This window comes from Meles meles, chromosome 8 (genome assembly GCF_922984935.1).
Source record: "Meles meles chromosome 8, mMelMel3.1 paternal haplotype, whole genome shotgun sequence".
NCBI lineage: Eukaryota > Metazoa > Chordata > Mammalia > Carnivora > Mustelidae > Meles > Meles meles.
In genome coordinates, this window is record NC_060073.1 from 8614096 (window position 1) to 8727402 (window position 113307).

General features: G+C 51.7%; 9 protein-coding genes, 1 long non-coding RNA gene, 11 other non-coding genes and 1 pseudogene across 28 annotated transcripts; 16 read left to right on the top strand and 6 right to left on the bottom strand.

Annotated features, from left to right (window-relative positions):
• Positions 1–7754: 7754 nt before the first annotated feature.
• On the bottom strand, positions 7755–13964 carry SLC3A2 (solute carrier family 3 member 2). The gene is made up of 9 exons (XM_046017057.1): positions 13366–13964; positions 12855–13028; positions 12100–12194; positions 10149–10217; positions 9985–10043; positions 9644–9824; positions 9383–9526; positions 8392–8475; positions 7755–8278 (listed from the first exon to the last, which is right to left on the bottom strand). The coding sequence occupies exons 1-9, from the start codon at positions 13796–13798 to the stop codon at positions 7913–7915; spliced, it is 1605 nt and encodes a 534-aa protein (XP_045873013.1). The 5' UTR covers positions 13799–13964; the 3' UTR covers positions 7755–7912.
• Positions 13965–26520: 12556 nt separating this feature from the next.
• On the bottom strand, positions 26521–26702 carry LOC123950227. Its single transcript, XR_006820211.1, has one exon. It is a non-coding gene; the product is annotated as a U2 spliceosomal RNA (small nuclear RNA).
• Positions 26703–29697: 2995 nt separating this feature from the next.
• Positions 29698–29851, bottom strand: LOC123950223 (annotated as a pseudogene).
• Positions 29852–36845: 6994 nt separating this feature from the next.
• On the top strand, positions 36846–40896 carry LOC123947949. Of its 2 annotated transcripts, XR_006819891.1 has the most exons (12): positions 36846–36892; positions 37236–37288; positions 37545–37637; positions 37861–37911; positions 38252–38286; positions 38412–38566; positions 38854–38900; positions 39082–39116; positions 39335–39371; positions 39813–39857; positions 40092–40122; positions 40300–40896. It is a non-coding gene; the product is annotated as an uncharacterized LOC123947949 (long non-coding RNA). The 2 variants fall into 2 exon arrangements; XR_006819890.1 differs by lacking the exon at positions 36846–36892 and having other exon boundaries at positions 36912–37288.
• Positions 37358–37433, top strand: LOC123950178. The gene has a single exon (XR_006820170.1). It is a non-coding gene; the product is annotated as a small nucleolar RNA SNORD26 (small nucleolar RNA).
• LOC123950177 lies at positions 37718–37789 on the top strand. Its single transcript, XR_006820169.1, has one exon. It is a non-coding gene; the product is annotated as a small nucleolar RNA SNORD27 (small nucleolar RNA).
• On the top strand, positions 38109–38183 carry LOC123950174. Its single transcript, XR_006820168.1, has one exon. It is a non-coding gene; the product is annotated as a small nucleolar RNA SNORD28 (small nucleolar RNA).
• LOC123950182 lies at positions 38610–38736 on the top strand. Its single transcript, XR_006820174.1, has one exon. It is a non-coding gene; the product is annotated as a small nucleolar RNA SNORD22 (small nucleolar RNA).
• On the top strand, positions 38943–39009 carry LOC123950173. The gene has a single exon (XR_006820167.1). It is a non-coding gene; the product is annotated as a small nucleolar RNA SNORD29 (small nucleolar RNA).
• Positions 39187–39256, top strand: LOC123950179. The gene has a single exon (XR_006820171.1). It is a non-coding gene; the product is annotated as a small nucleolar RNA SNORD30 (small nucleolar RNA).
• On the top strand, positions 39540–39608 carry LOC123950180. The gene has a single exon (XR_006820172.1). It is a non-coding gene; the product is annotated as a small nucleolar RNA SNORD31 (small nucleolar RNA).
• LOC123950181 lies at positions 39897–40021 on the top strand. The gene has a single exon (XR_006820173.1). It is a non-coding gene; the product is annotated as a small nucleolar RNA SNORD22 (small nucleolar RNA).
• Positions 40897–44871: 3975 nt separating the features above from the next.
• Positions 44872–45062, top strand: LOC123950222. The gene has a single exon (XR_006820210.1). It is a non-coding gene; the product is annotated as a U2 spliceosomal RNA (small nuclear RNA).
• Positions 45063–46601: 1539 nt separating this feature from the next.
• WDR74 (WD repeat domain 74) lies at positions 46602–52366 on the top strand. Of its 3 annotated transcripts, none has more exons than XM_046017744.1 (11): positions 46602–46722; positions 46805–46911; positions 46998–47119; positions 48950–49025; positions 49175–49321; positions 49491–49592; positions 50532–50632; positions 50719–50774; positions 51550–51695; positions 51774–51830; positions 52149–52366. In XM_046017744.1, exons 1-11 carry the CDS (start codon positions 46659–46661, stop codon positions 52326–52328), a joined length of 1158 nt encoding a protein of 385 aa, XP_045873700.1. In that variant the 5' UTR covers positions 46602–46658; the 3' UTR covers positions 52329–52366. The 3 variants fall into 3 exon arrangements, with proteins under 3 accessions (XP_045873700.1, XP_045873701.1, XP_045873702.1); XM_046017745.1 differs by having other exon boundaries at positions 51786–51830; XM_046017746.1 differs by having other exon boundaries at positions 51814–51830.
• Positions 52367–52456: 90 nt separating this feature from the next.
• TEX54 (testis expressed 54) lies at positions 52457–52915 on the top strand. Its single transcript, XM_046014627.1, has one exon. It carries the CDS (start codon positions 52520–52522, stop codon positions 52913–52915), a length of 396 nt encoding a protein of 131 aa, XP_045870583.1. The 5' UTR covers positions 52457–52519.
• A 284-nt stretch (positions 52916–53199) lies between these two features.
• Positions 53200–70960, top strand: STX5 (syntaxin 5). 3 transcript variants are annotated; one of them, XM_046014377.1, is made up of 11 exons: positions 53200–53355; positions 54053–54296; positions 55717–55787; positions 55958–56013; positions 56130–56200; positions 59783–59899; positions 59985–60041; positions 60215–60296; positions 60766–60872; positions 61054–61175; positions 70202–70960. In XM_046014377.1, exons 2-11 carry the CDS (start codon positions 54072–54074, stop codon positions 70359–70361), a joined length of 1068 nt encoding a protein of 355 aa, XP_045870333.1. In that variant the 5' UTR covers positions 53200–53355; positions 54053–54071; the 3' UTR covers positions 70362–70960. The 3 variants fall into 3 exon arrangements, with proteins under 3 accessions (XP_045870333.1, XP_045870335.1, XP_045870334.1); XM_046014379.1 differs by having other exon boundaries at positions 53209–53355; positions 54205–54296; XM_046014378.1 differs by having other exon boundaries at positions 53210–53355; positions 54138–54296.
• Positions 70961–72409: 1449 nt separating this feature from the next.
• Positions 72410–83497, top strand: NXF1 (nuclear RNA export factor 1). Its single transcript, XM_046014375.1, has 21 exons — positions 72410–72567; positions 74918–75101; positions 75316–75469; positions 76414–76497; positions 76623–76727; positions 76839–76919; positions 77029–77098; positions 77243–77331; positions 77460–77567; positions 77733–77842; positions 79660–79696; positions 80227–80295; positions 80373–80428; positions 80538–80645; positions 80758–80816; positions 80928–81043; positions 81163–81205; positions 81759–81831; positions 82341–82523; positions 82970–83030; positions 83150–83497. The coding sequence occupies exons 1-21, from the start codon at positions 72540–72542 to the stop codon at positions 83186–83188; spliced, it is 1857 nt and encodes a 618-aa protein (XP_045870331.1). The 5' UTR covers positions 72410–72539; the 3' UTR covers positions 83189–83497.
• Positions 73419–73582, top strand: LOC123950219. Its single transcript, XR_006820208.1, has one exon. It is a non-coding gene; the product is annotated as a U1 spliceosomal RNA (small nuclear RNA).
• A 103-nt stretch (positions 83498–83600) lies between the features above and the next one.
• TMEM223 (transmembrane protein 223) lies at positions 83601–84702 on the top strand. The gene is made up of 2 exons (XM_046014381.1): positions 83601–83936; positions 84311–84702. The coding sequence occupies exons 1-2, from the start codon at positions 83639–83641 to the stop codon at positions 84601–84603; spliced, it is 591 nt and encodes a 196-aa protein (XP_045870337.1). The 5' UTR covers positions 83601–83638; the 3' UTR covers positions 84604–84702.
• Positions 84703–84840: 138 nt separating this feature from the next.
• On the bottom strand, positions 84841–87060 carry TMEM179B (transmembrane protein 179B). The gene is made up of 5 exons (XM_046014380.1): positions 86904–87060; positions 85864–86051; positions 85645–85779; positions 85394–85472; positions 84841–85184 (listed from the first exon to the last, which is right to left on the bottom strand). The coding sequence occupies exons 1-5, from the start codon at positions 87042–87044 to the stop codon at positions 85023–85025; spliced, it is 705 nt and encodes a 234-aa protein (XP_045870336.1). The 5' UTR covers positions 87045–87060; the 3' UTR covers positions 84841–85022.
• Positions 87061–87124: 64 nt separating this feature from the next.
• TAF6L (TATA-box binding protein associated factor 6 like) lies at positions 87125–98556 on the bottom strand. Of its 3 annotated transcripts, none has more exons than XM_046014372.1 (12): positions 98451–98556; positions 97647–97706; positions 95896–96055; positions 95357–95443; positions 94479–94629; positions 94277–94327; positions 93670–93764; positions 91917–91991; positions 91575–91795; positions 91085–91217; positions 88029–88157; positions 87125–87895 (listed from the first exon to the last, which is right to left on the bottom strand). In XM_046014372.1, exons 2-12 carry the CDS (start codon positions 97652–97654, stop codon positions 87125–87127), a joined length of 1881 nt encoding a protein of 626 aa, XP_045870328.1. In that variant the 5' UTR covers positions 97655–97706; positions 98451–98556. The 3 variants fall into 3 exon arrangements, with proteins under 3 accessions (XP_045870328.1, XP_045870329.1, XP_045870330.1); XM_046014373.1 differs by lacking the exon at positions 98451–98556 and adding an exon at positions 98236–98316; XM_046014374.1 differs by lacking the exon at positions 98451–98556 and adding an exon at positions 97940–98225.
• A 6076-nt stretch (positions 98557–104632) lies between these two features.
• POLR2G (RNA polymerase II subunit G) lies at positions 104633–108900 on the bottom strand. Its single transcript, XM_046016127.1, has 8 exons — positions 108807–108900; positions 108566–108675; positions 106563–106722; positions 105656–105706; positions 105487–105552; positions 105303–105374; positions 105078–105111; positions 104633–104852 (listed from the first exon to the last, which is right to left on the bottom strand). Exons 1-8 carry the CDS (start codon positions 108816–108818, stop codon positions 104839–104841), a joined length of 519 nt encoding a protein of 172 aa, XP_045872083.1. The 5' UTR covers positions 108819–108900; the 3' UTR covers positions 104633–104838.
• Between the last annotated feature and the right edge of the window lie 4407 nt (positions 108901–113307).

The window sequence follows — 113307 nt, forward strand, 5'->3', positions numbered from 1 at the left end:
ACAGAGCTTGAGGGGGGTGGGAGGGCTGGTTGCCAGGGGACCCAACCCCTAAAAAGAGGCTTGCAACTTCCAGTCCCACCCATGACCTCGGGGAAGAGAGAAGAGCTGGAGATTTCCTTCCAGTCACTAATGGCCGTGGGCTTGATCCGACATGCCTACATGATGGCATCTCCATAAAAACTCCTAAATGACAGAGAACAGAGAGCTTTCCAGATCTGCTTCCACATCAGGGTGCTGGGAGGGTGGGACGCCCAGAGGGCACGGACGTTCCCTGTGCACCTTCCCTCCCCTGAACCCTGCCCTTTACATCTCTTCTATGTACCCGTTCCTGAGTTGTAACTTTTATAATAAACTGCTAATGGTAAGGAAAGCACTTCCCTGAGTTGCGTGCATCGTCCTAGAGAATTCTGAAACCCATGGAGCCCTTTGAATTGTTAGCCCGTTGGTCAGAATTTCCAGGGACAACCTGGCACTCACGACTGGCGTCTCAAAGGATGGGAGTCTGGGGGAGTGAGCCCTTAGAACTGTGGGATCTGAGAGGGACTCTGGTAGATAGAGCCAGAACTGAACTGAATTGTAGGAGAAGTGGCTGGTGTGAGAAAACACACACACACACACACACAATGTGGTGTCGTAAGTTTTGTGAGTAAAGAGTTCAGATCATCTCCTACCGGAGGAAACTGAGCTAATAGGTTTCGACAGGAGAGAGCCAAGAGGCCATTCCCGAGTGATCTCTGAACCTCTGCTCTCCTCCCCTTCACCCGGGCTGGGTGACCCACGTGGCTCAGTGCCAATGTCATGATCTCCTCAGCCCGAGAGACCTTCCCACTATCCCAGAGTCCTCAACTGCTGCCTGGAGGGAGGCGCTGCTTCTCCCCTCCACTTCCATCGAGCTTCCTCCCCTGAGAAGCTGGCGCCGGGCAATCTCTCATCCAAGCCACACCGTCCACGGCCCCCCGGCCCCGGGTTTCCGCTGCAGACGCACTACCCAGATGAACCCCACCATCCAGCTTCCCGGATCCCACACGTGGACAGCCAAGGATGGCTGGGGAAAAGGTCCCGCCACCTTCGTAGACGGACACCATCAGCCAGTGGGCCCCATGGTGCCACCCACGTCTCCTTGTACTCGTCCGCATCAGCTTCCTGGCCTCCCCCCCAGAGGTGTCCTCAACAGTGACCTCTCCTCCCGTCTCCTGCGCTCCACCCCTACAAGGTGTGCCTTTGTCTCCTGGGTGTTCATTTGAACGAGACCAGACTCTCAAAGTCTTCGTTGTAGAGACCTCGCAGTCACAACCACCGGGGTTCCATTAGCTCCTGCGTGTGGGACCCGAGGGAGGTGCCCCGTGCTCCCCTTCTGCCTTAACAAAGAAACTCACAGGTATTTATACCTTCGAGAAAACAGAGAAGTGAATTTAAATATCATTGCCAGGGCAACCCATTATTAAGGAAGACAAGCGATCAGAATCACAAGCTTTGTAAAAGTTAAAGGTTACTTTCACAGGACAAAGCAACCGCCTCTTAAATGTGATTGCCTGACAAGATTCTCTCGTAAGCAGTAACATTTGCAAGGATGGTTTTCAGCGGCAAGAAAGAAGCTGCTTTCATTTCCGTGGCTTCAGGAAAAAAGGGAACATTTTTTCTCCTTAGGCTGAGCCAGGCTTATTTTCATCTCCACCAGTTAGATGGACCTGGAATTTTTTTTTTTAAGATTTTTTATCTATTTAGGGGCACTTGGGTGGCTCAGTGGGTTAAGCCTCTGCCTTCAGCTTGGATCATGATCTCAGGGTCCTGGAATCGAGCCCCGCATCGGGCTCTCTGCTCAGCAGGGAGTCTGCTTCCCCCTCTCTCTCTGCCTGCCTCTCTGCCTACTTGTGATGTTTCTCTCTGTCAGATAAATAAATAAAATCTTTTTTTTAAAAAAAGATTTCTAGGGACGCCTGGGTGACTCAGTTGGTTAAGCGGCTGCCTTTGGCTCGGGTCATGATCCTGGCGTCCTGGGATCGAGTCCCATATTGGGCTCCTTGCTCGGTGGGGAGCCTGCTTCTCCCTCTGCCTCTGCCTGCCTCTCTGCCTACTTGTGATCTTTCTCTGTCTCTCTCTCTCTGACAAATAAATAAATAAAATCTTTAAATAAAAAAATAAAAAGATTTCTATTTATTTATCTGTCAGAGAGAAAGAGCACAAGCAGGGGGAGCAGCAGGCAGAGAAGCAGGCTCCCCGCTGAGCAAGGAACCTGATGCGGGACACGATTCCAGGACCCTGGGATCATGACCTGAGCTAAAAGCAGATGCTAAACCCACTGAGCCACCCAGGTGCCCCAGGACCTGGAATTTTTAAGGCCAAGTGCTGATATTCCATCAGCACCAAGAGGAACAAGGGCGGGTCCAAAGAGGACTGTCTACACTGCCAGGTGGCCCATCTACATGGCTTTCCCATTCTCCTACATCAGGGCTTGTCCACCTGGAGCTCACCCAGGTCACCTGGGATCCAACGTGCAAATTCAGGTGCTGACTGCCGAGGTCTGGGGTGTCCCCGAGATTCCGCACATCTAACACGGAGATGAGGTGCTTGCTGTCAGTCTCCCTCCAGATACTGTCAATGGGACCATCCTGGATGTTTACTCATACGTCTCCCCTCTCCTCAAACCTCCAACCTTGGGGAGGCCCCAGCCCTCACGCTCAGCCGAGGACCTCGTTTCCTATGTCACCTAGAAAATAAAAAGCAATCTGGGAGGTGGAATTCCACAAACTCCCACCATGTCTACCCAGCCTCTCCGTCCTCGTCTGCGTGCCTCGTCTGCGTGCCTCGCGTGCGACAGTGCAATATTGCAGACCCTCCCCCCCAACCTCACCCTAGATCCTGCCCCAGTTCCCACCCGCAAAGGCATCCACCCCTCCAGGGTCCTCCCTCTGGCATTTTCCCTTTTCACCTTAAGCAAATGCAATGTCGCTGCTCCCATCTTTGAGAAACCAAAGACTTCGGGCCCATTCTTCTTCCTGCTACTCCCTCATTTCCCTCTCTTCCTTAATAGCTCCCCTGTCTGCAGTGACGGACTCCGAATTCTCGCCTCAGACCCTCTGGAGCCCCTTCCAGTTGGCTTTTGCCACAGCCTCCACCAAAACTGCTCTCGTCAAGGTCACCAAAGGCCTCCATGCTGATAAACATAACGACCTAGACATTATGCTCCCACTGGGCCCCCCAGCAGCGTGGGACCCAACATTTCCCCAATGCCTGGTCTCCAGGGCACCCCCTACCATCCACCTCGCTGCCCCTCACTCTCGGTGTCTGTTGCTGGCCCCTGCCTCTCACCTGCTCTGGCCCCTCGCTCCTCTTCTCTGCCCTCTCTACCCTTACCCTCCTGGTCTCCTCCTGCCATTCTGCGGCTCTCCATGCCAGCTGTACCCACAACTCCCAGGTTCGAATCTCTAGCCCAGGTCACTGCTCTAATGCTGGGGCAGTACGCCCTGCTAACATCCTGACATTTCCACCCAGGTGGCTGTCCAATCTCAGGGGCAGCAAGGCCAAACTTGCTCATTTCTCCTTTTAAGTCTGTTCCTCCAGTAGTCTTCCCCACCTCAGTAAAGGTACATCCTGTCTTCCGCCTGCTCTGGCCAAAACCTATAATCATCCTGACCCCTTCTATATCCAGGGCTCCCCCTAGGTTAACCATAGGTTAACCAGCACCCCAGTGCGAACTGGGAAAGAGTGCCCCTCTGGGCGGGCATGGGACCTGGGGTCTGAATTTCGGTGTCCCCCACACCCCGTCCCTACAGCCCACGGCTTTGTGCCCAACCGCACACACACTGGCAGTGTGTCCCCTGGTGGCAGCCTCCCAAACTGTTCCAGTTAAAAGACAATTGTCCTTCCTGCTGCTTGGCACTTGCTTCCTGCCCATTTTCCAAGTCTGGTCCTCCCTCCTCCTGGCGGTTCCTGATGGCCTTTCAATAAATTCTGCTGCTGCTGAAGAAAACCAGGAACACCCACTGAGACTATCTAGAAACTTGTGCAAATCCTTCCTACCCTTAGAATTAGAAAACTCCATTTCCCCATCGTCCCCTGGAAACGGCCTGGAGGGGGCTGCCAGAAGACCACCAATGACGTCACCAAACTGAAGACCACCTGGGACAGCTCTGCTCTAGCTGACACCAGTCTGGTCTCTTCGTCCTGCCTTCCCACCCGCACGCCCCCAGGGCTCTGTTCTCTTCCCGGCTCCCTCTTCCAGGTCTGTCCTGTAAATGGTGCCAGGCCTCAGGGCCCCAACCTCTCCCTTCTGCCCTTTACACCCCCTATGCTCCCCAGGGCGCCCTTCACACTCGCGGTATGAACCCCACCTCTACTCCTCTGCTGAGCAGCAGACCCTCCCCTGCCGGAAGCCTCCACCTGCAAGTCCAAGGGCACCTACACCCAAGCACATCTACGTGGAGCTGGTCCCCTTCCCGCCTACAGCTGCTTCTCTTCCTGCCTCCCCCACCCGGCTTGAGGACCCCAGCCTGCTTCCTAACCACCTGCTTCCTAACCACCAGAGCCAGAAACTCAGCATCACCGCACAGCTCCCTTCTTCCTTCACGTCGAATCCATCCCTCCTAAGCACTCGGGAAATCCGGGAGCTTCTTCTCTTGAAACATCTCTCCAAACCATCCCCTCCTCTCCAACCCCACAGCCCTGCCTCCTTCACTTCTGAATCTTCCCCAGGCTGTTCCGACAGCGTCTTAGAGGGCTCCTGGCCACCTTCCTCTTCTTCCCCAACACCAGAGCTGGAGTGAGCTTCCTGCAACTCAAACCTGACCATGTCGCTCCCTACCAGTGAGAGCCGTGTTCTTTCCTGTTCTTATCTCGGCTTCTTACAAAGAGTCTGGTATCCTCTCCCAGATCCTGCTGAAACAGGACATCCAGGAGAAAAACGGGGACTTCTTTGCCCTCCTCTTTGCTCCTCAGATATAATTCAGCAAGTTCGCAAAACATTGATCTAGTGATTCCCAAAGTGCTATGGGAATCATTTCAGAAATCGGGTTAAAAATTAACTCCCATGGGGCGCCTGGGTGGCTCAGTGGGTTGAGTATCTGCCTTCAGCTCAGGTCATGATCCCAGGGTCCTAGGATCGAGCCCCACTTCGGGGCGGGGGTCTCTGCTCAGCGGGGAGCCTGCTTCCCCCCCAACCCCCACCTGCCTCTCTGCCTACTTATGATCTATCAAATAAAATCGTTTAAAAATAATAAAATAAAATTAAAATTAAAATGAATATGGGCCAGGGGTGGGGGGTGGGGGTGCCGAGGTGGCTCCAGTCATGATCTCAGGGTCCTGGGATCAAGACCCATATGGGGCTCCCTGCTCAGCAGGGAGTCTGCTTCTCCCTCTCCCACTGCCTTTCCCCCTGCTTGTGCTCCAATAAATAAAATCTTTTTAAAAAATTTTAAAATACAGAGGGACGGAGTTCTGTTTAATGGGTACATTAGGTCGACATGATGGCGTTCTGGAGGTGGATGGTGGCGTTGGTCGGGCCACAATGTGACTATACTTAATGCCACTGAACAGCACACCTTAAAACAGTTCACATGGTATATTTTACGATCTTTGTAAAAACTAAACCTGTTCCTCTAGCAGTCTCCCCACTGCTCGGCCAAAACCTTATAATCATCCTGACTTTTCTATATCCAGGGCCCCCCCCCAGGCTACTCAGTACCCCGATGTGAACTGGGAAAGGGCTTTTGAAAAAGTGAAAGTCTACAGGAAATTGCAAAGCAGGAAATCAGGATGAGGCTCCATGTTTAGTGACACCACGATACCACCCGGGCCAGAGGGAGGCCAGGGCAGAGCAAGAGAGGAACAGGGAGGACTGGAGTCAGCCTCCTGGGAGCAGAGCCTCAGGGAGGAGAGGCCCAGACCAGACAAGGGCCAGAACCCGGAGGCAGTAGGAGGAGGCAGAAGGGACGAGGAAGGCCGAAAGAGCCGAGGCCCCGCTGGCTGGCTGCCAAGGGCGTCTTCACGGGAACTGTGACCTTGGCACCAGAGCGCATGCCCTCGACGCCTTGGCCCAGGCGTGGGGTGAGGGAAACCAAAGTGAGCAAACGTGGACCAGGCCTGGAGCATCTGGTCTCTTGACCTGTCCCCTGTAATAGGACCCCCTTAGAGGCCCAGTTCCATCCTGTAGGAATCAACTGTTCTTTTCCCTGAGAAAGCTGGAAGGACCCAACTTAACCCCCCAGGCCTGTGAGGCCAACCTAAGGATCAAGCCTGCCAGAGAAAGACCCTACAGAAAACCCCACGGGTCTACCTGCAAAGTCCGTACATGTAACTCATCCACTCCTGCTACCCCGGTAAGCCTCATAAGCTGCAGCCCTAACCACCCCCGACCTAGCCTCCCAGCTAGCGGGACGGCCCGTGAGTCCTCGAAAATCAAAGTCGGACCACACTCGCTGCTCGAAACCCTCCAACTCCCATCCCACTCCCTCAGACCGTGCGTGGAGCGCCGTTCAGCTCAGCCAACATCTAAGCCCCTGAAATGTCCTGATAGGAGTGTTCACCTGGAGCCCTCAGACGTCCATCAGTCTAACAGTGTGACTTACAAGAAGTGCTCTGGGACACACAACCTCTGGGAGGAAGTGGAGACTCGAGGTTGGCCATGTGGGAACCAAGGAGAACCTTGGACACCAAGGCTCCGGGGAGCTTCCCTGCTGGGCCACACTGGGCGTTAAAACCAGGGTCCAGTGCTCCACTGGGAGCTTCACACCTGGAGCCCCCCAGACTCCCCCCAGACACACCCCATCCTCTGGCGGCACATGCATCCTTCTGCTATTAAAACACCATCATCTTGGGGCTTTCCTGAGTTCTGTAAGTCCTTCTAGCAAATTATCCATTGAGGACGGTTTGAGGCCTGTGACTTGCAGCTGGTGTTTGAAGTAAGGGCAGCCATGTGGGAATGTGTTCTCAGACTGTGCTGCTGGCCGAATTCTGTGTGACCGCCTTACTGGGACCTTCGTGATCTGCCACACCCTGCCAATGAGACCCCATACCCCGATCCTTGAGTAAGGCATACCCCTGCCCGAGGGCCCCGGGGAGCCCCCTTCCCCAGGTATCTGGCAAAGGAACCCCCTCCTTCCATTTGAACATCACCTCCCAAGAGAGGCGGTCTCCAGCCCCTCCCCGAACTCCCTCCACCCCCGGCCCCGCCCTCCCTTCCCTGTTACTCTTTCCCCATCACACATCCATGGCCTTCTAAATGGCACTCACCTTTCTCCGCCATCTCCTCACTAAACTCTAAGCCCCAAGGAGAGAGGGGTTTTGTACTTTGCTCCCTCCTGGAACCCCAGCACCAGAAACAACTGTCATGTGCTAAGGACACGGGCGAGTCCTACTGAACGAATGCCCTCTAGTATCCTTTAGGAGTTCCTCTTGGAAAACAAGCCACCAGGCTCTCCCTCTTTCTCCCTGAAAGGCCAAGTCTGCAAAAACAAGGCAACTTGACCACACTTGGCTGGAGACCATTGCTGAGGAGGAGAAGGGAAAAAGTCGGTAAGACCCAAGACCTCCAGGAGAGGCCCCCGGCCCAGATGCTAGTCCGAGCCCGGACCCCATGTTGTTGTGGGCTTGAAAGGTCCTTCCCTCCCTGGGCTAGAGCAGATGCACAAAACTCTCTGGCTCTGATCACTATGGGCAGGCCTGGGGGGATGGGGGCAGAGGGAAAGGAAGGAGGGGGAGGGGGAGCAGGGAGGGGTGCCCCTGCCCTGACAGAGAGGTGGAGAAAGGACAAAACCTCACCAGGTGGGAGTGGCTTTTATTTGAAGCCGGAACACACCTTAATCTGGGGTTTCATCTGTAATCCGTGACAGTAAAAAAAAAAAAGGAAAAGAAACCAGGACCTGAAGGGCCCAAGGAGGGGAGGGGAGGGGAGGGGAGGGGAGGGGAGGGGGTCCTGTCAGGCCACGTAAGGGAAGCGGAGCAACAGCCCTTCATACGGCTTCAGGGTCAGGTGCTCCAACTCCAGAGACACGCCCTCCTCACGGCCCACATCGGTGCTGAGCAGCAGGTCGACGCTGGCCGGCAGGCTGGCGCTGGCCGGCACACCAGAGGCCCCCAACGTGGCAGTGTGGCCCACACCCCCGAAGTTGAGCACCACCAGGAAGCGCTCGTTCTGGTCCCAGTGGCGGATGTAGGCGAAGATGTCGGGCTCCGGGGAGGAGAGCACGTGGAAGTCTCCGTGCAGCAGAGAGCGCTCCTTGCCCCGCTGATCGCTCAGCCTCCGGAACAGGGAGAGGAGGGAACCGTGGTCTTCACTCTGGCTCTGCAAAGGACCGTGGATAGCAGGAAAAGATGAAGGAAGCCCCTGGGCGCAAGCTTCTGGAAGTCACCTGCCCGCCCTCTGCTGAGCAGGCCTGGCCCACCCAAAACCCTTACCTGTACACTTATGTTGGGACTTCCGGATCCTGAGGTGTTGGGGAAGCTGGACTCATCCCAGAGCATGAACGGAGCCTTCGCAGGCTGAGGAGCAGAGAAAGTAGGACTTGGAAAAGGTCTGGGCTTGCTCTCCCTTCTCCTCCCTCTCCTAGGCCCACACCGTCCCCGACTGTGGCCTGACTTCTACTGGACAAACAAGGCAGGCTCCTGCCTCGGGTCCCTGCCCACGTGGGGCCTTACCCCTGGAGGGCTCTTCTCCCAGACAGCCACAGCCAGCTAGCTCCCTCACAGCCCTCCAGCCTCTGCTCCACTGCGCCACCGGATCTTCTGTGGCCCCTCGATGGAAAACGTCCCCCGTCCCTGTCCTCTAGGCCCCTGGCCCTGCTCTCTTTTGCACAGCACTGAGCAGCGCTGGGCACCTTCGTTCTGTTTATTATCTAACTTCACCACCCGCAGCTCTCCTGTGCACTGCTGTATCCTCTGCGCATGGCACAGAGCAGTGACCCCGGAACATCGCAGAATAGCTGGACAGCCAGCTTCACGCACATCAGCCGGGGTGCCGACCTCCAAGCCTACGGCTAAAGGTAAGCCAGCGCCTTCGTGCCCTTACCCGGAGCACAGCAGGGGCTACCGTGCATTTCTCAGACTCCTCTGGGCCCTCCCCTGAACCAGGAGCTGCTGGAGGGCACAGAGTCCCCTGAAGGCTCGAACGAATGAATGAACGAACGCACAGGCGAGGGCTGGCTCCCATACCGAATACCTAGTGGGGGTCAGCTCGGCCATTGCATCGTAAAATAGGCTCTCACTGAATCGCTACGAGCAGCGCGATATCCCAGAAGAGATGATCAAGGCGACAGCAGGGAAATGACTTGCCGAGGCCGCACGGCGACTGATCGGGGGCTAACCGGGGATCAGACGCGGTTCCCGCCAAGGCTCCCGTCTGCCTGCTGCCACCCACGCAATCTCCCCAGGGGGAGGCGGCAAGCCATACCTGGCCAGGAAGGGCAGCTGCCTCCAGGCCAATCTCATCTCCGTAGTTGAAAACCGGGGTGCCGGGCAGGGTGAAGAGCAGCAGCTGGTAGAGACGGCGGAGGTGAGCCGGCACGAGGGAAGCCAGGAACCCGGTCTGGGACAGCTGTGGGAATGGACGCATGAAGGTGAACCCCAAAGCCCGCCTCTGCCTCCATCTGCCAACACCCCGGCCTCCCGGAGGCCCCCCGCTGGCGCCCCTCCCCCATGCCATGGTACTCACGCTCCAGCTGCACCAGCGATCCTCAGTGGCGTTCAGGTACTGGGTGACCAGGAATTCCACGCGCTCCCCAGTGAAACCAGAGCTTGACAGGTATGAGCTCGTCAACAACAGGTCCTTGGTGGACCCAAGCAGGCTCAGGATCTGCCGAAGGTCAGAGGACTCGGTCCCGGCAATCAGCAGCCTGCAGAGAGCAGGGGTGGGGGGCCAGGTTGGTAAAGAGCAAGAAAAGAATGAAGGTGGAGAAGGTTCTTTGGACTGGGAAGTCCCCGTCCCTGGGGCCTAGCCCTCAACGGGAGCACCTCACCAATGCGGCAGAGCTGGCGGGGAGGTCTGGCACTCACCTATCTTCACTGAAGCTCTTGGTTATGTTCTGCCACTCAGTCAAGAACAAAGGCGCATCCTGGAGGAGAAAAAAGCCAAGTCAAGGAGCAGGAAATGCTACCAAGCCCTGGAGAGTCCCTCTGCTCTTACCCCGGCTCTGCCTCTCACATGGAAAGGGACTTACCACCAGATTCTCCATGTTCTGAACCTGGAACCCATCCACACCAGCCTGCAGCCAAAACTTCAGAGCATCCTACAGGGAAGGGGGCAAAAGAACAGGGAAAAGTTATTGATACTCTGACAAAGGCTTAAAAAATCCGCCCCATGTGGGGCGTCTGGGTGGCTCAGTGGGTTAAGCCTCTGCGGTGAGCTCAGGTCATGATCTCAGAGCCCTGGGATCGAGCCCCACATCGGGCTCTCTGCTCAGCAGGGAGCCTGCTTTCTCCTCTCTCTCTGCCTGCCTCTCTGCCTATTTGTGATCTCTGTCTGTCAAATAAATAAATAAAATTCCACCCCACGTCAAACCCTGTCCAGGATGCACTTCCCCATGACCTTGGGAGAGTCACTTGCCTTGACCAGCCTCACTGAACCACCTCCATCATAAAGGTTTAGTCTTCATCCCTAACCCCCACCCCGCCCGCTCCTGAACTATCATTTTTCTGTTCCTCCCCAGGGCAAATCGCACAGGTTCAACTTTGGACACCTATAGGAAAAAGCCCAAGCGACAAAGTATGTTCGTAAAGTCACTTCATTTAACCTTTAGAATGTGCGGAATGCTTATATGCTCATGTCAGAAATGAGGAAACACGCCCAGAGCAGCAAAGAAGCAAGCCCAAGACCACAGTCAGAGAGCAGCGGACACGGGACCCGAAATGCTAGCCAAGATCCCATGAGTGTCCTTACTCCTCTCCCAGCATCCTGAGGCCTGGGAAGGGTAGAAGGAAGAGAGCAGGTCAGAGCAAGGCCAAGGATGAAAGAGTGTAATTCAAAGCCCAGCCCCAGGGCAGTCTAGCTGAAATCTGAAAAGTGGAATCAGCTCTGCAGCACAGGCCCAGGCCTGAATTCCAGGCAACGGGTGAATGTAGAACACGGGGCCCCACCTCCACAGCTCCCCCCCTCCCCCGCGGCCCTGTGCTCTCTCCTCTCGCCTCCATTTTCATCTGAAGCTACCACGCCTCAAGCCACACCACCTACCACCTAAAAACATTCCTTCTTCAATAACTTTTAAGAGATTTTTTTTTTTAAAGTAAACTCTACCATCGACATGGGGCTCGAACTCACAACCCTGAGATCAAGAGTCACCCTGAAATCAAGAGTCGCTCCTGACTGAGCCAGCCAGGCGCACCCGCGCCCTCTGCTCCATCAATAACTCTTAAAGGGTCTTCCAGCAATTAGCAAGGGCTGAATGGGATGACCAAGGGTCCTATGGAAATGCTGGGAGTAAAGAATTCTAACTCAGAATCACAGGGGCCAACAAAGGGTCAGGGTCTGGTCCATTTTTATTCCACCCCTGCTGACCTGGTCAGTGTCCTAGAACCCAGGCACCAGGAGCTCGGATGTCAAAGTCCCATTCCCTCAGGGAAGGCAGATCACAGAAATGAGACTACCTAGGCCCTCCAATCCTGAACACAGCAAGCCCCTCTGAACCTTAGCTTCGTCATTTACAGACAAGAGATGACAGGGTCCCTGCGTGGTCACAGAGAAATTCAGAACACGTGGCACAGACCCAGACACGTACAAGCTCAGTCTGGGCTCCGCTCCAAAACACATCAAACAAGAGCTGGGAAACCAGACAGAACAGGAGTCCCACAGAGAAAGGGCTTCCTCTCCAAAAAGGAAGAAAAATCAAACCCAGGTTGACATCTGAGAAATTCCTTTCCTGGCACTGTTACCATGAGTCAAGGAAACAAGAAAAATCACTGGCCAGAAAAGGAATAAGCAAAACGTGGTGGTGGGGGGGAGGGGGCGGTGCGCTGTTGGCCTCCCATCCTGCCTGCAGGAGGAGTGCGCCAGTTTGGTTCCAAGGACCCAGGGGCCCCTCGGCTGGAGCCAGGTTCTGTTTACAGAGCTTGCCAGGAGGCTCAACACAGCCCCAACATCCAGCTTGCACCTGCCAGCAGCATCAACACACTCACCTTTATCTTGGTGGCCACAGAGCTAATCTCTGTGGGGAGGAACCACGAGTTCTGGCCCCTGTAGTTGGGAGTCAGGTCCAGAATGACCCGGATGCCTGGAACAATGGAGAAAACCGTAGTCATGAGAAAGACTCTGGGGCAAGGGAAAAGTTAGAAATCAACAAATACAAGCCGGCAGACTATTCCGTATGTATCATGCGGCATGAATGCTTAGATCTGAACCCAGCTGAAGATCTTCTAGAGCAGCAGGTGCACAGTGTAGTAGAGAAGGCTGAAGTTATGGGGCCCCGGGCTCCCCCCACCCAAAGTGTACCCTTTGATTTATGTGGCTATTTTTCTCAAAAGGATCCGCTCCTCTGAAAGTTTAAAAGCCACTGAATTAGGGGCCCTGGCTGGCTCAGTCAGTAAAGCATGTGAGTCTTGATCTCAGGGTCATGAGCTCAAGTCCCACATTGGGCAACGGAGCCTACTTAAAAATAAAATAAAAATAAACCAGTGCATCAGGAAAAGCCTACATTTTGCAAACAAGGGCACTGAAGCCAAGAAGTTAAACGGCTGGACACAAAGCAAGTGCGTCTCCGAACCACGTGACAAATTCATTTTAGGCAGAAGCCCAAGAAACCTCCCCTGTACCTGCCTTTGGAAAACTCATAACCAGTCAGCAGTGAACCGAACAAAAATCCTATCCTGTCCTTCCTATGGCCAGAAGGCCAAGCCCTTCTCAGCTGCTTCCCAGGCAACTCCAGTCAACCCACTCTTTTTCTTGGCCGACTGCAAGAGATTGTCAAAATCTTCCTTGGAGCCAAAAGTGGGATCGATCTGTTCCAAGTTGGTCCCCGCGAGGTCATCCTTCTGGTTCTTGTGAATTGGGCCCAGCACAAAGCCCTTCACCTTCAAGGTGCTCAGGTAATCGAGACGTTCCTTCAGGCCTGAAACCGGGAAGCAGGGTTGAGGTGAAGCCCCTCCGGGAGGCCCCTAATCCGCCCTATTCTCCCCTCTCCCGGGAACTAAGTGTGGGGTCGGGGTGAGCTTGGATCACGAGCCCCAGAGGTGCTGATGTAAGATGCCCGGCGCATTACTTGAGAAACGTCAGCGCCCGGCTTCCGGAGCCGCAGGGGAAGGGAAGATGCTGAGTCAGGTACCCCCACCCCGCGCCAGAGAGAGTGGGGGCGGCCTTCCTCCACGAGAGGAAGGAGGATGCGGGACGACTCCGGGGCGGGGAGGGGGTCAGGACTCCGCGTTTAACCCGCCGCGCACGGAGCTCACCAGCAAGGTCGCCCCCCTCGGGGCCCTGGAAGGCCTGAAGGTCGCCGATGCGGTAGAGGGCGCCCTTGTGCCACCAGCTCTGCGCCGGCAGCTTGCGGCAGCGCGGGGCCTGCACGATGATGACCACGGCGCCCGCGAGCATGCCGAGCCAGCCGAGCCAGAAGAGCACCAGCAGCGCCCAGCGGGTGCGCACCCAGCCGGGGCTGCCCGCCACCTTCAGCAGCTCCTCCTTGGACAGGCCGGTGAACTTGGCCGCGGCCGCCGCCTCCGCCTCGTCGTCGGCCACCTTGATCTTCACCAGACCGTTCTTCTCCGCGCCGCCCGCCACGACCGCGGCCATGGCCGCCCCGGACGGCGCGTTCATCGGCTGCTTCTCGGGCTCCAGCTCGTTCAGCTCCACCTCCTTCAGGTCCACCTCTGTGTCCTGGCTCATGGTGCCCGTGGAACCGGCGACACGATGCAGCCTGCGGTCAAGTGGTGGCTGGACTCCTGCCCTTACCTTCCCGGCCTCACCACGGCCTCGGCACCGACTCCGGGTACCACGGAGCCCCACGCAAGCTTCGGCTACTGCGTCCGCGTCTGCCGGGGGACGGGCGCAGCCTCCTGGAAGAGGCCAGGGAGCCCCGCCCCCGCCCGCCCCTTAAAGAGGAACGGCCGGGATCGCTCTTTCTGGGCCCCTACGGTTCCTTCCAGGCGGGCGCCGAGAGGGCTGAGCCCGGAGCCGCCTTTAGGTGGGCGGAGTCTGATTTGTTCCGCCCCGCGAAGGGGACCTGGAGGTGCGGTCCAGAGCCGCGGCCGGCCCGGCCCCTCTCCGCCCACTCCGAAGGTGGGTGCGCACCCCGACACCGCCCTCGGTCTGCCCCTAGCCCCGGGCGCAGGCCACCGCGTGGTCGTTCCCACTTCGCACGGCCGCTGGCGCTCTCAGAGGCGGCCGCACGCAGCTCCCCTCTTTCCCCGACCGAGCTGCGTCTCCTCCAGCCCCTGGGGCTTGGCGGTGACCTCCGCTTCCCCGCAGGGCTTCCTCGTCCTTCAAGACTCATCTTGAGCCCCGTTCAGACAGGTCATCACGCGGCAACTATTCGGCGCCCACCACAATGCGTTGCTTTATTAACTTAGCTGAACTCTAACCCGGTCTTCGTGATGTTTTAAGATGAATCTGTTCGGACAGTCGAGTTGAAGCTGACACTCCCCGTCTTACCCCACCCCACCCCCAGTTTCTGGCTCCAGGATGTTGGGCAGCGAGGAATCCGACATCCAGAAGAGCCTTGGGCGCCTGCTGGGCAAGCTCGGGCCTGCCGCAAACATTCCAAGATTGGGCCTCAGTTAGAGACATCCACCATTTTCCTACAGCAGACAGACTTCTCCCCATTTTGCAGGGCCTCCCACAGATTAGCCCGATCTCGCCAGGGTGCCCGGGGTTCCCTGACCCACCCACCCCCGCGCCCTATCACTTCACTGTGCTAAGCCTTGAAGGCCTCTGCAGAGGCCTTGAAAATCATCCAACCTCCCTCCACGGAGATCCTGGGATGGAGGGGAAGTGGGGCAGAGAAAAGGTTCGTAGCAAGAAAAAAATACAGGCTCATAACAGGGACTGCCGGACATCAACAGCATGGGGTCCAGACGCCAGGAACTTATTGTTCCTGACCAGTGCCATCCGGGTTATTTTCAGAGAGGAGCTGAAGGAAACAAGTTCTTTCTCCCTCTCCACCTGGGCTGGAAGCCAAGATAGCTGTGTATTTGGAAAAAAGCAGAAGCCAAGATCTGAAGAAACAGCAGACAGAAAGGAAGGCCAGAGGAGAGCCAAGGGTGTGGAAAGGCTCCTCTTCTGCCTTTCCCTTTCTTCATGCCACAGCCCACCCCAACCCTAGGAAAGCCAGAACTAGAGGGAGGCAGGCGGGGGTGGGGTGGGGTGCAGACAAGTGCGCAAAGATGATAGTAAGTCCAAGGTGCCCTGGGCATGGCAGATAAGTGCCAGCCAGAGGCGCTGAACAGACTGTATTTCCAGGATGAAAGCTCAAGGTTGAGAGCTGAGGTCAGAAGCTTCAGACGGTCCAACATAACACCCCTGGGAACATACCATCTCACTCACAGCACCCCCCCGGCATGGTTCCAGACAGATGAAGCCAACTCCTTCCATGTGCAGTGAAGAAACTCACCACTGACCTCCCCAAGTTTATCACCTCCCTGCACACCTTCCATGGGGACTAGCCGCCCAGCGACATCGGCCTTGGAACACCTGCCAGTCCCACGGCATGCCCAGCTGTGTCAGGCCTCTGCATCTCTACACCTGCCATTCTGTGTCCTTCCCTTCCACTCAAGGAGCTCCTAATCATTCAAGACCCAGCGCAGGTGACGGTTTTTCTCAGCTTCTCCAAAAGAATTCTTTTTCCATTCACCTCTGCTACAACACAGACCCTGTTTGTTTATTACAGTTCCTTTTCTGAGTGTCCACACTTGTGGACAAGCGGCAGGGGCCTTGTGCTATGCCCATGGCCCTGCCTACTTACAGAAGTAGCTTCAGTAGGCACTTCACGGGTGTTTGGAAAATGCGGGGATGAACTACACCAGTCAAACCCAAACATTTCCCTTCTTAGAAACAACAAAAGCAGCAGACGAAGATAAATGGGGAAAAGTGAAAGGACACGTAAATAACACTGTATGATATCATAAGCGAGCAAAACAGGGGTGCCTGGCTGGCTCAGTCCTTGGAGCTCGTGACTCTTGCTCTCCGGGTTGTGAGTTCGAGCCCCAGGATGGGTTTAGTGATTACTTAAAATCTTTAAAAGGAAGGAAGGAGGGAAAGAAGGGAGGGAAGGAAGGAAAAACAAACCATGGCTTGTTCAACCAAAATGAAAGTAATAAATCTAAGGGAAGAAGGGGAGAGAAAGAGGGCAGAGGGTGGCTAGGGATACTCAGATCCTTCAGTGTCTTTTGATATATATAAACCTTTAATATCTACGTAGGAGTGCAGAGTAGATCATTTATCAAAAAGAATTAAGCCTTCAAGAGAAGGCTGGGACAAGGCAGAGATAAAAGGCAGTCCAAAGGTCCAGAGGCCCCATGAGGCCACGTATCTTCAGCACTTTACACTCAGGCAGGCAGACGGAGGGGTTGGGCCCTGAAATACAGAGGGCCAAGTGTACAGAGAAAATTCCTTTCTAACCCCCTGTTGCAAAAATTCATGTCACGTGTTTGCCAGCAAATGAGGATGGCAGTTGATCCTTGAACAATGCAGGAATTAGTGGTGCAGCCAAAACTCTGCGTGGAACTTTTGACTCCCCCAAAACTTAACCATTAATAACCCTACTGATAATGTAAACAGTTAGCACATATTTTGTAGGGTATATGCATTATATCCTGTATTCTTACAACGAAACTGGAAAAAAGAAAATGTGATTCAGGAAATTACAAGGAAGAGAAACTTTTTTTAATCTGCATATAAGTGGAACTGTGTGGTACTGACCTGTGTTGTTCAAGGGCCAACTATATATTTGATCTTAGCCAAAATACAAGAAGGATTTCCAAAGTCAGAGCAAAGATGGAAGGACAGTTTGAAACTCTCCAGGAGACTGTCTGTCCAACAGACACTACAACTTTGCCCAAACCCAAGGCATTATTCCAAAGACCCAGAAACAAAGCATCCAGGCTCTGTTTCTGAAATAGTCATTAGAGCGCCTGGGTGGCTCAGTTGGTTAAGTGTCTGCCTTCAGCTCAGGGTCCTGGTATGGAGCCCCACATCTGGCTCCCTGCTCAGCAGGGGGTCTGTCTCTCCCTCTCCCTCCACCCCTCCCCCTGCTTATCCTCTCTTCCTCTCTCTCTCTCTTTCTCTCAAGTAAGTAAGTAAAATCTTTTTTTTAAAAAGTAAGTTAGGGGGGCGCCTGGGTGGCTCAGTGGGTGGGTTAAGCCTCTGCCTTCGGCTCAGGTCATGATCTCAGGGTTTTGGGATTGAGTCCCGCATCAGGCTCTCTGCTTGGCAGGGAGCCTGCTTCCTCCTCTCTCTCTCTCTCTCTCTCTTTTTTTAAATATTTTATTTATTCGACAGAGAGAAATCATGACTAGGCAGAGAGGCAGGCAGAGAGAGAGGAGGAAGCAGGCTCCCTGCGGAGCAGAGAGCCTGACGTGGGGCTCGATCCCAGGACCCTGGGATCATGACCTGAGCCGAAGGCAGAGGCTTTTAACCCACTGAGCCACCCAGGCGCCCCTCTCTCTCTCTCTTTCTGCCTGCCTCTCTGCCTACTTGTGATCTCGCTCTATCAAATAAATAAATAAAATCTTTAAAAGAAAAAAAAACTTAAAAAATAAAAAAGTAAGTTAGGGGTGCCTGGGTGGCTCAATGGGTTGAAGCCTCTGCCTTCGGCTCAGATCATGATCTCGGGGTCCTGGGATCGAGCCCTGCATCGGGCTCTCTGCTCTGCGAGGAGCCTGCTTCCCCCCACCTCCTTCTCTGTCTGTCAAATAATAAAATCTTTAAAAAATAATAAAACAAAATAAAAATTAAAAAGCAAGTTAACCCCTGGGGCAAATAATACATTATATGGGGTTTCTTAATATTTTATTTATTATTTGACAGAGAAAGAGAGAGATCACAAGTAGGCAGAGAGGCAGGCAGAGAGAGAGGAGGAAGCAGGCTCCCCACTGAGCAGAGAGCATGATGCGGGGCTTGATCCTAGGACCCTGAGATCATGACCTGAGCTGAAGGCAGAGCTTAACCCACTGAGCCACCCAGGTGCCCCTACATTATATGTTAATAAATTTTTTTTCTTTTTTTAAATCCCAACACCAAAAAAAAAAAAAAGTAAGTTAAATAAAATATCCATTAGCTTTGGGGAGTTCAGACATTTGAAAACTGGGTCATGGCTGAAGGTATGGCCCTGAGCATTTGGAAGTCAAAGCACTGTTGAAATGAATGCAGAGAAGGAGGGGGGAGAAAAGCCAGAAGGAGTAAGGAAATACTACCAAAGCCTCCTATTAGAAGAGAAATACATACCCCATCTGAAAAGTATCTGGCACTCAAGTAAATCAGACAAATGAACAACACTGCTGGGAGCCTTTCTCTCTAATGCAACCAAGTATCAAAAGAGAGAAACATTAGAGATCTAGGAGATCAGTTTACGGAAGAGACAAAGAAGCATTTTTAACATATTATTCTTGGATAGGTGACATCAGGTATCTGTCTGATCAGAGACAGAATACTGATCTTATGCCAGAGGCAAAATAGTAATAAGAGATTCACTCGGCTTTAAACGACTAAAGCCCTCCAACATCATATCCTTCCACCATCCTAGTCACACAATACTGGTGGGTAACATTATTTTCCCATCCCCCGGGACTTTCAGAACTTTCTACCATCAGGTGCCTGCCTGAAGCATCTGCCTTCAGCTAAGGGCGTGATGTCCAGGTGCTACGATCGAGCCCCACGTCCAGCTTCCTGCTCAGACGTGAGTCTGCTTCTCTCCCTCTTCCTCGGCCCCTCCCCACGGCTTGTTCTCTCTCTCAAATAAATAAACAAGATTTTTTTTTTAAGTTTATTCTTTTTTAAAAGATTTTATTTATTTATTGGGGCGCCTGGGTGGCTCAGTGGGTTAAAGCCTCTGCCTTCCGCTCAAGTCATGATCCCAGAGTCCTGGGATCGAGCCCCACATTGGGCTCTCTGCTCAGCAGGGAACCTGCTTCCCCTCTCTCTCTGCCTGCTGCTCTGCCTACTTGTGATCTCTCTCTGTCAAATAAATAAAATCTTTTTTTTTAAAGATTTTATTTATTTATTTGACAGAGACAAGTAGGCAGAGAGGCAGGCAGAGGGGAAGAAGGCTCCCTGCTGAGCAGAAAGCCCAATGCGGGGCTTGATCCCAGGGCCCTGGGACTATGACCTGAGCCCAAGGCAGCCATTTTTAATCAACTGAGCCACCCAGGCGCCCCAATAAATAAAACTTTAAAAAAAAATTTCTTTCATCACGTTCTTTGGAAGAAAATTACTAAGTGCAGCCACAGTCAGGGTGAGGAGTTAAGCTCCCCCTCCGTGGGGTGGGCAGGGGGGCGCTATCTACGTGAATTACGTGGGATTTTCTGTACAGGAAATTTGTGTCCTCTCCTTTATTTATCTGTTCATTTCTTTATGTCAGTACGGACTCCTGGATATTTATTTTATACTTTGGTTTAGAATTCAATACTATAGGGGCGTCTGGGTGGCTCAGTGAAAGCCTTTGCTTTCAGCTCAGGTCATGGTCCCGGGGTCCTGGCATCGAGCCCCGCATTGGGCTCTCTGCTTGGTGGGGAGCCTGCTTCCCCCCCTCTCTCTGTCTGCCTCTCTGCCTACTTGTGATCTCTGTCTGTCAAATAAATAAATAAAATCTTTAAAAAAAAGAATTCAATACTATATTATTGGGGTCTTCCTTCAAATTTTTCCATCTTTGGCCACTGTGAGCTCTGTCGGGTTGGCTCCTTTAATACACTTCTCTTCCCCCTGTCCCCCTGTCTCCCCCGAGATGCACTTGTTTTGAGCATTTCCTTATGTGCTGGCTCTACAGAATGGTCTGGGCTCACCTTCTTTGCACACTAGAGCCCCAGCCCCAGAATCAGCCACTTCTCCAAGGAGCCCTGGTTCCTTTTATTGGAGAAAGGTATTAGAAACCAAGATCTGGGCACTCAGGCGCCTTTTGGTAAACAAAAGTTAACCATCAAAAATGTTGTCAGTCTCGGTGGGTTATCTGGACTTGGAAAAAAAACATATCAATGTTTTCTTTCATGTTTTTATTTTTGGTGACTTATTTAAAAATTCTTTCTTGGGACCACTGGCCGGGTCAGTCACGAGAGCATGCAACTCTTGGTCTGGGGGTTGTGAGTTAGATCCCCATGTTTGGTATAGAGATTACTAAAAAGTAAATAACAAAACAAATTTCTCTAAAAAAAGTCTTTCTTTACTTTAAGGCCTGGAAGATATTCATTAACATTTTCTGTACAAAAATGTAAAGTTTTGTTTTTGACATTTAAGTCTTTAATCCATCTTTAATTGATCTTTATTTATGGTATAAGGTAGAAAGCCAATCTTGTCTTTTTTTATAAATGGCTAACTGCCATATGATAAAAGCAGAGAGAGAGAGAGAGAAAGAAGAGAGAGAGAGAGAGAGAAAGAAAGACAGAGAGCACGCAAACATGGCCTTTGTCCCTAGTACCTAACCCTGAGTTCCTAAATCCCTTGGAATTCCTGGGTGATAAGAAAGTCTTTTCTTCCAAGGAGGCCAATCTTGGTGATAGCTTCGGGGTGGGGACTGCCCACTAGAAAAACCTAGGCAAGATTAGAGGGTTGTAACTTCCAGTCCCATCCCCCACCTTCCAGCAAGGGGAGGGGGCTGGAGATGGAGTTGATCACCAAAGGCCAATGATCATGCCTGCGTCATGGAACCTCTGTAAAAACCCTCATCGATTGGGCTTGGAGAATTTCCGGGTTAATGAACATGGACAGGAAAGTTGACACATCCCACGTCACAGGATCACAAGATCCTGTGCTTGGAACCCTTCCAAAGTCACCCTATGTACCTCTTCATCTGACTGTTCATTTGTCTCCTTTATAACATCCTTTATAATAAATTGGTAATAGTAAGTAAAGTGTTTCCCTGAGCTCTGTGAGCTGTTATAGCAAATTCAGACCCGAGGAGGGGCTTGTGAGAACCCCGATTTACAGCCAACTCAGAAGTGTGGGTAACTGGGACGCACAACTTGAGATTGGTGTCTGCTGTAGTGGGCACTCTTGTAGGAGGACTCAGCCCTTAACCTGTGGGGTCTGTGTGAACCCAGGACGGTTAGTGTCAAGTCAGATGAAGTGGTAAGATTTCCAGTGTGCTGCACAGAATTAGAAAGTTGTATGGCGTGGAAACCATATTCTGTGGTGTCGATATTCTGAACAGAAAACAGATCATAGTCATGCCAACCAAGAAAAGGAGGTGAAATTGGAGTCCCAGAATTGCAACTTGGGGAGCACAGATTCCAGAGTAGCCAGAAAAAGTGTCCCACTCATGTGGTTTAAGCAAGAGGTTTTAGGGGCGCCTGGGTGGCTCAGTGGGTTAAGGACTCTGCCTTTAGCTCCGGTCGGATCAAGCCCCGCATCGGGCTCTCTGCTCAGTGGGGAGCCTACTTCCCCCTCTCTCTCTGCCTGCCTCTCTGCCTACTTATGATTTCTGTCTGTCAAATAAATATAAAATCTTAAAAAAAAAAAAAAAAGCAAGAGGTTTTAATGAGAAAGAAGAACATAGAGCCTGGGTGGCTCGGTTGTTAAGCCTCTGCCTTCAGCCTCTCTACTCAGCAGGGAGCCTGCTTCTCCCTCTCTCTCTCTCTGCCTGCCTCTCTGCCTACTTGTGATCTCTCTCTCTCTGTCAAATATATAAATAAAATCTTTTAAAAATATTTAAAAAAAAGATGCTCAACATCACGTGTCATTAGGGAATTGCAAATTAAAACAACAATGATCTACCACTACAAAGGTATTAGAATGGCTAAAATCAAAAACACTGACAATATCAAAGGACAATGTAAAAGGAACCATCGTTCATTTCTGGTAGGAAAGTGAGATGGTACAGCTACTGTGGAAGATAGTTTGATGTGTTTTCTTACAAAACTAAACACACTTTTACCATATGATCCAGGAATCAGACCCCTTGGTATTTACCCAGATGAGCTGAAAAATTTGTCCACACAAAAAGCCGCACACCGATGTTGATAGCAGCTTTTTCATCATTGCTAAAACTGGGGACATCCAAGATGTACTTCAGGAGGTGAACAGATAAAGAAATTGTGGTACATCCAGATAGTGGAATATTTTTCAGGTCCATAACAAGAAACGAGCTATCAAGCCACGAAAATTCCGGGAGGAATCTTAAATGCATATTTCCAAGTCCAAGAAGCAAATATAAAAAGGCTACTGTGTGATTCCAACTATATGACATCCCGGAAAAGGCAAAACTCTGGAAACAGTAGAAAGATCAGTGGTAGGGATGCCTGGGTGGCTCAGTGGGTTAAGCGTCTGCCTTCGGCTCTGGTCATGATCCCACGGTCCTAGGATCGGGCTCCTTGCTCAGTGGGGAGCCTGCTTTCCCTCTGTGTGCTGCATTCTCTCTCTGGCAAATAAATACATAAAATCTACCAAAAAAGAAAGAAAGAAAGAAAGATCGATCAGTGGTTGCCGGGAGTTGGGGGGTGGAGGGAAAACCAAATAAGCGGAGGATAGGGGATTTTTAGGGCCATGAAACTATTCCGTATCATTGTCACTATACATGTATCAAACCCCACAGAATGTACAACACAAAGAATGAACCTTGAAGGAAACCACGGTCTTTAGTTAATAACAATGTATTGGGGCACCTGGGTGGCTCAGTGGGTTGAGCCTCTGCCTTCAGCTCAGGTCATGATCTCAGGGTCCTGGGATTGAGCCCCGCATCTGGCTTCTGCTCAGTAAGGAACCTGCCTTCCCCTCTCTCTCTGCCTGCCTCTCTGCCTACTTGTGATCTCTCTCTCTGTCAAATAAATAACTAAAATCTTAAAAAGAAATAATGTATCAATATCAGCTCATCAATGATAAGAGGTGTACTTCACTAATACAAGATGTTCATCACAGCAGAAGGGGTGGGGGGGTGAAGGGAGGGTAAGGAAGTATAAGAGAACTCCGTTCTTTCTATTCATTTTTCCGTAACCTAAAATTGCTTTCAAAAAAATATATATCACATAAATAAATAAAGGTTGACTACAGAGGAAACGAAAACTCAGAAATTTAAGAAAATGGGGCACCTGGCTAGCTCACTTGGTAAAGCATGTGATTCCTGATCCCGACGCTGGGAGTCCGACCCCATGCTGGGTGTACAGATTACTTAAAATTTAAAAACAATTTTTTTTTAATTCAAAAAAAGTTTGAGGAGGGGCGCCTGGGTGGCTCTGTCGTTAAGCGGTCTGCCTTCAGCTCAGGTCATAATCCCAGGGTCCTGGGATCGAGCCCCGCATCGGGATCTCTGCTCAGCAGGGAGCCTGCTTCCCTCTCTCTCTCTGCCTGCCTCTCTGCCTACTTGTGGTCTCTGTCTGTCAAATAAATAAATCAAATCTTAAAAAAAAAAAAAGAACTGATTAGCCAGTTTCTTTAAAACAGTAGCACCAATAATTTTTTTTTAATTCCAATATAGCCAACATACAGTGTTATATTAGTTTCAGTTGTATGATATAGTGATTTAACACTTCCATACATTGCCCAGGGCTCATCAGACAAGGGCAATTCTTGGGCCCACCCTCAGTTAAGTGCCTGCCTTTGACTCAGGTCATGATCCCAGGGTTCTGGGATCAAGTCCTGCCTCAGGCTTCCTGCTCAGTGGGGAGCCTGCTTCTCCCTCTCCCTTTGCCCCCCCCACAACAGTCACGTTCTCTCTCTCAAATAAATAAAAATCTTTTTTTAAGATTTTATTTATTTATTCGACAGAGATCACAAGTAGGCACAGAGGCGGGTGGAGAGAGGAAGGGAAGCAGGCTCCCCGCCGAGCAGAGAGCCTGATGCGCGGCTGGATCCCAGGACCCTGAGATCATGACCTGAGCCGAAGGCAGAGGCTTTAACCCATGAGCCACCCAGGTGCCCCAAGATTTTATTTATTTATTTGACAGATTACAAGTAGGCAGAGGGGGGGGGGGGGAAGCAGATTCCCTGCTGAGAAGAGAGCCCATGTAGGGCTTGTTCCCAGGACTCTGAGATCATGACCTGAGGCAAAAGCAGAGGCTTAATCCACTGAGCCATCCAGGCACCCAATAAATAAAAATCTTGAAAAAAAAAAGAAATCATATGGTATTTGTCTTTCTCTGAGTTATTTCCCTTGGCATAATACTCTAGCTCCATCCACAATGTTGCAAGTGGCAAGATTTCATTCTTTCTTATGCCTGAATAATATTCCATTGTGTATACAGACCACATCTCCTTTATCCATTCATCTGTCGATGGACACTTGAACTGCTTCCATAATTTGGCTGCTGTAAATAATGCTGCTATAAACCTAGGGCTCCATCTAACCCTCTGGATTAGAGTTTTTTATGGAGGGGGGGAGGGTAAAATACCCAGCAGTACGATTGGATCATAGGGTAGTTCTATTTTTAACTTTTTGAGGAACCTCCATGCTGTCTTCCATAGTGACTGCTTCAGTTTCCATTCCCCCCAAGAGTGCAAGAGGGTTCCTTTTTTTTCCCACACTTGCTGTTTCTTGTGTTACTGATTTTTGCCATTCTGACAGGTGTGAGGGGTATCTCACTGTAGTTTTGATTTGCATTTCTCTCATGATGAGTGATGCTGAGCATCTTTTCGTGTGTCTGTTGACCATCTGAATATCTTCTTTGGAGAAATGTCTGTTTGTATCTTCTGCCCATTTTTAACTGGATTATTTGGTTTGGAGGGTGTTAATTTGTAAAGTTCTTTATGTATGTTGGATACTAATCCGTTTTGGATATGTCATTTGCAAATATCTTCTCCCACTCAGTTGTCTTTTAGTTCTGTTGACTGTTTCCTTCACCTCTGCATAGAAGCTTTTTATTTTGATGAGGTCTCAGTAGTTTATTTCTGCTTTTATTTCCCTTGTCTAAGGAGACTTATCTAGAAGAAATGTTGCTATGGCCGATGTCAGAGACCTTATTGCCTGCGTTCTCTTACAAGTTTTTTATGGTTTCAGGTCTCACATTTAGTTTACTACCAGTAATTTACAAAACACTTTTATAAGTAACTAACATTCAATTTTTAAAAAAGATTTTATTTATCTATTTGACAGAGAGAAAGAACACAAGCAGGGGGAGTGGGAGAGGGAGAAGCAGGCTCCCGGCTACAGGGAGCCTGAAGCGGGGGCTTGATCCCAGGACACTAGGATCATGACCTGAGCCAAAGCCAGATGCCCATCCAACTGAGCCACCCAGGCACCCACTAACATTCAATTTGCAAGAAAACTTAATACATAAATGTTTTTCTCTACTTACTTACAGAAAATTCTGTACAGAAAAATCAAGTTGAGGGGTGCCTGGCTGGCTCAGTCAGTAGAGCAAGAAACTCTTGATCTCGGGGTTGTCAGTTCGAGCCCCATGCTGTGTGTAAGATTACTTAAAAGATAAAATATTTTTTAAAGAAAGAAAAATCAAATTAAATCCACAAATTACTAGAATAAGAGTTCAATAAAAACTAGACACAAGGGTGCCTGGGTGGCTCAGTGGTTTAGGCCGCTGCCTTCGGCTCAGGTCATGATCTCAGGGTCCTGGGATCGAGTCCCGCATTGGGCTCTCTGCTGGGCAGGGAGTCTGCTTCCCTCTCACTCTCTCTGCCTGCCTCTCTGCCTACTTGTATCTCTCTCTGTCAAATAAATAAATAAAATCTTTAAAAAAAAAACAAAACTAGACACAAAACAATTGTTCTGCATGCCAGGAGAAAACAACTAGAAAAAAAATTTTTTGAGATTTTTAAATTTTGTTTATTTGACAGGGAGAAACACAGTGAGAGAGGGAACACAAACAGGGGGAGCGGGAGAGGGAGAAGCGGGCTTCCACTGAGAAGGGAGCCAGATGCGGGGCTTGATCCCAGGACCCGGGAATCATGACTTGAGTTGAAGGCAGACACCTAACAACTGAGTCTCCCAGGTACCCCAAAATGTTTTTTTTAAGTTGTCATTTATGCTAACAACTGTTAACCTTCAAAATAATACTGTCAGTTATTTTGCCAGGAAGGACGGGATTATTCAGGAATAGCAGAGAATTGCATTTCAGGATATGTGGGCAATTTGCAAGAGTGTACAGAACCGAAAATACCCTTGCTATTATCCAGAAATGTCACTTCTAGATTCACAGCCCAGAGAAACTCTCATACTTGTCCACAAAGCAACATACAAAAGATCTCACGCAGCATTGGCTAAAGCATTAAATATTTGGTCATCTGGAAAAATGCCTGTCACCAGGGGACAAAATAATTTGTAGAAAATTTCTAAATAGAATACTATAAATGACTAAATCTTAAAGAACCAGGGCAGAAAAGACAAAATGTGCATCACAAATAAAGCATGAAAGGAAGAGGGGAAACAGCAGGTTCACCTTAAATTTTTTATTTCAAAAACCAGAAGACACTGTGGAGTACCGACAGTCTGCATTTTAACTGACAACTATCCGGAAAGGGAGAACCATACCATTCACGGAGGTACTGTGGTATCAGATTGGTCTGTGGAATGAACGGAGCCAGACTCCACTCAATCTCCCTGTTCCAAAAATCCACTTCATAAAGCATCCTCAGGCAGAGGATTTACGAAATATTAAATGATAAGAACACATGCTATTCATGATCTTGGCCCAAAAACAAAACAAAACAAAACAAAACAAAACAACCTACAATTAAGTTTCCCATCAGAACTTGCTTCCCAATTTTTCACTCAAGGCAATAAAAGCAGGCTTAAAGCTGTCCCTGATAAAATTCCACATCTCAACTCTTCCAAAAAAACAGTCTAATCCTTCCCTGGGAGACCTTCCCACTGGCAGAATTGAGAAATTCTGTTCTCAAATTGAATTTTTCCCAGAGGTGAATGCCCTCGTCCCAGCTCCCAGCAGAGCACCTCTCATTTGCCTGTCCCTTCTCCGCTAACGGAGGCAGTGCCTCTTGCTGCCAGGAGGGGGCAGACACTGCTTCCATCCTCGAAGAGCTGCCCTTGGCGAGGAAGCTGTCTATACAGTTGAGGTATTTCTCCTACCAACCTCTTCAGGAGCTTACTTCAAAGCACAGCGCAGGCGTTCGGTGAATTCCAGCGTCATGCCTTAGTTCTACAAAACAGATGCCTTGTTCTATAAAATAAATTATACAGATGCGATTTCTGCCCTCGGGGACGTGGTTAATGGGTCAAGTAGCACAAGGAAAGGAATGCAATAGTGACATTAAAACTGAAAAATGGGGGCGCCTGGGTGGCTCAGTGGGTTAAGTCTCTGCCTTCGGCTCAGGTCATGATCTCAGGGTCCTGGGATCAAGTCCCGCATTGGGCTCTCTGCTCGGCAGGGAGCCTGCTTCCTCCTCTCTCTCTCTGCCTGCCTCTCTGCCTACTTGTAATTTCTCTCTGTCAAATAAATAAATAAAATCCTTAAAAAAAATTTTTTTTTTAAAAACTGAAAAAATGGGGCGCCTGGGTGGCTCAGTGGGTTAAGCCTCTGCCTTCAGCTTGGGTCATGGTCTTGGGGTCCTGGTCGAGCCCCACATCGGGCTCTCTGCTCAGCAGGGAGCCTGCTCCCCCCGCCCCAGGCCTCTCTGCCTACTTGTGATCTCTCTGTCAAATAAATAAATAAAATCCTTTTTTAAAAAAAAGATACCCAATAATAAAACGATGCCACTTCCCGAAAACAACGAATCCAAAGTAAAGCCTCACTTGTTTAAACCCTCCCCCAAAACACCTAACACAAGCCCAGATCCTAAAATAAGTTCTTTTTTTTTTTTAAGATTTTATTTATTTGATAGAGATCACAAGTAGGCAGAGAAGCAGACAGAGAGAGAGGAGGAAGCAGGCTCCCTGCTGAGCAGAGAACCCGATGCGGGGCTCGATCCCAGGACCCTGGGATCATGACCCGAGCCGAAGGCAGAGGCTTTAACCCACTGAGCCACCCAAGCGCCCCCCTAAAATAAGTTCTAACAGCCTCCTACTGAGACACCCTGTGGTTTCCCACAGTGTGTGTTCCTCCTCGCTGTAACAAGCGATAAACTTATGTTGCTCCCATACAAATATGTTCCTGGCAATCTTTGGCTGGAGAGCATTTACAGTTTATCAGCACTGGAGACAATGACCACACCTGGTTTAGACAACTGAGCAAGAGAGGGCCCATTGGAGAAGGAACAGATTTGTAGGAAAAGACGATGAATTCAGATTTGGACAAGCTGAGCTGGTTATGGGCCATCCCAGCGAAGATGTCTGGCAGACCGTTAGATACAAAGGTGTACAGTTCAGGAGATCCTGGGTTGAGACGATGTTGGGGACATGGCAGCACATAGATGGCAAATGAGGCCAAGGTTCTGGGTACGTTGGTCTAGGCAGAGCATAGCGAGTGAGAAAACAAGGGGACTGGGGCAGAACCCTGAAGAATGTGTAGGGATAGAGAGTGGAAAATGGTCAAGAAGCAAGAGGAGACCCAGCAGAGTGCAGGGTATCCGAAAGCAAGGATGGAGAGCACTTCGGGAAGAAAGGCCGGTCAACAGTGTCAAATGCTACCGAGATGTCAAGGAACACGAAGTATTGGGGCACCTGGCTGCTTCCGTGGTGGACCATGTGACTCTTGGTCTTGGGGTCCTGAGTTCCAGTCCCACGTTGGGTGTGGAGATTACTTTAAAGGGGGGCAGGGGGTGCCTGGGTCTGCCTTGGGCTCAGGTCATGATTCCAGGCTCCTGGGATCAAGCCTTGCATCGGGCTCCCTGCTCTGCAGGAAATCTGCTTCTCCCTCTCCCTCTGACCCTCCCCTCTGCCCATGCTCAGTCTCTCACTTTCTCACTCTCTCAAATAAATAAAATCTTAAAAAAAAAAAAAAGATGAGACAAACCATAAATGACTCTTAATCTCACAAAACAAACTGGGGTTTGCTGGGGGGAGGTGGGACTGGGAGAGGGGGAGGGGGCTATGGACATTGGGGAGGGGAGGCGAACCATAAGAGACTATGGACTCTGAAAGACAACCTGAGGGTTTTGAAGGGTCAGGGGTGGGAGGTTGGGGGAACAGGTGGTGGGTAATAGGGAGGGCACGTTTTGCATAGAGCACTGGGTGTTGTGCAAAAACAATGAATACTGTTATGCTGAAAAAAATAAATAAAATGAAAGAAAAAACAAACAAACAAAAAAACAAAACAAACAAACAAACAAAAAGATGAAAGTATCTTCTGGGGGGCGCCTGGGTGGCTCAGCGGGTTGAGGCCTCTGCCTTCGGCTCAGGTCATGATCCCGGGGTGCTGGGATCGAGCCCCGCGTCGGGCTCTCTGCTTAGCTGGGAGCCTGCTTCCTCCTCTCTCTCTGCCTGCCTCTCTGCCTACTTGTGATCTCTATCTGTCAAATAAATACATCTTTAAAAAAAAAAAAAGAAAAAAGAAAGTATCTTCTGGGATTAAGTGAATAAGATCAGTAGTGGCCTCGGTAGAGGGGCCAGTACCAGAGCCAGAATGCAAGGGGTTAAGGAGAGAACGTGAAGAAAAGACATCCCTGGAATGAGGACTGCACAGTTTCAGAGATTTCTCTTTGTCCTTCCCACTGTGGTAGCTCTTCTTCCCAGGACGAACACCTGATGTGAGGTTAATCCAACTCCAAGTATATCAACGCTGTTAAACACCCAGGGACCAGGTTAATGATGCGAGGAGTACACAAAGCAAGCTCCCTTTCCAGCTCCCACTCCAGAAATCAATGGAATACATTGTCCTCCGATAGAGGACGTATCAGATGTTAAACTGATAAGAACAGATATCGCACTTGATCTTAGTCAAAAGGCCGAGAATCGCTAATACCAGTATCCACTCTCCATCATCCCTTCCGTCCCAAACCTTCCTCCCTCGGGTCTACAAATACAGCACGCGAGCCCGTCCTTATACTTTTCAACATCCTCATCTCCCTGAAACCAGGCTAATGCTTCCCACTGTCATGCTTCACCACAACCCAGATAATTCTGTTATCAAACTGGGATTGTTTCTCTACTGAGGTTGCTGGCGGGTTTCCTAGCAAAGCCATGGTTATTTGCATTTCCTCCTCCTCCCTTTAGGGAGGCAGTGCCTCTCGTGGTCACCTGGGGGCAAGGTTGCTCCCTGAGCAAACTCGCCGGACCTCTAAGCAAGGAGCTCATTCCACCTGTAGCGCAATGAATTGGAGCTGGAAAAAGGTCATTCGAAATTTACGGAGATAAACTAATATATTGAGTCCATCTTAGTGTCTTGCATTCTGCCAGGCAACAAGAATATAATGATGATTTCCACAGGTATGATCTTGAACCTAAAAGAGTTACAATGGGCGGCAGGGTGAATCAGGCTTGGGGAGGGAACAGGGGGATTAAAACAACAACAACAACAAAAAAGTGGGAAGGAAAGCAGGGGTCTTGATAGCTATATTGATGGCCTGGTCTTTAGCCTAAAGACTATGGAAGGGCACTGAAGGATTATGAGCTGAGAAGTGAGACTTGACCACAAATGTTTTATTTAGAAAGATCTCTCTGCTATAAGGTAGAGAATGGATTGATTAAAAGGGAGGAAACCAGAGCCAGGGAGCCAGATTAAATTTGTTGTAAAAACCACAGGAAAGGTGTGCCTGGGTGGCTCAGTTGGTTAAGCATCTGCCTTCAGCTCAGGCCATGATTTTGGGGTCCTGGGATGGAGCCCTGGATCAGACTCTGCTCCGCAGAGATCCTGCTTCTCCATCTCCCTCTGCTGCTCTCCCTGCAAATGCGCTCACTCACTCTCTCTCTGTTAAATGAATAAATAAAACCTTTTAAAAAGAAAGATTTTATGCAACCTACTAATGAGAGAACAAATAAGATTTAAGACTGGTTCAAAGGAGAATTCTAGAAAAGGAGTATTTTTGAATCCATCAGTCAAGAATGCTGATATGAATTGTTCATAGGTAGATATAAAACTGGCTAATAAAAAAACAAAAATAAAATAAAATAAAACTGGCTAATGTCACACAAGAATATCACAGAATTATAAAATAACCAAATCAAGAGCAAATAGGAAGTCCAACAAAAGGGCACACTCCCTAGAGAATCAGATAACCCCCAAGATGTGTTGGCTTACTTTACAACATCAAAAGGATACCGAGCAATGACTTTTGCCTCTCTCCGATTTTTGGAAAAAGGCCAAAAAATTTTAACAAGGTCAAAAGTAGAGACCAGGTTTGAATCACAGCTCAACCACAGTAGTTCTGTGTCCCTGGGTGAGTAACGATCTAATACTCAGTTTTCTTCCCTGTAAGCCAGGGATGAGATCTTCATTGTCGTTGTTTCCAAGTAGTTTCCACACCCAAAGTGGGGTTTGAACTCACAACCCCCAAACCGCACGCTCTACTGACTGAGCCCCCAAGCACCCAAAAACTATTTCCCAACTGAGGTAATACTTCGCATAAAGCACTTAGTATTCTACCTTCCCCGGGTGCCACGGGAAGCAGTTAATAGATGTTAATATTGGGGCGCCTGGGTGGCTCAGTGGATTAAGCCGCTGCCTTCGGCTCAGGTCATGATCTCAGGGTCCTGGGATCGAGCCCCGCGTCGGGCTCTCTGCTCCGCGGGGAGCCTGCTTCCTCCTCTCTCTCTGCCTGCCTATCTGCCTACTTGTGATCTCTCTGTCAAATAAATAAATAAATAAATCTTAAAAAAAAATAATAATAGATGTTAATATTTTTCTAAGATTTGTTTATTTATTTGAGAGAGAGCACGGGGCAGGGAGGGACAAAAGGAGAAGCAGAGAATCGGAGAACCTCTAGCACACTCCCTACTGAGCAGGGAGCTGGATGCAGGGCTCCACACTGGACCCTGAGACCATGGCTGGAGCCCAAGAGTCAGAGCCTTAAACTGAGCCACCCACGAGCCCCGGATGTTAATAGAATAACATCAACGCCCTCCACTAATTGTTTCATCTCATTGTTCCCATTTCTCATTATTTGACACCCCAGCCTTTTGATCCTGGCCAAGTAAATGTATTTACACACACACACGCACACGTTTCATTTATTATTATTTTTTAAAGATTTTGTTTATGGGACGCCTGGGTGGCTCAGTTGGTTAAGCGGCTGCCTTCAGCTCAGGTCATGATCCCAGCATCCTGGGATCGAGTCCCACATGGGGCTCCTTGCTCAGCGGGGAGCCTGCTTCGCCCTCTGTGTCTGCCTGCAACTCTGTCTGCCTGTGCTTGCTCTCTCTCTCTCTCTCTAACAAATAAATAAAATCTTTTAAAAAAAAGATTTTATTTATTTGACAGAGATCACAAGTAGGCAGAGAGGCAGGCAGAGAGAGAGAGGAAGGGAAGCAGGCTCCCCGCTGAGCAGAGAGCCCGATGCGGGGCTCGACCCCACACATTTCATTTAATGTGACTACTACATTGTTCCCTTCCAGAACAATCTCCTTTCTTATCCAAAGGAAAAAAAAATCAGTGTTCATTTATTCCATGGATATGAAACTTGTGTTATTTCCACCAAACTTCATTCTCCCCTTGACATACACAAAATCTCCCTAGTTCTGTTTCAAAAATCCTATTCATGGGGACGCCTGGGTGGCTCAGTGGGTTGGGCCTCTGCCTTCAGCTCGGGTCATGATCCCAGGATCCTGGGATCGAGCCCCACATCTGGCTCTCTGTTCGGCGGGGAGCCTGCTTTCCCCCTCTCTCTCTGCCTGCCTCTCTGCCTACTTGTGATCACTCTCTGTTAAATAAATAACTAAAGTCTTTAAAAAAAAGATTATTCTATTTGTAAAAAAAAAAAAAAAAAATCCTATTCATGGGTGCCAGAGTGGCTCAGTGGGTTAAGCCTCTGCCTTCCACTCAGGTCATGATTTCAGGGTCCTGGGATCGAGCCCCGCATTGGGCTCTCTGCTCAGCGGGGAGCCTGCTTCCCCCTCTCTCTCTGTCTGCCTCTCTGCCTACTTGTGATTTCTCTCTGTCAAATAAATAAATAAAATCTTAAAAAAAAAATCCTACTCATGACCTGTTATGTTACATACAAGTCAGTGAGCACAGCCCAGCCCTCCCGTCCTACTCCCTGGAACACTCTACCCCAGGTGGTTCTGTGCTCCATTTCCTTCAGCGTCCTGCACAAACGTCCCCCTCATCAGGAAGTCAGGAAGACCCTCTCTGTCTGAGTGACATGACAGTTTCTCCCTTTGACCCCAGCACTCCCTCTCTCCTAACCTGCTTCACGTTTACCACAGCATTCCGCTCTACCTGACACATCGTTTTTTCCTCCGTGTCCATCCACCAGAACAGAAGCTCTGAGGGAGCATAAGGGGACTGTCTTTGTTCCTTGTTGTATTTCCTATGCCTAGCAGGTGTTCAACAGATAAATACTAGCAGAATAAATATGAACTGAATGTCACCTGCGATCTTCAATGGCCAAGAACACTGCCTTATTTAGTGCTTATTCCCTTTAACCCCTTTGGAGCTTCCAAATAGAACATCCAGTTTTCGGCATCCCCCACCTTCTAGTCACGACACGAGAGGCTGCAAACTCGTACTTAGGCTACCTTTGACCCACAGGCATATTTGGGTTGCCTTACACAACATGCTTAAAATTTCCAGGCTATATGGCAGCCATTAAAATGGACAAATTAGGGGTCCCTGGGTGGCTCAGTGGGTTAAAGCCTCTGCGTTTGGCTCAGGTCATGGACCCAGGGTCCTGGGATCAAGCCCTGCAGCAGGCTCTCTGCTCAGCAGGGAGCATGCTTCTTCCTCTCTGCCTGCCTCTCTGCCTACTTGTGATCTCTCTCTCTCTCTGTCAAATAAATAAATAAAAATCTTTAAACAAAATAAAATGGACAAATTAATATACAGTTCTGGATTTCTGGATCCTCTTGGTTAGATTTTTTTACACAGAGACACTATTTTAGCAAGACAACAACCAACTGGGCTAAAAAGCGGCCTAGCTTGCCACTGTCCCCACCAGTTCATGTCACTTTGGGGCATTATTTAGATACCTGCACAAAGGTCAGTAATCGCCTCTTTCCATTTCCATTGCCAGTACACTTGTTAACACAGAATCCACTTCCCTGTTGCCTAAACTACCCCGACAACCTAATCAATGTCCTTGTCTCCATCTTATCTCTCAGCTTCCTATCACCTCCCTGCTCAAAAACTTTCATCTGTTTCCCCTCATCATCTACGGTTCATATAATCTTTGCATTCCAGACCCTCCTCATTTGGCCTTCCCCAGGAAATCTTTTCCAAGTTTTATATTCTATGATTCCCCTCCAGCCCATCATTCATGAATTACACTCATACACTTCCTTTCTGGTCCAGCTCCAAGCCTGTGCTCAATTTTTTTTTTAAAGATTTTATTTGTTTATTTGACAGAGACAGTGATCACAAGTAGGCAGAGAGGCAGGCAGAGAGAGGGGGAAGCAGGCTCCCCTCTGTGTGCTCAATTTTTTTTTAAAGATTTTATTTATCTATTTATTTGACAGAGAGACAGCGAGAAAGGGAACACAAACAGGGGGAGCAGCAGCAGGACTGAGAGAAGCAGGCTCCCCTCTAAGCACGGAGCCCGACCTAAGTGGATCCCAGGACCTTGGGATCATGACCTGAGCTGAAAGCAGACACCTAACGACTGAGCCATGCAGGTGCTCCCTGTGCTCAAATTTTAACTGGAATCCCCACCTACCCCCACCCCTGTAGTCTGTTTAATCTACTCTTCAAGGCCTAGGCACTCCATGAAGCATTTCCCAACTCCCATTTCCACACACAAACCTTCTATATCCCATCTGCCTAGTGTGGACCTTCTGAATTGTTCATAGTTTAACTGTTTCATATACATACACATATGTAAAATACCTCAAGCTTTTTTTTTTAAGATTTTATTTATTTATTTGACTGAGAGAGAGATCACAAGTAGGCAGAGAGGCAGGCAGAGAGAGAGGAGGAAGCAGGCTCCCTGCAGAGCAGAGAGCCCGATGCGGGGCTCGATCCCAGGACCCTGAGATCATGACCTGAGCCGAAGGCAGCGGCTTAATCCACTGAGCCACCCAGGTGTCCCACCTCAAGCTTTTTTTAGTTATTTAAGTAATCTCTATTACTTAATAGAGCTTGAATTCAGGACCCCAAGATCGAGAATCACTGACTCCTTCAACTGAGTCAGTCATTTACCCCCACATCTTCTATACATTTTGTTATAATTTTTCAACCATGTATTTGAGCAAGCAATTAATACTTGCTGAATAAATAAATTTATTTCAGTCCCTAAATGTATTCAAACTGGAATTCTCTCAGTTGTGCATACTTTTTAGGGGACCCTGGGACACACATAGGGACACTGTTGCCCCTGAGAGTGACGATTGGTTTGGCACGGGGAGAGACAGAAAAATCTTAGATATTAAAGAGGTTTCTGGCCCTTCAAAGGGCCATGGTACATAAGCAAATATACAGCCTACCAGTGGTATTAAAATTTCATGAGTGGGACTGGAGAGGGAAATATCTTCTTAAGGCTCCCGGGGAAGGGGAGATGATAACAACAACAACAACAACAACAAGAAAAAGACTGAGAAACAGAAACCTGGGATCATTCCATTTGTTTCCTGTGCATTTGCCTGCTCCCTGACTACCTTGAGCAGTAACTCTGAGATGAGAGCAGTAAAGCCTAATGGTCACAAAAAAAAAAAAAAAAAAAAAAAGCCTAATGGTCAGATGTGGGGGCATGGAATCAGACAGGCTGGATTTGCAGACTCCTTGGCTCTGATTATCTCTTAAATGGGTAACACGCAGTAAGTTACTTAACCTCCCTAGACCTCACGTTCCTCACCTGTAACATTACCTTAATAGCTTCCTGCCCGGGTTGCAGTGTTAGGTGAAGTCATACAGAGGAGCACACAGTCAGAGCTGAGTCCATGTTTCTGAAACCGGCAAGTACACCGACTACTTACCACAAATTGCTGATGAACCAAGCTAGTTGGTCCTAATGGTCTAGAGGTGACTAGAACCACCTTGAGGATCAGGTGAGAGTTGCAAGCAGTTCTGTAAGAACTCTTGGCACCTAGGGTCCCGTATCTATAAAACGGGGCTAGTTATGGGCCACCTTGGGATTTGGGAGAACTAAAGTAATCAAGTCGTGCAGTGTGCTTAAAACGGTGCTTCCAAGGATAGCGAATACTAGCTCAACTACAAGCTAAACTTTCAACGACAGCGGACTAGACAGCAGGTCATAGGCGGCAGCTCAGGAAAAATCAGACCCCGTCCGAAGACTCAAACGGAGCACTTACAGCCTGATTCACTTTACCAAAATGGCTCCATACAAAGAACCTCCCCCCAGCCACCAGCTACGCAGAAACCCCGCGCACCAGTCCTGGAATGCGCGCTGGGCGGCAGGTGCGGGACCGAGATGACACCGGTCGAGGCTTCAGGAGGTTCGGGATCCGTGGAGGCAGAGCCTACGCACCGGTTTAGGGTGTGTGTGGGGGTCAGGGGGTGCTCGGGAAGGGGGGGCAGGCACCGGTGACCGGGGCAGAGCGTCGCCCATCATCGGTGCGAAGCCTGGGCTTCGCCGTCCTGGCTCCCGGAGAAAGGTAGCGGTACAGACTCCAACCATAACCACAAAGCCGACCGCGCCTTTCCCTAAAGCCCATGCGCGCCTTTTTCGCGCCCCAGCTCCTGACGACGCGCTCCGCACTCCCGCCTTCCCTGGAATTCTCTACCCACAACTCCCCGGGCTCGCGCGCCCTCTAGTCCCCCTCCACTCCCCGCGCGCCCTCTTCTTGTGCGCCTGCGTCCGCTATAGTCCCGCCCACAAGTCCCGTGGGCCTCTGCGAGGTGGTATTTAAGTATCTCGCGGAGGGCCTTCGGTCTCATTTTTCTACGGAGTTCGGTGAGTATGGGTTGTTTTGGATTATTAAGTCAAGTGCGTGAAGCACGCTTGAGCGTGTTAGGCTGCGTTTACTGGTTGGCGCGGGAGGGTAAGATCCTGGCCTATGGCCTTGAGTTCACGGAGCCGCCGCGGAGCTTTGTGAAGGACAAAATGGCGACGGCGGGCCGTGGCGGCGGCCCTCTCTGTGATGAGAACCTTTTCACAGACCTGTGCTGAGCTCCGTGAGGATAAGACTCTCTGAGGAGACGGGCCATGCACAGCCCAAGCCCAGCGCAGTCGCCGCTCCGGAAGACAAAGCGAGCGTGAAGTCACGGGTGTTGCTTTAATGTCCCTTTGTCTGCAGGGTTCGGGCGCACCTTTGAACGCTGGAAAATGGAGAAGAGCCGACTTGCGAGGGTAGGTGTTTATGGTCATCCTTTCCACTGTTTGTCCCCTGTGCGGCTGACGCAGGCCCCCTGGGGTGTGCTACGGGGATGATATTTAAATTGAACTCTCTCTTTCTGATGGCTCAGTGGAGAAAACGTTAAAAACTCTGAGTAGCACCGTCCTGCAGCAGACGTGTGGGGTTTCGGCGCGGAAGTGCTGGGGCACGAGCGTGAGACGGACTGCGAGGTATGGCACTAAGTGAGGGGTGCTCCTCGGTTTCTTTCAGATGCGGTTCGGCTCCAGAGACCTTAGAGGTTTGAGGGAGAGACTAGACCTGTCACCTGATCCCTGCAACCTAGGCCTCGCTGTGATGCTCCAGGTGGGTATGAGGCAATTTCCAACAGCTGTGGGTGGGCATGGGGTCTGGTGGGGTTTGCTCTCGTCCAAATTGTGTTGACCACTCAATGATGAACATAAAAAAGACAAGCATATGGCTGAACTTAAAGTGATGTCATCTTCCTGCTGAGAAGTGGGCGAGGAGTACTCGAGGGTCTGAGCGACTCCTCTTCGGTACATCGTAATGCTTTTCTTTTCTGCTCTAGCATCTCATCACTAGGCCTGAGGAGCCCAACGGTCCCCCTGGGTGAATACAGGTAATTAACTGTTAAAATGGGGGATTGGAGAGTCCTCTCCGGCTTTGCCTACAACCAGGAGAGCAAATGGACAGTGGAGCCATGTTGCCTTTTTGCTCCTTCCAGCTTGGTGCTCTTGGAATGATTTTGTTGTGGGAGGGAGAGCAGCCCCACAGTACAGTTCTTGGGAGGGTGTGCTCTCCCTCACTCATGTCACTGTCAGATGATTTGAATAGATACGCTGATCCTCTGTGAGGTGCGACAATTAATAGCATGTTAGAGTTCTGATGGCAGTTTCTGTTAACGGAGAAACTTTATTCCACTGTGTATTTTTAGGTAACCGTTTGTTCCCCTTTTGCAGGTTGTCCTGATGGTGACACGTTGATCTTTTCTACAGTAAGTAGCTTCTGCCAGTGCTGTGATAAGTAAGCATAGATACGGATTCAGTACCCAAAGGATGGTTTTTATCCTCGTGGCTGTTTCTGTTGTTGTGACCAGAGACTTGTTTTTATTTTATGTAGACTCCATTCCCAGCGTGAGGCTCAGACTCATGACCTCGAGCTCAGGAGTCACATGTTGCACGGACTGAGCCAGCCAGGGGTCCCTTGAGCTATTTACTCTAGATGTTCATTCAAGATTCTGCCCAGGGTTGAACTCCCGGCAAGTGTTAAGGATGGTGAGTACTTGTAGCCTTAGCGGTTGTGGCTTGGCCGAGTATGTGCCAGTGAGGAGAGCAAGCATCCTGTCTTACCCCTGCCAGAGCCCCAGAGCCAGTAATGGTGAACCCACTGGGGCTAGCTGGGGGAGAGGATGAAAATTTGTTCCGTAAAGAACTGTCTGAGGTACAGCATATGCCTGTCAGTAGCATTTTCTTGGCTTTTCTTAGCTTAAATCTGTTAACCATAACTAGGATGGGCTTGGCTGTTTTAGATCCTTTACTAATTCTGCAATCTTCTCATTCAGAAGCAGCTTGTTCCTGTGTGTTACCCCAAAGTCTCCAGAGTTGACAGGTTAGTTGATTGATGTCTATGGTTCATGCCCCAAATAGGCAGTTTCCATGATGAATCAAACTAGCTCACTATGACTTACACAATGAAAATAAGTGAACACCTGAGAAACTGGGGAAGGGAGGAGCAGAGGGATGCCATGTGGAAGGGCTTTTTATACACCTACACTTTTGTCTTTTTCCAGGTGCTGTTACTCATAACCTGCTTGTTGATTCAAAGGTGAGTTGTTTAAATATGTGGTACACGGAGCGTATATACGGGTAGAAAAAATACGCTTTTGAGGGTCTAAATGCATGATGACTTACATGGAATCTCGTTCGGCTGATGACTTGCTGTTGAGACTCGGAAGTCTGACTCTCCTAGGAATGATAATTTTAAGTGGGAGCAACTTTTGTTGGAGGTAAGCATTACTGAGTCTGATCTTAACTGTTTTTCAGGTCCAGTACCTTGTGTGGAGCCCAAGAGTGACTTGAGGTAAGTGCCTTTGTAACACTGTCTTTTAGCTGCTATATAAAATTTGCCAGGTGTTTTTGGGGTGTGTTTGTTGGGTGGCGTTTTTCTTGGGTAGCTATAAGAAGACTTGACTGGCTTACTGCAGAGTCTTGTCTCTGACCATTCTGAACCATCTGGGACAAGCTCCACTTCACCAGTGATGAATTCAATACCGCCCCAGTCTGATCACTGTGACTGAAAGGTATTTTCTGAGCTGTGAGCTTGTCTTAGAATGAAGTGACCGTGGTGGAAAGTTTTATCAAGTGGCATTTAAGCCAGTAGGAAGTTCTGTGGACCACCTGGTGGTTACTGTAAAATATGCATGCTGAAACCCACAAAGCCTTTACAGTTACGCCTTTGCTCTAAGCAGTAGAGACCCCTAGGGATGATTGAGAGGCTTAGTTCTCAATTACTCTCTTGCAGGAACCCTGAGCCATTTTTCTGCTTGGCTCCAGTCTGAAGTCAGAGGTGAGTAAATCTAGGTGCAGGGTGGCCCAGACTAGAACTTCCCAGTGAAGAAACACTCACATGTCCTACCTCCTGTCCTAGTCCCAGAGCCTGTAAAGGTGAACCCACTGGGGCTGGCTGGGGGAAAAGAGGAAGCTTGTTCCAGAAGGAACTGTCTGAGGGATCATAAGGAGTTTGTAAATATGGGAAAGAGTGATAAATCTCTTGTTGAAGTTGAATGTATTTGTTTTCCAGGTCTGAAGAAAGAACAAGGCCTGTATCCTAGGTTAGTATCTATTCAAATATTGGTGTTTAGTATTTAATAGAGAAAGATAAGCAGAAAAGGTATGCCTAGAGGCAGGTTTTTTAAGGTGAACGAGTTTAAAGGGTAGGCTGAACATACCACATACATCATTACCTAGAAAGAAAATTCACCTTTTTTTTTTTTCTTTCCCCTCTACAGGAATCCAGTTCTTGAGAGATATCAAAAGGAAGTTTTTGGGTCATTTTTTTGTACAATCTAGTAGAAGTGAGCATACAGTTTCAACCTTTGTAAATAAAAGTTTAACCTTTATTGTTCATGTGTTTTGAGTGTCTGGCGGAGCAGAAGGAAATAATCTTGGGGAATTTGCCCTTGTCAGCATTGTTTAGTGTAGCGGGTTGCCTACTGTGGTCTAGCTTGGGGAAGCATTGTTCAAGGAACCTCAGTAGATCTAAAGTTCCCCACCGTCAACTGCTGTGCGGTACCATGAATGGGTTTGGGTGATAACTTTAGCAGGTTTGCCTGAAGGCACTAGGAGCCAGTGGGGCATGACCATCAAGGATCCCTTAGACTAAAAAAAAGTCAGGTTTTGGTGTTTCACTGCACTTTTCTGCACACAAAACTTCAACATGGTTTCTGTGGCATCTTTTCCCTTAGGATCAGGCCTACAGCCTTGCATTTCTGTTCCTGTAGTGAACCTCTGGATCTCTGTATGCCCTTTTTCTGGAATTCTCTGGGTTCTTTCATGGAGGTGACTCAGGGGCCCCTGGATAGTTACCTAAGCATCCAACTTGATGTCTCGGGGTCATGAGATCAAGCCCTGTGTTGGGCTTCACACTGGGCATGGAACCTACTAAAAATTTGTCAACTGGGGATTCCTGGGTGGCTCAGTTTCAGCTCAGGTCATGATCCCAGAGTACTGGGATCAAACCCCCGAGCAGGAAGCCTGCTTCTCCCCGATGCTGGGCTCCATCCCAGGACTTTGGGATCATAACCTGAGTGGAAGGTAGAGGTTTTTAACCCACTGAGCCACCCAGGTGCCCCAAAGAAATAAAATCTTCAAAAAAACCTTGCTTGACCAATCATTGTCAATTTATGCTGTTGGTGTGAATACACCTTAAATGGGATAATCTTGTCACCCCCCCCCCCCCTTTTTAAGATTTGAGAGAGAGCACAGCTTACATTGGGGATGGGTGAAGGAGGGGAAGAACCAGAATCCCTGCTGAGCAGGGAACTGGAGTCAGGACCCAGCCTAAGGCGGATGCTTAATTGGCAGCCACCCCTCCTTGCATTTGTTCTGTCAGTGGGAAACCAGTTCACTCAGGATATCTGGTGGGGTGCTCAGTAATCACGTACGCGAATGTGATTTGCACTGAATATCCATTTTCTGTCTACAGGTGCCATTGTATCGGCATTTAGGAAGTGAGAGTTAAGATAGGTGAATGAGCACTTGAGAATTTATAATCTCATTCAGTTGGGTTTCCTGTCCCCACCCATACCTGATAATTTCAAATCTTTTTTTAAGATACTTCAGTGTACCGGGGGTGGGGGAGAATAGCAGACTCCCCACTGGGTGCTGACCCAACGGAAGCTGGATCCCAGGACTCCCAAGGCCTGACTGAGCCACCCCAGGGCCCCCAAATCTTGCTTTTTAATTGTCCTTGGGCAAGCTGGCCTTGGGGATGAAGGACAGTAAAGGAAATCGTCAAAGCAGAAGCTCGGGGCTGGGGGGGGTGGGGGGGTGCTGTGTTGTTAATCTTCAGAGCAATTGCATAGTTGCCTACACCCAGAGGCTCCAGTCTGCACACACACAGCTTCCATCCCCATCCCACAGGCAGTTCTGGTTGACAGAAATAGTTCCATAGTGAACATCTCGCTCAAAATGAAAGAATGGATACCAGATGATGAAATGAGGGATCACAAGTAGGCAGAGGCAGGTAGAGAGAGGAAGGGAAACAGGCTCCCCACTGAGCAGAGAGCCCGACGCAGGACTGGATCCCAGGACCCTGAGATCATGACCCAAGCCGAAGGCAGAGGCTTTAACCCACTGAACCACCCAGGCGCCCCAGAAAATAAAGTCTTAAATTATTTTAAGTTAAAAGGGGGGTGTAAGGGGCGCCTAGGTGGCTCAATGGGTTTAAAGCCTCTGTCTTCGGCTCAGGTCACGATCCCTGGGTCCTGGAATCCAGCCCCACATTGGGCTCTGCTCAGCAGGGAGCCTGCTTTTCTCTCTCTCTCTCTCTCTCTCTCTCTCTCTCTCTGCCTGCCTCTCTGCCTACTTGTGATCTCTGTCAAGTAAAAAAATAAAATCTTTTTTAAAAAATGGATGTAAAATGGGAGAAGGAAATGTCATAAGCCTTCGATTATTATGTGACAATTTTTACGCTATTGGTTTCATGAAAATAAAACATCAAATAAGTTTAAAATGTATGTACATGGAAAGAATGTTCTTCCTTTGGCCTGCCGTCAAAGCCTGCCATCAAAGCATTCTCTGTGAACTCCCCCACTTCCCTCCACCTCTGTCATCAGAGCCTCCCCTGCCCAAGTCCCCTCCTGCCTGGTGGATCCCAGGATTCTTCCCCCTCTTTCCCCCAGCAGACTATGAATGTCAAGAAGGCAAGGGCCACATGCGATTTTATCATTGTAGAGTGTCTGCTCAATAAGCATAAACAAATGAACAAAAAGCCTCCCAGAGAGAGAAGGTAATTCTGATTCTTAGAGCATCTGCGCTGTCCGTGTCCTGTACTTAGCTAGGAAGAGCTAATGCAGCAGACAGCGTGAAGGAAACACTCCCCACTTGCATCGGCTTCAGAAGAGGAACAGGGCTGTTGTGTTGCAGCCTCACCTGTGGAACTGCTCCCCACCCCCAAAATCTGTGCTCTGGGTCCCCTGTCTGTAACCCAGGCAGAAGGTGAAGGCTATTCAGGGGGATGTGGCCTGCCCCAGGCTGGGTCTTGCAGAACTTGAAGAAGGTTGAGATTGAAATAAACAATTTGGGGGTGCCTGGGTGGCTCAGTGGGTTAAGCCTCTGCCTTCGGCTGGGGGTCCTGCGATCGAGCCCTGCATCCGGCTCTCTGCTCCGCGCAGAGCCTGCTTTCCCTTCTCTGCCTGCCTCTCTGCGTACTTGTGATCTCTCCGTCAAATAAATTAAAAATTAAAAAAAAAAACACAATTTTGCTTTTGCCCCTGTATTTCTACTGCTGTTGTAAGAAATTACCACAGACTTTTAAAACAACTTATTTTACAGTGGTGGAAATCAGATGTCCACAACGTCCAAAATGGGTCCAACAGGGCTAATATCAAGCTGTGTTGGCAGGGCTGCATTCCATTCTGGAGGCTCAAGAAGAATCTGTTTCCCTAACTTTTCCAGCTTCTGGAAGGCCGCCCACATCCATGTGATGACGCCTTCCATCTTCAAAGCCAGCAATGGCTCATCCAGGTTTTGCATGCCGCCTCACTCTGACGCTGGCTCCTGCCTCCTTCTATCTCTGATAATCAGGACCTTTGTGATCACAGGCACCCACCAGATAATCCAGCATAACCTCTCCTTCCCCAAATCCTAATTTAACCATATCTGCAAAGTACTTTTTGCCATGCAAACTAACACATTGTGAGGTCCTGAAAACTAGGACCCGGGCCTCTGGGTTGGGGGTACTGTTCTACTGGCCACGCCCTCTTAATGCAGAGCCGACTTGGAGGCTCTGGGTTTACTTATGGAGACCCGTGGAAACTGCCTCTGTTTATTAACATCGGGGACACACTGCTGAGAACCCCGTTCTCTAAAATCATCCATCACAGACATTTTGCTAATTTAAAGCCTATCAGTGAGAACATTAGTCCCCACCCTGTCCCTTCGACCCAGAGATTCGGTCTCTATTTCCAACCGGGGTGTAGAGTTTAAGAAGGTTTCGGACAGATCGTCCCACATTTATATTAATGTAGTTTTCTAAGGAAACGGGACCCTAGGTCCCTTCTCAGCCCCGGCCTGATCTCAATCGCTTTCATACAGCCGGACTGCTTTGACCCTACAAAAGAACTGCTTCATTACGTTTTATCCACGCTGGCCGCACCCCCTTTCCCTAACCCTAACCCACCGGGGGTTAAGGATTTGGGAACATCCGAAAGGCCTTTCTCGGGACCGCTTTTCCCCTCTGCGAAGGGCCCACGGTGGGTGAAGGATGGTGCAGACCGCAAGTGGAAGTGTGTTGGGGGTGGAAGTTGCAATCGCTTGGATTGTTAGTCCCCATTCAACCGGCCCCACGTTGTCAAGTCACGAACTAGCGAGCAGGGATCCCAATTCGGTTCTTCGAGCTCTAAAGCCTGTGCCTGGGAGCCACAGCCTCAAAAAATAAAGGCTCAGGAGAGGAGCTCCGGCAGCCGCCACACCGTCTTTCATTCACGAAGAGAGACCTCCCGCGCACACCCGCGGGAACCTGCTCAGACACCGACGCCATAGTCGCTTATGGGGCAGGGGGAGGCCACGCCCACGTTGCCACCCGACTTGTATGTGGACCAATCCCAGGAAAGTAAAAAGAGTGCAGGGGCGGGCTTATGTAAAACATACCGAGAGCGACCCGGCAGGCAAAGCAGTAAAGAACAATATTTTGGCCTTTTAAAAAAAAATGTAGTTATTACTATAAAGTAAGATAATGGAAAATTGAATTTTAGAAGTATCGCACAATGAAAATTGATCTAATCTTTATACCGTCAAAGCTACCATAACCGTAAAATGTATACTGAAGGTAAGGCTTGCGGGGAAAGAAAAGCTCGGGTATCGCTTCTCGGCCTTTTGGCTAAGATCAAGTGTAGTATCTGTTCTTATCAGTTTAATATCTGATACGTCCTCTATCCGAGGACAATATATTAAATGGATTTTTGGAATTAGGAGATGGAATAGGAGCTTGCTCCGTCCACTCCACGCATCGACCTGGTATTGCAGTACTTCCAGGAACGGTGCACCCCCTTCGGGGGAACCAATTCTTGTGCAAAAATCAGACTCGAGAAAAAGCTTGCTTTCAGCACTTTTGCTGCACCGGATCTAAACTCATGATCAGGCCACAGGACTCCACGCACTGAACTCGCTTGGCGCCCCTGGAATAACGATTTTTATTGCTTTTCACGCGCCGCCATTACTCTACTTACATAAAAGAGTGTACTTTTTATAATTCACAAATTGTCTGAAAGCGCTGTGAGGAGTGCTTCGTTTGTCTTTCTTCTTGGGTCGCAACGACTCGCCTAAGCCCCAGGTGTGCCCCCTGACAACGAGAGAAACTGCGCAACAGAGGGTATGCCACAAAATAAAGGATTTAAGTGTGGGGTTTTTTAAAAAAGGTTTTATTTATTTGACAGAGGGAGACACAGCGAGAGAGAACACAAGCAAGGGGGAGTGGGAAAGAGAGAAGCAGGCTTTCCGCTGAGCGGGGAGCCTGATGCGGGGCTCGATCCCAAGCCTCTAGGATCATGACCTGAGCTAAAGTCAGCCGCTTAACGACTGAGCCACCCAGATGTCCCTAAATGTAGGATTTTAAAGATAAAGGGGGAATTTAGGTTTAATTTAATGTGATAGGCTACAAGGGCAGGGGGGACGCGAGGAGGTCAGTCTCAGGCGTGGACTGTAAAGTAGACCCAGGGCGCTTGTTTCCTTAGTAATACAACGATAAGATAAATGTGGAATGTGATGCTCAGAACTCTCACCAGTAGCTCTGCAGCTAAGCTGCAAACCAAGGCTGCTTTTCTGTGCAGGCAAGAGTGGGATGTTCTTATTCTTACTGATATAATTTCAAACAGCTTCTGGTTCTCTAATTTCAGAGAACAAAAATCTCTCTGTAAGGAAACAGTAGTCACTCAACGAAGGGGCTGTTATGACACTGTACAGTAGCAGTTTGTCCCTGGGAGAAATACTGTTTTAATTGTGCAGACTTTTACTCTCAGCTGGAGCTGATTTTTACCACCCCCAAACCTCAATATGAGGAAAGAAAAACGACGCCCCCACCTCCACTTTCCGGATTTCTGTTTTAGGATCGTCGGGTTCAATTTCCCCATCTTTCTTCCTTTTGTGTCTTTTATACTCGAGGTTGAAGCCATGAGCCTCGTTAGTGATTTGAATTGTTTCTGAAGTGCGCTCTTCCTTCTTGTCTTGTACGGAAACCCAGATGTGCATGATGCTTGGGAGGAGGGAGACTCACTAGGCCTGGCTCGGCCAGGCGACGCGGTCCGGTCAGGATGCCTTCCACACCGAGAGCAAAACTGTCAAGTTAGTCTTCAGATCACAAGTATCTCCGGATTTCGTCTTCGTAAAACGAAACCTGTTAGGGGATCTTTACGCTTCCAAGTTCTTGCTTTGTTTTGTTTTTGTTTTGAGTCATCTCTACACGAAACCTGGAGTCTCAAACTCACGACCGCGACATCAAAAGCCGCCAACTCTTCCCAAGAACCAGTTAGGTTCTCTTCTTCCGGCTCCTTAAGCTCCGGGATAGGGCTTCCTCCCCAGGCGACTCGGCGCGCGCGGATGACGTGATAACTGCGCCGGAAGTCCGAGTCGTGGGCTGCCGGGCTCCGTTATGGCGGCTGCAGGGGCACGCTGGAATCATGTGTGGGTGGGCACGGAGACCGGGATCCTGAAAGGTGGGTGGCTGGGCCCGGCGTCGGGCAGTGGGAGGTATTCCCCGTTCGCGACCGCGGCGCAACTGACACCCGCCTCCCGCAGGGGTGAACCTTCAGCGCAAACAGGCGGCGAACTTCACGGCGGCAGGACAGCCGCGGCGCGAGGAGGCCGTGAGCGCCCTGTGCTGGGGCGCGGGAGGCGAGACGCAGGTGAGCAGCCGCCGTTCGGCGCCGAGCTGGGGAGCCAAATGAGGCAGCCTCGCTTTCATCGCCATCCTGCTCTCCTTTGCTCGCAGATCCTGGTGGGTTGCGCCGACAGAACGGTGAGGTACTTCAGCACCGAGGAGGGCGGATTCCAGGGCCAGAAGCACTGCCCTGGCGGAGAGGGCACGTTCCGGGGCCTCGCCCAGGTCGACGGGTAAGACTGAACCCCTCGATGAACGCTCAGGTCGCAGGGAGAGCATGGAGGCTCCCGCAGGAAGGCCGAATAATGACGGTCAAACCATGGTGATACGGGCCGGGGCTGGGTGACAGGGACCTGCGTCCTGCCTATAACGAGCATTTATTGAACACCTGCTGAGTAACAGGCGTTGGGCGAAATGCAAGGGCTGCAGGTAAACTAGACACATGAAGTACCAACCATCATGGAGTTTGCATCCGCAAGAGTTTTGCATCCAGGCTCCGTAACCTTTTGGATGACCCGGAGTAAGTCATTTAATAGTTTAGAGTATGTTTGAAAACAGGCACGAACAACAACCAACAATATGGTGAAGTTCCCAAGGTAAAGGATAGGAAGGTGCTAGCGATTAGGCAACTGGCCTAGCTTTAAAAAAAAAAAAAAAAAAAGATTTTATTTGATAGAGATACAGTGAGAGAGGGAACACAGAGAGAGTGGGAGAGGGAGAAGCAGGCTTTCCCCAGAGCTGAGAGCCTAACGCAGGGCCCGATCCCAGGACCCTGGAAACACGACCCAACTGAAGGCAGATGCCCAAGGAGTGAGCCACCCAGGTGCCCCCCTAGCCTAGCTTTCTTTCAAAGATGGAGAAGGCTGTGAATAGGCTGTGCAGGTTTGGTGGTGGCTTGACAAGTGAGATCTAGCAGTTCTGTGGGTGAGACATTGCACGGGGCCATGAAGGATGGGCAGAATTTTGACAGGAGGAGAAAGGGGTAAGAGCATTCTAGAAAGAGGCTACTGCCTGGGCATGATGGTGTCAGGCCACACCACATTTTGGGAAAGATAAACAGCATTTGGGAGTTGAAGCTGAGGATGCATTTGAATACAAATGGGCAAGGCAGGTAGAGATGATACGGAAAAGGCATTCAGAGCCAGGCTGAGAGATTTGCACGTGTGATTTGCAGGCGGTGGGGGTACTGGCTTTTGAGCAAGGAGGGGTATGGAGAATGGACTGGAAAGAGCAGTTGGGAGGCTGCCACCACAACCCAGGCAAATGACACAGCCTGCAGCAAGGTGGAGAAGGTGGGCAGATGAGAGAAAGAATATAGGCTCCGGCTCTCCAGAGCCTGGGAGGGACTTGCTTGGGCTTCCTGGAAGGGGTGTGTACTTTGAGGGAGAGATCGACATTTAGTGTCTGGAACCCTGAACTGGGAACTGGAGAGAAGCAGCTGGTGGTCGACTTTGGCCAGACCCTAAATTTAGACCAGTCGCACTTCAGTCTTTTCAGAACTAGTGATCCTGACTCCTGGTGACCCACTTAAAACTGAGAAAGACCAGCAGTGCCAGGTGTCTCCAGGTGTAGCTGCAGAATAGCAGAGGCCCTCTGCTTTGGAGTAGCCCAGACTTTATTTCCAGCTCTGGTTCTGACGTTTAGTTGTGTGGGCAAATCTTGTCATTTCTCGGAGCTTCAGTCTCCTCACTTCTAAAACTGGTAACCCCTCCCCTCGTCGAGGATATTCTCAATGATTTTTTTTTTTTTTAAGATTTTATTTATTTGACAGAGATCACAAGTAGAGAGGCAGGCAGAGAGAGAGAGGGAAGCAGGCTCCCCGCTGAGCAGAGAGCCCGATGCGGGACTCGATCCCAGGACCCTGAGATCATGACCCGAGCCAAAGGCAGTGGCTCAACCCACTGAGCCACCCAGGCGCCCCTCGTCGAGGATATTAAGTGACAGACTTAAAAGGAGAAAGTCTCGTTAATATGACTCTGGGGGTGGGTCGGTCGACTGGGGCCCAGAGAAAACTTGTACACTTTTTTTTTTTAAACCTAACTCTATCCTCCCTCTGCCTGCAGCACGCTTATCACATGTGTGGATTCTGGGATTGTCCGAGTCTGGCCTGACAATGACAAAGAGGCATCCTCTGACCCAGTAAATAATCCTCTGACCCTGCCTTTCTGGTGATGGTTGGGGAAGATGGGGCTGGGAATCACTTGTAGGAACTAAGTGAGGGCTTTGGGGGAAGAGAATTAAAGACTCTGGAACTACTTCTCATCTCCCCTCTCATCTGTTCTTTTCAGCTCCTGGAACTGAGTGTGGGTCCTGGGGTGTGTAGGATGCGCCAAGACCCGGCACACCCCCATATGGTTGCCACGGGTGGGAAAGAGAATGCTTTGAAGGTGTGGGACCTACAGGGGTCTGAGGAGCCTGTGTTCAGGGCCAAGAACGTAAGTGACGACGGTGGGAGGGGCTGGGGCTGAGGTCCAGGGAGGCTGAGGCCACTGACTGAGTCAGAGATGACCAGATGGGCTTTAGGGGATAATGCTGAAGGGCTGAAGGAAAGGGCCTCATATGAGCCCCCCACAACCTGTCACCCGTCTACCCACCCCCCACCAGGTACGGAACGACTGGCTTGACCTGCGGGTTCCCATCTGGGATCAGGACATACAGTTCCTTCCTGAGTCTCAGAAGCTTGTCACCTGCACAGGGTACCACCAGGTGAGGCACCATCTCACTCGTGGCCCGTCCTGGGCTCCAGCAGCCTCTTGGAGAAACAGCCTCCTTGCACAGGCTCATCCCTCATCCCTCGTTTGGCACAGCTTCTGCTCTCACCAGGCTCTGTCCCTGAGTTCTCAGAGGGAGCATTTCCTCCATCCATCCCAGTCCTGTGGCTGAGCCAGGGACCTTGTAGTGCTTCCTAGGATGTGTGTTCTGGACTGTGGGCCTTCCTTCGCTTCCCAGCTGGAAGAGAGGACAGAAGAGAGTGCTCCTTTCACTGTAGGAACACAGGGTACAGGTGTGATGGGAGGACACTGGGCATCAAGAGAACTGGATTCTGGTCTTGATGCAGGCTCTGGTTTGCTTTGGGACCCAGGCCTGACGCTTTCCTCTCCAGCCTCCGGTTCTTGGCTTTATAGGAGGGAGGAAGGGAGGGAGAGTCTAACTGGGGATCTTTCCAGCTGGTCCCAAGACGCAGGCAGGACGGAGTCACTGTATTTGCCTCATTTCCTTTACTCCTGCATAAGGAAATCTGATCTTGGTGATATGCCTCCGTTTAGAACACACCCTGAGGGCTTCCTCTCTCCTCTGTTGTTTAGGCTTAATTTCTCTGAAATTCAGTACTCTGACAGTTGGACTGGCTTACGTTGTCATCCCAAGATGGGAGTCTAGAGGGATGGAATGCTCACTCGTGTGGACCATGGGAATGCTGCCCTCTCCCAGCCTGGGGGACCTCTTCCCTCAGCCCTGTCCGTCCATGCTCCTGAGCAGGTCTCCTCTGCCCACTCCTTACTGACATTCCGAGAGGGGGAGGCACATTTCAAATGAGAAAGTTTCTCTAAGAGTAGGTCATAAACAAGAAAGCGGTGGGTGAAGGAGGGGGTAACGATGTGGAGAAGCCGGAGGGCAGTGCTCTTGTGATGCCCCTGCGCTTTCCAGGTCCGTGTCTATGATCCAGCCTCCCCCCAGCGCCGGCCAGTCCTAGAGGCCACCTATGGAGAGTACCCACTTACAGCCATGACCCTCACTCCTGGGGCCAAGTAAGTGTTGAGAGGACAAGAGGGGGTGCTCAGAGAGGACTCCAGGAGGCTCCTGCTGACCCACCTGCCTCTGGTCTCCTCCTCAGTTCAGTGATCGTAGGGAACACTCACGGGCAGCTGGCAGAAATTGACCTTCGGCAAGGTAAGTGGACCAGGGAGCCTTGCGGGAGGGCAAGGATGAGAGGAAAGGCAGGATTCCATCTCCGGGTGCAGTAGAGTGGTTGAGCCCTCATTCAGGTGCCTGTTGCCTGGGTTCAAATCCTGATTTCACTGGAAGCTATAGGATCTTGGAAGGCAGCTATGCTCACCACTATACCACCAACACCCGCTTGAAGCTATAGGATCTTGGACAAGTGACTTCAACTCCTTGTGACTTCTAGCTCCTTCACACGGAAAATGGAGATCTCAATGATAACTCCTGTCCCAGCATTATGTTGAGGAATAAATATTGAAACATAAAGTGATTGAGACAGTTGGGCCACCTGGGAGGCTCGGTTGGTTAAGCGTCCAACTCTTGATTTTGGCTCAGGTCATAATCTCAGGGTTGTGAGATGGAGCGCCAGGCCCTACTGGACGTGGAGCCTGAGATTCTCTCTCTTTCTCTCTGCCCCTCCTGCACATGAGCACTCACTCTCTCTCAAAACCCCAAAAACATTTAATGGGGGGCACCTGGGTGGCTCAGTGGGTTAAGCGTCTGCCTTCAGCTCAGGTCATGATCTCAGGGTCCTGGGATCGAGCTCCGCATTGGGCTCTGCTCAGCGGGGAGCCTGCTTCCCCCCACCCCCTGCCTGCCTCTCTGCCTGTTTGTGATCTATATCTCTCTGTCAAATAAATAAATCTTTAAAAACAAAAAAAAAAGAAACATTTAATGGTTGTTGGTTGGCCTGCTTGTGCTGATGTGCCTCCTCCTTCCCCAGGGCGCTTACTGGGCTGTCTGAAGGGGTTGGCGGGCAGTGTCCGAGGATTACAGTGCCACCCTTCAAAGCCCCTGCTAGCTTCCTGTGGCTTGGATAGAATCTTGAGGGTACACAGGATCCGGAATCCACGGGGCCTAGAGCATAAGGTGAGATCTGGCCGCCTTGTGTCCCCATCCATATTTCTGTTTCAGTGTGCTTGGCTCAAGACCCCTAATCTTTTGCAGGTTTATCTGAAGTCTCAACTGAATTGCCTTCTCCTGTCAGGCAGGGATAACTGGGAGGTAAGCATTTGGGTCTAGGAATGTGGGAGCAAGGGCACAGATGTGAGCATTTCCCCCGGGAGAGAAAAAAAGGAGCAGCTGGAACACAGACCTGGAACTGTCTGCTTGTCAGCCAAGTTACTTAAGTTCTCTGAGGGGTGTTAATAGTTAACTGACAGGATCCTGACAGGATCACTGCCAAGGGTTGACATTAGGAGTGTGGATGGGAATAGTGGCTGGGAGCAGGAAATAAAAGTGATTATTTCCCAGCTAGATCCTCCTTCCCTGTCCATCTGTTACTGTGCCCCTCATTCCTCTAAGTTTTCTCCCACTCACCAGGATGAGCCCCAAGAGCCCCAGGAGCCCAAAAAGGCACCCCCAGAAGACACAGAGACAGATGAACTTTGGGCCTCCTTGGAGGCAGCTGCCAAGCGGAAGCTCCCTGATTTGGAGCGGACCCAAGGGGTTCTCCAAACCAGACGGAGAAAAAAGCAGCGGCCTGGGTCCACCAGCCCCTGAAGAGCCTGCCCTCACTTTGTAAATAAACAACTCAACACCCACCGGGACCCCGAGCCTTTTGTGATGGGAGAAAGGAAAGAGGGGTGACTGCTCCCATCGCTGGTGCAGTGGGATATCTGACGTCACAAAAGCCAGGCACAGGGGCTGGCGGGCTGGCGTGGGTGGCACGGAGTTCTGGGCCGCTCCGGGCTATGGGCTGCTGCCAAGACAAGGACTTTCAGACCTCTGATGAGCCGGCCAAAGAGACCGAGTCGGAGGAAGGCGAAGGTGGGACCCAAGACACACCAAGGGGCCCAGGGAATGGGAGAAGGGGTTGCCCAGACGGGGACCGTCCAGGAGGTTGGACGCGGGAGGGTAAAGCAGAGCTTAGTAGCCTCGTCATCCCTGCAGGCTACGAAGGGATCGGTGAGGACCCGCAGGGCCGCGGGAATCGGAGGTCGAATGAAAGCCTTTTGATCACCGTGCTGTGGCGGCGGCTATCCCTGTTCAGCCGTCGGGGGTCAAACAGGCAATCAGCCCAGAATCATAAGCTGGGGTTACAGAAGAGCAACCGGGAGGGGATCCTGGAGGAGCCGGAGAAGGGGTGACCCCAGCCCTGCTCTCAGTCTGCCCCAGCCTCCAGAGAATAAAGTTTCTAACGTGTACCTGCCCGAGTGCAAGTGCCTCCGCTGCCGGTTCCGGGCTCACAAGGCACGGGCTCCGCTGGGGCTGCGGGCTCTTTAAGGCTCCTCCCCTGGGGCTGGCCTTGCCTCCCGGGCCCTAGCTCTAGTTCCTCGGGGGCGGGGTCACGAACTGCCTAGCCAATGGGAGGGCGGAATCGCTCTGGCGTTGGGGGGGGCGTGTCTCTCGAGTCCCTGTGCTCCAAAAGGCGTGGCACCGCCGTCTCGTCACCGGGGGAGGGTTTACGTGTGGGTGACGTGGCGGCTTCCAGTCTGGTCGGATTTCGGCGGCTACAGAGCTTAGAGAGGAGGCGGTGACCACCCGGGAGACTGTGGCAGCGGTGGCGGCGGCAGGAGGCAGAGAGGAGGTAAGACTCGCTCTAGAAGGGGTCTAGCCGCCGTGTCCGCTCCGGGCAGCGGCTTTCCGGGGGCGGCGACGGGAGGGGGGAAGGGAACCTGGGGCGAGCGGGCCAGTCCTGCCGGCCCGGCTCGGGGTGAGGGAATACTTCGCCGTCCAATCAGGGAAGCCCCTGTTGAGAAAGACGTCGGCATTACCTAATCAGTGGCTGCGGTCCTCCAGAAGGCGGGACTTGGGCGGGGGTGGGACTTCCTGTTTCAAATAAACACCTAGAGATTTTTTTTCGCCCCCCTCCGCCCACCGAAGTGCGTCCCTCTCGGGAGGTCGGTCACCGTTTCTCCCTCAGGAGTCGAAGGGGTCCGCGGATACGAGAGGGCCCGGTTAGGGCCTGGGGCAGTTGCACAGGCCGGGCTGGCGCCTCGGTGCCACGGGACCTGCCTCTGGTCCTGTCCTGCTTCAAGGCCCCCGGCCCGCGCTCTGGCCGCCAGAGCCAAGTTGGTAGAGTGTGAGGAGCGGGACCAATTAGATCGGAGAGTGGGGACCTGTCCGCCGTGGGCCGGCCCCAGGATCTGCGGGTGGCTTTGGGCGCGAAAGTCCGTGCCAAGTGCAGAAGGGGCCCGAGGGTTTACTGGTGTGTGTGTGTTGGGGGCGGGGGATTTGTGGGGAAGGAGGCTGCCTGGGGAATGACACTCTCCCCTCCACAACAGTCCGAGGTTATGCGTCTCAATGATCCCGCGGAAACGCTACGGGTCTAAGAACACGGATCAGGGTGTCTACCTGGGTCTCTCAAAGACACAGGTCCTGTCCCCTGCAACTGCTGGCAGTAGCAGCAGCGACATCGCCCCTCTGCCCCCCCCAGTGGCCCTGGTCCCTCCCCCTCCCAACACCATGTCCTGCCGGGATCGGACCCAGGAGTTCCTGTCTGCCTGCAAGTCCCTGCAGAGCCGTCAGGTAAGGACCAGGAGTGGAAAAGGCAGCAGTGAGCCTTAGTGAAATCTGGGAGATGCTGTGCTCCGGCACTGTTGATAGACATAATTTGGGGGCGGGGGGTGGTGACCCGTTGCAGAACTGATCTGGTTTGGAGGAGCTGTAGGCTCTGCTCAGCAATAGAAAAGGGGTGGGTCAGCAAGGACTTAAAGTGTTCTGTGAGAAATTCCCCCAGAGGGTAGGGTTGCTAATCTTCGAAGGAATATCTCAGGATGAGAGATGGCTGCAGTATATTTGGAGTGGATAAGGAACACGTTCTAGAAAGAGCCTTTAGCTCAGAGACAGGGACTTTTGAGTTCTAGTTCCGGAATAGTCCTACCATAAGTTTGCTCTGTGGCCACAGGGAACTTAGTTTAGTCGGGTCTCGGATTTTTTGGCGGGGGTGGGTGGGGGGGAGGTGCAGGGCTTTTTTGTTTTTGATATAAAGTAGGCTCCATGTCCCATGTGGAGCCCAGTGTGCGGCTTGAACTCATGACCCTGAGATCAAGACCTGCTGCGATTGAGAGTCAGAGGTTTAGCGGCGCCTGGGTGGCTCAGTGGGTTAAGCCTCTGCCTTGGGCTCAGGTCATGATCTCAGGGTCCTGAGATTTTTTTAAGATTTTATTTATTTGACAGAGAGCGCCCGAGCTAGCAAGCACAGGCAGGGGGAGGCAGAGGGACAGAGGCAGAAAGAGATGCAGACTCCCTGCTGAGTAGGAAGCTGGATGTGGGGCTCAATCCCAGGACCCTGAGATCATGACCCGAGCTGAAGGCAGACACTCAACCGACTGAGCCACCCAGGCACCCCGAAAACAGTTTTTTTGATAAGTAGTTTTTACCAAAATTACTTTGGAATGCTTTTTTACAAATTAGATTCCCTTGTTTCAGTCCACACATCCTGAATCAAAGTGGGACCTGAGTGACTGTAATTTTAAATATTTTTACTGCTCAGGTCTTAACAACTGCTTTTCTGTATGATCTCCAAGAGCTTTCCAGTTATCCTCTTTGATTTCCTGGTTGGAGGGCTAAAATGGTAATCGTGCCTATCATTTACTTAGTGCTTACAATGTCTGAGGCATCTAACTAAAATACTTTATGGCCCTTATGCTGTTTAATTTTAGCAGCAACAATAGGAGGTGTGTGGATTGTCTTCTTTTTAAGCAAGAGAAGACAGATTCAGAATGGTTTTAAGTCACTTGCCTCAAACCCCAGCTAATAAGGGGTGGAGTCAAGATTTGAACCTGGGTAGACCCAGGTTCAGATCTGAGCTCTAAATGACCGCTACTGATAAAATTGGACCGTCCGGTGGAGGTCCTAGGGAGAATGTAGCTGATACCTAAGAAGCAGTGAAAGCTGGAAATGGGGAGGGGGAACTAAAGTGTCACGCCTTGATGTTGTATTTCAGAATGGAATCCAGACAAACAAGCCGGCTCTGCGTGCTGTCCGGCAGCGTAGTGAATTTACCCTCATGGCCAAGTAAGTTGAGAGAAATTACCTGGTGGGGTGCTGCAGGGTCTGGGAGCAGTAGGCTTGCCTCAGGGGGCGTTGGCTGTGAGGGAGGGCCGCATCAGTTTTGCTGGAGCTAATGTGGGAATAGGCCCTGTCCTGCCCTTTCCCGTGGTGCCCTCACTAATGCTCGTTTCCAGGCGCATTGGGAAAGACCTCAGCAACACATTTGCCAAGCTGGAGAAGCTGACAATCTGTGAGTGTTCTTGGGGTCTTTCAGAGATGGGGCAGTGAACCAGAGAGGGATGAGGAACCATACTCCCTGAGCCTTGTCTTTGACCTCCCCCGTCGTGGCCTCCTTTGTCTCTGCAGTGGCAAAGCGCAAGTCCCTCTTCGATGATAAAGCAGTGGAAATCGAGGAGCTGACTTACATCATCAAACAGGTGAGCTGCTGGTCCTCAGGATCCTGCATTCCCGTCAGATCACGCTATGAGTCGCCGTTATCACGGAGGTCCAGAGCGAGTTTCTAGAGCCAGCCCCAGACATCCTGCTCGTGTGTTGAGGCTGTGGACACTTGGCCATCAGCTGTGTACAAAGCACACTACAAAAGCTTGAGGCAAGATTTCTGCCTTCAGAGCTTATTGTCTCCAAAAGGTATCCAGTCCCACAAACTCAGACTTACAGTGAGGAGAAGGCAAGGGGTCTAGACCTTACAAAAAGATGAATGAGGGGCGCCTGGGTGGCTCAGTGGGTTAAAGCCTCTGCCTTCGGCTCAGGTCATGATCCCAGAGTCCTGGGATCGAGCCCCGCATCGGGCTCTCTGCTCAGCGGGGAACCTGCTTCCTCCTCTCTCTCTCTCTCTGCCTGCCTCTCTGCCTACTTGTGATCTCTGTCTCTCAAATAAAAAAAATAAATAAAATTTTAAAAAAAATCTTTAAGAAAAAAAAAAAGATGAATGAGACAGTCTGGGAGGACAGAGGTCAGAGGGAGTGAAGTCTGAACTGGTTTCAAGACTTGCCTACAGGCGGTGGAAGAACATTCCAACAGAAGAAACAGTGTGTGCAGTGGCCCAGCTTTTAACAGCTTATAACAGAAGTCTTTGATGAGATGTTACCTGCTCAGGGAGGCCTACCCTGAGCGTGCTGTTTAGTACATCAGTGCTCGCAACTGTGATCTCCCTTACCTTGCTCTGTTTCTCTGGTTATAGCACGGGATACTTTCTAACATTCTCTGTCATTGACTGACTTAATCTTTATTGGTTTTGTTCCCTCCCATCTACCTCAACCCCCAACCCCAAACAAAGAAAAGAATTGTAAGTGCCACAAGAACAGAGATTTTTTTTTTTGATTCCTGCTTGTTCACAGATGTATCCCAAGTGGCTGTAATAGTGTCTGGTGTAGAGGAGGTACTCACTGTTTGTTGACTGGATGGCTGGTCAGCAGCAGATGAGGCTGCGAGGGTAGATCGGTGGCTGGTTGGGAAGCTCATTGTGGGCCTGGGTAAGGAGCGTGGAATCACTGACTGCCAGAGGCTACAAGGACGATAAGAATCTGGAGTCTAAGTCTGGAAGACCCCCAAGATAGCAGAATCTGTACAGTTGTGATTCCTTCCTCTCCCGGCACGATGTCATGAGCATGAAACTTGAAGTTGAATGACCATAAGGGGGGAAAAAGTCCACCCTGGAGCATGGATGGGCAGAGAGGCTGGGGAGGAGGTTCTGCTGCTGTCCAGGGGCAGCTGTGTTCAGGAGGTACCATGTGGGGTGGAAGAGAGAGGATGCTATAAACTACTGGGGCGCTCTTGCGTAGGCTTTGAAGAACCACTGCCTGGATTCAGACAGACGAGTGCAAATCCCAAGTCCACTGACTAAGGTGTAACGTTGGGTAAGCCATCTAACTACTCTGAGCTTCGGTTCCCTTACGATGGTCACAGCACCTACCTCGGAGGGTGGTTGCGGGAATTCAGTTGTTTATTTTTGGAGTCACATTATTGGGTGACCTATAGCTGCCTGGTTCCGGGGGATTCAGCAGTGAGCGGGACAGGTGCGGTACCTGCCCTGGAGGGTTTCCTTCTTCTCTCCCTCCTTTCCTTATTTTATTTATTTATTTATATGAGAGAGGGGGAGAGAAGGGAGAGGGAGAGACACTAGGCAAGTAGATAGAAAAAACAATTTCAGGGTGGTGAATCCTATTAAAGAAATGATTGAGTTCCTCAGGCTGGGGGCTTAGTAGGTGGGGGTGATCTAGGATGGCCCATGAGAAGGGGCATTAAGACCCAAATGGTGAAGAAAAAGCATCATCCAAAGATCTGGTGGGAGCACTTTTCAGAAAGTGGGAGCAGCAAAGGGAAAGGCCCTGAAGGGTGGGTCACCTAAGTGCACCTGATGAACGCGAAGGGCAGTGTGGTTGCAGCGTAACAAGTGAGAAGGAGACCGGGAGGGGATGAGGTCAGGGAAATGGGCAGGGCCAGACCCTGTGAAGTCTGCGTCCACCAGGGAAGGAATTTGGCTTGTGTTCTAAATTTTAGTGGAAAACTCTGGGAAGATTTTAAGCAGGGCGGTGATGTGCTCCGTTTCTGGTTCCAAAGCTCACTCTGGATCGCTGTGTCGAGGGTGAATGGTCGGGGGCAGGCTGCAAGAGGAAAGTCACTTAGGAGGCTCTTGGCGAATGTTGAGAGAAGGTGACGATACGGTCCAGAGCAGGTTTCGTAGGGAAGGAGGTGAGCAGCCCGATTCGGAGCGTCTGTTGGAATCGGCCGGGTTCTCTGTGGGGTCCTGCTAGGCTCCGTATGGATTAAGGGGAAAGAGGGGGCTTGAGGATGGCTCTCCTGCGTCTGGTCTGAGCAGCTGGTGACTGGTGGTGCCATTTACCAAAAGGGAAAAGTAGGGAGGAGGGGGAACAGCTTTTGGCGGGGAGTTAGGAGTTGTCTTCTGTGGTAAGTATAAGGGCAAAGAAAGTCGCAAGCTGCCCAGCGCGCTGTGTGGCACAGGGACACAGGCGCTCAGTGCCCGGTAAGTGACCCGGAGATGGTGGTTGTGTTGTGGCAGAGAGATGGGTTTAGGAGGCATGAGTATGTGACTTAGAAACTTCTAGCTTGGGCGCCTACGTGGGAAGCGGTACCGTTTTTCTGAGCTGGAACTCTGGGGGAGGAGATTTTATGGGGAGAAGCCGTGGAGTGCGGTTTTGGACGTGGGGCTGTAAGGAGGTTGCGTCAGCTCCAAAGGGCCAGACTAGTCAGCTGTGGATATCGTCCACGGCTCTCGAGTGCGTGTGGCTGGAATGCTAACTGGGGGGACTGTTAGAGAAATTCTAGAAGTTGCCTAATCTAGTTTGTCTTCAGTGTGTTCCTTGAACTCACTATTCTTGACCTCTTCTCCCCCTCCCCCTCATCCCCTGGGCAAACTTTCTCTGCCACTCCCCAGCCATCTCCTTAGTCTCTCTTGGCTTCCATGGCCCTTGGCAAGCCGGACTGGGGAGCGGAGGATGCCTTGGTCTGGTGCAGAAAGCCGGGCTGTGCTGCTTTACCTCATCCTGTGTGACCTTGGACAAGTCACAGCTTTTACTCTTTCGCTATAATGACCTTTGAAAGGAGTTCTGTGTATAAGAGGCGTTTTGTTGATGCTTCCGGGAAGCCCGGAGACTTTGACTCTTCCCTTTTCCTGACTGCCGTACAGTGCTCTGCTGGCCAGCATGCACTGGGTGTGAGATCATGGCCTTCGAAGTAGTTCTCTGGTCACGTGTCTGGCCTCGCAGGTGGAGTTGAGCCAGAGGGTGAAGGGGGGTAAAGTCAGTTATTTAGAAATGGATGAGACCAGATTTTGCATCTTCTGGCTGTACTCCGCAGGGACTGAGCTGGAGCAAAGTCCAGAGCTTGGACTATCCCAGAAGGCCTTTCTGGTCTGACTTTGAAATACCCTCACCATCGTTCGTAACTTCCACCCTGTCGTCCTTGCTGGAGCTGTCCATGTGGGAGAGACGTTGGCTGAGGAGCCCTTTGTTAACAGTGTTTCTGTTGGCTCTCCGTAGGACATCAATAGCCTCAACAAACAAATTGCCCAGCTTCAGGACTTCGTGAGGGCCAAGGGCAGCCAGAGCGGCCGGCACCTGCAAACCCATTCCAACACCATCGTGGTCTCCCTGCAGGTGGGACCTGGAGTCAGTGGAGGGGGAGGCAGAAGGGAGAAAGGGACTGTCTTCTTCGGCCAACCCTCTTCTCCTTTTGTTCTAGTCAAAACTGGCCTCGATGTCCAATGACTTCAAATCAGTTTTAGAAGTGAGGACAGAGGTAAGAAGAATCTGTGTAGGAGGGATAGGAATCGGGGTAAGGGCCCAGCGGGAGATGGGGAAGGAACAAGTGGAGGGGTGAGGGTCACAGTGTCATAGGCCGACAGGAGGGTCTCTCTAACATGCCTGCTTCCCAGAGGCCTCGGGACCTTTGCATTTCTTCCCCAACCCCAGAACCTGAAGCAGCAGAGGAATCGGCGGGAACAGTTCTCCCGGGCGCCTGTGTCAGCCCTGCCCTTGGCCCCCAACCACCTGGGTAAGTCACCGGCAATGCAGGGAGCCCTGAGGGGTAAGACTCAGTTACTGTGTCTGTGATGGCGTCCTCTAACCCTGCCAGGGCAGGGCATGCGTAGGAGAATGGACAGGCATCCTTGAGATGCCAAGATTTCTCTCTCAGAGGTCAAACCCCACAGCTGGCTTTCTTGATCCACACTTAGTCTTGCACCTTCTCACTGTCGGGGCTGAATTCAGTCCTGTGCCCTAGAATGACTCTAACATTTTTATGATTCGTTCGCATTCTCTTATTTAATTTTCACCACCACCTCAGAGAAAGCCACTATTATTATGCGTCATTTAAAGGGGAGGAGACTGAGGCCCAGCGAGATGAAAGGACTTGTGCAGGGTCACAAGGCTAGGAAGTGCCCGCGCTGGGATTCAAACCCAGAGCATGTGGGCTTTGAACCTGCTTTCAGGCACTACGAAGTGCCTTTTCTTTCTTTCCCCAGGGGGCAGTGCTGTGGTTTTGGGGGCAGAGTCTCGTGCCTCCGGGGATGTGGCCATTGACATGACGGACTCTCGGACCAGCCGGCAGCTGCAGCTCATTGATGAGCAGGTACCTGGGCTCGGGACTGGGGAGGAGATGCTTGTCTGTCCTCCCCCGCGGGCCGCGGGCCGCTAGCAAATGTCTGAAATGCGCATTGAGTCGAGTGGCCACGCTGGGAAGGGGTCCCAAAGAAGCAGGCCCTCCGCTGAGGAAGCTCCTAGAGTTCACGGGCGCCGTCTCTCCCCTGAAGGATTCCTACATCCAGAGCCGGGCAGACACCATGCAGAACATCGAGTCCACAATTGTCGAGCTGGGCTCCATCTTCCAGCAGTTGGCACACATGGTTAAGGAGCAGGAGGAAACCATTCAGAGGTGAGACTCCCTTTCCCCCTGGCCAGAAGAGCCTTCTGTTCCTGTGCGCTGACATCCTAAAGGTCCCCAGGGACAGCTTGCTGCCCTTCGAAAGAGTAGAGGGAATCCCGCCTACCCACAGGCTTCCTTCAGCAAGTGTTCACGGAGTGCCTGTTTCTTGTCGGGTGCTGTTCTAGGTGCTGGGGATACGCCGATGAGTAGAACCGAGACATCGCTATAGCGTAGGGTAAGAGTCAGGAGGGTGGGTGAGCACAGCTGTTAGAAAGAGTTGACAAGAAATTTTCAGGTAGTGATAAGATATACGTGGAGAATTTTTTTTTTTTAAAGATTTTATTTATTTATTTAACAGAGAGAGGGAGAGAGAGATCACAAGTAGGCAGAGCAGCAGGCAGAGAGGAAGGGAAACAGGCCCCCTGCTGAGCAGAGAGCCCGACGTGGGGCTCAATCCCAGGACCCTGATACCACGACCTGAGCCGAAGGCAGAGGCTTAACCCACTGAGCCACCCAGGCGCCCCTACGTGGAGAATTATGGCGGGATGACGTGTTAAGAAAGGGATCATGGGGCGCCTGGGTGGCTCAGTCCGTTAAGCGGCTGCCTTTGGCTCGGGTGGTCCTGGGATCGAGCCCAGCATCAGGCTCCCTGCTCGGCGGAGAGCCTGCTTCTCCCTCTGTCTGCCGCTCTGCCTATTTGTGCTTTCTTTCCATCTCTCTGTCAAATAAGTAAATAAAATCTTTAAAAAAAAAAAAGGGATCCATTCTATCAATGGACTCCTACACTTCTGTGTTTTGGCTATTGTAGATAATGCTGCAGCGAACATCAGGGTGCATATTATCTTTCTGAGTTAGTGTTTTCTTTTCCTTTGGATAAATGCCCAGAAATGGAATTACTGGATCATGTGGTAGCTATATTTTTAATTTTTTGAGGAACCTCCATACTGTTTCCCAGAGTTGCTGTATCAGTTTGCATTCCCACTAACAGTGCACAAAGGTTCCTTCTCTCCACATCCTCGCCAGCACCTATATACATACATATATATATATATATTTTTGGCTATTTGTTTGTTTTGTTTTTTAAGATACTATTTATTTATTTGACAGAGATCACAAGTAGGCAGACATGCAGGCAGAGAGAGAGAGAGAGAGAGAGAGGGAAGGAGGCTCCCTGCTGAGCAGAGAGCCCAACGTGCGGTTTTCCATCCCAGGACCCTGAGATCACAACCCGAGCCAAAGGCAGAGACTTAACCCACTGAACCACCCAGGTACCCCTGTTTTGTTTTGTTTTAAGATTTTTATTTATTTGACAGATCACAAATAGGCAGAGAGGCAGGCAGAGAGAGAGAGAGAGGGATCGATGTGGGGCTCGATCCCAGGACCCTGAGATTATGACCTGAGCCGAAGACAGAGGCTTAACCCACTGAGCCACCCAGGCGCCCCTGTTTTGTTTTTAATGCTAGCCGTTCGGACAGGTATGAGGTGACTATCTCATTGTGGTTCGGATTTGTATTTCCCTGATGATGAGTGGTGTTGAGCATCTTCTCATGTGCTTCTTGGCCATTTGGATGTCTTCTTTGGAGAAATGTCTATTCAGACTTTCTGCCCAATTCTTTTTTTTAAGATTTTATTTATTTGACAGAGAGATCACAAGTAGGCAGAGAGGCAGGCAGAGAGAGTAGGGGAAGCAGGCTTCCTGCTGAGCAGAAAGCCTGATGTGGAGCTTGATCCCAGGATCCTGAGACCATGACCCGAACCAAAGGCGCCCCCTTCTGCCCATTTTTTAATTAGATTGTTGGTTTGTCTGTCTGTTTGCTGTTGGGTTATATGCAGTCTTTATATATTTTGGATGTTTGGCCCATATCAGATAAATGATTTGCAAACTTTTCTCCTGTTCAGTAGGAAAGAACTTTGTTGATAGTTTCTTCTCCTTGCCAAAGCTTTTTAGTTTGATGTACTCGCATTTGTTATTTTTGCTTTTGTGGCCCTTGCCTGTGGAGCCGAGTCCAAAAATATTGCTAAGTGATGTCAAGGAACCTGCCACCTGTGTTCTCATCTAGAACTTTTATGATTTCAGGTCTTGCATTCAAGTTTTTCATCCATTGTGAGTTAATTTTTGCATGTGGTGAAAGAAGGCGGTCCAGGGTCACTCTCCACATGTACCTGTCCAGTCCCCCCACACATTTGTTGTTGAGACTGTCTTCCCCGTTTATATTCTTGCCTCTCTGATTAATTGATCACATACGCATGGATTTATGTCTGGGCGCTCTCTCCTGTTGCACTGATCTATGTGTCTGTATTTGCGCCTGTACCAGGCTATCCTGGTGACTCTAGTTTTGTGGTATAGGTTGAAATCAGGACGTGTGATGCCTCCAGCTGTGTTCTTTCTCAAGATTGCTTTGGCTACTCAGGGTCTTCTGTGATTCCATAAAAATAGTGTACTTTTGGGGGTGCCTGGGTGGCTCAGTGGGTTAAAGCCTCTGCCTTCGGCTCAGGTCATGATCTCAGGGTCCTGGGATCGAGCCCCACATCGGGCTCTCTGCTCAGCAGGGAGCCTGCTTCCTCTCTCTCTCTGTCTGCCTCTCTGCCTACTTGTGATCTCTCTCTCTGTCAAATAAATAAATTAAAAAAAATAGTGTACTTTTTAATAAGGTTGGATTTAGGCTTACCATTTTACTATTTGCTTTCTCTTTCTTTTTTTCCTGGTTTTTTTTTTCCCCCTTTGTTCCTTCTTCTCTATCGTCTTTTGAACAATGGAAAATTTTTTCAAAATTCCACCAAAAATTTTTTGTTGGTATTTTAGCTAAACGTCATTGTCTTTTTTTTTTTTTTTTTTTAAGTGGCTGACCTAGGGATTACAGCATGTATCATTAGCTCTCACAGCCTTCTTCAGACAAAATGTGAGAACTTTAGGGGTGCCTGGGTGGCTCAGTCAGTTAGACGTCCAACTCTTCTTTTCAGATCAAGTCATAATGTCAGAGTTGTGAGACTGAGCCCTTTGTCAGGCTCCGTGCTGAGTGTGGAGCCTGCTTGAGGTTCTCTCTCTCCCCCTCTCTTTGCCCCTCTCTCTGCTTGTGCGCATGTGCGCTCTCTCTCTAAAAAAAATTTGGGGCACCTGGGTGGCTCAGTTGTTAAGCGTCTGCCTTCAGCTCAGGTCATGATCCCAGGGTCCCCATCCAGCTCCCTCCTCAGCAGAGAATCCTCTTCACCCTCCCCCTCTGATGCTCCCCCTACTTGTGTACGTGCTCTCTCTCTCTAATAAATAAAATCTTTTAAAAAAAAACACTTTATTTGTCAGAGAGAGAGAGCGCGAGCGCACAAGCAGGGGGAGCAGCAGGCAGAGCAAGCAGAGGGAGAAGCAGGCTCCCCGCTGAGCAAGGGACCCAACTTGGGATTTGATCCCAGGACCCTGGGATCATGACCTGAGCCAAAGGCAAACACTTAACAACTAAGCCACCCAGGCACCCCGCCCACCCCCGCCCGCTCTTATTTTTTTAGGTAGGCTCTGTGCATAAAATAGGGCCTGAACTCACAACCCCTAGATCAAGAGTCCCACATTCTACTCACTGAGCCACCCAGGTGCCCCCAACTTCATTCTTTTTTTTTTTTTTTTAAAGATTTTATTTATTCATTTGACAGAGAGAGAGATCACAAGTAGGCAGAGAGGCAGGCAGAGAGAGAGGAGGAAGCAGGCTCCCTGCGGAGCAGAGAGCCTGATGCGGGGCTCGATCCCAGGACCCTACCCTGAGATCATGACATGAGCTGAAGGCAGCGGCTCAATCCACTGAGCCACCCAGGCGCCCCCCTCGTTCTTTTTTTTTTTTTTTAAGAATTTTGTATTAATTTTTTTTAAAGATTTTATTTATTTATTTGACAGAGATCACAAGTAGGCAGAGAGGCAGGCAGAGAGAGAGGAGGAAGCAGGCTCTCCGTGGAACAGAGAGCCTGATGTGGGGCTTGATCCCAGGACCCTAAGATCATGACCTGAGCCAAAGGCAGAGGCTTTAACCCACTGAGCCACCCAGGCACCCCTGTATTAATTTATTTGACAGAGAAATCACAAGTCGGCAGAGCAGCAGGAAGAGAGAGAGAGGGAAGCAGGTTCCCCACTGAGCAGAGAGCACGATGCGGGGCTCGATCCCAGGACCCTAAGACCATGACCTGGGCTGAAGGCAGAGGCTTAACCCACTGAGCCAACCAGGCACCCCCCCACCTTCATTCCTGAAGGATGTTTTCCCTGGATAAAGAATTCTGGGTTTTCAGGTTCACCCTTCAGGCACTTCTGCTGTATCACTCTAATGAGCTTTGGTCTTTCTTGTTCTTAATGAGAAGGTGGTGATAACTTCAGCTATGTATATAATGTGTTTTTCTCTGGCTGCTTTTCAGGTTTTTTTGTATGTTTGTTTTTTTGTTTGTGTGTTTGCTTTGTCTTTGGTTTTCAGCAGTTGACTATTATGTCTCCTGATGTCATTTTCTTAGAACTTCCCTTTCTCGGGATTCTCTTGAGTTTCTCACATCTGTACATCTACATCTCTCACGAAGTTTAGGAAACGTTTGGCCGTTATTTACCCAGACTGTGCCCGATTCCTCAGACTGGTTCAGTGTTCTCCGTTCAGTAGGAGGGAGTGCTAGTAGCCGGGGAGGGGGCAGGGCGCGCAGATGTGGGGGGGGGAGGAATCCACATGGCCGCGTGTTCCTGCCCACTTGCTCTTAGGCCTTTCCGCAGTGGCAACGTCCAATCTTGGTTGATGTTATTTCCCACAGCGCCTAGCAGAGTGCTCTCACCCTGGGTTATTGGCGTGTGAGACTGGGCGGGGGGTACCCAGTAGAGCCGGTTAAGCAGCCTCACCTATTTAATTGGGCAAGGTAGAGAAAATGGGCCCCTGGCCTCACACCTGGAGGTTCTAATTCCACAGATGGGGACTGGACCTCCAAGAATTTCCTTTTTTTTTTTTTTTAATTTATTTATTTGACAGAGAGAGATCACAAGTAGGCAGAGAGGCCGACGGGGGCGGGGGGGGGCGGGGGGAAGCAGGCTCCCTGCTGAGCAGAGAGCTTGACATGGGGTTCAATCCTAGGACCCTGAGATCACGACCTGAGCTGAAGGCAGAGGCTTAATCCACTGAGCCACCCAGGCGCCCCCAGGAATTTCCATTTTATATAAGCTCATGGGGGGTTCTCATGAACTTGCAGTTTGACAACTGCTACTTAAAGGATGTTTGTTTGTTTATTTATTCATCAACTATAGTACCAGCCGTTTATAAGGTGCTATGAGTCTAGCCATCATGGTCCTAGAATCGAGAGACTTCAAAAAACTGATTCTTCCCTGGTTCAGCTGAGACCTAGGGAACTCCTTACTGGGTTCGTTTCATAAACACCATAGCTCTCAGGCTGTGATGTACTTTGTATATTAGAATATTGTTATAGATTCTGTGAAATGGAATCATAAAAGATACTTGGGTTCGGGATGCCTGGGTAGTTTAGTCGGTTGGGCATCTGCCTTCAGCTTGGATCATCATCCCGGGATCCTGGGATCGAGTCTCGCATGGGGCTTCTTGCTCAACAGGGAGCCTGCTTCTCCCTCTGCCTGCCGCTCCCCCTGCTTGTGCTCTCTCTCTCCCTCCCTGATGGATAAATTAGTAAAATCTTTAAAAAAAAAAAAAAAAGTTATTTGGGTTCTTTCTCCATCGTTTATGTGTTTTATTTTTTTTTAAAGATTTTATTTATTTGACAGAGAGAGAGAGATCACAAGTAGAGAGGCAGGCAGAGAGAGAGGGGAAAGCAGGCTCCCTGCTGAGTGGAGAACGCGATGTGGGGCTCAATCCCAGGACCCTGAGATCATGACCTGAGCCAAAGGCAGTGGCTTAACCCACTGAGCCACCCAGGTGCCTCCGTTTATATGTTTTAAATAGTTAACATTAGGGGCACCTGAGTGGCTCAGTCAGTTAAGCGTCTGCCTTCAGTTCAGGTCATGACCTCAGGGTCTTGGGATCAAGCCCCGCATCAGGCTCCGTACTCAGCTGGTGCGTCTGCTTCTCCTCCTTCCTCTCCCTCTGTGATCTGTCTCATTCTCGATTGCTCTCAAATAAATAAATAAAATCTTTAAAAAAAAATAACTAACATTCTCTGCATTGACATGCAACCTTACATTCTGGTCTTCCTTGAAAGAGTCTTTCAGTGTTAGTGTTCATTTGTTTATTGGTTCAGCAAACATCTGGTGCTGCTCTGAGCTAGTCCTGCTGGGTCTGGGGATAGGAAGGTGAAAGACCGTTCGTTCCGGTCCTTGCGGCGCTCACGTCTAGTAGGAGAGACATGCACTGACAGTTACACTGCGGTATGGTAAGGGCAGGAAGAGAAGGAGGTAAGGGAACTCAGGCCAGGTACCTCTCCTAGAAATAAAAGATAGCAAACTAAGTCCTGAGGAGGAAGGCCAGCCAGAGGAAAGGCAAGGCCATTCCAGAACAGCTCAGAAACGAAAAAGGGCTTGGGTGGCGTCCAGGAATGCAGACTTAGTGCACAGGGCAGGCAGGCAGGCGGAGTGGGAAGGGAGGAAGCTGGAGAGGCAGGGCCAGATCACAAAGGACCTGTGTGCCACATTCTCAGGGAAAGAACTCAGGGAGAAGTAGATGGATGCTGGGGGAGGGGATCGAGCTTTGTTCTGGACATGCTGACTGTCAGACTCCCTGGGCCCTCCAAGTGGCATTTGCTGTGCGGCCTGAGGCTCAGCAGAGAGGGCTGGGCTAGAGATAAGGACTTGGGGGAGTCAGTGGCCTCCTGGTGAAACCGAGGACATCGACGAGACTACCCCGAGACAGGGGGTAAAGCGAGTAAAAGGACAGGACAGATCCCCGTGGCTGCAGGAGTATTGGGAGAAGGGGGAAGGATTTGTCCAGCAGGCTGAGGAAGATGACTAAGGAAGATGACAAAGGAAAGCAGAGAGAAATGTGTCCTTAGAAGCTGAGGTGGTGGGGATTTTAGGAAGAAAGAAGTGGATATTTCTCGGTGCCCCTGAAAAAGGAGGTGTGAGGTGAGGCTCCAGGGTGTTCAGGGGGCTACAGGACTGGGATTGATTGGATCAGCGCAGCAACTTCTGTTGGATGGCTCCGAAGCAGTTTTACAGGGATTGAAACACAAAAGGGAAATATCAAAAGAGAAAAATTGTAGGCAACTGTATGTACAAGAAATGGAGATTTTGAAAGGATGAAATTTTTTTTATTGTATTTATTTTTTTAAGATTTTGAGAGAGAGAGAGAATGTGCTCGTGCGTGCACATGAGTCAGGTGAGTGACAGAGGGAGAGGGAAAAGCAGGCTCCCCACTGAGCAGGGAGCCCAATGCCGGGCTCGAGCCCAGGATCCGGAGATCATGACCTGAGCGGAAGGCAGATGCTTGACTGACTGAGCCACCCAAGGAGGAAACTTTTTTTTTTTTTTAAAGATTTTATTTATTCATTTGACAGAGAGAAATCACAAGAGAGGCAGGCAGAGAGAGAGGAAGGGAAGCAGGCTCTCCACTGAGCAGAGAGCCCGATGTGGGACTCGATCCCAGGACCCCGAGATCATGACCCGAGCCGAAGGCAGCGGCTTAACCCACTGAGCCACCCAGGCGCCCAAGGATGAAACTTTTAAAATAGACATTCTTCTGTTTGCTTCCTGCATGCCAGTGGATCCAGATTTGAACACTCTCTTTATAAACCACTGATTTAGTCCAAAGGTCTTCAATATGTAGATTCCTGGGCCCCATCCTAAACTTTGAATCATCCTAAACTTGAACCTGAGACATGAGAATTTGCATTTTGGGGATGCTCAACTTTTCTACTAGTTAGAAATCCTGTAAGTTACAAATTGGGGTGCAACAGGAAACAACGGAGTAACAGGTCAGCAGTTTTCATACCTCAGAAAAAATAAGAATCACATGTTGAGTCAGAAGCTCAACGGACTGAATCACCCAGGTGCCCTCAGAGAGGCATGGTCTGACCGAGCCAGCCAGGCACCCTTGGGCTCCTACGTTTGGACAGAGAGTAGTTCACAGGCCCCATGACTACCTTCTGAGGACCTGGGGCTTGCAGCTGCCCGCCCAGGCTTTCCTTTCCTGTTCCAACTGGATTATCAGGCTCCAGCTTTTCTGTCCTCACAGCTCACCACAGTCTCTGCTCCCGGGGCCTCCCTTTGCAAAAGCCGTGGTTTATATTGGCTTCTCAGGATTGTTGCTTATGCCGGGTGGCCAAGAAATGTTTTGTTTTCCTCAGGCGCCTCTCAAGACGTTCCTGGGAGAGACATGTTCTCCTAAGAGTAGGGCTTTCCCTATCTCCTGACTTCCTTTCCATATCATTAAGTTTTTCTTCTGTCTCACTCAGAACCAGGATTTCCTGACTACAGTGGTCTGTGAGCATTTTCTCGCATATTACAGATGCAGTATTACTTATTAGACAAAAAAATAAACACTGACATCTGGGGGGGGCTTTTAGTGTGGGCTGGGCACTTTGTTAACCATTTAAGGCCGACAACTACCGGAGATGCGGCGTTGGGGTTATCCTCATTTTCCCTCCTTTGCAGTGGAAGGAAATGAGTCTGAGGATTAAATGACCGGCTCAGGGGGCACCTGGGTGGCTCTGGGTTAAAGCCTCTGCCTTTGGCTCAGGTCATGATCCTGGGGTCCTGGGATCGAGCCCCACATCGGGCTCTCTGCTCTGTGGGGAGCCTGCTTCCTCCTTTCTCTGTCTGCCTCTCTGCCTACTTCTGATCTCTGTCAAATTAATAAATAAAATCTTTAAAAAAAAAAAAATGACCGGCTCAGAATCACAAGCTAATAAGTGGCAGAGCTGATCTTCACACCAGAGCCAAGACTCATCCCCATTACCCTTCCAGAGCTTTTTCTATATAAGCATATATACACAAAAGTGGGATTGTCCTGTATGTAAATATTTTCCACTCCCACATTCTCGCGACCATCTTTCCATGTTGGTAAGTCTACTTCAACAGCAGTCTTTTTAATCCAATGTTCTTCTGTTTCCTCTTCTTTCCGCCCTACCCCCAGGATCGATGAGAATGTGCTGGGAGCCCAGCTGGATGTTGAGGCCGCCCATTCAGAGATCCTCAAGTACTTCCAGTCGGTCACCTCGAACCGGTGGCTCATGGTCAAAATCTTCCTTATCCTCATTGTCTTCTTCATCATCTTTGTGGTCTTCCTTGCCTGAACCTTCTCCACTCTGAGGCACTCCATGGGGGTTTGGAACCCCTTTGGGAGGGCAGGTGGCCAGTACTGCCACTGAGCCTTGTGCAGGGTGCTTGGGAGAAAGGCCCTGTTTCCCTGGAACTGCTGAGAATGGCCACTGTCCCGCCCCCTGCCCCTTTGCCTCTGGCCACCCTGTCCTCCCCTCACCACCCTCAGGCCCTCAAGACACACACAGTTCTGGATTTGTACTCTGCTGTGAAGTGGCTGGAAGGGAGCAAAGGCCAACTGGGGGGCCGGTCGGGGAGGTTGTCTCCACTAGGTAGGAGATTTTTAGAAACTCCCCAGCCTCTTCCAAAGGAAACTTGGGCAGCAAGGGGAGATGATGGCCTTCCCCACCTTCCTGAGAGGGAGGAGAGGAAGTGAAGCTGCCCCCCGGGACCAACTTTCCCATCTGGGTTAGAATTTGACCTCTTTCTTCTTCCTCTCTCCACCACGTGAGGCAGGGGGCCCTGAGCCCCTCAGCTGCCTACACAACCCCAACTTGGGCTGCTGGTGACTCAATCTGCCAAACGCGCTGCAGCCCATTTTCTCCCAATTACATCAAGACTGTCAGCCTCTCTAGCCATGTCGTCATTTCTGGGTGGGAGCGTCGAAGGGCCTTCGCAGCCAGTGGAGCGAGCGCACTGCCTGGTGCCACAACTGAAAGGCTGGGCTGATGGCACTGAGGGCCAAGCTGTGGGCCCCATGCACACAGCTGCCTCCGGGCAGGGAACACCCAGGTGCAGCAGCATTTCATGAGCCTGGAAACTTCCCTCCAGAGGGGGAAGCACAACCCCAGAATGGGGCCCTGATTGATGGCAACTTTCAGGATCATCTCCAGCATATCTGTGCCTGTTTCTGCTGCGTGCTCCAGCCAGCTGGCCCCCGTTTTTCCTTGAGCTGGATGACACAGAAGCTCTGCCTGCTGTCGGGAGTAAAAGGTGAAGAACTTGTTCCCAGCTCCAGCCGAGGCTCTTGGTCCCCTCCAAGCCCCTCACCAAATCCAGGCCAGTCACAGGAGAGTGGAGGAGAAACCTGCCCAGAATAATCCCCTCCTGCCCCGCAGGGCCAGTTAATACACTCCGTGGCCAGCAGCCACCGCCACATCATTCTGAGGTTCCTGGGGTCCCCCCACGGCTCACACACCCCAAAGGAGGTTCAAGCTACAGAGAACCATCACCGTACTCGTGAGAGCTGGCCCTAGAACTTTGGGGAGGGGCATGGGGGCAGTCTAGGAGAACTCGGCTTTTTCTGACCCAGGCATTGTACTATTTTCTCTCTCCCTGGTTTCTGTTCAGCAGGTGGTCTTGCTTGCATTCTCAGTGCCCAACTGACAAGCTGTAGTTCTCGCACAGCACCTCGGTGGTGGGTGGGGAGGTTGTGAGGACGGTTGGTTGCCAAAGCTGGGAAAATGGTCGGTTCATTTGACTCAGCAACTCTTGGGGAGGATGCATAGATCGGAAATTCATTTATTTCACAAATGTTGAGTTCTTGGTACATGCTAGGCAGGGTACTGAGCCAGAAGCTGGAGGAAGAAAAGCCACGAATTAGTCAAGGTCCCAGCTCTCTTGGAGTTTACGTTCTCGTCTTCTGTTGCCTGATAATCCATTTTATAGACGAGGAAAGCATGGCTTCTGTGGGCTGCTGGCAAAGGGCTGGGCTGAGACTTCAATACTGGCTGTACACCGCTAGGGGTCTCCGAACCATCACTACCGCTCCAAAGACCAGGGCTCCCCTTCCTCGGAAGCCCTTCCCGCGACCCCCTTTCCTGTTCCTCTCAAGAGACCAGGGCTGCAGCAGCTTGCTCTTTGCTCCAGCGTTAGCCCGGAGGTGCTGGCGTAGCGACGGACCGAAGAAAGCAGGCAGCAGGGCGGGCCCACCCGGCCCGCGGTGGCCGGGCAAGCGCAGGTCTCTGGCGGGACCCGGAGCGCCCGACCCCGCCCCCAGCGCGGCTGCCAGCCGAGTGCGCACGCGCAGGCGGCTGCGCTCCTCCGGCGGCACCGCCCACCACAGGGGGACGTCGGCGGCGCGCGACGCAGTTCGCAGAATAAATGCGGTGGCGCCGGGAGTAGGAGCGCTTCGGCCGGAGCGCTTGTGGGTGTTCGGTCGTTTGGCGGCGTTGTGGCCCGCGCCTGAGCCGGTCCTTCTTTCTCGCTGTGCCATGGCGGACGAGGGGAAGTCCTACAACGGTCAGTGCTAGCCTCAGGGCGGAGAGCGAGGCGATCTGGGGTTCCCGGTGGGCGGCGCCGGCCTAGGCCGCAGCCCCGGGGCGGGAGGCCGCGAGAGGCCGGGCGTCCGCGGGGGATGGCGGCGGCGCGGGCCGGGGACGAAGCCATCCGCGGGGCCTATCCGCCCTCGAGGCTGAGAGCCCGGCGATTTGACGCAGGAATCCTGGCGTTGCGAAGAGCTTGGGCTCGGAGCGGGCGGCCCGGCAGTGGGGCGGCGAGATTCCTTTGAACTTTGTGGGTGGTTGATGCCTGACAGTTCAGTTTGGCGGCCAGACTCTTCCTTTAATGTGAGTCAGTGCCGTGCTCATCGGCTACCTGTGTCCTCTTTTCCACCGCGTCCAGTCTCTTGCCCCGCCTCCCCTGCGGCCTTGGCTTTGGCTTTAATATTTTAAACCTCCACACCAACTCGCTGTGCTAGCCCGAACACTGCGCAGGGTTTCGGGCCAGAGAAGTGGTTAGGAGCACATGACAGCTGAGGTTTGAGTCCTGAGTTGTCTTCACCAAGCTTGAGTGAATTCCACTCCCAGGCCTCATCTTTGTATTTCCCTAAGAAGGTAGACTGTACTTCCTAAGTTTGCCCTTGTGTATGTTAAATGAGATCATTCGTATCAAGTGCCTGGAGCCTAGTACCTGGCCCTGGGGAAAGTTGTCAGTGAATATTATTAGTCTTGTCTGCTATTCAGCTGTTTGTTTGGTTTTTTTTTTTCTTCCTGTAGTCATTTCTTAAGGTTCATTGTTTGCAGCCTGCTAGGCATGAGGCAGACCTTCTTGGGAGTCATCGATTTTTTTTTTTTTTAAGATTTTGTTTGAGAATACTTACCTGGCAGGGGAGATACCATGATCACGAAGGTGGTTTTCCCAGGGCGAGGCTTATCCATTGCACTCCGGATGTGCTGACCCCTGCGATTTCCCCAAATGTGGGAAACTCGACTGCATAATTTGTGGTAGTGGGGGACTACGTTCGTGCTTTCCCCTGAAAAAAAAAAAAAAAGATTTTGTTTGAGAGCGAGAACACATGTAGGCAGAGCATCAGGGAGAGGGAGAAGCAGGCTCTGCTGAGTGGGGAGGCGGATGAGAGCCTCCATCCCAGGACTGTGGGATCATGAACTGACCTGAAGGCAGCCGTTTAACTGGCTGAGACACCCAGGTGTCCTTCATTGACCTTTTTTTTTTTTTAAGATTTTATTTATTTATTTGACAGAGAGAGATCACAAGTAGGCGGAGAGGCAGGCAGAGAGACAGAGAGGGAAGCAGGCTCCCTGCTGAGCAGAGAGCCCCATGCGGGACTCGATCCCAGGACCCTGAGATCACGACCCCAGCCGAAGGCAGCGGCCCAACCCACTGAGCCACCCAGGTGCCCCTCATTGACCTTTTTTTTGAGAAGCAATTCTTACACCTGTGTTCAGAGGATCCTGTTCCTGGAGAGCAGTCAAGGACCCTTGGCTAAGCTCCCCAGTTGCCACTAGAACTTGAATCTTAAGAGTTGTCCCCAGTTAAAAAAGCATTTCTGGGGGGAGAGCCTAGGTGGCTCAGTTGGTTCAGCGTCTGCCTTTGACTCAGGTCATGATCCCAGGGTCCTGAGACAGAGACCAGTGTTGGGATCTCTGCTCAGTGGGGAGATAGCTTCTCCCTCTCCCTGCCGCCCCTCCCCACCTACTTGTGCATGCACTCACTTGCGTGCTCTCTCTCTCTAATAAATAATTTTTTTTAAGCATTTCTGGCCAAGGAAATAAAGAGCTCACTCCCAAAACTTCAGTGTGGCAGTTTGAGAACAAGAATTTTAAAGAAGCCAAAAAAAAAAAGTTTTAAAGAAGCTCTTAAATTGATTATATTTATAACCATATGGCATTTGTACTCTGTAGGCAAAGGAAGGAAGCATGTTTACTGAAAGCTGATGTAATGATTATGATTGATTGGTTTTAAGAGATGTGAGAGAGGTCACCACCATCCAGATTTTGAGAGGGGTGTAATAGATTTGGGAGGCCAAGAGCAAGCAGATTTCATGTGACTTTCCAGTTCCACACCGAGTCCACATTCTTCTCACACTTGCATATTGTGCTTCTCCTCTCCCTGGGTTCCAGTTTCTGACTCGTTTTTCTAAAGCTCTACGCTGTCTTCCAGTAATGATTCCCCCATGCTGCCAAGCCACAGAGAGGGTTCTCTCTCTCAAAAGACAGAAGTTTGTGTGGAAGCGGGCTCATAGTTGGTGTTTATGTCATTCGATAACACAGGCTGCTGGATGCTCTGATCGCCACAGCAGGGTAGCCGGACCAGCAACGTGTTTTCTAATCGATGTTCTTTTTAACCGCAGAGCACGATGACCGCGTTAGTTTCCCTCAAAGAAGAAAGAAAGGCCGGGGTCCTTTCCGGTGGAAGTATGGTGAGGGGAACCGTAGGTCTGGAAGAGGAGGGTCTGGCATTCGATCTTCCCGCCTGGAGGAAGATGACAGAGATGTGGCAATGAGTGATGCCCAAGATGTTCCCCGAATACGACAGTAAGTGACCAGTTGATGTGGTTTGATTTTAGTGACCCACTTTCTTATCTGGCCTCTGCTGCCCACACCATTTCTCTTCCCACCTCTAAAAGAGAGATGCTAGGGCCAGCTTAATGCTTGAACAGTCTTAACCGCAATCCTGACAACAGTGTGGGAAGCCTTTGAGAAGACCTTCCTAGTGTTTGTGGACATTTTATTCTCTGCTTTCCCACAGCAACCCCTATCCTTCCCGACCCAACCGTCGAGGTGACAGTTGGCACGATCGAGACCGCATTCACGTTACTGTGCGGAGAGACAGAACTCTTCCAGAGAGAGGAGGAGCTGGCACCAGCCAGGATGGGACCTCAAGAAACTGGTTTAAGATTACAGTGAGTGTCTGGGTGCCTGGGTGGCTCAGTCGGTTAAGCGACCCCTGATTGCGGCTCAAATCATGATCTCAAGGTCACGAGATTGAATCCTGTGTCATGGTCTCCGTGCTGGGTGTGGAGCCAGCTTGAGATTCTCTCTCTTGCCCTCTGCACCTCCCCCCCTCTGAAAACAAAAAACGGTTACAGCGAGTGTCTGGGGAAGTAGATGCAGCAAGGGAGAGAGGGGGCTGGGCTCCGAGTGAGGGTCTTTACTTTTCACGTGACAAAGGAAATCTTCTCCGCTGTTTTCTCCACACTCAGCAGTCCATCCTTTCTCCTAGAACACCGAAGAGCAGGTTCAGGAAAGGAGTAGAAGTGACAAGCAGGATGAGGGTGGGGGGATGGGGACATCGTCTAAAGGCAAACATGACTAAGTCGTTGGGAAGTGGAGGAACTGGTCTGAACGTCTCCGTGTGGCTCAAGCCGAATGTGGGGTTTGGGGTCTCTTAAGGCCCCTGAGGGTGGGCCAGGTCTAAATCATGTCTTGGACCTGTTAGACCCCAAAAGTTTTATTTTCTTGAGGAATACTAAGTTTAAACCGACAGAAAGGAGAGTAAGCAGTCTGACTTGAGTAAAAAACTTAACTGGCTCTTTATTCAGGAAATCTTGTGAAAGTTGGGGCGCCTGGGTGGCTCAGTGGGTTAAAGCCTCTGCCTTTGGCTCAGGTCATGATCTCAGGGTCCTGGGATCGAGCCCCACATCGGGCTCCCTGCTCTGCTGGGAGCCTGCTTCCTCCTCTCTCTCTGCCTGCCTCTCTGCCTAGTTGTGATTTCTCTCTGTCAAATAAACAAAATAAAATAATTAAAAAATAAAATCTTGTGAAAGTTGGCAGGTGTGAAAGGAACCCTGGATGGGTATGCCGGTCAGCCTTCGTTACATGTCGTACCCTTCTCTCTGTCCTCTAGATTCCCTATGGCAGGAAGTACGACAAGTCGTGGCTCCTGAGCGTGATTCAGAGCAAGTGCAATGTCCCTTTCACCCCCGTCGAGGTGAGTGAGATTAGGCCTTCATGGCCGGTGGGACGCCAAGGAAGGCAAGGGGCCAGCTGGACTGGGCGGGGGGGGGGGGATCCTGGGCTCCAAGTCTCACACGCTCCTGTTTCCTCTTCATGCAGTTTCACTATGAAAACACACGGGCCCAGTTTTTCGTTGAGGACGCCAGTACTGCCTCTGCGCTGAAGGCCGTGAACTATAAGATTTTGGATCAGGAAAACCGAAGGGTATGAATGAAGGGCCTGGCCTCCCTGGGGGTTGGTCTTGGCCGGGCATTCCCTCCCTCCCCAGCTCAGGCCTTTCTGGAATTCACCCTGCCCTCCCCATCTGGCCTCCAGATATCGATCATCATCAACTCCTCTGCCCCTCCCCATTCGGTACAGAACGAACTGAAACCAGAACAAGTTGAGCAGCTAAAGGTGAGGCAGGCTCCCGTCACGCGTTTCCACTCCGGCCCTCCCACTTCGTCCATCCCCAGCCCCTCCACACAGCACGAGTGACCCCCGACCCCTTTTCCTTGCCCTGCAGCTAATCATGAGCAAACGATATGATGGCTCCCAGCAAGCGCTTGACCTCAAGGGGCTCCGTTCAGACCCAGGTAGGGCCGGTAGTGGTCATTCTCAGGGAGGTGGAGGCAGAGGGGGATCTGTCGGGCGGGGAAGGTCTGAGAGTGGTTTGGTACGAACTCCGACCTGGGAAAGCCCTCTCAGACTTGCCTTTCCTTCCTCTCTGCTTCCTGAAGACTTGATGGCCCAGAACATCGATGTTGTCCTGAACCGCAGGAGCTGCATGGCGGCTACTCTGCGAATCATTGAGGAGAACATCCCTGAGGTGAGGCCTCTGTCGGGTTTTGAGACGGGAGGACGCCGGGTGGGGCAGGTAGGATGGGGTTGGGAGGCAGGTGTGTCTCTGAATTCCTTTGTCAGCGGAGGTTCCTCTCAACTTCTCCCTGCCCACAGCTTTTGTCCCTGAACTTGAGCAACAACAGGCTGTACAGGCTAGATGACATGTCCAGCCTTGTGCAGAAAGCACCCAGCCTGAAGATCCTCAACCTCTCTGGGAATGAGGTGAGACCTGAGGGCCTGGTCGTGTGGTGGGCGGGATGAGCGAGGGCTCGCTGGCTGACGGCAGGAGGCTCCAGACGCTCGGGGAGGGACATTCGGGGCTGGGGGGTCTCGCTGGCTCTCCTTACCAGGGTCTCCTGCCCGCTGTCTCTCCCCCGCTCTCCGCAGTTGAAGTCTGAGAGGGAGCTGGACAAGATAAAAGGGCTGAAGCTGGAAGAGCTGTGGCTCGACGGAAACCCGCTGTGCGACACCTTCCGAGACCAGTCCACCTACATCAGGTCAGTTGTAGCCTCTGTCTCCCCTCCTGGGGACCTTCACCCCCCGGGAGGCTGAGCTAGTGCACCCTGACCAGTGCCCGTCTGCCGGAGGTGTGCAGCCCTGAGCTGGAACCACGTGTCCTTTGGGAGGATCACGTGCTCCTCCCTTCGTCTGTCCGTGTGTCCCATCTTGGCCCCGAGGTCTCCTTCCCTTCCTTCTCCCCTGACTACCTGTTTGCTGTTCTGTGGTCTTTCCTATTCCCGAACACAGCCTTTTCTAGAGTCTCCCCACCCTGCTGTTCCAGGAAGGGCATCTCCCGCTTTCTACCGTGACCCCGGGGGTGTCTTGCACACATGTCCCATACGTGGAGCTGCCTTGTGCCAAGAGCCTGGTATCCCTGGGCCGAGAATGGCCTCCCTCCGGGGACTTCCTGTTGATGGGCCTTCCCTTCTTTGTCTGGTGCTGGGCCCTCTTGTCATTTTGCCAAGAGGGCCTCATCTCATGGCCCACGTGCCCAAGGCGGTTGCCTGGGCTTTCCCCCTCGTGCCGAGGTTGAGGCGTCCTCGGAGCTGGTGCCATACACTCTGTCTCTCTTGCCCGGAGCTGTGAGCTGGGCCCTCCCTGGAGAAGAAACCTGGGTTCCCCAAGCCATGTGACCAGAGCCAGGGCCCCGCCAGCAGGCGAGGGAAGCCCAAGGCAGGCGCTGGGCGTGGAGGCCACGGGGGCATAGGCTACCGAGGAGACAGAGCACTGACCCTCTCGGGGGGCGCTGCCCCGCCCTCACTCGCACACCTCACGTCACCCTGCTTGGCCCCGGAGGATGGCTGGTTAGCCAGAGACGGGTAAGATTCCTCAGGGAAGGAACAACCTAAGACAGGCACAGTCGCAGAGGGGCCATCAGGAGAGAACTTGGGGGCCAACAGAGGTGGGGCGCAGACCCTCACCCCCCCAACTTTGCAGGGGCCTGAACCCTCACCCCTTCTGAGGGAGGTCTCCTGCCCCCATGGCTGCTTCGCTTCCCACGCCCAGCTGAGATCGGGACCCAGGTACCAGACCGAGACCTGGCCAACAGCATGTGCCCTCCGGCTGCAGCAAGAACCTGTTTCCCGTCTGTACCTTGGACCACGGGGCAAGGGGCAGCCGAAGGAGAAGGCTGTGTCGGGTGTCTTCTTCCCTTTTTCGTCCTTGTTTCGGCGATGCCTCCTTGCCGTCTGCAGTTCTTTCGCCTTTGCTTTGCTTTCTCTTTCTTCTTACTCTTTGCTCCTCCGTCTCCCCATCTCTCCCTTGCTCTGGCCCCGTCCTGCCTTCTCTCTCTTTCTCTTCTTTTCCTTCCCTGTCGTCTTTCTTCACCTCCCCTCTTCCTGACCCCGCCTTGCTCATCTCCCTGCCCCAACATCCTGTGCCATCCCTGTGGTGTGTTCTGGTCTTGGCCACGGCCAGACCGGGCAGAACTGATGGATACCTGTTGAGGCAGCGGAGCCCCTGGGCTCCCACCCCACTCCCTCCTCCCGGGGCTGCACAGGTGAGTAGGTGGAAGGTAAGGGGGGCAGGGAGGGGAAGGAGGTCCTGGCTTAAAGCCTGGGCTGGGAGTGCTGCTCTCGTGGCACTCAGGTCAGGCAGCAAGAAGAGAGTCCGCCTTCAAGGCAGTCATTCCTGGGTGCCCCGGGAGAGGTGGGGAGTGGGGCCTCTTTCCCCAGGGCTCAGAGGCTGGGGAGGAGTGAGAGGACAAGCAGGCTGGGGTGGGCGGTCCCGTGGGCATTGGAGTATTTGCTCCTAGAGCAGCTCAGGAGGCACGGTGGCTCTGAAGCGTCACTCACTCGCGTCCCATTTTTGACAGCGCCATTCGAGAGCGATTTCCCAAGTTATTACGCCTGGTAAGTCTGTAGCTCTTTGTTCTTTACTTTTCCTTTTTTTTGTTTTTTTTTTAATATTTGGTTTATTTATTTAACAGCACGTGCGCATAAGTGGGGGGAGTGGCAGGCAGAGGGAGAAGGGAGAAGCAGGCTCCCCAGAGGGCTTCAGAGTAGCCCAATGTGGGACTCGATCCCCGGACCCTGGGATCATGACCTGAGCCGAAGGCAGATGCTTAACCCACTGAGCCACCCAGGGGCCCGTTAACGGTTTGTCTAACGAGCACAAGCTCTCCCACACAGAAGCTCTCGCCTCTCGTGTGTTTGTGTGACCAGGAATCTGGAGACGTGGAGCCCTTTGAGAATCTGGCAAAGGCTATGATCCTTTTCAGAAAGAGGCCCATAGACAAAAGTTGCCTCTCTCTGGATTCCTGGGCCTTCTGCACATGTCCTTGACACTTGATCTCTGAGCCCTCATTGCTCGTTCGCCCATCTCATTACTCATCCAGCCTTTTCTCTCTGGTCACACTGCTGACTTCCACTTCTTCCTGCAGGACGGCCATGAGTTACCCCCGCCAATTGCCTTTGATGTTGAAGCCCCCACAATGTTACCGCCCTGCAAGGTAGGAAGGGGCAGAGTTAGAACACGGGTTGGGAGGAGAGGATCGGTTACGTGGTCCTGATACCTGTGTGATTCCAGGGAAGCTACTTTGGAACAGAGACGCTGAAGAGTCTGGTCCTGCACTTCCTGCAGCAGTAAGTATACCGCAGGCCCCGGGGCTGGGGAGCGGTGGGCGGGGCGCAGCACAGCCCCCTCTGGGGAGCCAGACGGGGTGTCAGAGTCCCCCTTCTGTGTTGCACACAGGTACTATGCAGTGTACGACTCTGGGGACCGGCAGCGGCTCCTGGATGCCTACCACGATGGGGCCTGCTGCTCCCTCAGCATTCCTTTCACCCCCCAGAACCCTGCCCGGTGAGTGTCCCCACCCGCCTCCTGTCCCGGACCACGCACGCGAGCCCGTGTGAGCCCCTGCTGGCGCGCATGCTGCTCTGACCTGGGCCTCCTTTTCCACTTAATCCTCTAGAAGCAACCTGGCCGAGTACTTCAAGGATAGCAGGAACGTGAAGAAGCTCAAAGACCCGAGTAAGTGCGTGGTGTGAGCAGAACAGCATGAGAAAGGGGGCTGGGCGGGGCTCTGTCTCAGGGCCCAGCAGCATGTGGCAGCCCCTGATCTTGGGCTCTCCTCCCCGACAGCCCTGCGGTTCCGGCTGCTGAAGCACACACGACTTAACGTCGTGGCCTTCCTCAATGAGCTGCCCAAAACCCAGCACGACGTCAACTCCTTTGTGGTAGACATAAGCGCACAGACGGTAAGCACCTGTTTCTTCCCCACGAAAGCCGGAAGTGAAGGAAGGAGCACTTAAGAGGCCTGGGGGCCTCGGGCTCTGGCCGGGAGCCCGCATGGTGACTGATGCCTTTTCTCTTTCAGAGCACGTTGCTGTGTTTTTCTGTCAACGGGGTCTTCAAAGAAGGTAAGAATCTTTGGGGTCCTGAGTTTGCAGAGTGGGGCCTCCCACAGCGAGATTTTTTTCCGTGGCACTCTCAGCTGCCATCCCTCCCTGTCCCTGACCTCCTCCTGTTCTGCCCCCAAGCCACCTTCATGAGGCCTCCCTTCACCTGTTTTCCCTGTCTGGGAAATGGGAAAAGCCTGAGGATTAGGAGGACACAGACCTGGGGTCAGGCAGGTGTGGGCTTCCATTCCAGCTTTGGGCCCTGGATGTGTGGGCAACTTACATTATCTGCAGGCTTCAAATTCTTTCTTGTGAAGGGGGTTAGTAAGAGCTCCGCCCTGGGGAGTCGGCGGGGGGCGGGGGGCGGGCTGACACAGGGTCCGGGTGGGCTACCGGGTGGTGGTTCACCCTGGCCTCTGACACCCCTCTTCCCCTCTCCTCCCCTGTACACATGTGGTCACCTGTCTGGTCTGCTTCAGTTTAGTCGTATGGAGTAAGACCAGGATTGAGAAGCTTTTAGTAAACCTAACGTGGAGCTGGTTCTGAGGGGTCGTTGTTGTTGTTGATGTTACAGTGGACGGAAAGTCTCGGGATTCTTTGCGAGCCTTCACCCGGACGTTTGTCGCTGTTCCTGCCAGTAACTCAGGGTAAGAGTTGGGCTTATCACATGGGGTCCCAGTCCCAATCCGTGGCCAGCATGTGGGAACTGGTGGGGGACGCAAAAGGGGAGCAGGTCCTCAGGATATTTTCAGAATTTCAGAAAGGCAAGGGGGCATCAGGAGGAGGCTCTCACGGCTGTGAGCTCGGCTCTGGAGCCATACTGCCTGTCTGGGTATTTCATCCTGGCGGCCCTGGGAAACTAGCATAAGCTACTTACTTCGTTGTTCTGCCTTGAAGATCCACGGGGATAAGAACTGTCCTGAGGTGGGGAAGAATGTGTCATTCCAATGTGTTTGGCGTCTGCCCCGACACCCGGGTTCTGTGGGAAGGGGCGTGAATGATCAAAGGTGGGGAGGAACAAGTGGGGAGGGGAACTTGGGGGTATTGAAAGAATCTGTCAAGTATTATAAAAGTGCCAAATGTGAGAACAGGAATGATGTTGGGAAGTTGAGGTTGGCTGGCTGTCCAGCTGTCTAAAGTGCTTTTTGTCCCAAAGGCTGTGCATCGTAAACGACGAGCTGTTTGTGCGGAATGCCAGCCCTGACGAGATCCAGAGAGCCTTCGCCATGCCCGCACCCACCCCTTCCTCCAGCCCAGTGCCCACCCTGTCCCCGGAGCAGCAGGAGATGCTGCAGGCGTTCTCTACCCAGTCTGGCATGAACCTTGAGTGGTCCCAGAAGTAAGTGCTGGGCATGTGTCGGAGGAGGGGTAAACGAAGGTAGGGGTGGGAGTGAATGAGTGCTCCTGATACTTTAAAAGCCAAAATTTATAAATATGGCCCGTAAAAAAAAAAATGTGGCGTACGCCTAAATCAGCATAGCAACATTTTTACGGTTCTGCAACTTACTTTTTTTGCTTACCCTGTGAATGTCTTACCCTGTCGTTGAAAAATTACCTTAGTAATTTATAAAAATTACCTTGATAGCTGTTTATCCTTTGTATCCAGTAGACCAGTGATAGACATTTGAATTTTTACTTATTTTTCATTTGTAATACATAGTGCAGGAAGGTATGTAATTTTGGCACACACGGGTGTTTCTCTAGGAAGGATTGTGAAGGGGCGTTTAGTGAGCAGGGTGAGTGCATTTTGGTTCTGATTGTGGTGCCTGTTCTTCCCCACTCCAGGTGCCTTCAGGACAACAACTGGGACTATACCAGATCTGCCCAGGCCTTTACTCATCTCAAGGTAAGTTTTGGGAATTCACCAGAAAAAGACCAGGGATCTCTGGGCCTTGAGAGGGTCAAGCCAGCCAGGGGGCATGGGGGAAAGGGGTTGGCTCTATTGACCTTTTCTTTTTTCCTAAGGCCAAGGGCGAGATCCCAGAGGTGGCGTTTATGAAGTGATCCGTAGACCTGCCCTAGAAGAAGCCCCTGTAAAATAGCCCGTGGATATTGATGTCTTCTTGTCGTGGCTGTTGTCTCCTCCTCTCTGGCCCCAAGGCCACCCCGTGACTGTGACCGAAGAGGAAGGGCTGCTGGATCCCTCTCCTCACCTGCCTTCTGGAAGACTTCTGGAAGATTGAGCCTCACTGGTGCCAGGAAGCCAAAGCTTACTTTGTAGAACTGACACTAAACTCCCCGAAGGACCTAGGTGCTTTGTGTACTTAATCCCAGAACCCGCCCTACTTTTTAAGATAAAAGAGTGATATTGTATTTTGTGTCCCGCGTGCTGCATCGTTCTCGCCGCGCCTGTGAGGGGGGGCCGCGGGGCCGGGGGCCGGCGCAAGGCCTCTAAGCTCGGGGGCGGGGCTGCCGGCCGGAAGTCCCTCCCCGGAAGCGGCGCTGTGCAGATTCATGGCGGCACTTGGGAGGCGGTGGTCTGCACGGGTGTTCCTCGCGCTGCGGCCCCTGCACGACACGGCTCCGCCTCGGGACGTCCTGCTCTTCCAGCATGAACGGGGCCGCTTCTTCGCCGTCCTCGGGCTGTTCTGCGCCGGCCAGGGCGTCTTCTGGGCCTCCCTGGCCGTGGCAGCCTTGGCCCGACCCCCGGCCCGCGCGCTGCCTCCAGACGCGGAACCCGCAGACCGCGGCCGCCTGGACCTGCGCTCCGCTCCCTGGCGCTACAGCCTGGCCGTCGGCTGCGGTGCCATCGGTAAGGCGTGGGCTGGTCCCCCACCACGGGGATGTGGGGCGGCTGGACACGACCCCCCCCCCCCGCCCCGGCAAGGACAGTGCGGGGCTCCCGACCTGGAAGCCCCCCAGCCAAGCTCTCGGACAGGCCTGGGGTGAGCTGTGCCCCTCACCCTGCGAGCTTGGGCAGTTACACCGCTCTGGACCCGTCTCCCTGTCCTTAAAACGGGGGTGTACATGAAGGCTGTTGGGGAGGAAGGATGAACACAGAGTCGGGTAGAAGAACTCGGTAAATGTGACTGTCATCGCAATTTTTTTTAATTCGGGGGCACTGTTAAGGTTGCTGCTTGGCTCTTCAGCAGAAATCCCTCACCCCAAACATTGGCCTTCCTGCAGGTACCCTGGTACTAGGCGCTGGCCTCCTCTTCTCCCTCCGTTCTGTGCGTTCAGTGATGCTGCGGGCTGGAGGAAAGCAGGTGACCCTCACCACTCATGCCCCCTTTGGCTTGGGTGCTCACTTCACCGTCCCTTTGAACCAGGTATCCTGCATGGCCCACCGTGGTGAAGTCCCTGCTATGTTGCCTCTGAAGATCAAAGGCCGGCGCTTCTACTTCCTCTTGGACAAAGCTGGACACTTCCCCAACACAAAACTCTTTGACAATACTGTGGGTGCCTACCGCAGCTTGTGAAGAAACCATTGTGGGTTGCTCACCCCTCCCAGAGGGGACTAAAAACTGAACCTTAGAGATAGGGTGACAATCAGGGTCATGACACAAGGGCGCCCAAGGTTCATGAACAGCAAATAAAAGAGGAGTCATCCAAAGGGCAACTGACAGAACCTCTGCCTTTTGTTCCATGTCTGTTGAGCTCTGTCCTCCCATCCATCTGTCTACAGTGCTTTAACACCAAGAACTCAGTACCAAGAGGAAGGAAGAAAAGTAATATAATATTCTGGTACAAAAAGAGCTGTAGGAAGGGGGGGGGCTATCATCCTGTTTCCCTCGTAGAGGGAAAACAGGCTCCCAGCATAAACAGGGCCAGGAGGGGACAGCAGGACTGGAGGCACTCGGGCAGTCTTTGGCTGCAGGAAGCATTCTTTGGTTCCTCTTCAGGAATGAGAAAGGCGTGGCCCGACCAGAACATCTGTCTCAGAGCTCCACTCGGGGTCGCCCCGCTCCAGAGGCCGGTACGGGGCGGCTTCGGACTTCCACTGCACAACCTGAAGCACCAAGACCACACACCACAAGACCAGATTCACCCAAGAAGAGGTCTGTAGGGAACAGGAACAGGAGTGTGAGGAGTATGGCCATCTCAACTCCAGTGCCACCCACAAACCACTATTCTCTGTTCGCTGTCAGGCTGAAAGCCCTTCAGCCCCTCACAGTCTCTCACTGGAAAGCACCCTTACAACTACAGATGCTTATAGGAATCTGGGAATCCCTGGGTTTCGACCCAGTCTTTCATATCCCGGGACCTCACTTCAGCATTGTGTAGGTTGGAGTAAAACTGCAGGGCGGTTCCAGGGGGTGTCCATGGAATTTTCTGGGCTTCAGAGCAGCTGCGAGGTCAAAGAGATGGTGGTGAGAAGGGGCGGAACATACACAACACTCCCATGCTCAGGTGCCCTTCAGGATGAGAGCAACTGACAGGGACAGAGAGGGGGTTATAGGCTCCCCTCTGCGGACGCAAGGCAGTCAGCCCCAGCCAGGGTTCCCTCCCTCTCCCGTTACCTAATTGTAATGTTCAGGGAGACGATGGATTTGCAGAGAGAACGGGTGCCAAATCGAAGGATACAGGCAGCCACTAAGACCAGGAAGATGGCTATAGCTGAGATGACCAGTGCTATGCAGAGCCCTATAGGGCCTCTATGAGGAGGTAGAGAACCAGCCTTGTGGGTGAGATGGGACTTCTCCCAGCTCAGCCCCCGGCCCTCAGGATAGGGCAGTCACCTGTGGGAGTCCTCGATGCAGCTGCTGTAGACCCAGAAGAGCAGAAGCAGGAGACAGTAGAGGGCCAGGAGTCCAGAGACCCCAGCCACAAAGTAGCAGAGGGATGGGGCCGAGGGTTGGCCTAAGGCCAGGGAGGAGCCATTCAGGGTGGCCACACCATACAGGGGACAGCGGCCACTGAAGGAGCCCTGTGAAGAGAAGCTGCTGAGATGTCTGGTTACCGCCCCAGGGCAGGCTCATAGCGGGTGTGAGGAATAATGTAGCAGAGGGCCACCCTCCAAGTTCTGGATGCAGTCAGTTCCTGTTTCTGGGCCAGAAGAGATGGAGAGGGCCTGCTGGGGAAGTCAAACCTGCTGTGGCCAGAAGGATCAGGAAATAGGCGGTGGTTATAAAGGACAGTGAGCTTCGGAAATGCCTCACAAGTTCTGGTCTCCCCTCTGCAGAAATCCTAAAGTAAAACCAGGACTTGTGTAACCTTCAGCTATCTGCGATGTTTTCTCATCCCTTAAAAAACGACAACCACCTAATAGCGCCTACTTCACATTCATAGGGTTACATGAGCCTGTGTCTACGAAGACGACCTTTGGCCTTTCGGTCAAACCCTTGGCCTTTCGGTGGGGGTCTTCTACACGGCTGTTTTGTCATTCACACACACTGGGCTGCAATCCTGCGGTAGCCTGGCACCTCCGCCACCCTAGGCTTTACTTCCTAGCGGAGCTCGGCACAACAGTGTCTGATTTAAAGGATGAAAGGCAGGGTCTGGGCCGAATTCTGCTGCAGAACTAGGGTAAGGTTATACAGCCGAAACCACCAGGCCGGGCTGTCTGGTGCTGTCAGTCACGCCTGAGGACGCGTCCTTGCGGCGAGGAAACGGCTGTGAAGCAGAACACCGGCCGGAGAAGCCACAGAGCGCGACCGGTGCCCGCCGGGCCTCACCCGGCCCACCGACTCCGAGGGGCAGCACGACGGGACCGGGCCGGCCCGGACAGCAGCACCAGCACCCCACCCCACCCCAATGCCGGCCCCGTCCCGCCCCGCACCTGTGTCCGGGTCAGCGTCGCGGCCGCCACGGCTCCGCACAGGAAGGCGGCGGTGAAGAGCAAGAGCTCAAAGCGCTGCAGCCAGGGCAGCGCCATGGCGGCCCCGCCACCAGGAAGCCAACCGCCCAAGTCCCGCCTCATCCGGCGCGGCACGCGAGCGCGGACACGTCACTTCCGAGGCCGGGTTTTATTTACAGGGGAGGGGGCGGGGCCGCGCCGCTTCAAAGCGGGAGGTACAGCGAGTAGTCCGAGAGCGCCCAGCGGCGGGCCGGGCGGCCGGTGCGGCCGATCATGGGCAGCTTCTGCACGTAGCGCGAGGCCGGGCTGGGCCCGTACGGCGCGGGGAAGGCCGTCTGGAAGAGGCGTCCGCGGCACCGCCTCCCGGCCTGCCGCCCAGCAATGATAAAACGGAAGTGGGGTGCGCCGCGCGGGGCGAAGCGGCTCTTCTGGAAGACGTCGCGGGTGCCGGCGCCGGGCCCCTGCTGCCGGGGCGCCCCCCGCGCCCGGTGCACGCGCGGCAGCGGCCGGCTCTCGGAAGCGGCGGGCGCAGAGGCTGCCGCGGGGCCGCCGCCGCGGGGGCTCTCGTCGCCTTGCGGGCTGACCATGGCGTTGGCCGTCAGCTGCGGCATCTTGCGCACCGAGTCCGGGGCGGCCGCCGGCTCTTTCTTGTCCCCGGGCGGCCGCGGAGTGCTGGGTGCGGGCTGACCGGTGCCAAAGCGGGTGGCCAAGCTGTCCCCGAAGAAGGCGTATAGCTCCCGGTAGATGTCCGCCAGGGTCACCGATGGGGAAGGGTCCTCCGGCCCTGCGCCTCCTGGCGGCAGCGGGAGGACAGACCCAAAGCCTGGCTCCGCGCTGCCCCCGGAGGGAGACTCCTGCAGAAGGAGGCTGTCCCAGGGGAGATCATCCGAGCCCCGGCACCCCCTGCCGCTTGGGCCGCCCTTGTTGGGCTCTGCTGCCTGGGCCTTCATCTTCAGCAGTCGTTCCACAGCCACCTGCAAGAGCAGAGGGACCAGGATAGGCAAGAACTAGGAGGAACCGGGGCCAATTAAGTTTTCCAAAGCAAGGCAGGCTGAGCTGCTGAGTTCAAGCTGGGAAGAAGGGAGGCTGGAAGGGGCAGGCACTCACCAGAATGGCTCCATAAACCTTGTGCCCATCTGCTTTAACCTGGGCGTTAGAGACGGAATAATCATCTAGCACCGCCTGCAGATTTGTCCAGTAAGTGGACAGGTGTGGGTACAGGACTCGTTCCACGGCCTGGAAGGGAGAGAAGGAAGACAGTAGGCACCTCTTTGTTGCTTATGGCCTCTCAAGTACCCTTTCCCATGGAAGACCTACTTTCTATTTCCGATATGAAATTCTTAGCCCGACATATTCAACCAGCATTTATTTGGAACCCACTCTATACCCAAACCCTTCCGAAGCACTGGCGATAAAGGTCAAGTTCAAAGACAAACAATATAAAGTGACCCAACTATCACTGACCCGTATGACAGGGGCTGAGAGGGCATGAGTAATGCCCACAGCTAGAAACAGATTTAATTTGCCAACTATTACCCTATATGCTCTGTAGGCAATTACTATTCCTCCTGAGATGTAAACTGGGACTCAGTTCAAACCACCTGTACAAAAACAACTGATCAGAGACCTGGTCTCTGATTATGTATCAAGTTACGACTTCACAGAGGAGGGGCGCCTGGGTGGCTCAGTGGGTTAAAGCCTCTGCCTTCCGCTCGGGTCATGGTCCCAGGGTCCTGGGATCAAGCCCCACGTCGTGCTCTCTGTTCCGCAGGGAGCCTGCTTCCTCCTCTCTCTCTTTGCCTGCCTCTCTGCCTACTTGTGATCTCTCTCTCTGTCGAATAAATAAACAAAATCTTTAAAAAAAAAAAAAAAAGGACTTCACAGAGGAGGTGACCTCCGTTATGTGCTTTGCCGGGGAGTTCTCCGGCCGGTCATCCACAGCCTGAAGATTTGAAAATGTTAACAAATGGGCAAGTTCCTCGAGAAATAGAACTTACTGCTGACTCAGCTATTAAAAACTTAAATAATTCTCTAACCATAGTAGGTACCTAACCACAAATAAAATCATTGCTAAAATTCAGTCTACAGATATTCAAGGAAAAGAGCATCTCAATCTTATAAAAACAAGAAATGCTCCCACCGTACCTCAGTCTATGAAGTCAGTGTAACCCTGATAATAAAACTCTACAAGGACAGTACAAGAAACTTGTGATTGATTTCACTCCTGAAAACAGAAAAAAATCTCAAAATTTAGTAAGCCCAAAAGTATACAAAAAACGCCTTATATTCCAATAGAAGATTTAGGTTTTTTTAAAGTCTATAGTATAATCTATTGAGTCTATACACAAAAATGTAATGATGGTTTACTATTAAAAATCCATAAACGGGGGGCGCCTGGGTGGCTCAGTGGGTTAAGCCGCTGCCTTCGGCTCAGGTCATGATCTCAGGGTCCTGGGATCGAGTCCTGCATCGGGCTCTCTGCTCAGCAGGGAGCCTGCTTCCCTCTCTCTCTGCCTGCCTCTCTATCTGCTTGTGATCTCTCTCTGTCAGATGAATAAATAAAATATTAAAAAAAAAAAAAAATCCATAAACGGGAGCCTAGGTGGCTTAGTCGGCTGGGCTCTTGGTTTCCACCTGGTGATCTGGGGGTCGTGTAGCGCAAGGTCTGCTTGAGTTGGCTTGTCCCTCCCCCACCCCCTCCCCTGCTCTCGAGTGTGCAAGTGTTCTCTCTAAATAATTTTCTTTTTAAATCCATAAATACAATTAATCACATTAACAGATAAAAGCACCAAAACCTTAGGATCAATCCAAAAATACAGAAAAAGCATCTGATAAAAGTTCAGCATAAATAATAAAATCAAGAATATAAAGCAGTATGAAGTAATTTATCTGAGAAAGGTTACCAATAAACACAAGGTGAAGGTGAGCCTAAGTGGGAAGGATATTAGCACTTCTCTCAAAACTGGAAATGACAAGGGGCACCTGAGTGGCTCAGTCGGTTAGGTGTCTGCCTTCAGCTCAAATCATGATCCCGGGGTCCTGGGATCTAGTCCCGCCTTGGCTCCCTGGGCTCAGCACGGAGACTGCTTCTCCCTCTCCTCTGTGCTCATGCTCTCTGTCACTCTCTCTTTGTGTCTCTCTCAAATAAATAAAATCTTAGAAAAAAAAAATTGGAAATGACACAAGGATCCCCCTTATCGTTGTATGTAGAATGATACTAGCACTCCGAGCAATAAAATAAAAAGAAATTAAAGGCATTAGCTTTAGAAAAGATGAAATAAAGCTATCAGTATATTTACCATATGATCCACATTAAAAACCCAAAAGAGGGCGCCTGGGTGGCTCAGTGGGTTAAACCGCTGCCTTCGGCTCAGGTCATGATCTCGGGGTCCTGGGATCCAGTCCCACATTGGGCTCTCTGCTCTCTGCTTGGCAGGGAGCCTGCTTCCCTCTCTTTCTCTGCCTGCCTCTCTGCCTACTTGTGATCTCTCTCTCTCTCGCTGTCAAATAAATAAATAAAATCTTAAAAAACAAAAAACAAAAAAACAAAAGAGTGAGGCACCTGGCTGGCTCAGTGGGTAGAATGTGCAACTCTTGATCTTGGGGTCATGAGTTCCCCATGGTGCATATAGAGATTACTAAAAATAAAGCTTAAAAAAATACTCAGCACAAGAGGAATTGAGGGATAGTTCCTTAACATGATTAGCACAGTATGGGCAGGGATTCGTGAAGTGGAGATATATTCGTACTTGCCACGTAGGACTTTTTTTTTTAAACAGAAGTTTTTATTTATTTATTTGACAGACAGGGATCACAAGTAGGCAGAGAGGCAGGCAGAGAGAGAGGAGGAAGCAGGCTCCCCGCTGAGCAGAGAGCCCGATGTGGGGCTCCATCCCTGGACCCCGGGATCATGACCCGAGCCGAAGGCAGAGGCTTTAACCCACTGAGCCACCCAGGCGCCCCCACGTAGGACTTTTGAAAGCATGGGACACTGATCTACAGAAAGTCAGGCTACCAACTAGCCTGGCTTCAGGCAAGAACTCTAAACATGGAAACGGCAAGCATAGACCATTTTTATGAGAAAAGACCCACAACTACCACTGTTCTATTTACAAATGGGAGCTCTTATGGCTCTGTCTGCGGGGAAAGGCCAGAGTCCTCACCTTCCAGCCAAGGGCATGCAGCCCCACCACAGCCCCGTAATGAGAGCAGAGAGGCCGCACCGGGTCTGCCAAGACCTTCTGCAGGGAGAGCAGGATCTGCTGATAAAGGCCGCTCACCAGGTCCCCGTGGGTCCTACGGGCGCAGCATTCGGTCAGAGAGGAGAACGAGGCACGGGGCCACCCAACTGGCCTCAAGTCAGGGCACACAGAGAAAATGGCAGTGGCCTGGCACACTGAGGTAAGCAAACAAGGTGGCTCTTTGTTCAGGGACTGAAGACTACCCAAAGGGCTGAAGGACCAAGCCCTTGGCACAGTCGCCATCCGTTTACACAATCCCAGGGTGCCACAGCACAGCGACCGGAAAGCTCTAATGGAAAGAGGCTCCCTGACCTCGCGACATAGGGCCTCGAACCCACACGTTTCCACCCCCCCACCACAACCCCCTCAGCGCTGTGGCAGCCCCCCTCTGCTGGGCTAGGCCCCGTGGTACCAGAAGATGTGGCTGAGCAGGAGGGCGGCGCCATCCCGAAGAGTCCAGTGGTCATTGAGAGGGTTGATGGAGGCAGCCAGCGGCTCTAGGACGCAGTAGAGGACGCTGCCTACCAGGGAGCGAACGTACGGCCCCAAGCACAGGTGTGGGTTCCGAACCAGGCTCCGGGCCACTTGCAGGAGCCGGTGCAGCTGCTCCAGGTCGTGGCTGACAGATTTCACCTGTTTGCAGAAGACGCCGGCTGAGGGGCACACGAAAGGGCTGGGAGGGGGCGGCGGCTCTGTGGGCACCCGCCACCAGCCCTACCCGGGGCCGGGTCACCTCCCCGGCCTGCTCACTCACCCCACTGACCACATAGACAAAGTAAGGCAGGAGGGCCGCAATCTTGGAGTTAGTCTGCAGGTCCTGGAGAGCAATCTGAAAAGGAAGGAGCCAGACTGCCCTGGATCCACCAGCCCCAGCGATAAACGGACAGTTTTTAAAGGACAGCTGAGTATTTCTATAGTAAAATTGTAAACGTTCGCACTCTTTGATTCAGCAACTGTATTTCTGTAAATTTAACCCACTGTAAGAAATAACCACTCATGGGACCCCTGGGAAGCTCAGTCGGTTGGGCGCCTGCCTTTAACTCAGGTCATGATCCCAGGGTCCTGGGATCGAGTCCCGCATCAGGGTCCCTGCTCAGCGGGGAGTCTGCTTCTCGCTCTGCCTGCTGCTCCCCCTGCTTCCTCCCTCTCTCTCTTTCAGACCAATAAATGAATAAAATCTTTAAAAAAAAAGAAAGGAAGAAAGAAAGAAATACCCACTCACAAACATACCCACTCCTACCCCTGTCTGTGACAACACGAAACTGAATCCAACCTAAGTTCCAACACTTTCTTAAAAAAATATATTATTTGTGCTTTCTCTTTTTAAGATTTTATTTGACAGACAGAGATCACAAGTAGGCAGAGAGGCAGGCAGAGAGAGAAGGGGAAGCAGGCCCCCTGCCGAGCAGAGAGTCAGATGCAGGACTCGATCCCAGAACCCTGAGATCATGACCTGAGCAGAAGGCAGAGGCTTAACCCACTGAGCCACCCAGGCGCGCCTGTCTAACACGTTTTTAATGGAGAAAAGCAGCTGTTCTAAAACCAGGTGTTTAATATGCTACTACTTTGGTTTACACTAGAGTAATCACAGTTAAAAATAGGGGAAAAAAGGTAGGCGCTTCTATTAGAGATCCTTACTTTCTAGTTTGTATGCTTTTCTTTTACAAGACTTCTGTAATGAAATGCTGGTCTTACTTTTGTAAGCAGAAAGAAAGTTAAGTAAATAAGAAAGACCATCCTAAGCATGAATCTCTGCAACCTGTGACCTCCAGACTCTTCTGGATAAAGGTCCTCAGGAGGTATCGCAAAGGCAGACGACACGCTGGCGAGGCAGGAGCTCAGCTCCCAGGCCCTCCATCCAGCCACCTGCCCTGCGCCTGGGGAACCAGAGCCGTGCTCCTGAGGCAGGAACGTACGGGAGCGACATTTCCAATTTTGCCGTGCAAGTGGCAGACAGGTGGAGAAGTGGGAGATATAAACCCTCCAGGAGAGGCCACGTGCGTGAGCAGACCACCAAACCAGTGCTGTCCTGATTCTGGACAGGAGGGGACTGACCACAGGTCGCGTCCTGCAGGCCCTGCAGAGTCCCACAGGCTAAAGCGGCAGGGTCTCCGAGCCGGCCGGGCACCCTGACCTGACTGCCTCTACTTCCCATCTCTCCCTCTCACGTCCAGGCAACCAAAAGCTGCCATGTGCCTGTCCCCCTCCCCCCGCCCGGTGGCCGCACGTCAATAGTCATCCTAAAGCGTAGGCTCTGGAATTAAAAGGTGGGGTACTGACCACGTGAGCCCCCCAAATGTCCCAGCTGAGTTGCTGGTTCCAGAAGAGCAAGGGTTCCTGCTAGAGCGGTTAGAGTCTGCCCTGGAGGACCAGCCTGAGAGCAGGACGCCGCCACCCACAGCAGCCTCCAGCCACGTTAGCCTGGCCGTGTGGAGCGGACAGGAAACAGGCATCTGAAAGGGTTTTCGGAGAACCTGAAAGCTGGACTTTGTGTCCCACTCGCTCACCTTCATCAGCTGTGGATCGTCCCCCAGCACAGCCCGGGTCACTTGTTGGTAGTACTTGAGAAGGTCATCCGTCAGCGAAGACACCGCGCTGGGCACTGTACAGGGATGGGCAGGAGGTGGTCAGGGTGGAGAGCGCAGCCCTCTCCCAGCCTCCCCTGCCTGCTCTCCCTCACCCCCCCACGCTCCACCCTCCACCCTCCCCCCCAGGAGCCCATGCAGACAGGACTCCCCGAGCGCGCAGCTTCTCGGAGCAGCCTGTTCAGCACTGACCTTGCCGGCTCTCCCCACCTCTGTGCTCTGCATTCTGCCTCCCACCCGTCCTCCGCTAGGCAGATTCCTGCTCCGTCCTCAATCCCTCCTGGACCCCCGCCGTCAGGGACTCCCGCTGCCCAGACTTGTGCGCCAGCATTCAACACCCCACAACGTGACTGGTTCCAAGACTGGGTGCCTATCTCCAAATCCGAGCCCGCTGGGCAGCCACTGCGCCCCCTCAGGACTAGGCATCAGTAAATACTTGTCAGATGAAGAACAGAGAAATGGGGTACCCCCCTCACACTGGCTCCTAAGAAAGGAAAGCTCAGAGCCCGTTCCCCATACCGCCGCTTACCTGATCCTTGCGGGGCCAGGTTCCCTTTGCCGTCTAGGTAGGAGACATGAACTAGGACCAGAGCAGAGAGATGGGTGAGCCTGGGGTTTTGCCTGTGGTAGCACCACCCACCCGGGTCCTGCTCCATCCACCAGCCAGCCCATCGCCCCTCCTGTGACGACCCTGTTTCTGTCCCCGCCCCACGCAGGGCCTGGGCAGTCACCTCTCACAGCTGTCTCGGCACAGCCTTTAGGGATGTTGGTGGCCAAGGCCAGCTCCACCAGGTTGACCTCTCGGTCCTCAGGGAAGTACAGCTCACCCTCTCTGGCAGGGCGCAGGGGCAGCGCCTCCTGGGACCCATAACCACACACGGCCTGAGCAGAGAGAGGACCAGAGGGCAGGCTGAATCCAGGGAGGGAAGAGGCCCTCTACAGATCCTGCCGGCGAGTCTACACTGAGGCAAGTCCAGAAGTCCTGAGAAAGGGGAGATGCCCCAGGCCTCAAGCCTATTGCTGGGAATCTGGCCGCAGCATCGAGCACTCGCTGGGTCAGGGAGTAGAACACGGTCCCTCCACCCCGATTTGTACGGGCTCTGAGCCCCACAGCCCTCTGCTGCTGGTCCTCACACTCCCCCAACTTTGAAAACATGACTCTTTTTTTTTTCAAGTAGGCTCCATGCCCGATGTGGGGCTCAAACTCACAACCCTGAGATTAGGAGCCACGTGCTCTACTGAGCGAGCCAGCCAGGTGCCCCAACACTACTCTCTTCTCAACCTGACCTCCTCCCCTCAAGTCCCTACCGCACAACAACTATGCAGGACATTTTAATATCCACATGTGTGCCCAGGCTCCTCCCTTACCCAGAATGTCCCCCTCTTCCCCACTTAGCTGAGTCTAATGCAAGCCTCCCTTCAAAGCCTGCATCGAGTCCCAGCTCTTCCAAGAAGGCTCCCCAAACCTCTGGGCCCCCGGCACCGTGGCGGCCATGAGCTTCCCTTGTGCGCACACTGGGTCGTCGTGTCTCTCCGTGGTGCCAGCCCCCAGCAGGGCACGGAGGTGGGTCGTGTCAGCCGAGGCCTCCGCGGCCTGGGCTCGACTCACCTCCACGCTGCTCCATCGGAGAGCCCTGTTGAAATCCTCGACGGTCAGCTTCCGCCGTTTAGTGTGTTTCATGAACTGCGAGCTATTCTGAGAGGGGAGGAACAAAGTCAGGGGACAGGGAGAAGCGGGTATGGAGTCCCCCCAGGGGAGAGAGATAGCCGGGAGGCAAAAAGGACCCTGAAACAGACCAGAACACCTGGATTCCAGTGCTGGTCTTGTGCAAACAGCCCTTAATGTAATGTTCCCTCTCTGGGACCCAGTTTCTCACATGCAGAATATGAACATGACCTTGTGTGGCCTGCCCAGCATGGCTGTCAAGAAGATGGGCACGTGAGACGATGCCCAGCCAGCACTGTTCGCCAGCAAGCCCCGCTGGCTCCAAGGAGGACTCCGGAGAGGGCAGGGACGGCCTCCTCCGTGGCCTTGCCTGGAAGCCCGAGTAGAGGCGGCACCCATACCTGCGTAATACATCCCTGCAGGAGGGGGCGGCCACCGGGAGGGGAGAGCTGGGAGGGTGCGGGGAGGGAAGGGGAGCGGACCTGCGTGGCCTCTCTGAGCCGGTAGCACACGTCCTCTGCCAGCAGCGCCGCCACCTCGTCGCTCAGCTCCAGGCCTGTGCTCTCCGCCATGAGCCGGACCGACTCCCGAGGGATCTCCACAAACCGCCGCTCTTCCCGCTCTGACATGGCTCCGCTGGAGCTGGGAGCCGGGAGAGAAGGCCTGAAAAGCCACCCAGGCCCCCTCCGAGCACAGCAGCCTGCCTCAAGGCCTTCTGAGCCAGGCTCGCTGCTCTCGCTCCAGAAACCCCAAACAAGGCCTTCTGAGCCAGGCTCGCTGCTCTCGCTCCAGAAACCCCAAACAAGGAGCCACGGAGGCTCTGAGTGTCTGAGGCGAAGTGCAAGAAACAGACGAGCCGGGTCAGACAGGAGCGTTGCCTGAGAAAGGGCCTGGCCTTGGGAGTTCGCGGAACTGGGCCCCAGCCGTGCCCTACCACTTCCTGAGTGAACGTGGCCGAGGTCTGTCAGCCTGAGCCCTGGTGTCCCAACCTGGGGAACACAGGCAATCACCCCGGCCCTCCCTAACTCACGGGATTGCTGGGGGAACGAATGAGCTGGTACAGGAGGAAGCCAGGGACTAGAACGGTACCCAGATGGACGACAGAAGATGTACGCATGGTCAGTTACAAGTAATAACGTCATGTCTTCCTCCCCCTGATTCTTGACTACCTACTGAGTCAATGAAAACAGTACTTTCCCCCTTGCTCAAAAGCCTTCAGTCCTTCCCCACAGGTTCTAAAAGAAACTCAACTCCCCGGCTTGACATTCTGTGTTTGGTTCCAAATCCCCACAGCTGTTCAAGCTGACCCGGCCTCCCAGGAAGACCAGCCTACTGTCTTCCCGCCTGTCTTGTGCTCCTCCACCAGAGCTCAGGCTGGTCTGCACCCCCCGCTTTACTCCAAGCCCCCACCCTCTCCTCTTTGCTAAGGCGAAGCCAGACTGCCCTGTAAGGTCTTCCTGCCCGTACGCCACTGGGGACTGTCAGGCTTTCAGCAGCTGGGCTTTCTGCCCATGTGTCTGGTCTTCCCCAGTTTGGCCGCGAGGCCTAAAGGCAGGAACCTGTTCTTCCGTTCACAGGATATGGCAGAGTAAGAATCCAACAAAAACAGTGGCCGATGAATGACTCCGACACAATCAGAAGGCAGGCCCATAGGGGCCAGAGTGCGGTGTCAGCACCATGGGCAGCAGGGCTCCAGTTCCAGGGTGACCCACCCAGGGGCCGCCCCCTCCTCCTCTCTGGCAAGGCTCACTGGGTCACGAGTGATCTCCAGGTCCCTAGATCCAATGGGCCTCCCGTCTGCCTCCCAGTGGCTCCACACTGGCTCGGGAATAGAGAACAAACCTGGTTCCCAGGTCCTGCATGTCCACCGACTTCTGCCAACACTTCTCTCCTGTGTTCTGCATTCCCGCCATGGCCTCTTTCCATCCCCCCCAAAACACCTGCTATCAGGACGTTCATACACTGTCTGCGCTACTGGAAACACTCTCCTCCTTCACTCCCAATCTCTAGGTCTGGTGGACGCCTAAGAGGCTCTCTCAAGTCTCAGTTCAAATGTCACTTGCTCCGGGCCATCTCCTCAGAACTCCACAGTGTCCAGGTACTTTGCCTCCAAAGTAATTATCACAGTTTGTAATTAATTACATATCTGTGTAACTTTGCGATTAACGTCTACCCCCCCCCCACTAGATAGTAAGCTCCACACCAGCTAGGATCATCATGCCCGTTTGCTCACCCTTGCATCCCCAGCGCCGGGCACACTGTCAGCACATAATACGCCCTCAGTGAACACTTGCTGCAAAAACGAACAAAGAATAGCAATTTTTTCTAAACACACGCAATGCCTGAGGCACAGAGCTAAGTGCTTTATGTGGCTCGTACTTCATTTTCTCCTCATTGACAATGAAATAAGTATTATATAAGTACTACGTCAATTTCACAGTCAAGGAAATCAAAGCTCTGAGGGATTAATGTTCAGTGACTTGACCAAGACCCCCCAGCGAGCACTAAGTAGGGAGCAGGGACCACCTTGTTCCGAATCATCAGGAGTGGCGGGCTGTGTGGGGAACAAGGCCTGCATTCCCAGCCCGAAGACTTGGCGTTGGAGACCCGCCAACGGATAATTCTGAAGTTTCTGTTTCCCAGTCCGTGAAATGAGAATATGAAGTCGTGCCCAAGCGGAAAGCGCGGACGGAGTTTCCCTACTGGATGCCCACATTAAGACCCACAAAGTCCAGGCTCTGACCAAGGTCTCCCTCCACCCCAATCTCCTCTCTGCATCCGCAGAGCCACTAGCCACACTGGGAAAGAGCGTGGGAACTGACCGCCACCGGCCTCGGGAGTGTGCATCCCCCCACCACGCCTCGCTTCATCCCCGATCCAGAAGTGGCGGGGTGGGGTGGAGGAGGTCAGGGGTTACCGAACTTGGGTCACGTGGTCAGAGAAGGGGGCGGGCCCCCAGAAGAGCCGGCCCTAAGACCTGTGAGTGCGCGGCCCACAGCGGGACGGGGAGTGCGAGGCCCTGCGAGGACCTGCTCACCTGAGGGCTCCGGGCGCAACGAAGGTGTCTACCCAGACGGCGGCGGTGGCGGCGGCGGCAGCGCCCACTTACCCTGCTCACCCTAATTCCCCCTCCCTGAGCCCAGGCCCCACCCTCCAAGAGCACAGCCAATCGGCGAGCGCCTTGCGAAGTTCCCGCCCTCCCGGGGGCTTCCGGCCAAGCGGTTGGCCTCTGTGAAGGGGCTGTAAAACCATCTGGGCGCGATGGGGTCACGTGACGCCGAGGCGTCGGGCTTCTTAAAGCAACAGCTCTCGGGAAGTTTTGCGAGTAGGTACCTACGGTTTGGTTTGAAAAGCGTATTGTCAAGGATAGCGTCCTTATTCCCTTAGTCTAGTCTGCTCCTGAGTTTCCGAGCATTTGCAGTTATGCGACTTGCAACGAAGCTTTAAACTTTAATATCTAATCAAAGTTTTCTTTGCCCGCTTGGTGGGGCTCAGGTCACCTCTCCAACATCACCTGCACTTCCCTTTCCCGCCATTTGGTTGGAGCTCTTCCCACTGGCTCGAACTCCACGTGCAAGCTGCAGACGCCAGGGCATGCTCACTCTGACACCCTACCTCCGATCTTTCTCATTCCTGTTCAGTAACCCAAACATAAGCCCTCACCTGCCTCGCAGACTTGCTTGACCGTTCTCCCCACACACACTTTCCCGGACTTGCGCAGTTCTCAGTTCAGAACCAAGTGGGGTGAGTGAGTCAAGTGTAGTATTTGGAGTCAGACCAACCTGGGTCCAAATTCTGCCACCAGTTTGGGGCAAATTACCTAACCACATTTTCGCCCAACTACAAAATGGAGTAGTAATACCCACCTCACCGGGTTACTGTAGATTAAATGAGATCACGTCTGTGAAAGCCCTTGGCAGAGTTGTGGTCGGACCGTCTTTCACACAACAGGCGGCAGACAGTGAATCAATTCCTTTTTGTTCATCCAAGATGAGGTAGTTGGCAACAGGCTATTCGTGACAGAAAGGAGTATTCCGCGAGGGAGCGTGACTGTATACATTCTTTAGCCCTTCCTCCCTCTCAGGGTTAGATGCTGCTGCTTCCAGAAAAGATCCTCCCGGGACAGAGCGGGAAAGCCAGATGGATGTGACTCGGGTTGCCATGGCAACACCCCCTAAGGAGCCCGTGACCCTGCTGAGTCTCTTCAGTTGCGTTCAGAATGATACTGGCAGCAGTTTTCAGTACTGTGCTTCGATGCTCCTGTGTCTGCCCACCTCCGCATTAAAGGGAAGGGGCGGGGGCTCCTCTGACAGTCCTGAGTCTGAGGTCAACTTAGCAAGATCTGGGGGTCGGGCTGATCTCCCCGCCGAGGTGTTTATAATTAATCTGGAGAGCCACTGGCAACCTTGGAGGCAGGAGACAATGCGGAAGGCCCGGGGGCCTGTGAGATATGCTGACACTGTATTCAAGCTATCTGCGGCCCATCTGCCCCCCAAGTTCGGGTGGAAGCAGGGGTTAAGGGAAGCAGGTAGTGAGACCCACATGGCCACAGGTAAGAAAGCTGGGTCCACTCACTCCTCAGCCACCTAGTGCCTGGCAAAGGGAGCTAATGAAGGCTTTGGAGCCACATTGACAGTTTAAAAACAAAACAAAAGCCCTACCACTCACTAGAGCTGTGTGACCACAGGCACTCTAGTTGATGTTAGTCCTCACGTGGAGTAACAGAAGCTACTCCACGGAACCCTCGTGAACAATCCGATAATGTATGTCAAAGACTTAGCATTCGCAGGCAGATATTCCTGTTACCTGTGACCTTCGTAAGAGGCCGTAACTTTCAGTTACAAAACCTTCGAAGAATCCTGGAGACCATCTCCAGGCCATCCGGACTTGCTCTCCTCCCCCGACAGCGGGTGCCCTCCTGATGGGTGCCACCCCCCACCCACATCCTCACCACCACCTTCATGCTCAGGTTCCACAAGCTGCTTCCATCCATCAGTTGCTTCCTTTCTAGGCCTGTGTTACTTCCAGGTTCTCTGCCACACAATTTACAGACGGGTGGTTCCATCTGAGAACTTGAGAGGAATTTTGCTCTCGGTAACACACATGGTGTTTACAGCTTAGGGGGAGTCCCTACAACCCGGGGGATCCACTCAGAGCACAACAAAGTGGTAGCACAACTATAATGTGGTTTCCGTGGGAAAATTCACTGCAAATCCAGCCCAGAACCTGTCCCAGATTCAACAAACTTGGAAAACGTGGCCCAGTCCCAAGAGCTGGAGATAGAAAAATGAAAGGGAAAGGGATGCATGTGAATCCACAGTTATCAGTTATCAAGAAAATAACAAACTTGGGACACCTGGGCGACTCAGCAGGTTAAAACTCTGCCTTCCGATCAGGTCATATCTCAGGGTCCTGGGAGACCCCTGCTCAGTGGGGAGCCTGCTTCCCCCTCTCTCTCCACCTGCTTCTCTGCCTACTTGTGATCTCTTTGACAAATAAATAAATAAATAATTTTTTAAAAAGATTTTATTATTGGGGCACCTGGGTGGCTCAGTGGGTTAAAGCCTCTGCCTTTCGCTCAGGTCATGATCCCAGGGTCCTGGGATCGAGCCCCGCATCGGGCTCTCTGCTTGGCAGGGAGCCTGCTTCCTCCTCTCTCTCTCTCTCTCTGCCTACCTCTCTCCCTACTTGTGATCTCTATCTGTCAAATAAATAAATAAAATCTTTAAAAAAAAAAAAGATTTTATTATTTGACAGACAGATCACAAGTAGGCAGAGAGGCAGGCAGAGAGAGAGAGAGGGAAGCAGGCTCCCTGCCGAGCAGAGAGCCCGATGTGGGGCTTGATCCCAGGACCCTGGGATCATGACCTGAGCCGAAGGCAGAGGCTTTAACCGACTGAGCCACCCATGCGCCCCTTTGTTTGTTTTTAAAATTTATTTGATTTATTTAATTTATTATTATTTTTTAAAAATATTTTATTTATTTATTTGAGAGAGAGAGAGAGAGATCACAAGTAGAGCAGCAGGCAGAGAGAGAGAGAGGGAAGCAGGCTCCCTGCTGAGCAGAGAGCCCGATGCGGGGCTCGATCCCAGGACCCTGAGACCATGACCCGAGCGGAAGGCAGCGGATTAACCCTCTGAGCCACCCAATTTATTATTTATTTAGTTTATTATTCAGCAGATCTTTTATTTATTTATTTATTATTTATTTATTTGACACAGAGAGAGAGAGAGAGATTGCAAGTAGGCAGGCAGAGAGAGAGGATGAAGCAGGCTCTCTGCCGAGCAGAGAGCCCGAAGTGGCCTGGGAGCATGACCTGAGCCGAAGGCAGAGTCGTAACCCCCTGTGCCACCCAGGCACCCTCTTTTTTTATTTTTTAAGATTTTATTTATTGGGGCACCTGGGTGACTCAGTGGGTTAAAGCCATTGCCTTTGGCTCAGGTCATGATCCCAGGGTGCTGGGATCGAGCCCTGAATCGGGCTCTCTGCTCAGCAGGGAGCCTGCTTCCCTCTCTCTCTCTGCCTGCCTGTCTGCCTATTTGTGATCTCTGTCTGTCAAATAAATAAAACCTTGGGGTGCCTGGGTGGCTCCGTGGGTTAAAGTCTCTACCTTTAGGTCATGATCCCAGGGTCCTGGAATCGAGCCCCGCATCGGGCTCTCTGCTCCGCGGGGAGCCTGCTTCCTCCTCTCTGCCTGCCTCTCTGCCCACTTGTGATCTCTCTGTCAGATAAATAAATAAAATCTTTAATAAATAAATAAATAAATAAAATCTTAAAAAAAAAAAGAACAAACTTTACATAATAATGAGGGGCACCAGGCGCCTGGGTGGCTCAGTGGGTTAAGCCACTGCCTTCGGCTCAGGTCATGATCTCGGGGTCCTGGGATCGAGTCCCGCATAGGGCTCTCTGCTCAGCAGGGAGCCTTTCCCTCTCTCTCTCTCTGCCTGCCTCTCTATCTACTTGTGATCTGTCTCTGTCAAATAAATGTTTAAAAAAAAAAAAAATGAGGGGCACCTGGCTGGCTCAATCAGTGGGACAGGTAGCTCTTGATCTCAGAGTCGTGAGTACAAGCCCACCCTGGGCGTGGAGATTACTTAAAAGAGGAATGGGTTAGGGGAGCCTGGTGGCACAGAGAAGGGGTCCACTTTCGGTATTGACTCAGGTTGTCATCTCAGGGTCATGAGATGGGGGCCCGCATCAGGTTCTGTGCTCAGTGAGCTGTCTGTTGAGCTGTCTCTTCCTCTCCCCTTCCCACTCATGCTCTCTAAAATAGATCAACCTTAAAAACACAGAGAGAGGGCACCTGGGTGGCTCAATCAGTTGAGGATTGCCTTCGGCTCACGTCATGACCCCAGGGTCCTAGAATCCAGCCCCACATTGGGGATCCCTACTTAGTGGGAAGCCCGTCTCTCCTTCTGCCTCTCCCTGCTTCCATTTGTGGGCGCTCTCTGTGTCAAATAAATAAAAATCTTAAAAAAGAGAGAGAAAGAAATAAAGGTTATAAAAAGAAATGGGAGACAGTAACAAAATGTTTTGTGACACACTGTAGAGGTATGAATGGAAAAGCCTCCATCTATCTGTCCAGGAGTGGTGAAGGCAAGGAGCAGCAGCCACATTTAAGTGTCATTTTCTTATCATGTTCCAGCCACTACTCTGGATGCTTCTTATCGGGGTCTCTGCACCTTGGCATGATTGACATTTGGAACCAGATAATTCTTTGTTGGGGAGCGGGGTCCTAGACACTGAAGGATCTTAGCAGCATCCCTGCTCTCTTCCCACTAGAAGGCAGTAGTACCATCCATAGTTGTTACAGCCCAAACAAATGTCATTGCCAAATGTCCCCAGGGTGCAAAAATCAACCCAGCTGAGAATCACTGCTTTATATGCATTAGGGCACAATCATCACAATTAACAGTTGAGGGCCTATCAGGGGCCAGACGCAGTGCAAGCCACTTGCACGTGTGAGCTCACACCAGCAGCAACCGTCCAAAGAGGGACGTAGGCCCATTTCATCATGAGAAAACGTAAAGTCACCCAGCTAGAACTGAAAACCAGTCTTACACCAACCCGAATACCACGCTTTCTATGACACAACTCTGCTTCCTAAGGAAGTAAAAGAAAGCTGAAAAAGTAGAGAAAGGGAGGAGGGGGAGAAGAATGGTTGAGGTTTGCTGGGATCAGCAGGCAGCCAGGAGACAGGCTGGGAGAGGGCATACCAAGGCAGAGAAATTATATGACAAAAGCAGAGCGTGGGCATCCTGGGAGGGAAGGTGGCATATCGGCTTAGTCTTCTGGTCATTTCACGGATTTTGACCGTGTCACCCCCGAAGGACATTTTTAGCCTGCTCCCATTTTCAGTTCAGCTTAGGGATCGATCAGCATTGAAAGGCCTCTGTTGGGGCGCCTGGGTGGCTCAGTGGGTTAAACCTCTGCCTTCGGCTCGGGTCATGGTCTCAGGGTCCTGGGATCGAGCCCCACATCGGGCTCTTTGCTCAGCGGGGAGCCTGCTTCCCCCTCTCTCTCTGCTTGCCTCTCTATCTACTTGTGATCTATCTCTATATATCAAATAAATAAAATCTTGAAAAAAAAAAAAAAAAAGAAAGGCCTCTGTTGTTTGTGAAACCATCCTAGGGAGGGCTGTGTTGAGATCCCAAAGTCTGGGTCATTTCTGTCATTTCCCTCTCCCTACCCAACCATCTCGTCTCCCCTCATGCCCAACTACACCCTTGGTTATGTTTAAGGGTGAGGGAAGCGCAAATACTCTCCAACTAGATTGGGACTCGGACTGGCTCTAACGATAGCCTCATTTGCTGGAAGCCAGAGCCCTGACATTAGTGCCTTCCCTTCAATGAGGTCAATGTCAACCCTCTGCACAAGGGTTTAGTCAGATCCCCTGGGTCACTGAGGCTAATTGAGGCATCAGGCCACCAAAAGAGAGACTAGCAACCAACTGGGCTCCAGCCTTTTTTTTTTTTTTTTTAAAGATTTTATTTATTTATTTGACAGAGATCACAAGTAGGCAGAGAGGCAGGCAGAGAGAAAGGAAGGGAAGCAGGCTCCCTGCTGAGCAGAGAGCCCGACGTGGGACTCGATCCCAGGACCCTGAGAGCATGACCTGAGCCGAAGGCAGCGGCTTAACCCACTGAGCCACCCAGGCGCCCAAGGGCTCCAGCCTTTTTTAAGAAAGAATTGTTCTTACCAAAGAAAGGAGGTAACACTTCCCTAAGAACAAGGACCTTTATTGTTAGAGCACACAGTCAGAAACCTGGGGAGTGGTTGCTAAGCAGAAGAACCCAGTGTTTTCTGGGGACAAGGAGCCTTCTCTGCCTCCCCACAGCAGCCAGATGGGGCCTCTGGACCCCATGAGGAGTGTGACCGCCACATCTCCTAGGTAAGGACCAAACAGAGCAGCGGGTCCCAGTGCTCAGCTCACAAGCCCTGCAGAGAACAGGAAAAGAACATCAGTTGGGCTCAGAGCTTGGGGGCAGCCATCAACCAGGCATTCCCCGTCCCATGAGGCACATGTCCTGGATCTTCCAAGGGGACGACAGTCCTGAGAGTTTTCTTCATCTGCGACTCGGGCATTAAGTCCCACGTCTACCCTCTGCCTTCACACACCCCTTCTCCAGGCAACAACCTGGAGATGCATGATCAGACACTCACCCAAGTAGTCATCCATCAGAGAGCCAATAGCAAACTGCAGGAGGGAAGGCAGAAAGGAAATAAAGCCTGAGCACGCGCGGGACTAGCCTCTAACCCCCAGCCCCAGGACTTCTGCCCACCCATCCCCCCTTCCTTGCAAAGATCACAAAATCCCCAGGAACCCTCGGTGGTAACAGTTCCCATCCTCTGCCTGGCACAGGCAAGAGGGCAGGCCAAGAGACTCACAATGTCATTCTTGTCCACACGGGTCCCCACAATTTTCAAGCGGATCTCATCGTCCTGCTGAATCACAATGTCCTGGGAAGAGGGAACAGGATACTCAGATACCCGCCCCCCCACTCCCCGCCAAAGCCAAAATCCCTCAGAGGGCTCATTCCTCCTTCCTCTCATGGACTTCCTTCCCACCTACCTCATCCATTGTCTTGTAACACGGTGGGTTGGAGTTGGGGTCAAACTCCATCTCTGATGGGATGGACTGAAAGGAAAGCAAGACTGGTCAGCGCTTTCCACAGGTGCTTCCAGAGATGATCATGACTGGCATCTCTCCTCCTTAGTGCCCCCAGCACGCCCAGACTTACATGTCGAGAGATGAAGCAGGACATAGGTCCGATTTCTGTGAAGAGCCCCACCTAGGAGGACAATGAGTCTTTGAGGCTTTGTCTTTTATCCCCCAACTCTTGTAAGCTTCCCAACTTTATCTGACTCCTAATAATCTTCATGTTTTAGGGGCACCTGGGTGGCTCAGTGGGTTAAGCCTCTGCCTTCGGCTCAGGTCATGATCTCAGGGTCCTGGGATGGAGCCCCACATCGGGCTCTCTGCTCAGCGGGGAAACCACTCTGAATGGTACCATCTGCTTTCATGTCTCTCTTCTGCCAAGAAGAGGCCCATCAAGGCCCAAGGCCTGGGACTTGTCAGTCCACAATTTGAACACTTGCTGATCACATGACCTTGGCCAGTAGACTTATGTTCTCCACACGGAGGCTTCTAGAAAAAGGAATAAAAGCACACGCCTGGGGCACCTGGGTGGCTCAGTGGGTTAAAGCCTCTGCCTTCGGCTCAGGTCATGATCCCAGGGTCCTGGGATTGAGCCCCACATCGGGCTCTCTGCTCTGCGGGGAGCCTGCTTCCTCCTCTCTCTCTCTGCCTGCCCCTCTGCCTACTTGTGATCTCTGTCTGTCAAATAAATAAATAAAATCTTAAAAAAAAAAAAAAAAAAAGCACACGCCTCAGTCGTCCTGAGGTTTTGCGCTGGACCTGGCCCAAGTTAAGTACTCAACCAATGGAGGCTGCCAACGGAGACTACTCATTCTGACTTCCAGGACCCCGAGGGAGGCAGCACTGAGATTACTGTACCATTTGACAGGTGAGGAAACTGGAAGCACAGAGTGACTCAGCCAAGGACACAAGAGTGAGCAAGAGTCGTTGAGACCCATCTCCCGTCTTCTAAGCAGCCACCCAACTGCCTCGGCTCTGTGTGGTCTCACCTTGTTGACTTGAGTGACGACAGCATCCACAACCTCCCCTTTAAAGGGCCGGAAAACAATGGCCTTGTACTTAACCGGATAAAGAACAAATCCTCGGCCTGGCTGGATCACACCAGCACCAATATTGTCAATGGTGGTGACAGCAATTACAAAGCCATACCTGTTAAGGAAGGGAAAAAGAAAGGCACTGTGTGGACAAGAGCCTCTAAAACCATCTGCAACAAGACGGTGGGCATGGGGGTTAGGGGAGAGCACAAATGGAAGGAGATGGCACCCCTGCCCGCAGAACTTAATGCCGGAGAGAAGACATGGTACCAATCAGTATCTAGAATGCCAAATGCTGCTCTCATGATTTCACAATGAACATCCAAGGAGGCTGTGGTCCTTGAGCCAAGAGACCTCAATCTTGGGGATGCCTCAATCTCCTAAGAAAAACTTCCTAACACACAGATTCCCGGGCCTGTCCCCAGTCTTGATGCTGTCTGGATGAGCTGAGGTTCAGGAACTTGCATGTGCATTTTAAAAAATATTTTATTTATTTATTTGAGAGAGGACGAGGCAGGAGGAGACTCCCCATTGAGCATGGAGCCCCACATGCAGCTCCATCCCAGGACCCTGAGTGCAAGACCTGAGCCCAAGTCAGACACCTAACCTAATGAGCCACCAGGCCCCCTGCCTGTGTTTATTCCCACGTGGGAGGCCCAAATACCCACAGTCCAGGGCTCATCCCAGTTCATTCACATCACCATGTGAGAGGCCCTTCTCTGCACGGCCCAGAGATGTGCCATGCCAGGTCCTTTGATCCTGTGGGATAGAAAAAACCAGAAGAGGGGCGTCGGGGTGGCTCAGTCTTTAAGCAACTGCCTTTGGCTCAGGTCATGATTCCAGGGTCCTGGGATCCAACTCCAAGCTGGGGTTCTGTGGGACGTCGTCTGCTCCTCCCTCTCCCACTCTCCCTGCTCGTGTTCCCTCTCTCGCAGTCTCTGTCATATAAATGGATAAAAATTAAAAAAAACAAAAACAACAACAACAAAAACTCGTAAGAATCACAGGGGGAGGGGCACCTGGGTAGCTCAGTGGATTAAAGCCTCTGCCTTCAGCTCAGGTCATGATCCCAGGGTCCTGGGATCCAGCCCCGCATTGGAGGGAGCCTGCTTCCCTTCCTCTCTCTCTGCCTACTTGTGCCTACTTGTGATTTCTTCAAATAAATAAGTATAAAAAAAAAAAAAAAAAAAAAAAAAAAAAAAAAAGAATCAGAGAGGGAACAGACACAGGAACAATAATTGGGCTGTGAGCCCCATAAGCGCTGGCCTCCTTCTATCTTCTTGCCTGCATTGTTCCCAGGGCCCAGCACAGAACCTAGCACACAGCAGGAGCTTTAAAAATGTTTGCGGCATCGGGTGCCTGGGTGGCTCAGTGGGTTAAGCCTCTGCCTTCGGCTCAGGTCATGATCCCAGAGTCCTGGGATCGAGTCCCACATCAGGCTCTCTGCTCCGCAGGGAGCCTGCTTCCTCCTCTCTCTCTGCCTACTTGTGATCTCTCTGTCAAATAAATAAGTCAAATCTTGGGCGCCTGGGTGGCTCAGTGGGTTAAGCCGCTGCCTTCGGCTCAGGTCATGATCTCAGGTTTCTGGGATCGAGTCCCGCATCGGGCTCTCTGCTCAGCAGGGAGCCTGCTTCCCTCTCTCTCTCTCTGCCTGCCTCTCTGCTACTTGTGATCTCTCTCTGTCAAATAAATAAATAAAATCTTTAAAAAAAAATAAGTCAAATCTTAAAAAAAAAAAAAAAAAAGTTTGCGGCATCAACGAAATGACCAATCTGTGCTTAAGGAAGACAGTCTTATGATCCAGCTTTGCAGACAGCGCCGCGGAACCCAAAGCAGGAAGCAAGTGCCTGCGTGGGGTGCCTGAGAGGGTGAGTGGGTTCCCCAGGGTAGGTGGCAGGTGCTTGCGGACCCGTAGGAGTTGGGGAGAGGCTGCAAGCATCGGGCGCCGCGGCACTCACTTGCCGGTGCAGGTCCCCTCCACCTCCGTGAAGAGCTTCTGCTTTACGGTGTTGAGCAGGTTGGGGCCGAAGTAGCGCGGGTGCAGCAGGATCTCGTGCTCCAGGGAGATCTGAGGGAAAAGTGGGATGGAGACCAAGTAAGCGCTGTAGGGACATGGGGTCAGGAGCAACTCCTCGACCCGGCGCCCGCTTAGCTCTTCCTCTCAACCCTGCCCTCGCCGCCACCCGGTGCTCCGCTTACGTGATAAAACATCTTCCCCACCGGGTCGGAACAGCGACAAACCCACACCCGCCTAGGCAGACGCTCCTCCCGCCCCACCGGAAACACACTTAGCCTCCCCGAACCCGCTTCCGGGCCTGCCCTAGAGAAGTGGGCAGGACTCTGCCCCCTCCGTGGACCCAATTGGGCATCGCTATCGTAGGCGGGGATTCCGTGGACCACGCCCCCTCTCGCCACGCCCACAAGCGGTCCAACCTCTGGGCTCAAAAGTTAAGTGTCTGCCCTAGAGTGGATGTTGAGTGAATAAGTATTTTTTATTTTGTTTTATTTTATTTATTTATTTATCAGAAAGAGAGAGAACAAGCAGGGGCAGCGGCAGGTAGACGGAGAAGCAGGCTCCCCGCTGAGCAAGGAGCCCCATGTGGGACTGGATGCCAGAACCCTGGAACAGGGACCGCAGCCAAAGGCGGGCACTTAATGACTGAGCCACCCAACCGCCCCAGATAAATACTTTCAAACGGAATTAATTAGCTAATAAAAGACAACATGAATAAAGCGCTTTAGCAGAATGCATTCCTACAGCAAATATTTGAAGGCTGCTTTCATACAGTAACCATAGTAAGTAGCTGTCTTTTTGAAGCAACCCCACCAGGCAAGCTTTACCAATGAGGGCCCAGGCCCAGAGGGTGGAGGTCATTTGAGGATCACTCAGGGGCGGGATTCAAATTCTCGATGTCCGACCCCAAGACTCTTGCATATTTGGGCATTCCAGATTTTCTTGCAGGCATTCGTTCAACAAATGTGGAGCACCCACTCCTTGCCTGCAGGTCATTAGGAGATGAAGCAGCCAAAATTAGGGCCCAGAAGGCAGCGCTCTCTCCGGATGTGAGAAACCAGGTCCCCTTTCCCCTCCCCCAACACACACTCACCAGGGGCTTAAAGAATTGATGAGCCTTTGTCAGTTTCTTCAACTCTGCCCACTTTTTTGTATCACTTCAATTAACCAGAATAAGCATCCCATCTGTTCCCTGCTGAGACCCTGACTGATTAAAGGGCGGTGCAGAAAAAGGCAGAACCACTGAGACACAGACCCCTGAGAAAGGCTTAACAGCCTCAGGTTCTAGAGCCAGGACAATCCTGGTGGCCATGAGCCAATGCCCAGCACCTAAGCTTTTTTACGTTGTAAATAGGCCTGACCCACCCTCCTGCAAGAACCAAGACTTCTGCTTCCTCAGAGGGGTCATACGGCAGTTCCCAGGGACACTGACCATTTCCTAAAATTGTTGAGCCCACCAGTCTGCCACTCAGACTCCATGGATCCCCTTTGGAGGATTGGGCAAGGAAGCAGATGAATGGGCCTCAGCAGTCCTAACTTCTCTTTCCTGCCAGCCTCTCCTCAAAGGTAACTTTTCTTTTGTTTTGTTTCTTTTTTTTTTTTTTTAAGATTTTCTTTATTTATTTGACAGAGAGAGAGAGATCACAAGTAGGCAGAGAGGCAGGCAGAGAGAGAGAGAAGGAAGCAGGCTCCCTGCTGAGCAGACAGCCTGATGTGGGACTCGATCCCAGGACCCTGAGATCGTGTCCTGAGCCTAAGGCAGAGGCTTTAACCCACTGAGCCACCCAGGCGCCTTTTGTTTTGTTTCTTTATTTAAATTCAATTATTTAACATACAGTGTATTACTGGTTTCAGTGGAGGAGGTCAGTGATTCATCAGTCTCATATAATACCCAGTGCTGGGGCGCCTGGGTGGCTCAGTGGCTTAAAGCCTCTGCCTTCGGCTCGGGTCATGATCCCAGAGTCCTGGGATCGAGCCCCGCATCGGGCTCTCTGCTCAGCAAGGAGCCTGTTTCCTCCTCTCTCTCTCTGCCTGCCTCTCTGCCTACTTGTAATTTCTGTCTGTCAAATAAATAAATTTAAAAAAAAAAAATCTTAATACCCAGTGCTTATTACATCACATGCCCTCCTTAATGTCCATCATCCAGTAACCCCATCCCCCACCTCTCCAGAAACCCTCAATTTGTCTTCTAGAGTTAAGAGTCTCTAATGGTTTGTCTCCCTCTCTGATTTTGTTTTATTTTTCCTCTTTCCCTATGATCCTTTTGTTTCGTTTCTTAAATCTCACGTATGAGCAAGATCATATGATAATTGTCTTCCTCTGATTGACTTATTTCGCTTGGCGTAATACCTTCTAATTCCAACCACATCCTTGCAAATGGCAAGATTTCAATTTTTTGATGGCTGAGTAGTATTCCATTGTAAATATATATATACACACCACATCTTTTTTAAAAAATATTTTATTTATTTATTTTTTGACAGAGATCACAAGTAGGCAGAGAGGCAAGCAGAGAGAGAGAGCGAAGGAGGCTCCCCGATGAGTAGAGAGCCCCATGTGGGGCTTGATCCCAGGAACCTGAGATCATGACCTGAGTCGAAGGCAGAGGTTTTAACCCAATGAGCCCCCCAGGTGCCCCAGCACCACATCTTCTTTATCCATTCATCTGTCCGTGGACATCTGGGCTCTTTCCATAGTTTGGCTATTGTGGACCCCTCAAAGGCAACCTTAAGGACGATGGGGTGCTGGAACAAGCTACAAGAAGTGCTTTTTTTTCCTTCTTCTTCTTTTTTTTTTTGGCGGGCAGCAAAGCAAGGTTTATCGAGCAATAGCAAAGTGGTAGTACAACCTTCCCGAGGGAGATGGGGACCCGAAGAGGTTGCCACCAGTTTCTAGTATATGTGCTGCCGAAGCGAGCACATGCCACCAGTTTCTAAGTCTAGGGCTAATTTTATGGGCTAATTGGCAGGCTGTGTTCATCTGATGAACCCTCTGTGCCTGTCATCCAATCAGGTTTTTGTCATCTATCATATGGGAAAGAATGGAGAGCTCCTTCCAGAGCAGTGTAAAATCCTTTAAAGGGTGGTTTCCTCTTAAGGTGGGAGGGCCGCTTGTTCCTGCTTGCCTGCCTTGCAATTATCCTTCATCATTCCTCCTCTAAAGAGGTAACCCTAAGTACTGTCAGGGAAAAAGGGCAACGACCGATCGAAGCCACTTCCTGTTGGTCAGGGGCATGGATGGGACGACAGTCAGGGATCCTCTCATCCAGATTGTCACAGGGTCCCCTGCCGGTGTCTAGTTTGATCTCCATGTGAGGCGCCTTCTGAACCACCACCATTTGGTGTTTGATGATCTTTTTTTTTTTTTTTTTTTTTTAAGATTTTATTTATTCATTTGACAGAGAGATCACAAGTAGGCAGAGAGGCAGGCAGAGAGAGAGGAGGAAGCAGGCTCCTTGCGGAGGATGATCTTTATTCTGGAAGATCTAAAGTGGGTCAGGGCATTTAGGAGGCAAGGCCTAATGCACAGTGCAAGACCGAGTACACCCCGGGGTCCAGTGAGAAATAGAGCATGTTTTCGTGGACTCCCCACATGCTGTGAGGAGACGGCAGACAAAAGGAAAAAGACTTATCTGTTTCTTCTTGCTTCAAGACTAGTTTGAGGTCCTCTCTAGGTTCACAGAAGGATTTTGGTTCCTTGTTGTTAGACCCCACTGGGGACCAGTGTTTGACCAGGAATGGGGGATCTGGAACGGTGGCTCTAGGCTTCACTTAGCTATCGGAGTTGCTGAAACCCCCGTGTGTGGGCCTTCCCAGACCAGCTCTTTTTTTTTTTTTTTTTTTAGATTTTATTTAATTGACAGAGAGATCACAAGTAGGCAGAGAGGCAGGCAGAGAGAGAGGAGGAAGCAGGCTCCCTGCGGAGCAGACAGCCCGATGTGGGGCTCGATCCCAGGACCCTGAGATCATGACCCGAGCCGAAGGCAGCGGCTTAATCCACTGAGCCACCCAGCGCCCCCCTAGACCAGCTCTTAACAAGCACTTGATGCCCAGGGTGAAATGGGAGAAGTCAGTTATTTTGGGGCTGGGAGTTAAGAAGCTCTTTGCAAGAGGGATGAAATGAGTAAAGCCCAAAACCTCGGATACTCCCTCTGTTACCACTCTGAAGGGACTGTGGGAGTCCAAACTGATGTGATGGGGTCCGTGATCACAGGAGCGAGACTGATACAAAGCGAAGGTCAAGCAAAGCTTTATTTTGCGCCAGCACCGAGAATCAAACCGACCGGTCCGGGCCATCTCTTAAGGAGAGAGTGACGACCCCTACCGTCACAGACTAGCTTTTCTAGAGCAAAGGCCACGTGGTTGCGCCTGGCCAATGAGATCGTCTTCACCTGGCAGGACTCGATCTTGCATTCCGGGCTTTGTTATCTCTATCTGACCTGACCCAGCCTTGTATTTGGGCTCTGTTATCAGGGACTGGTCCACCATATTTTACTGGTTTCCCAGACTTGCTTTTAAGTAAGTTCTCCTGGGGCGGGGGAGGGGGGGTGTCAGTAAGTTTTACTGCATAAACAACAAAATGCCTGTTAACCGAGATGGAGTCGCTGTGGCTAAGTAGGTCCCTACACAAATCAAGGCATTTATAAGTGCCTTTATCACTTCCAAGCATTTTTTTTTTCTTTTTGTT

Coding starts and splice junctions, on each gene's coding strand:
- TEX54 (XM_046014627.1), top strand. CDS start 52,520: ATGGGCTGCTGCCAAGACAAGGACTTTCAGACCTCTGATGAGCCGGCC.
- TMEM223 (XM_046014381.1), top strand. CDS start 83,639: ATGGCGGCACTTGGGAGGCGGTGGTCTGCACGGGTGTTCCTCGCGCTG. Junction 83,937..84,310: donor CGTCGGCTGCGGTGCCATCG/GTAAGGCGTGGG, acceptor GCCTTCCTGCAG/GTACCCTGGTACTAGGCGCT.
- NXF1 (XM_046014375.1), top strand. CDS start 72,540: ATGGCGGACGAGGGGAAGTCCTACAACG. Junction 76,920..77,028: donor AACAAGTTGAGCAGCTAAAG/GTGAGGCAGGCT, acceptor CTTGCCCTGCAG/CTAATCATGAGCAAACGATA. Junction 77,843..79,659: donor GACCAGTCCACCTACATCAG/GTCAGTTGTAGC, acceptor CATTTTTGACAG/CGCCATTCGAGAGCGATTTC.
- TMEM179B (XM_046014380.1), bottom strand. CDS start 87,044: ATGAGGCGGGACTTGGGCGGTTGGCTTCCTGGTGGCGGGGCCGCCATG. Junction 86,052..86,903: donor CGACGCTGACCCGGACACAG/GTGCGGGGCGGG, acceptor TTCTCTTCACAG/GGCTCCTTCAGTGGCCGCTG. Junction 85,780..85,863: donor TGCATCGAGGACTCCCACAG/GTGACTGCCCTA, acceptor ACCTCCTCATAG/AGGCCCTATAGGGCTCTGCA.
- POLR2G (XM_046016127.1), bottom strand. Junction 105,553..105,655: donor CCTGCTTCATCTCTCGACAT/GTAAGTCTGGGC, acceptor CTTTCCTTTCAG/TCCATCCCATCAGAGATGGA. Junction 105,112..105,302: donor GTGTGGACAAGAATGACATT/GTGAGTCTCTTG, acceptor TCCCTCCTGCAG/TTTGCTATTGGCTCTCTGAT.
- WDR74 (XM_046017744.1), top strand. CDS start 46,659: ATGGCGGCTGCAGGGGCACGCTGGAATCATGTGTGGGTGGGCACGGAG. Junction 49,026..49,174: donor AAGAGGCATCCTCTGACCCA/GTAAATAATCCT, acceptor TGTTCTTTTCAG/CTCCTGGAACTGAGTGTGGG. Junction 51,831..52,148: donor CAGGCAGGGATAACTGGGAG/GTAAGCATTTGG, acceptor CCCACTCACCAG/GATGAGCCCCAAGAGCCCCA.
- SLC3A2 (XM_046017057.1), bottom strand. CDS start 13,798: ATGAGCCAGGACACAGAGGTGGACCTGAAGGAGGTGGAGCTGAACGAG. Junction 13,029..13,365: donor CGAGGGGGGCGACCTTGCTG/GTGAGCTCCGTG, acceptor TCCCGGTTTCAG/GCCTGAAGGAACGTCTCGAT. Junction 10,218..12,099: donor CTGTGGCCACCAAGATAAAG/GTGAGTGTGTTG, acceptor CCTTCCCTGTAG/GATGCTCTGAAGTTTTGGCT.
- STX5 (XM_046014377.1), top strand. CDS start 54,072: ATGATCCCGCGGAAACGCTACGGGTCTAAGAACACGGATCAGGGTGTC. Junction 60,042..60,214: donor TTTTAGAAGTGAGGACAGAG/GTAAGAAGAATC, acceptor CCCCAACCCCAG/AACCTGAAGCAGCAGAGGAA. Junction 60,297..60,765: donor CTTGGCCCCCAACCACCTGG/GTAAGTCACCGG, acceptor TTCTTTCCCCAG/GGGGCAGTGCTGTGGTTTTG.
- TAF6L (XM_046014372.1), bottom strand. Junction 94,630..95,356: donor TCCGATGGAGCAGCGTGGAG/GTGAGTCGAGCC, acceptor CTCTCTGCTCAG/GCCGTGTGTGGTTATGGGTC. Junction 93,765..94,276: donor CCTGGCCCCGCAAGGATCAG/GTAAGCGGCGGT, acceptor ATCCCTGTACAG/TGCCCAGCGCGGTGTCTTCG.